The 144179-nt window shown below is 46.2% G+C and overlaps 3 protein-coding genes and 1 pseudogene across 3 annotated transcripts; 3 read left to right on the top strand and 1 right to left on the bottom strand.

The window, feature by feature from the left end:
• The first annotated feature begins 20242 nt into the window (after positions 1 to 20242).
• On the top strand, positions 20243 to 20391 carry LOC122238977 (annotated as a pseudogene).
• A 35174-nt stretch (positions 20392 to 55565) lies between these two features.
• PPP1R14C (protein phosphatase 1 regulatory inhibitor subunit 14C) lies at positions 55566 to 142744 on the bottom strand. The gene is made up of 4 exons (XM_042987314.1): positions 142427 to 142744; positions 83820 to 83903; positions 81963 to 81995; positions 55566 to 55734 (listed from the first exon to the last, which is right to left on the bottom strand). Exons 1-4 carry the CDS (start codon positions 142742 to 142744, stop codon positions 55660 to 55662), a joined length of 510 nt encoding a protein of 169 aa, XP_042843248.1. The 3' UTR covers positions 55566 to 55659.
• On the top strand, positions 106416 to 107346 carry LOC107180086 (small nuclear ribonucleoprotein G-like). The gene is made up of 2 exons (XM_042985384.1): positions 106416 to 106597; positions 107274 to 107346. Exons 1-2 carry the CDS (start codon positions 106416 to 106418, stop codon positions 107344 to 107346), a joined length of 255 nt encoding a protein of 84 aa, XP_042841318.1.
• On the top strand, positions 109197 to 110112 carry LOC102965119 (voltage-dependent anion-selective channel protein 3-like). The gene is given in 2 exon segments (XM_042985383.1): positions 109197 to 109881; positions 109884 to 110112. Coding segments are annotated over 2 exon segments (882 nt in total). The 3' UTR covers positions 110081 to 110112.
• Positions 142745 to 144179: the final 1435 nt, after the last annotated feature.

Below are 144179 nucleotides of genomic sequence, written 5' to 3'. Positions count from 1 at the left end.
AGTTCCACTGCCTGTAACATCTCTTTTGTGCGGCCATCACTCATCCAACAGCCTCCACTACCTCTAACGTCTCTGGGGGCCCAGAAGGGAATCCCAAACCGTCAATACATTTTTAGTGTTATTAAGTTACTAAATAGTATTTAGTATTAATAATAGTTATTAGCCAAAATGATGCCTCTCCCCCCAAAAAACTTAAGATCTAAAGTTTATGACTTTGCCAGTAGGAGAAGCTTCCCAACGTCTCACTCAGAGTCTATTTAATCTTACTTTACATTCAGTTTTAACAGATGTGGTTATCTGGTTTACAACTCATCATAGAAGCATAGAAGTATCAGGGAGAGAGGTCCCCAAAGAACTGAGCAGCGGAAGGAAGTCTCTCAAGGGAGGAGAGGTTTTTAAAACCATGAGAGAGGCTTAAAAGAATAGCAACCTAAAACCATCTCAGATAAAGGCAGGAGGCCTTACCTCATTCTGAGAGCAGTGCTATTTTGCAGTAGATCATGAGTTATTGTGTCTAATAATAGCAAATATTTACCTAGTACTTTACATTTTGCAAAATGTTTTCCAAACTGTTTGCTTCCTTAACTGTCTTTTCCTTTTTCTTCTTCTCTCCTTCCTGCCCCTCCTTCTCTCCCTCTCTTCTCCCTTCCTTCTTTCCTCCCTTCCTTCCTCCCTTCCTTCCTCCCTTCCTTCCTCCCTCCCTTCCTTCCTCCCTCCCTTCCTTCCTCCCTCCCTTCCTTCCTTCCTTCTCCACACTTTACACTAAAACCACTGCATGTATCCAACCAGCCTAGGAAGAGCAGAATTCAGTTCCTGAAAATCCATTACGCATTCACCCAGAGAAGACTGTTCTGCAAAAATCCTTTAAAACTAATTACAAACTAAGGCTTCCAACCTCATAAACTCTATTTACTTTACTCCAAACCCTCTCTCGATATTTAAAAATGAGCACATGTTTTATGGAGCTATAATCAGTGTGTTCATGCTATTTTGAGTTCTAGGCTTCTTTTTTTTAACTCACTTTTTTTTTTCCCAAAGACAGTATCCATATTAATCAACATTTTCACACAGCATCTTATTAGCTATCCCATATTCCATTATGTTCCCACACCATAGTTTGCTAAATCGACAAAATACCCTTTAAAATACATTTTCCTCATGCTGCGTGGGGAGGGATGCCCTCTGCACTGACCTAATGCAGGCCCCACCAGGGAGGAAACCCTGACATTTCATTTCTCTTTCACAGCCACTGCCACAAACCTTTGTGAAGTAGCTGCCTCCAGCAAAATGCCAGATTGCACCTCAAGCATGGGGTGGGGGGGGAGTTAATTTCCACTCCTGTCTTTCACCTGTCTCTTTCTGTTAGAGGCTCAGTCGAGGCAATTTTACTCCTGGGAGAAGAAAGTCAGGCTGTCTCTTGGTGCTTGATTTTTATACCCACCCATGTCCTTTTGTGCTAAATGTCATATCAAAACCAGACTTGGGGGTCATTTAGCTCCCATGATGCTGGAACACGCTGGTGTTCCTGAGCGGTGAATGGATGGAGTCCTCCCATGCTTTCAACATGGCCAGCGGAGACATGCTCCAAAGTCCCAGGCCCACACTTCCTCCATCTCAATGCCCCTGACCTCCATCTATTCCACTTGGACATGGAATCCAAAGTCCCCGGGAACAGCCAAGAGCCACCTTCTGAAGGTGAACACTGTAGAGGCATCTGAAAAAAAACTGACCCCAAGAAACCTCTACTGAACACATGCGTGTCGGGAACCTGGGAATGCAGACACAGATCATCTGGGGTCGAGGTGTTCACTTTCTAAGGGGGGAGACGAGAACCCCTGTATAGAAAGCGAGCGGTGGTGAATGCTGCAGGGGAGGTGTCCACTACATGTGAAGGGAAGCGTGGCACCCACCCCTGCCCTTCTTCTGTCATCCTGGTATCTGAGAAGTCACTGCCTCACTGTCCCCAGCCAGGCAGGTGGGTGGAGCTGACCCCACCGCCAGCTCCCAGGAAGCAGGGAAGCCTGAGTAGCCTCTGCTGATTACTATTTCTCATCATCTTGGCCTCATCGATTGGTTCGAGCATAGACACTTGAGCCAAACAGTCAATCCGGTAGGGTCGGTCTGGCCTGGGGAAGGGAGAAATCTTCTTCCCACTGGAACCACCTGCGAATGGGACCAACATCATGGAAACAGAGCAGAGGGAAGGAGAGAGGTGAGGACCAAGTTACATCACGCGAACCCCAAATGGAGCCAGACCTCAGGCCAAACCCACAATCGGACCTTTCAGTTACATGAGTCAATAAATTATCTTTATTATCTAAGCCTGCTTGATATGGATTTTCTCCAACTTGCAGCACAATAGTGGACCTTGATTGTTGTTTGGTTGGGAAAACTGGCAGGAAAAAGGCCCTCATATGAGGTGACAGGTGCCATCCCCACAGAAGGAAACACCAAAACCAAAGAAATGATTCATTCCAACTCCGAGGGAGGGGTTCTTCCACATCAGGGGCAAGGAGGAAGCGTCTCCTGGTACAATACTCCCTTGTCAAAAGCTTGCATAGGCAACTAGAACATTCAGTCCTTAGAACCACTTAGGTGCCATTTCATACTCGGAGAAGAAAGCCTCAAGCCAGAGGGGGTGATCCCTGCCTGGGTGTCAGAGTTCTGTGTCAAAGTTGGAACCAGAAGAAAGACCTTGATTTTTGCAACGATTTCCTTAATTTTAATCCAATAAGAATTTTTAAAAAATGTATTTGTGAATTCAGAAAGTGGTTTGTCATTTTAAAATTTCTATTATTCCCTTCATTTGTGAAGCCCTAGATCAAGCTTTTCTCCTTATCTGAGCTCGTCTTTTTTATTAATTCACAGGTGGGGGCAGGGTGCTGTAGACATTATGTATAGTGGAAAAGCGCCGTCTTGGGAGCCAATCTCCACATTTCACAAACCCACGACGCAGCAGGCTGTGCTATTAGATGTTTATACCTGAAAAAGCAGGGGAGGAAGTGTCAGATGGTCTCAAAGCTCCATAGCCCAGGTTACTAAGGTGGAGGTGTCTGTAGTCACAAGCCCATACACAAAAGGATCTCTGTCCCAGAATTTATCTTGGAAGAGGCAGCACACATCAAAGCAGGAAGGGTGAAGGAAGGGGTGGGGTGGAGGGGGATCCTCCCAAATTCTTGGATGGGAAGTGGGAGGGGCAGCAGCTGGGGGGGAAGGGGGGAGGGAGGGAGTTAATAGAACAAATGATCGATTGCCAGTGCTCCCCCTTGAATACAGTCTTACAAGGAGGAGGAGGAAGAGGAAAGAAATCCTAGGAATAATATTTTCCACGTGACAGGGGATAGGGTGAAAATGACAAGGAAAAATAATGGAGGGACTCAATTTTTTAAAAAAAGATTGAAAAAAAAAGTCCAAGTTAGGATTTAGGAAAATAAGTGGAAGGTAGCTGAATATGCCACCCCAAGTATGTCACTTTGGCATATTGACTATTTTAATTTTTTTTAACGTTTATCTATTTTTGAGACAGAGAGAGACAGAGCATGAACGGGGGAGGGGCAGAGAGAGAGGGAGACACAGAATCCGAAACAGGCTCCAGGCTCCGAGCCGTCAGCACAGAGCCCGACGCGGGGCTCGAACTCACGGACCGTGAGATCATGACCTGAGCCGAAGCCGGACGCTTCACCGACGGAGCCACCCAGGCACCCCAAGCATATTGATTATTTTAAACTGTAGGCACTTCAAAAACAGCAAATGCAGGAAGAGGCTTTCTCTGAACTCCCTTTATGTGCCTAAAGACAGATTGGTCGATTCTGAACTGGTAGATACCCTGGACGATGCCCTCAGAGTGAGTCCCCAGTGATCTATCCTTTCCTGAAAAGAAACCAAAACTGTGACTTTATTCACAGATTTCATATAGAAATCGCCAAGCCTTTAGAGGGAGAGTTATATTTTCCACTGGTCCGTGCCACTTTGCATTTAAAAAAGGATGCTAAGGGTCCTGCTAGGCATATAGGCAAACTTGGAGAATGGAGCTGGCTTGTCTTTTCCACCAGCCCCCTGCCTACTTGGGGCCAATGTCACCACCTAAAGACCTATGTTTCTGATTCCATTTCTTCGGGCGCTGGCTCCTGTGATGAGAAAAATTTTAAACGTGCCCAAGTGCCTTTTGGTGGAAACTGACTACATCACTTTAACATCTCTTCAGTTAGCCCCAGAATTGGGAGTGGCGCACCTCAAACCCTCAGCAGGTTCTGAATAAGGAATTAAACCCCCTTCTGTGCTAAACTGTACAAACGAGCCGATGGAAGGGAGTTACAATTACGAGTTTTAAAGCCATTTTAAAAATCAATAATTTGTTCCCTTCTCCGAATACAAAATGAGCGCACCCCAGTGATGACAGGGAAAGGCTTCGATCTTCTGGTTACAAGTAAAATGCACCTTCATCCTTGGAGTTCGGAAGGCAAATAAAGTTGTCAAAAATGGTAGCCTAGATACAATCCTCTGTGTGCATCAATGATGATCACAGCAGATTCTGATTCTGTTCGGCTGGTGAGGATCTAGGAAGGTGCATCTTCCTTTTTTTAATGTTTATTATTTATTTGGAAAGAGAGAAAGAGCGTGAGCAGAGGGGAAGGGCAGAGAGAGAGGGAGAGAGAGAATCCCAAGCAAGTTCCCCACTCATCACAGAGCCTGATGCAAGGCTCGATCTCACAACTGCGAGATCACGACCTGAGCCGAAATCAAGGACGCTTGACCTACTGAGCCACCCAGGCACCTTAGGAATGTGCATCTTTAACAAGACTCCAGGTGATTCTACGTCAGCAGTACGGGGACCCAGCACTGGATCCAGCACTGAGTAATCCCTGGGAGGAAATGTTAGCAAATCAGATAGATGGACTTACCTTGTTGAGAAAAAAGAAAAAAATGCCAGAAGCAGGCTGACCCCTCGTCCTTCTGGGGTTGACAGTTTACTAGTTGCTAATGGTTGTTAAGGAAAGACGAGTCTAATTCCATGAGACAACGCATTTTGTTTCCTTAGCTGTTTTAGAGCCATTGTCCCCCATCTTTTTACTATGAAGTATTACTTTTATTATTTTTTTCCAGGCCATTTGCTAATGCAAGTAATAGTCAAACAGAACTTCCGATCAACGTGACACAACCAGTATTTTAAAGTAACCCGAGAGAATTCACACCCAGAGCAAAGAATCTTGATTTTAGTTCTCGGGTTGTAAACTCATGCTAACCGGCAGGTAATATATAATCAAGCCCCCAGGGGTGTGAACCCATAAGGCAAAAGTCAGGATAAATTGTGGCTGACACTGTATTAGTGTCAAGGAGACAGTAGGAAATAGTGGGGTCTGTGGCTACGGAGAACAGGAGACACCCCATCTAAAGAAGGCTGCCGTGGCCAGGCCTTTGCCCATGGTTGCCACGCAGGCATGTGGATCCAGGGGTGGCCAGACTGCCCAACTTTTCAAGAGTAGTAAAAAAAAAAAAAGACAGACATTCTTTTTTTTTTTTTTTTTTGAGAGAGAGCATAAGCAGGGGAGGAACAGAGAGAGAGGGAGACAGAATCCGAAGCAGGCTCCAGGCTCCGAGCTGTCAGCACAGAGCCGGACGCGGGGCTGGAACCCATGAATGTGAGATCATGACCTGAGCTGAAGTCGGATGTTCACCCAACTGAGCCACCCAGGCGCCCCAAAACAGACGTTCTTTAGTGAAATCTCCTGGGTTGAAAATGTCGATGATTTTTGTAAAACGCGACTGTGCTGTCCTGAGAAGGCTTATGTGCAGGCTGGATCTGACTCTGAGCGACCGTTCGACGTGGCCCTGGAGGTCGGTCTCTGTAGCCGTTCCAGCGGTGACGGCACAAGTACCACTTGACCTTGGAACTATCGAAAAGACCTGGCCCACGGACCCTTGTTCTAGGGCAGGGATCGGAGAACTCCCTTTAAGAGGCCAGATAGGAAATGTTTCAGGCTTTGCAGGCCATTTTGTCTCCATTACAACCGTTCCTGTCCTCCTTGCAGCCTCAAAGCAGCCACAGATAATTCGTCAACGAATGTGTGCGGCTAGATTCCAATACAGCTTTATTTATAAAAACAGGCTGCCAGCCTGTGGACTGTAGTTTGCTGACCCTTTCCATAGGGTGTCCTGTTCGGGGGCTCTTTGACATTTATTTACTCAGTCTGGTTTGTCTAATTTTGGAAAGAGAAATCTATTTTTAACTCTTTAAGCCAAAATCCATTGTGATAGGAACCTTTCAGAAATAGCCCAGCCCCTCATGTGCCATGTTGTTGAAATAGATCACACGGGGGGATGCAGTGAAGGCGAAAGCTGGCCCCCGCGGGGCTCCAGCTGACCTGCCACCTTCAGTCCCAGCTTGGAGACCTGCTTCCTAACAGCCCCCAGCTCTGCTCGTTCTCTGGGCCAAATAGGCTTCACACCCTCTATTGTTTTCCACCACCGAAGCCAAGGCCTTGCTGCTGGAGACTGTGCTTAGCATCTTGCCTCCTTGGGACGTGATTGCCCAACACCAATAAAGCAACATGCTAAATTTAGCACAGCCCTGCCTGTCGAATCAGGCAGAACTGTCACCCAGTAATTGCCGTCTGCAACACTTCCTAACTGCTTGATTCCTGCTGACTTTCCCTGGGGTCTCGCTTGCTTGCAATAAACCTGTTGCAGCTGCCTTTGATCTTTGTCCCCAGAGCTGCCGGAGCCCCTGGCGTATGCCAGCGGGTCTCCCACTGCCCAGGAGCGGCCCCCAGCGCATCAGCTGAGATGGATTGTTGGCCCAAGGTGGCAACAGATGCACATAGTTCTCCTCCTGTAGAGATGGGGGTGGGGTGGGGGTGGAAGGTTAAATCGGGACCACCCATTTAACTATGATCTCAATAACTGTCTTGTATGGGCTGTTAGCTGGACGATGAGAGGGGAATCGTGGCCAGGATCGAAGGGCAAATACGAATATCTAAAGCCATTAGCACCCTGCAGATACACCCGAAGGGCCCATGGAGCCTGGAGCTGCGTGTACTGTCTTCTTGGCCTCCTTGTGGAACTATCCGGAGCCCTGACACAGGAGCAACACAGAAAGCCCACGGCTGCTTGTGAATGATTCATTTTGTAAGTGCTTGGTTCTGTATGGCCTCTGTTCCCCCAGCTCAGCCTTCAAACAAGCAAGTCACTAATTCGTAGGATTTACTGTCAGGGCTGATTTGACAGGAACACGTCTCCCTGAGATTCTGAAAAGCTGACGCTAATGGGTTGGCAATGGCCGTCAACTCGGCCTCACCAGTGAACACCCTGGAGTCCACGCCTCGCCCATGTGAAGGCTTCTGAGACCTGGCGAAGTGAAAATATGGGTTCTACTGGCAGCTAAGGGTTCACTCTGTTCGGGTGAGCTGAGATTGCCCACAGGGAACAGAAGAATGTGCGCAGGCTCTCTGACCCTAGACGTCACGGGAAGCCTAGTTTCCAAGAATCCAGGACGGCTGCACCAAGCCCGCTGGGTGCCCTGAGCCAAAGCCTTTCTGCACAAATCATTTATTCCTCCAGAAGGGGGGTTCAGTGTTAGCAGGCCTCTGCTGTATCCCGTGTCACGATAGGAGTAAGGCTTGGGGTGTCACAGGGCATATGCAGGGGAAATCCACTAGTAGCCCAAACAATCCATTGCCTACTCCTTGCCCTCAGGTCTGCGGATGGAAGGAAGCTTCTGGCTGGGTAACAGCTCTGAACAGGTGAGCCCTGCATGTTCGTGGGGTATGTTGGGACAAGGCAGCTCGTCGTCATATCGAACCTTGCCTGAATCTCTCCGGTGTATACCACAAAGAGCACCAGCCTACGGGTTGCCTAGTAGGATGTCCAGTCGCAGACTTGCCTCTCATAACTCAGAGGCCTTGGGGATATCAGTTTACCTCCTAGCACCTTGGTTTCTTATCAGCTGGTTTGTTGGAAGAGCATCCTCCTCAATCTCCATACAGGAATAACTCTACCATTTCATACTGGTTCTTGCCTGGAATGTTCCCCCGGAGCACACAGCTACACGTCCGGTACATGAAAACGATGCCGGGGTTCTTAGAAAAAGAAAAGCGACCACTTAATCCGTATCTTTTGCCCATAAGTAGTTTTCCCTCAACCCTCTTTCTGGCAGGCCTCACGTACCGTTCTTCCTCGCTCTGTCCCATAATCAGCTGTGAGTGGTAGAGAAGTAGGTCACTCTCAAGCTTTCGGTTGCTAAAGGCCTTTCATCTCACTTGACATCCTCTCTGTCAAGTTGCCAAACCTCTTGCCCGGGCGGGTGTTCATCCTCATAAACGAGAGCTCTCTGGACCCAGGAAGGCAGCAGCTCTGCTCTTCAGAACCGTCTCAACCGAAGTCATCTCGTCTTTGCTCTGGGGACTGTATCGTCCCCTGCGCACTCCCCGGGCCAACTCACCAGCCGACTCTCCTCTTTGCTCAGATCTACCATGCCGAGCCCTAGGCTGGCCCTTGACGACAGCTACAAAAGGACGCGTCAGCTTAGAAGGCTTTCCCTCAGTATCCAAGCCCCGTGCGTGCTGCCTCTCACTAACAGGAGGCAGCCACCCGGAAGTCAGATCTTGCCAGCCGCGGCCGACATCTTGACTGCAACATCTTGACCCTGAGCCAGAACCACCCAGCTGATCGCTCTTAGATTCCTGACCCACGGAAATTTTGTGATAGATGTTGTGTTGAGCCACAACGTTTTTGGATGATTTGTTAGATGGCGACAGACTAACGGATACACGAGCCAAAGTTTTAAGAGACCTGGAGTCCAAAGTCTAGAGTGTGGCTCTTGCGTGGCGCCTAACGATATTCCTGAGGAGACTGACTCCCTCAACAGAGTGTGAAGGATTTCTTTGAGGGAGAAGGCCAGACACTCAGAGAGCACTGTGGGAGACGGCAAGGTACGGTGGGAAGGGTAGAGTGAACACTCTGTCAGTATTTTCATTCCGTGAGGCTCCATTCTCTAGCAGTTGTCCGACAACCTAGCAGAGCCCCTGACAAATGCAGTTTCGCTCCAAAAGTGCTAGAGCTCTGTTGTCATCTGTTAGAAATTTCTGGCCCAGGCATTTGCGGTTGATATGAAAATTTGGTCTCAGGCAGCCATGATCTAGCCCTTCCCCATCCCTCCAAGGATCGCAGAAATTTCTCCTCAGACTCCCTGTCTGCTGCCCAGTGCGCAGGAAATTTGGATTTAACTGACAAACAAAATTGGGATTTAACAAAGAAAAGCACAGTCATATCGGAATGTGGCTTCTCACAGCGTGTCAGGGGAACTCTCAGATATTACTCTCTTCAGAATCTCTGTGAGAAAAAATAATTGTTTTCTTTCACACAACAATAAAGTGTGAATTGTGTTGAATGATGACAGAAGGGGTCGAGAAAGACCAGCAGAAGTGATATTTGGTGTGAGTGAAGACTGTTCCTCCAGGCATGCTGCTTGACATTCTGGGTATGACAGCTGAAGGTCCTGTTCCATCACTGTTATCCCATCCCCAGTGGCCACTGGGCCCAGGGCTCTGCTCCAAGAAGCACAGGGAGTGCTGTGTGGCCTCTTTCTTGTCACTGGAATCAAGAGAAGCTAGAGAAAGAGACATTCCCCTGCAGCCTGTGTTTTCCATTGCTTCTGAAGAGCTCCAAAAAACAGAGAGTGAGGGGTTGGGGGAGAGGCTTAATAAACTGGCAACATAAAGTGAACTCTAATGTCAACCCCTTTTAAATCCCTGGCAGGGCCCAGGAGGACAGTGGGGCTGTCAATACAAATGACGTAGTTAGTCGCAAAGGTGTTGTCTATAAATAGATCTGTCCTGGGGCACCTGGGTGGCTCAGTCAGTTGAGTACTGTACTCTTGGTTTTGGCTCAGGTCATGATCTCACGGTTCGTGGGTTTGAGCCCCGTATCAGGCTCTGCACCGTCGGTGCAGAGCCTGCTTGGGGTTCTCTCCCTCTCCCTCTCTCTCTCAAAATAAATAAATAATTGAAAGAAACAAATAGATCTGCCCTCACACCAAAAGTGTGAGTCAACAAAAGGTGAGAAATGGGAAAGTCATAAAAACCTAAAAAGCAGAAGCAAACATTTCAGAAAGCAATCGGTTGACAAACACAGTTTCCTATACACACGTTTGCATGTTCCTGTCTATATTTGCTGGCCGTGGGAAGCCCGGAGGCTGAGAGAGTCTGGTTTCAGGAGACACCTGGCCGTGCCGTGAGGGTGCCTTCCACCCTCAGCAGCGTGACGATGATCCCCGTGGTCCGTGCCCCGCCCAGCGTGGCCTCACACCCAGGCTCCCCCACGGCCACTCCACCTGCTGGTCTACTTTGCCAGAGGCCACACGCTCAAGTCCCAGCTCCCACAGACCACCCCTGCCTGTCCTTGCCTGTTGCCTGAGGGCCACCTCCCTGGCCCTGCACTGCATGCGTGTGCCTGGCTCCTGCACTCATAGAGCAGTCGCTGTGCTCTGTGACATTGGTGGCACACACATCTCCATCCTCATCACATCTGGAAACTAGTCCTGAAGTTCGATGAGGCAGGTTTTCTAGTCTAGGCTGACTTGGCTGCGCTGGATTGTCTCTAATGGCCTCTCCTTTTCTGGGCCCTCAGCTGGGATGGTTGGGGTCGTTGGGACCACCCATCCTCCAGACGGACCCAGACTCGTTCACATGGTGGGAGAAGTTGCCAGCAGCAAGACAAGGCAGGACCTAATGTCCACATACTTTTTCACCTTCTTCTTGTGTCGTATTTGCTATTGTCCCATTGGTCAAACAAGTCACATGACTATGCCTGCACCCATTTGGGTAGGAACCAATGCAGAGAGGCATCAACAAGCCAGCACCACTCAGCGACAGACAAGCTACCCCAGCAGACATTGTGTTTCTCATTGTCACATCTCGGATGGTCCTCAAGTATGTCCTTAATGAATAAATCTACTTACACTACAACATGAATAAATATGACTCGTTGTTTATTATAGTAAAATAATAATGCTTCATTTATGATTAATAAAATCTTCGGGATCAGATCAGATAGGTTATACAAGCACTTAGGAGAAGTTACATAAGCTTGATGGGAAAACTAGAACTTGCGTGGGGTGGGGGGGGGATGTTTACAGTGGGAGAGGCAAGGAAGATTGCACTCATGAGGCACCATGCAGGCTCCACTGAAAGGCAGAGCATTTTATTCTTCACATTCCGAATGTGCAGTCAGTCTCCATTTATTCTCTAAATCTACTACCTACTTTTCACTTCTGAGCTAGGAAGACTGAATCTAGAAAATCTACAGACCCTGGTGTGGTTCCCCAGTGGGAGGTCCTGGCAGGGTTCAGAGGGAAGAGAAGAAAGCAATGGGGCATTTATCCCCCCTCCTCCATAGAAGCCACAGCTTTGACCAAAGTGGAATCCTAGACCACAGACCCTGCTCAATAGCCCCTCCCGTGGTTGAGGCTCTCACCGGGTTCCAATGACACCACTTCCTCTTTGTGTCCCTCAAGCCCCAGAGGAGATTCAAATAGAAGAGCTATGTCATTATGAGGCCTAGTCAAAATGAACATGCAGAGCCCATTGTTTAAAAATTAATCCATCAATGGATGAATGGATTCAAAACATGTAGTATATATGTACAATGGAATATTATTAGTCTTAAAAAGGAATGATATTCTGAGACTTGCTTCAACCTGGATGAGCCTTGAAGACATTATGTTGAGTGAAATAAACCAAACACACAAGGACAAACAATTGCATGATTCCACCCACGTGAGGTACCTAGAGTAGTCAAATTCAGAGACAGGAAGTAGAACGGTGGTTACCAAGGGCGGAAGGAAGGTCAAGTGAGAAGTTAGGGTCTAAGAGGCAAGTGAGAAGTTAGGGTTTAAGAGTTTCAGTTTGGAAAGCTGGAGACGGTTGGTGATGATGGTTACATAAAAAAGTGAATGTACTAAAAAGCAAATAGTGGACTTTTGAATACACACCATTTTTTACTTTAAATAGAAATTATTAAAAATTTCAAGAATGTGGGCAGCCTGGGTGGCTCAGTTGGTTGAGAGCCTGACTCTTGGTTTCGGCTCAGGTCACGATCTCACGGTTTGTGAGTTTGAGCCTCGTCTTGCTTGGGATTGATTCCCTCTCTCTCCCTCTCTCTCTTTGTCCCCCCCCTTTCCAAATAGATAAATAAACTTAAAAAAATTTTTTTTCAAGAATGTGAGAGCAGAGTATTAAACCTAATGTGGGGAACTTCTGACCACAGGCCCCTGAGAGATTGCACTGGCCACACCTCTATGAAGCCAGCCCCGGGGTAAAAGCTTGCCATGCTGCTACCCCTTCCTCCTTCCCTGTGGGTTCCCATAACCCTGCAGGGACCCAGGCAGATAATCCCTTCTTTAAACTTGGCCCGGTTAGCCTGTTGAGGGTGCCATCTTTCCCTGATGGGACTTAGATGGATGTAGATATTCTAACCTGTGACCGAGAAGAAAAATTCTTCAAGAAAAAATAGGCACAGAGCAAAAAGTGAGGGGAAACACCGGAACCCTTCCAAGCTGGTAATATTATCAGTCACAAGAACAGTAACATCTCTTCACAATGTAATTTTACACATATTTGATTTTCATGAGCAGTCCTGTAAAGTAGACATTATATCCTCATTCACGCATGAGGCAACAAATTTTAAAAAAGATGAGTGATTTTCACAAGGTCACCCAGCTAGAAAGGAGCAACAAAATTAAACCTAACCCTTCCGACTTTGAACTTGAAGATCTTTCTGCTTTAGCCGGATCAGAAGAGATCAGGGTTGGAAAAATCATATAGGAAGGGTCCCTTGCTGTTTCAGGCGGTGTTCATCAGGATGGCTACATCTTTAGGGGCACCCTAGTCCAGTTTCCAAAACTTTCTTGGTTTGTGAAACCTTTAGTGTCTTAGTAACTTTTTCACAGCATCTCTTGGCTAAAAGAAATACCTAAAAGTTTCATTTATTGTTAGGTACAAAAACCTTAATAAATACCTAAGTCTTAATATTTTAGTAGTCTTTGGGAAAATAATAACACATGGAAAGAAAAAATAATGTATTTGTTTTATTCTTAAATAACCCCACAAGCTTATCACTGGATATGTATGCCTATTGGACACTGCACAACTTCTGAAATCTTGGAATCAGGGCAGAGACCACCACTGTCATTCCCTGTTTCACACTAGTTTTCACACAAGACTCGCCTTGCAAAAATATGCTGTCTTCAATAGAAATAAAGCATAATCTAACGCTGAATGCATGAACCTCGTTGACCTAGTCATTCTCTCGGTGTCTGACAGATATCACTGGTTTCCCTCAAAATTTTAAAACACCTTGTGGTGCCCGGAGTTTTAAACCACTCCTGGGTGTTTCGGTCACAGTTTAGGAAACGCAGCCCTAGATCTAAATTTTGCATTTTTGGAAACAGGATTCCATGTACTCTAACAGCTAAGGCTTTAATATTATTAAAATGTCCATACTAACCAAAAGGATCTAAAGATTCAATACATACCTTTCAAAATCCCAGTGGCATTTTCCACAAAGTAGAAAAAAATAACCCTGAAATTCATAAGGAACCTCAAAAGACTCCAAATAGTCAAGGCAATTGAAAAAGAAGAACAGAGCTGGAGGCATCAAACCTCCTGATTTCAAACTATATTACAAAGCTATAGTAATTAACACAAGTATGGCATTGGCCTAAAAACAAACACAAAAATCAATGCAACAGAGTCCAGAAAGAAACCCATGCATACATGGTCAATTAATTTTTAACAAAGGAACCAAGAATAAATAGTATGGAAAAGATAGTCTCCTCAATAAATAGTGTTGAGAAAACTAGATATCCACATGCAAAAGAATGAAAATGGACTCACACCATATAAAGAGTCAACTCAAAGTGGACTAAAAATTGAATTTAAAGTTTGAAACAATAAAATTACTAGAAGAAAACTAGAACAAAACGAGGGGTAACCTAGCTGACATTGGTCTTGGCAATGGTTTCTTGAATCTGACACCAAAAACAAAGAGCAAAAAAAAAGCAAAAATAAGCAAGTGGGACTATATCAAATTAAAAAGTCTGCACAGCAATGAGAACCATCAACAAAATTAAATGTCAAGCTATGAAATGAGAAAAAATATTTGTAAACCACATATCTGATAAGGGGTTAATATCCAAAACACACAACAAACTCATACAACTTAATAGCAAAAAACTAAATAGCCCAATTGGAAAATTGGCAAAGGATCTTGACAGACATTTTTCCAAGGAATATAAACAAAAGGCCAACAAGTACAGGAAAAGATACACAAAAATCACTAGCCATCGAGGAAGTGCAAATCAAAAATCACAATCAGATATCACCTTATACCTGTTAGCGTGTTTATTGTGAAAAGGTACGTAACAAATGGTGGGGATGTGGAGAAAAGGGGATGCTTTTATACTATTGGTGGGAATGCAAACTGGTACAGCCACTGCAAGAAACAGTATGGAAGTTCCTCAAGAAATTAAAAATAGATCTACCGTATGATTCAGCAATCTCACTTTGGGGTAAATATCCGAAGGAAATTAAATCATTGTCTCAAAGAGGTATTGGTACCACCATGTGCATCACAGGGTTTTTCCCAAGCCAAGGTATCAAAACAATTTAATTGACAGATGAGTGGATAAAGAAAATGTGATACACACACACACACACACACACACACACACACACACACACAATGTGATGTTATTCAGTCTTTAAAAAGAAGGAAATCCTGCAAGTTGCCACAACACGAATCAACCTAGAACACATTATGCTAAGTAAAATTAGCCAAAGACAAATACTGCACAGCATCGCTTACATGTGGAATCAGGTTTTAAAAAAAGATGAAAAAAGTGGAACTCCTAGAAAAGTGGTTGCAAGGGACCAGAGGATGGGGGAAGTAAGAAAAACTTGGTAAAAGGTACAAACTTGCATTAATAAGATGAGTAAAATCGGAGGGCCAAAGGTTTAACATGGTGACTATAATTAATCATGCTGCATTTTATAATTGAAATCTCCTAAGAAAGTAGAACATAAGTGTTCTTATCAAAAAAATTAAATTAAAAAAAAAACAGGTAAATGAATATGTTGGGTGATGGATGTGTTAATGAATTCAATGGGGGGGATCGTTTCACAATGCAGACATGTATCAAATCATCATGTTATACCCTTTAAATACAGTCCAATTTTATTTGTCAATTATTCCTCAGTAAACCTGGAAAAAATAAAATAGAATACATTACAGGAATAATAATATTACAATTTTAGCCTTTATTTGAGATTCAGCCGTCTTCCCAGAGTCTCACCTCTAAATGTGTATTGTCTCACTTCCCTGCTTGATCGTGCACCTGCTACACCCCCGACACATTTAGAAATGATACGACCATTCTCATAGTTGATTACGGAACGAAACAGTGGCCTTCCTCATAGTTACTTTCTTTTTCTCTGGGAAAGCACCAGAATGTTCTGTGGTAATTTTAAAGGATCAATTTTTAGTTTTTTTATAAAGAGATGAGTTAATTCTTTGTAAGCTTTAGCTTTCATAAATTTAGACTTGGTGCTGTCAGTCTTTTGGAGAAAATACCAGAGAAGTGTGCTTTACATAAGTCACCGTTACATAAGTCTTCTCGTAGCTCAAGACATAGAATGACCAGAAAAAAATCTTAGAAAAGCCATTTCCAAACATGCAAAACTGACAACCACCACCATCTTAAAAGAAAAACAGGAACAACAACAAACCAGAGAAATCCTCTGTTCTCATCAGAATGATAAAAGATGCAGATCTGGCTCAACTGGCCCGGGCTAACCTCTGACCCTGCCTGGGCATGCTGGCATGTGTGGGTCCTAGAATGAGTCTGGTCCACTCTGAACGGAGGAAAATGGCATCTTTGCTTCTACTCTAGGTTCATTTAGGGCAGATCTCATAAGACTCAGAAACCAGAGGTACAGGTAGAGGATAAATGGTTTGGACCTTGCGAGAGAAAAAAATTCTAATTGAAAACAAGAAAAAAAGAGACATTTTTTAAAAGTTGCTGGGTCACACTACTAGGAATACAAACTAGAAGGCTTAATGCAAATGCCTCCCACCAACGGTGTAGGGTTTCTCCCATCCAAGCCTACTTGCTCACTCAGTTCCAAGTCAGATGCTTCCTCCAGGTCCTCCTGCCCTTTATTTGCTTCCATCTAGGCTGCAAATGCCCAGCAGTCAGCAGCATTGCTTCTCCCCCAGGAAAGTTCTGCCGTTCCCCCCAGTCCCAAATATGAAAGCTTCAAGGAAATGAAGAACATCCCTTCCCCACAAAATAGTCTTAGGAAAGCACAATGAGCTCTCTTTTCCATAACCCTTGAGGCAACCGGGGGTATTGGATCTCATTTGACCCTTCAGTGCTCCAGTATTCCACCTGGTAGGAATGGGTGCATAGAATGGGTGCGTGCATATCCAGGCCCCTTGACCTACACAAATGCACATGCTGTGATCTCAACTCTTCCATTTCATAGAAATTGTTTTACAACGTAATCCAAATAATATATCCCAAGCCAACTATTATATTCCAAAGCTTTCTTCTGAGGGGTCAACCTTGCCTTTAGTATCCCAGCAAATTGGCACCGTATAATTGGAAAGGCAGATACCAAGCAGTGCTACAGAAATATAGGTGCTTCTCTTTTTTATTTTAATTTTATTTTATTTTAGAGACAGAGTATGTGAGCACAAGTAGGAGAGAAGGCAGAGAGAGAAGGTACAGAGAGAGAGAGAGAGAGAGAGAGAGAGAGAATCTCAAGCAGTGTCCATGTTCAGTTGGGAGCCCAGTGTAGGGCTGGAGCCCAATGCAGGGCCCGATCCCATGACCCTGGGATCATGACCTGAGCTGAAATCAAGAGTCGGATGCTCACCCAACTGAGCCACCCAGGTGCTCCTATAAGTTCTTTTTTTCTACTCAACAAAATGAATATCTTTTGAGGACCTAATATGTGAAAAATAATGTGGGTGCCTATAAAGGTAGAGATCTTTTTTAGGCAATAGTCTGGTCCTCAAGAGCTTCTTTTTTTTTTTTTTAATGTTTATTTATTTCTTTTGAGAGAGACACACACACAGAGAGAGTCAGAGAGAGAGAATCCCAAGCAGGCTCCGTGCTATCAGTGCAGAATCCAACTCAGGGCTGGATCTCACAGTTTGTGAGCCCGGAGCCAAAGTCAGGAGTTGGACACTTAACTGACTGAGCCACCCAGATGCCCCTTCAAGAGCTTTTCTAACACAGTGAATTTTCTTTCACTCTTGCACCAAATCTCAAAACAGCAGCACACCAGGGGCAGGTGGGAATTCACCTCCTCTAGAGGCTGAGAGTACAAGGATACAGGGGCAAAGTGACTGTGAAGAGTCAGGGGTGAATCTAGGGCTGGATGCCAATGCCTGATTCTCTAAAACGTCAGGATGGCCTGCGTTCAGTAAGAATAATCATATAAATTAGTAGATCAATTATCTGCTGTTTCTCCAGGCTTTCAGGACCATGTTACCTCCCTTCTCCTACCTGTGAGCTTTTGTCATCACATTTTGCCCACGGTAGGAATTGGCAAACCCGTAAGTGTAACTGAAAGCTTCAGTGACGTGGGATTTAGCTCCTCAAGGCTCAGCTACCCCATGAGGAATGATCCCACCAGCATTCCTATGAAGTCTCAAGCAAATCACATTGGATTCCCAACAATTTCTGATGAAATCAGATGAAATAAAGTGAACAATGCAAGTCCAGGGAAGAAAGAAAAAAAGGAGACATCTTATCACGCTCTCGACAGGGGTGACTGGAAAGACAAGAAGACTCTGCTGTTGCCAGGCAACGCCCTCCCTCTCTGAGCTTCAGGTTGGGGCCCTGACTGTGGGAATAACTTCCTTTGTCCTCATGTGTGCCTCCCTGGCTCTCAAAATGTCCTCTGGCAGCTGAGATCACTCCATGTGTGAGACCAGAATCTCTATCCTTATTTGTGCTACCCTAGAAGTGTCTATTTCTGAGCTTCTTTCTTTCCCAGGAACTCAAAGCCATTCTCTGCATGTCATGGATATTATACAATCTATATGCAGACAGCATATATGAACACATTACACATGCAAATTGAGCCAATTCCTTGGAAGTTCTCTGTTCCTTCCTCGCCAGCTGCCAGATTTGGCAGGCCAGCTGACACCCAGCCAGGCCATTTTATTCATCACCGCACAAAACCAGGGTTTGGCCCCTCTCTTCCTAAGAATCACAGAATACAAAAGCTGGGAAAAGCTGGAGGTAGGGAGGTCCCTCGGTTCTCCCTTGACAACTCTAGCCCTTTCCTGGGGGCTAAATTAAGCATTTGGCCCCAGCTATTGTAAACCTGTCTTCCCTGTGATGGAGCACTTGTGGCTTTATTCTTTGGGGAGCCCTGAAACAGTGTCTAAAGAACAGCTGGATATATATGAGATGGAGGGCAGCCTCAGACTCCGGGAGGAATGTGCATCAGGCCCAAGGTTTCTATATGGCAGGAATATGTGTGGTAGGATATAAACTCTTGCATTTGATAGAAAACTTATGATGCAATCTACGTGTGTGCTTGAGCTACCAGTTCCCAAGTCTTCTGTGTGCAAGGGTCACCCTTTCCTTTAACATCCAAGAAAAATAGCTCAAGCCCATCCTACAATCATTATGAATCCCAGTGTTCCATGTCTCCTGGTAGTCTCAGAGGGGTTGCATTCCTCTTGGTGTTCTCTCTCTCTCTCTCTCTCTGTCTCTCTTTCTCCTCTACTTTTTCCACTGAATCCTTCATCTTCAGGCAACGTCACTTCACCCTACGCTCTCCTTCTTCTTCGTTCCCCAAAGCACCATCAACATAAGACTAGTATGTGTACAACAAAATTTAGTGAAGTTTGGGGCAATGGAGGGAGAATTAGAGCACAGTTCACATGACATAAAATTGAGCATTAGACACTACAGTCCTGGATTTCCCGAACCACCTCTGCCGGAGAGAGTTTCTCATGGGTATTCCTTCCATTTAGGGCTCCTCCTTGCTGACATTCACAGGGATCCTGTGGACTTCTCCTTTAAGTTCCTACCAATTGCTTCCTCTCTCTCAGGCTTTAAGAACCTAACCCAGAAATCTTGCTACTTGTAATGCAGAAAAAGTTTGTGTTTTTTCCTAAGCCTCTTACACACAGTCACGTATCATATTGCCTTCTGGATTAAAAATATTCTAACCTATTTTTTACCCAACCTAAAAATTAAGTATGTTCATTCCTACTTATATTCATCACTAGAAAAGTCTCCTCAAGAAAACCGTCATGGAATCACTTGCAAGATGAGAAGCCTTCAGACAGCTTTGCTGTCCAAAAGATAAATGGCGCCCCTCCCCCAGAAAGGAGATATGTAACAATCTGTGTTGCTGTATTTGTTTTTACTAACTTTTAAAATTCCAACTGTGTTTTCTTAATGCTAATAGAATCGTTAAAACTCCCAAGAAAGCAAATCACTGCATTTCTCTCATGGAGTACAAGCCTGAGGAAAATGAGGAAATCTGCAAAATGAGAGAGTGTGGACCGGATGATCTCCAAGATTTCTTCTAGCAAATACTCTTCTGCACCTTCTCTTCCCTACCGATTTGGATGCTGAAGTAGAAGACGGAGGTGCATGGGCAGGCAGTGAATCCAGCAGGTTTGAATGTACTGTATGTTGGAATTCATCTCAAAGAATCAACCGGAGAGTTTGCTAACTGAAAAAAATAAGTTGCCACGTCTCACTTGCGGAGATCCTAATTTAGGAAATCAGGCATGAGGTCCAGTGTATTTAAAAAAAAACCTTTTTTTTTTTTTTGTATTTTAAAATAAACTCCACAGGTAATTCTGATGAGCAACAAAGTTTAGGAACTACTGTATTTGTATGATAATTGACAGTAATCATGTAGGCGAAAACCAAAATGCAAGTTAAAACAATCAATTTAAATACCGAAGAGGAAAATAATATTAGTCTGTTTCAATGGATTTAGTAAATGTATAGAGTACAAGGCAGCACAAGCTGGCTTTTTCCAAAGGCTGTATCCAAAAACAAGAGTCTTTCCAAAGGGTGTATTCATTAAATATTCATCAAAATGCAAGTTTCAGCAAACCCAAAGGCAGAGCCACAGATTACCCAAATACATAACTTTGACTAGCAACCAGGGGTTAGCAAGTTCTCTTTAAGACTTTTGAATAACATATCGCTTCTCAGCCTTTTGGCTAAGATCAAGTGTAATACTTTTGAATAACCTAACATAGCTCTTTATCTGATGTCCCTAAATTAAGACATTTTAGAATAAAGGACATCTTTTCAAGCGATGTATTACTTCTGGATTAAAAATAATTCAACCAATACTTTCCCCATTCAAAAAAAAGGAATACATATTTTATTACTATTTATATCATTAATAGAAAAACCTCTCAATAAAACTATAGAATTTGAAGCATGCATAAAGTATGATGTCACTTGTCTTTTGCCTTTACATTGGACATAGCAATATTCATAATTTCTTTACATCTCAATTTTCCTGAAAATAATAGAAATTTCTTCATTGCTCACCAAACTCCACACCCGAAAAACAAATAACCCAGTGAAGAAATAGGCAGAAAACATGAATAGACACTTCTGTAAAGAAGACATCTGGATGGCCAACAGGCACATGAAAAGATGTTCGTCTCTCCTTATCAGGGAAATACAAATCAAAACCACACTCAGATATCACCTCACGCCAGTCAGAGTGGCCAAAATGAACAAATCAGGAGACTATAGATGCTGGTGAGGATGTGGAGAAACGGGAACCCTCTTGCACTGTTGGTGGGAATGCAAATTGGTGCAGCCGCTCTGGAAAACAGTGTGGAGGTTCCTCAGAAAATTAAAAATAGACCTACCCTATGACCCAGCAATAGCACTGCTAGGAATTTACCCAAGGGATACAGGAGTACTGATGCATAGGGGCACTTGTACCCCAATGTTTAAAGCAGCACTCTCAACAATAGCCAAATTATGGAAAGAGCCTAAATGTCCATCCACTGATGAATGGATAAAGAAATTGTGGTTTATATACACAATGGAATACTACGTGGCAATGAGAAAGAATGAAATATGGCCTTTTGTAGCAACGTGGATGGAACTGGAGAGTGTGATGCTAAGTGACATAAGCCATGCAGAGAAAGACAGATACCATATGGTTTCACTCTTATGTGGATCCTGAGAAACTTAACAGAAACCCATGGGGGAGGGGAAGGAAAAAAAAAAAAGAGGTTAGAGTGGGAGAGAGCCAAAGCATAAGAGACTGTTAAAAACTGAGAAGAAACTGAGGGTTGATGGGGGGTGGGAGGGAGGGGAGGGTGGGGGATGGGTATTGAGGAGGGCACCTTTTGGGATGAGCACTGGGTGTTGTATGGAAACCAATTTGACAATAAATTTCATATATTGGAAAAAAAAAGAAATTTCTTCATTAATGTAGAAAGGGATCATTAGAAAACAAGAAACTAAAAACTGCTTTTGAAAAAACGAGTAAAACTTTTTGTTTCAACATACATTTTTCTAGGGGTGCCTGGGTGGCTCAGTCGGTTGAACGTCCGACTTTGGCTCAGGTCATGATCTCACGGTTCGTGAGTTTGAGCCCGGCGTTGGGCTCTGTGTTGATGGCTCAGAGCCTGGAGCCTGCTTCAGATTCTGTGTCTCCCCCTCTCTCTGCTCCTCCCCCACTTGCACTCTGTCTTTCTCTGTCTCAAAAATAAAATAAACATTAAAAAAATTTTTTTTTAAAACATATTTTTCTAGCTTTTGTATTAGTGGTCATCGCTATATAGTAAATCACACCAAAATGCGGTGACTTAAAACAATACACATTTACAGTCTCACAGTTTCTGTGAATCACAATTCTGGAAGTGACTTGACTGGGTGGCTCTGACTCAGGGTCTCACACAAGGTTGCAGCCAGGGCTGCAAGATGGCGGCCAGGGCTGCAGTCATCTGAAGGTTTGACTGGGGCTGGAGGATCCGCTTTCAAGTTTGTCACTCATATGCCTGGCTGTTAGTCCTGGTTGTTGGCAGAAGGTCCTAACTTCTTGCATTGATCTCTCCATGGGGCTGCCTGTCCTCACAACAAGGCAGCTGGCTTCTTCCAAAATGGGTGATCCAAAAGAAAACAAGACAGAAGCAGCAAGGGCTTTTGTGACCCAACATTGGAAGTCACGCTATGTAATTTCCATAGTGTCCTATTGGTGGCACAGGCCAGCCTTCTTCAATGTGGAAGGGGACTTACAAGGGTGTGAATATCAGGAGGCAAGAATCACAGGGGACAGGGAGGGGCATCAGGAAGACTGGTTACCACACTGCTTGAAACTAACATCAGACCTCAATAAAAAACTGTATTTTATTGGGTCTAAAATAGCATTGACTATGGAATGCCTGGGTGACTCAGTCAGTTGAGCGTCTGACTCTTGATTTCGGCTCAGGTCATGATACCAGGGTCATGGGACTGAGCCCCATGTCAGGCTCCACAGTAAGCTTGGAGCCTGCTTAAGATTCTTTCTCTCTCTCTCTCTCTCTCTCTCTCTCTCCCTCTGCTCCTCTCTCCCACTTCATGCTATCTCTAAAAATAAATAAAATAAAATAAAATAAAATAAAATAAAATAAAATAAAATACCATTGACTGTATAAGACACATTTTTGTTTTATGTAACAATAAGAAAGAAAAAATTGGCCAGTATTGGGATAGTCTCCAAATAAAGCTGGTCTACCAAAGGCTATGCCTTCAGTGTAGGGGGAAATGAAAATAAATCTACAATACAAAAAGGAACAGCAGAAGACTCACAAGTCTCAATTTGCACTGGGTGAAGGTGGGGATAAAATAGTCCCTCGAGAATTTGAACCCAAGCAGGTAGGACCTCCCCCAACTGAGACAATTGTAAATAGAACTATCTGCACATCCACTCTTAAGGAACTTGATTTCAATCCAGGATGAATGCGACTGGCAGAGACTTTCTAATTTTAAAGGATGTTAAAATGTAGGAAAATGCGCATATGAAAATTAAGAAAGCCCAGTAAGTCATATCAGTAAAGACTCAGGTAAAATGTACAGAAATAGTTTAGAGTCAGCATTCTTTAGGGCCAGCTGACAAAAATGGAGACTTATTTTTGAAAACAGAACCTTGGTCCATCTGCTGTGTTCTGTTGGCCAATACTGTGTCCTTTCTCACATCAGTTTCTTAGACTCAGCTAATTACAGAAGCAGAAAATGAAGCAAAAGTTAAGATGGGAATCCGTGGAAATTGGATGAACTTTGAATTAGACCCACTGAAGTCCAGGCTTTCAGAGCTTTGTGACCTTGAGTGAGTGGCTTTCCCTCTCTGGGTCTCTAGTCTTACGACCTTTGGGTAAGGTCCAGGCAATGATCTACCTTGCAGAATTGTAAGAATTAAATATAAGTAGGAAGCATCTAGCATGGTGCCTATCATATTTGCTCAACAATGATAGCGAGTTTTATGATTATGACTTACCAGTTTCTACGACTACACTCCTTTTTTGAGACGTCTTTTCAAAGGCTGAACAAATAGGAGCCCTAGTGGCCAGGGAGGACTACCTTCCTCCTGCTGCTCATTCAGTAACAGCTGTAAATATTGATGGAGTTCTCAGTCTTAATTGCACACGGGTCCTGGACTTAAGTATTATTTCAGCCGCACCACCTACGCAGCCCTGCCTCCTTCCCACGGAACTGTAAAGAGAATGGAGCTGGTCGTCAGGGCTGCTTTACTCCAGCCAAAAGGAGTCCCACTGAGTCTCCATCCTGGAGAAGTCACCTTCATTGATTTGGAGTGAATGGTTCTTCATTCTGCAAACATTTACTAAGTATCTTCTACATTCCAGACTCTAAATCAGGTTGCAAGGACATAGAGATTAATACACGTGGCCAGTGACCTCGAGAGGCTAATAATCCTGTGGAGGAAAGAGCAGGGAGAATGAATCATGACAGGTGAGAAGTCCCATGAGAGATGTAGGTGGAGGTTGTGGGAACAACTAGGACACGTTGACTCCACCTGGCGAGATCAGGGAAGGCTTCAAAGAGGAGGTGATGCCTGGTAAACCTTAAAAGATGAACAGTATTTTGCCACATCGATACTATTGAGGTCTTAGGGATTTAACACTTGACATTCATTTATTTTTTTCCCTTCTCGGGTATGGAATCAATCGAGAAATAACACATAACAGATAGATCAGTGGAGGTCAAATTCTCAGCTTTACTGCTGAGAAAGCCAACTGGAGAACACGCCTCTAGACCTATGGTCAAAAAAGCAGGCCCAAAATGAGTAGCATTTACAGTGGAGAAACCTGAAACACACACCACAGCCAGGTGATCAAGGTCAACGTCAGCATAAATCATGTGATAGCAACTACCCGTGATATGATGGGATGAGAATCACACGTCACCTTGGGGGTCTTCCTCCCCCAAACCCATAACCCCGGTCTAATTGTGAGAAAAACCTCAGACAAATTCCAGTTGAGGGACTTTCTACAAAATACTTAACCCGTCCTCCTCAAAACTGTCAAGGTCATCAAAACAAGGGAAATCTGAGAAACCACCACAGCCAAGAGGAGCCTGAGACGACAGGACGAGAAACTTCAGCGTGGAATCCTGGGTGGGCCTGGGGAACAGAAAAGGGACATGAGGTGAAAGCTAAGGAAATCTAAGGGGACTTTCGTTAAGAAAAACGTATCGATTTTCGTTCGTTATTTGTAAAAATTTACCATGCTAACGTAAGATGTTAATAATAGGGGAAAGGATATAGACTATAGGCGCATTTCTGTTCTGTGTTCTCAAATTTTCTAAAAGTTAATACTGTTCTAAAAAATAAAGTAATCGGAAAATCGAGGCGGGTGGGTTTCCAGTACCCCCCAGCCCTCCATCCAAGTGTGGACAGCGGGTGTATATTTGGGAACTGCAGAGCAGACCCCCTGAGCCAGCACGGCTGCCCAGGACAACCAGGAGCAGAAACTGAATCCCAGAGGCCTGAAGGCATTTCATTGGTTGGCCCCACCCAACTGTGGCCCACTGTCTGTGACCCCCCATTCGGGTCATGAAGGTGGCCTCCATGCAGGACCCAGGCATGTTTCCGAAGAGGCCCTGTGGCAAAGCAGTCAGCGCATGGGTGTGGAACGAAGCCATCTGAGCTCAAAGCCCGGGTTTGCCACTTTCTACCTGTGCAACCTTGACAGGTTGCTTACCTTCTCTGAACCTCGGTTTTGTGACCTGTAAGAGGGAAACGGTAATAGTATATACCTCAGTGGGCTAGAAGATTAAATTAGATGCTATAAGCAAGGTAGCTGGAACAGTCCCTGGCATACAGTAAGTGCTCAACAGGTATAAGCTGCTATTGTTACTCTCATGGAAACATAAAGCCAGATGACTGCGAGGTCAGGGTCGGGTGCCCTCCCTGACGTTACAGTCATCTTGGTTGAGGACACCGGGCACCCAGGAAGCAGCCCCTACAATGGCAGGAAGTGAAAGGGGAGGGGGTCAGCATGCAGGGGCTGCAGCCCCGGGTGCACATGGGAAATCGGGTAAGATCAGACTGGAGCACAGCTGGGCTTAGCCACACGCCGGTGAATGCTAGGACTCTGGACTTTTCTAGGGATCGACAGGAACTTTTAAAGCTATGGGAGGCAGAGTTTTTCTGGAAAGGGCCAAGGAGTATATACTTCAGGCTTTGTGGGCCAAGGGGCAAAATCAAGGATATTATGTATCCTTGTTATATAACTACAAATAAAAAATATATGTACATACATATATATAAAGTTATGCATATTATATAGACATATAGTAAGTTGCATAACAAGAGATGGCATTTTCCATTAACAAAAATGGATTCCAAGAAAAATCGCTGGAACAGCTCTTTTTGAACACGAAATAGCTATTTGAAAACAACCATTAGGTGAGTCTAGTGCAGTTAAATAGCCAAATTCCACCCCATCTCAATCTCCAACCCCCTGTAAGCATGAATTTAAAAATGAAAACAAGCAAGGTAAATTGTGGAGTTCTTTGGTCTACAAGGTCAGCGAAATCACCCACATCCCCTAATGAGTTGGAACCCATTGCCTCAGATTCACTCTCCTACTCTCCCGCGCCCTGTGTAATTTGAAGCCTTTGGAATAGCCGGTAATAAAAAATAAAATGAAGTGTCCTCGTATGGCAGCAGGGGAGGAACCCCAAATGCTGCTGAGTTACAACTGCATCACTACAATTTATAACGCACCAAACGGTGGGCATTTATTTTTGAGAGAGAGAGAGAGAGAGAGAGAGAGAGGAACTGCTGGGCTGTTATGGCAGAAAGCAGCCGTAGACCGTACGTGGGCAAATGGGCATGGCCGTGTTCCAATAAAACTTTATTTGTGGATACTGAAATTTGAATTTCATATACTTTTCACATGTTGTGAAATGTCATTCTTCTCTTCATCCCCGCCACCACCCCCCCAGCCCCCCGCCAGTCATTTGAAAATGGAAACACTATGCTTAGCTTCAGGACCCTACGAAAACAGACATCAGGCTAGATCCTGCTCACGGACCAGCTTACCCTCTCCTGGGTTGTTTTTTTTTAATTATTTTTATTTATCTTATTTTATTGAAATATAGTTGACACGCAGTGCCTTTTATCCCCGTGATGCCCACGCCTGTTTTAAAGGCTGGTCCTAAATAAACGCTGAATCTTATCAACTCATCAGCAAGCAAACACATCTAAAACCTCTTCCCTCCATGTTCTAGGGCTGATGGGCTCTCTGTCTCCAGAGCTCGGGAAACCCCTGCAGGGTTTCCTCTGACTCACCCTCTTTCTGGTAACATTTGCGGCATTTTACCCTCCCTTTCATAGCAGGTGCTGTCTCAGATGGCAGCAGAATGAAACTCGGAAAAATTCTCATCACTCTAAACTGAGGGCATCCCCGGCTCCTAGTACCATTAAGGAAGAACTACTTTTAGCCTCATGACTATTGCCGGAACTTAATGAGCTCAATTCAGTTGCTAGAACTCACTTCTACAGCATCCCCCAGCTATGCAAGGTGTTAACGCTAGATGGAAGGCTCCCAGCCTCCAGGAAAGGGACGTACAATGTGCTTGAAAGTGACATGAAGACAAAAGGATATGAAACACTAAAGAAACAATATGTCCACAGTTAAATAGTCTTTGATTTGTTATCGAGTTTGTTTGTACATTGAAAGGAGTTTTGAGGGGTGCTTGGGTGGCTCAGTCGGTTAAGCATCCAACTTCAGCTCAGGTCATGATCTCACGGGTCATGAGTTCAAGCCCCGCATTGGGCTTTCTGCTAACAGTGCAAAGCCTGCTTGGGATCCTCTGTCTCCCTCTCTCTCTGCCCCTGCCCCACTGGCACATGCTCATGCATGCTCTCTCTCTCTCTCTCTCTCTCTCTCTCTCAAAAATAAATAAACATTAAAAAGAAAGAAGTTTTAAAATGAGTAAGAATAACCATAGGTGCCACCATTCACAAGTTGGTGTAGAATGAGGCATGGGTGCTGAATGAAATGGGGAGAGAACAGAAAATAAGAAAAGAGACTGGAGCATAGTCTCTTAGTGTCTCCTTAGTCAGTGCTGAGCCTCAGAACCGTCCTGGGGTGAGGACTCAGCTCCTTTGACGGAAAAGAAGACAAGTCCGCAAAGGCCAGTGGGTCTGCCAAGTTTCTATAGCTGGCAGGTGGACCTCATTGTCGCAGGCTGGCAAGGACAGATCAGACAGACTTCTGTGAATGAACTGGCTGAAATCACAGGGTTTACCTCGGTCTGCGCTGACAGTCTCAAGTTCCTCCTCGAAGTGGGCATTCGGTTGGGTGCCCCATGTAGTCTCGTGTACATTTTTGTCCAGTGTAACCGACATCATCCTCTATGCTCTCAACGGCGTCCGGCTGAACATAGATTAAATGGTCACCCTACTATTTGGCTTGTTAATGGAAGCAAAGAACTTAAGGTTCTGGACATGCCTGAGAGTAACTGCCAGGCGTCAGGGACAAAGAAGAGGGAAGGCGTCCCCAGGCCCACTGGGATGGCCCGAAGCATGTGTTCCTCACGCATTTGTTTACTTCATCCAGCTCTCGCCCAAAGTCTTGGTCAAGTTCAAAGAGTCTTGTTTTACACTCTGCAGCCATTTTCTTCATGCAGGCAAAGCTCATAGCTTGTGTCCAGACAAACCAGTTCCAGAGCAAAAGCAGACCAAGCGCAGACAACACCTTTCAGCACACCGGAACCTGCCCCTTGGAACAGCCCAGACCCTTCAAGCAATCCTGGAGAGCGGTGACACCAAAGCCCGAAAACCCTTCCGCCCTTGAAGTTCTGGCTTGACGTTGGGTGCTCTTGGGGAAACAAAGATTAGAAATGTTTGGTGTTGAACATACTTGGTGTTGAACAACAAGTACCTAAGTCCGGAAAGGAGAGAGTTAAAGGTAAACATTAAATAGTCCCCAGAAATACTCAGGTGATTACAAAGCCTCCTGACATTCAGTCAATAAAGGGAGGAGAGATGGTGGATGATGCTGTTTTGAGCAGGTTTCCCGAAGTGTGAACCGAGGACTTCCTAGGGTGAGTGGAAAGACAGATTCCCGATCTCCATCCTGGAATCCGAGAGCGAGGTCAGAGGCTACACCCATAAAGACCCCAGGCTATTCCAATACGCAACACATGCTTGAAAGAAACTGATTTAGAAACATATTTCAGTACATATACTCTGACCATTCTCTTTGTACAGTTCACACTACCTTGTGCTTGCTTAATGGGCCTTTTTCCTGAGATTCCCTAAAGTCAGATTTCAATTAATGATGGAAAGAATCAATCGATCAATCGAAAAGGGGCAAAGGGGAGGAAGGGAGGAAGGACTCAATCATGTGAACATCAGTCTCTTGAAGAACTTAAAGCTGCTCTATAATGAACAGCCCCCTGCCCCTCAGATAACACAGCTGACTGGGCTCACGGGATTCAGAAGGTTCCCGTTGTAGGGTCCTGGTGGGTTACAGGCCTGATCTCTCAGGGGCCTGGCCTTCTGCTTGTCCTGTTTGCTACAATATGCCGTCGGACATCTTTTTCTACTCATGCCATGATACAGGAAAGATTGGGAAGCACGGAAGTTATTTCGCCACAGACGTATATGTTAGCCTTCATGATTTTGCGCCAATTCTAATGTGTGGGGGGTGGGCACAGGGACTCCCCACTGACAAGCAACTGCCCCACAACAGCTGTGTGTTATAGAATTCAACTCAATTCTGATGCTATCCACCCAGAGATAGCATCAGATCCCACAGGTTAAGGACTCAGTCCACAACACTGCCCCCCGTACCCCACCCCCCCTACACACACACGCACTTCAAATGCCAATTGCAAGCCCGGGTGGCCACCTGTGCTTCTAAGTGACTGGCCATGGATTGGGACTTCCAACGACGCCCTCCTTAGATCCTACTCATTCGCTAGAGTGGCTCACAAAACTCAGAGAAACATTTCACTTGGTAGATTAACAGTGTACCATAAAAGGATGCGACTTAGGAACGGCCAGATGGAAGAGGGGCATAGGGCAAGGGAAGGGAAAAAGGGCACAGCTTTCAGGCCCTCTCTGGGCACCATTCTCCCCGCATCCTCCTGTGTCCACCAATCCAGAAGATTTCCCAACCCTGTCCTTCAGGTTTGTAGAGAGGCTTCATTTCGTAGATGCAACTGATTAAATCCTTGGCCATTAATGATCGACTCAACTGTGAGCCCCTCTCCCGTCCCTGAGGTTAGGGGGTGGGACTGAAAATTCTAACCCTGGAATCGCAGGGTTGGCCTCTCTGGCCAGCAGCCCCCATCCTTCTGGTTCTCTGGTGGGGGAGGGGAGTGCTTTCCAAAGCCACCTCATCAACAGAACAAGAGATGCCTGTATTGCCCTCATCACTTAGGAAATTGCAAGGGTTTTAGGAGCTCTGTGCCCCAAACAGGGATGAAAACCAAATGTATAATTTTGATTATAAATCACAATATCACACCTCCTTCACCGGTCGCTTTCGGGTGGAAAGTGCCCTCAGCGTGCTTGCCACCGAGCGGGGCAGGGAAGCAACGTTGTCCTGGCCGCACGTGTTTTTTTGTCAAAGTCCAGCCATCAACACAAGCCTGGTTTATCACCAGAACAGATGGAAGGCTGCGCGCCTGCTCTGCACGCTCACTTCAGAAAAGGCTGAAGCCCACAGCGCTAATCTGACCTGAATACCTCGGCTCTCGGGCCTCTCTCCTCTCCCCCTGCTTTCCTGCCGAGTTAACTTCTCCGGGGCCATGTTTCCTGGAGGCTTCCGCCGGGTCAGCAATAAAAAGGAAAGGGCGGGGGCGGAATCCCAGTGGAGAGAACGAGAAGAATGGACAGTGCCAGGGCCGAGTGGCTGGTTTTGCCCCCGGCCCGTGCTTTTCTGCAGGTCCGTCTCCTCGGAAGATCCGAGAAGCCAGTTCACGGCAAAACCTTTTAGGTCTCTGCAAACCGTGCAGCCCCGGGAGAGCAAATGGATGTGCTTGTTTGTTTTGTTTTGTTTTGCCCCCTCAAGAGAATCACTTGGAGACCAATTTGCCCTTTTGGGACGCCGAAGGGTGACTCTAGAAGAAGTGCGAGGCTATATTTAACCTCAAACCCAAGGCCAAACCCTAGCTGCCGCCGGGGTTGGCTGTTCAGCCTAGGAATCAGCTGGGATTGGCCTTCCCGCTCACCCGCCACGGGGTCAAGCTAGGCCAGGCCTGGTGGGAGCCCACTGAAGGATCTTTATTGATAGCGATGCTACAGACGCTCCTTTTTCCAGAATGAGGGCCACGGCAGGCTAGCACACATGCCCCGGCCTGTTGTGTTTCCCCTGGGGACTGAGCAAGAAAGCCATATGCTAACTTTCTGTGGGCTTCCATCGCAGAGGCAGAACATATGTCAGGGGAGTTGTGGAGAAGCTTCCCGTTAGCACAGCCTTTGTCCATACACTTTTTGGAGCACAAAAGCCCTCATTAATTCAGCGCACCTCCTCACACCCGCCAGACACCAGCCAGCCCCTTGGTGATTCTAGCAGTTTCTTTGTTGACTGGAGAAGACTGTGGGCCTTTCTTCATACCTTCCAGACAGCGAGGGCCAAATGTTACCTATCACCATGGGCAACAGCCTAAAAATATGGGCTATACCTATATCAGTTGTTTATGTATATATATATAAGTTATTTGTAAAAAAAAAAAAAAAAGAATTTTCTCCAAGTGATGACAGTTGCCAACGGTCAAGCGGTGATGTCTGCCCGCTCACGTCTCTACAAGAGGAGGCATCCACATCCACATGATAAAACCCTTGCTCGGATAAATGTAGATCTGTATTGTTGGATTGGTTTAAGAATGCCATGACTGTGCGAAAAAAAGACGAGAAGGAGAAGTGCCCAAAATGTTACTGTGTGGTACAACGATAAGTTGTTTTTCTCCCTCTTCCTCTTGGACATATTTTCCAATATTCTAAGAAAAAGCATTTGGTACCTTTATCATCAGAAAAAGGGAGCTGCGTCGTCCCGGCCCTGGGATAGCTGCAGACTCTACAATGCGAATCCGTTAACTTAGTGGTAGGCTCCTTTTTAGGGGTGGGGGAGGGCGGGCACGGAGGCGTCGCTTCACGGATCCTGAGGCTGGAGTCCAACATCAAGAAGTCTCCCACCACGTGGGTGGAGCTGCCCTCCCTCGGGAACCCTAAACCTACCTGGCCCTGGAGCCAGTATGGACGCAGAGGCTGGCAAGGTGTCCCCCAGCCCCGCTTCTAAATCCTGTTAAAGGCAGGCTTCCGGAAACCTTCTTCAAAGTTTGAGAACCTCAACTTTAACGAGAGCTACCATCAACCATCCCGTCTTGGCGAAGCAGTCTGCGAACAAGATTTGAAGAGAAAGAAAGGGAGACGGATGGGCTGCCTTTGGCCCATCTGACTCTGTGTCTCTGGCCCACAAACGTGGCCATCGTCAGAAATTATCGTGGGGCTTACCCCAGACCGGTTTAGCAAGTCATTTCTCCCAACTGTGGTTGCCTTGAGCACACACACTGGAGACGGCGGGCAGAGTGAGTGTTTGGACCTTTCTGGGTCGCTGTGTTAAACCACGTATGTTTCAAATAGGAAGCTAATGAGAATTTGCCCTCTTGCCAACTCCCGGCATTGGGCTTTAACAGCACAGACTGGACGGAGGAATATTCTAGATACTTGGTGCAGTAGAAATGGTCACTCGCTCTTTATTCCAACATTTTGCTAAGGACTTTCATATATTACAGTCATCCTGAACAGATTATAAGCAGATTTTCCCAGACCCCCTGCAACTAGTGTTTCCTAAGGGATTGGGATTTGCCATTCAAATGCACTCATGCAGCCTTGAATAAGGGACTGAGTTAAGTGGGGAGGGAAGCAGGGTTCACAGGCACGGTTTAGTTTTGCAGCCGACAGGCTTGATGGTGGGTTTTGATCCCGGGACCAAGGCCGGGACAGTGTGTCCCTGGAACCAGCCTTTGCAATGGCTACTTCCTGATCCTTGGAGTATGACTAAGGGAGAGGCCCTGGAGCCTTGCATTTGTTACGGTGGTTTACCAATTGCCCGGATTCCTGAAGTTCACTTAGTGTCGCTGTCCTGTGCATACATTCTCCTGTGACCCATTCCTGGGGGCCCAGCCTAGAATCCCACTCCTTTAGCTCCAACAATTCTGTAAGCAGCTAATGCCCTGCATTAAATCCCTTTCTACACAAAATAACTATAGTGGACTCTGAGTGCAACTGAACCCCAACTTTCAGTAGAGATATGCTGAAGGCCCGCAGTATGCCAGGCTCTGTGCTACCCGTGAGAGTATAGACATGAATTCATCTGTATTGAGCACCTCCTATGTGCCACAGATCACTCTGAGAGCCCTTTCCTTTAAGACCTTATTGGTGATAATTACATTTGGACACCCGTGAAAATAGTGACAGATGGTACATTATGATGCAACCAGTTAGGGCTATAACAGGAGATCTAAATAAAGTTATGGAGGAGCAGAAAAGACAGAGCAAGAGTTGGATAAGCCTTCAGAAGTGGGGTTCTACACCCCCTCAAGGGAACACTTCTATCAACTGCTCCTAGGCCTGCTTCGTTCTCTGCTTGTCCACCTGCTGGGGCTTACCACCCTTCACTCCAGCCAGGTTGGTCTTCTCCTGATTTCTCACCTCTCTGTCTCTGCTCATGTGACTCCCCAACACTGTGAGTGTTCCTCTTTGCCCACCAGAATTTCATTCCTCGTTCTCTGAATTCCTACAGCCCTTGGGGGCCACACTCAGAGTTTTGCGCTCGGTCCCTGCCATGCGGGGCCTAGATAGTAACTGTCACCGATCTGCTTACTCAGCCTCACCGGCCCTTGGAAACAAGGGACAATTCACTAAGTGTGTGACAGTCGCTGGATAGGCAGCTAGATGAATTTCATTTGTGAGTGGCCCCCGCTGAGTCATTCACCTGCTCGTTCTCAGGGCCCTCAACCTTGCTGTCCTGAAATGACACCCACAGAAATAGGAGTTCAGGAAAGATGCAGGGACCAGTTGAAGGGTGCAGAGAGGACAAGAGAGGCAGGGAAAGGGGAGGGTCATACACAAGAAGTCAAATGCAAAAACGAAAGGAAAAAAATACTTTGCGACTGGCTGGCTCAATCAGAAGAGCATGCGACTCTTGATCTCAGGGTGGTGAGCTTGAGTCCCACGTTGCGTGTAAAGCTTACTCTAAAAAAAAAAAAATAAACTAAAAAAGAAACCTTGCCTTAGTCTAGACAATACTTTTCTGTCTTCATTTGGCAATATTTCCATTCTAGATGGTACCAGTTTGACTTTCTAAGTACCCATTCTATGAGTCACGTTCGATTCTTTTGATGCTCACATAAGGGTAACAACAGAGTCCAAGTTCCCAAGAATGCTCCCAAATGAAAAACCCCAGCCTGTCATTTGCAACCCCCATCGGCTACGGCTGCACAAGCCACTGGAAGTTTCCAGGCATTTGCTAGAGTTCTATCATCCCGGTACCAAAAACAAAACACTGTCCATGCTTTTCCGTCCGCCATAACGCAGGAAAACCAACGCGCCTCTCTTCTTCTTGTGAGCTCAGAAAAATAAAATGTTTCTCCTGAGGACAAACCGGGATTTGGAAGGCTTTGCAGTATTTTTTTAATTTACACACCTTCACATATCCCCGTACAGAGCAGTACACCTGAACAATGAAAAGGTCTCGTGGGCAGCAGACCCGCATAGAGTATGAGCATGGGTAAATACCAACCAGCACATGGAGATACCTGGGTCTTAAATGGGTCCAAGATTTTTGAACTTGGGACTCCGAGGCCCTTGCTTTCAACACACAGACTCTTGCTCATGCTGTTGTGATTCTTCCCCGGGGAATCTTCCTAGACATCATTTATTCTAGACGCTCCCGAGACAGAAATAACTCCCTCGATGTTGGGTACGCCAGGAAGGCGTCCCCTAACTCTTTGAGGCCACTGGAGACTTATTTATCACATGTTGCTGACGATTGCTCTTGAGAGTTGTATTCACGCACCAAAGGTGAGGTGGGACCCGTCCCCGCACGCACACTGGGCCCTGCCCACCAGCCCCCTTCAGGTCACCGGCACGCCTCCCCTGACCCAGCACTGGGGGTTCTCAGAGTCAGTGCAGGCAGCTATTTCCCTCATTTGTCAAATGACAAAAAGAAACAAAACAAACCAACCACCACCACCAAAACCTAGGCCCAGATGGCGTTAATACCCCAGCCAAGGCCACACTGCCGGATAAATTCCAGACCCTCAAGTTCGTCAGGGGTTCCCCGTTTGGATAAAGTCCAAACAGCTTAACAGTGCACAGGAAGCTCGTTGTGACCTGACTGTCCAGCTCCAGCCCTTCTGACTCTTGCTGACTCCTCCAACCCTGCTGAAGTCGCTGACGTCTGAGACTCGCGGTGCCCGTTCTCAGTCAGACGCTCGCTAGAACATCCTTCTCCAGCGTCCAGCCCTACCGCCTCCTATGCCTTCTCCTGGCTCATTCCCACTCATCTTTTGGGTCTCAGCACCTCATTCACTCCATCAGTTAATCCACAGGCGTTCTGCTAGTTCTTACCCCACACACACCACGGCAGGTGCCGAGGATATGGCAGTGAACAAGCGAACCTGGTCCCCACCCACCTGGAGTTTGTGGCCCAGTGAAGAGACACAAACAGGCAGTAATAAGATTCTGAGATGTGGTGTGACAGGCTGTGTATTCAGGGTTCTCTAGAGAAACAGAACCAATAGGCAATAGAAGGTGTGTGTGTGTGTGTGTGTGTGTGTGTGTAAAGAGATCTATTATAAGTAATCGGCTCATGGAGCCAATTGATTACGGAGGTGGGCAAGTCTGAAAATCTGCAGGGTGTGTTGTTAAGCTAGAGACCCATGAGAGCTAATAGCGTTGTTGTTGTCCAAGTCTGAAAGCCGGAGAACAGGAGAGCCAATGGTATGGTTGCGGGCCAATGGCCAGCAGGCTAGAGATCCACAAAGAGCCAGAATTTCAGTTCACATCCAAAGGCAGAAAAAAACCCAAGTCCCAGTCCCAAGGCAGTCAGGCAGAAGGAATTTTCCTTTACCTGGGGGAGGATCGGCCCTTTTTTTTTTTTTTTTTTCTGTTCGGGCCTTCATTTGATTGGGTGGGGCCCACCCACACAAGGGAGGGCAATCTGCTTTACTTAATCTACCAATTTAAATGCTAACCCCGTCTAAAAACACCTTTGCAGAAATACCCAGAGTGATGCTTGACCTAATATCCGAGCACCCCTTGGTCCAGTCGTGTTGATACAAAAAAGTAACCATCACGGTCCTTATCATATCATGCCTGTTGGCTTGCCTGCGTCTCCCGCTAGCCCGTAAACTGCTCAATGTTCCTACAGTGCTGTTAAGACCTTGCTCTGAAGTCACACCAACTAGGTTAATGTCCCAGCTTTCCTACTCTTAGCTGGATTCCTAGTCAAGTTCTCTAACAACCCTGAAGCTCAGTTTTATTTGTGAAAAGGGATAGCGATAGTTCCTACCAGTCTCACAAGAAAGTCATAAGGATTAAACGAAGTGATACATGGGAGGGGCACCTGGGGAGCTCAGTCGGCTGGGCGTCCAACTCGGTTTTGGCTCAGGTCATGATCTCACGGTTCATGGATTCGAGCCCCACGTTGGGCTCTGGGCTGGCAGCACGGAGCCTGCATAAGATTCTCTCTCTCTCTCTCTCTGCCCCTTTCCTGTTCATGCTCTCTCTTTCAAAATAAATAGATAAACATTTAAAAAAGTAATACATGGGAAGTGCTTTAGTGCTGTGCTGGCCCATAGTAGATCCTCAGAAAATAGGGGCCATTTCTATCATTTTGTGGCTGAACTCCAGCAGCCAGCAGAACTTCCTGCATGTGACAGGCTCTCGACTGGACTTGCTCGGCAACCCCCTGCTTCCCATTTCTTGACAGGCCAGCAAGTCTGTGCCCAAGAGCATCTAAGGCCCTAACGTTGCATAGTTCCCTCCAGACAGGTGCAGCAAGAGGGGAAAGTGTCTGATCTCGTCTGAAGGAAGATGATGACAAGATAGACAGATATTTGTGTGAGACTGGAGTGCCCGGAGAAGCTAGACCAGGAACTATTCCCAACAGGTGATGAACGTGTTGTCTGGAGTGATTGGCCCCGTCCAGCTAAGATCTTCAGTTAACAGCAAGACTGGCTTCAATCAGGCAGTTGGTGTTCAGCCAATCACTTTTTTTTTCTTTAAGACAGAGAGAGACAGAGCATGAGTGGGGATGGGGCAGAAAGAGAGGGAGACACAGAATCCGAAGCAGGCTCCAGGCTCCGAGCCGTCAGCACAGAGCCCGACGCGCAGCTTGAACCCACGGACTGTGAGATCATGACCGGAGCTGAAGTCGGACGCTCAACCAACTGAGCCACCCAGGCGCCCCTGGCCAATCACTTTTGAAAGGAGGAGACCTCAGGATGGTCCACTAGTCAAACATTTGATTTCCACTTCAAGGAGAAATAGTAGTCAGCGGAATGACTCAGCACTGGGCAATTTCATCTTTTTCCATCAGTAAGAATGTTTCCGTCTTCCTCAAGGGCTTTAGAACCAGTTCCTTGTTAGGGTTAGGGTTAGGGTTAAGGTTAGGGAACTCAGTGGTGTGATAGTGTCTCCTATCATGATCTTCCACCTGTGGCCACAGAATGAGTCCAGGATGGGATCGCCAGGCTCTGCCTCCCATTACTCTGTATCACAGTCACTGCACCTGTAAAAAAAATGGGGACAATCACCTTCCCTATACTTCAGGGTGATATCTTGTGATATGACATCTGTACCGACTAGGCGCTACTCGTGAAAAGGGTAGGAAGAGTACACGGTGTTACACATATACACGGCGGTAGCATTCCCTGGGAGGAATTCAGCCCGAAGGCCTTGAACAACCAAAACTAATTCTTACATGGGAATAAGTGTAAAGTGGGAGATATAACTTGTCACAGCATGTAAATCAACAACCGTGTAGTAAGTCTTTAAGAAATTATCTGGCATTATCTCTAGTATTTCAGCGAGCTCTCTTCCTTCCGAAGCTAATAGCATCGTGTATCCTGTGTGCTCAGCCCTCGTCATAGCTTTTTGTTCCTATTTTTCATTCCAACCCATCCTTCAGCACTAACACCACCAACTACATGAGCTAAAGATAAACAGATAAGCTATAAAAAAGATGCTGAATTAAAAAAAAAAAAGATGCTAAATGATAACCGCAGTGAATGTTAAAATAACAGCACTGTGGCCCCCAACATCAGTCTGGCTGGGGGCCGTGGGCATATACCACAGTGAAGTTTGGAATTGGCAATTTGTTTTTCAGCTACAGGGCACTGCCTCAGGAGCAGAGAGTAAACACAGCTTACAGTTCGACAAGCCCAGTACGAAAGATGGGTGCTGTGGGTTGAACTGTGTCTCCCTTAAAAGATTTTGAAGTCCTAGCCCCGACCCCATACCTGTGTATATGACTGTATTTGGAAATAGCATATTTGCAGAAGGTCAAGGTATGGTAAAGTCGTTAGGGTCGGCCCTAATCCAATATGACTGGTATTCTTCTAAGAAGGGGAAATTTGGACACAGAGACAGACAGACATAGAAAGAAGACAATGACAATGTAGACACACGGGGAGAAGACGGCCATCTACAAGCTACGGGACACCTTGGGCTCCCAGAAGCTAGGAAATATTCTCCTTCACACGCCTCAGGAGAAACCAACATTGCCAACACCTTGATCTTGGCCTTCTGGCCTAATGAACTAAGTAAGAGAGAATACGTTTCTGTTTAAGGCATCCAGTTTGCAGCAGCCCTAGCGAACTAATGTATTAAACTTACTTTTGATTCTTTTGGGGGGATTCTCCTCCATAAGGTAGTATTTCATCAATTATTTAAATGTCATACTGGAACCCCCGGGGTGGCTCAGTCGGTTAAGCATCCGACTTCGGCTCAGGTCATGATCTCGCCGTTTGTGGGTTCGAGTCCCGCATCGGGCTCTGTGCTGGCAGCTTGGAGCCTGGAGCCCACTTCAGAGTCTGTGTTTCTCTCTCCCTCTGCCCTTCCCCTGCTCACGCTGTGTCTCCCTCCCTCTCTCAAAAATAAATAAACATTTTAAAAAAGGTTTTAAACAAAAAATGCTGAAGTTTCCCAGAGAAGAGAGGTTCTGCCTCAAAGCTACAGCACTAACTCTTGCTTGGGTTCCCAGCCTGGCATTCTGTCCAACAGGTTTTGAACTTGCCAGCCTCTACAACACATAAATAAATTCCTTAAAATGATAAATTATACACACACACACACACACGTCGAAATACACATACACATAGACATACACATAGACACCTATGCATATACAGATACACGCACACGTGTATTTATGTGTCCTTGGTTCTGTTTCTCCAAAGGGCCCTGACTGAAACGTTATTTGAAAATCACAGGATTAAGCGTTGAAGATCTAGATCTGAGCCCCAGATCCATCCTGGACCGGCTCTGGGAAGTTCAGAAATTTCTGGGAAGGCCTAACACCTCTTCAGAAATTCTCCTCGAGCTTTAAATCCCTCATCTACAAAGCAACAATACAAAAATTTTTCTTTTCCGAATAATCCTGCTTGCCTCACCTACTCGATAGAGTTGATGTGAATACCAAATGAAAACACGTTTTAAACACTAGAATGCCACGCTGATACCCGTTATTAAATTCCAAGGGCATATTTCTTACCGATGTCAGGCATCTATTTCTTTTCTTTCAGACCTTGCAAAATGGGACACTAAAGGAAGGCACTCAGCTTCAGCTGGAAAAGAATAAAGACAGGGTGGCCTGAGGTCACTGAGAGTCAGTTCGAGGGGGTAATCAATACGCCGCCACCGGGGCTGTCCTGGCAGGTGGCTTGGGGAGGACAGAGGAAGACAGACAGCACCTGTACGCCCGCTGTTGGCATGGAGACAGAGGGAAGAAGCTCTTTCCCATCAGTCGGCCCATCTCTTAGGAGACACACGAGCAGGAAAGCGAACAGGCGTTGTGGCTGCTGTCGGTCCCCGGTGTCCCAGGCTGCTGTCCCCGGCGACACAGAGCCTGTGTGGGGTGTCCCCAGGCACCGCCGAGCAGGCCACCCTGTGATGTCAGAGGCGGGGAGGGAACCGCCTGACCTACCCCGGAGCAAGACATGGGCCTTTGGACAGGTGTGTGGCATCTTCACAGGAGGCCTGGTGTCACCTCGGAGGAGCGCCGCCGAGCTGGTGCCTCCCTGGGGGTTAGCGGACTGAGAAGTGGCCAGAGAGGGGAGGGGAGTGCGGAATGCGGGCCCAGCTACGCACAGTGTGTGCTCGTGAGCCAGCGTCCGGGCGGGCGGGATGGGAGAGTGTGGACACGCCAGCTGGGAAACTGGCAAACAGCGCCTCTCCTGGCCGTGCCTGGGACTCGCTCCAGTGTCCTCCCTGTCCACGCAGACGGCAAACTGCTGGTTTCGTGGGGCTCCTCCGGTTGCCCCAGGTGACTTTCCCTTTGCTCCTACGCCCCCCCGGGGGGGGGGGTTGCAGAGAGCTCGGCCGCCACCGTCTCCGCCTTCCCGAATCCTCCACGCCTACCACTTCTCTTCCCGTGTCCTTCCCAAAGCCAGATGACGCTGCACCTGTAGGGCCACAGGGCCATTTAGAATTTCCCCGGTCTCCGGGATGCCAGGTTTTATCCGGGCCAACAGACTTTCTGAGAACAAAATCCTTTCTTCGCAGATTCAGCAGAGCCAACCCATTCCTCTAACATTGTAACTCTAACTTTAAAACGGGTCCAGGGTGACTGCTGTGAGCTTGTTCAAAGCCCCACTGCCTACGGCCAGGGATTTCCTCGTTTTCTCGGAGCTCCTTACCAGACATTGTCATCATAAAGATTGATCTCGTACTCGGCCCCTCGAGACCTGTCACACTTCTATATTTTCAAGACTGTTGTGTGTTAATATTTTCTTTGTCTTCCAGGATTACCTCCGTTCCCCATATGTTCTCCATCCCCCAGAGTGTCGTAAAAATCAAAAGCCTTAATCAGCTTGCACCATTACTATGCCAAGTAGTTCGCGCGCGTTTACGGCTACCTTTCCAACGAGCACCTCGTCTCCCATTTGTCCCCATAACAGCATCTGCGCTGGAGCTCCGCCCCCTAGAGGCACAAGACAGTTCCCAGGCTGCCCCCCTGCCCAGGCCACAGTCGGGTTTCTGGAAGTGGGGTAAGCCTCCCTCTATTAGAACTCTATAGAATTCTTCAGATATACACGATACACATCTGAGCGCAGGCAAGAAGTTCTGTATGTAAAGAAACGATAAAGGTTTGTGCAAGCAACATGTCAAAAGGAAGGAAGGAAAGAAGGGAGGGAGGGAGGAAATCAGTCATCCTGGACTATCGGGCAGAAAGGGGAGGTGACAGCTTCTGGGCTTCTCCAGAAGCACATTTGATGATATCTAGTAAGTGCAGAGGCACGGAGAACCTTCTTCCCAGCAGTCCTCAGGCCAGGGCCGGGCACGATGCCGACAAGATGGCCAAATCCAGCGGGCACAGCTCTCGAGTTAGAAATGGTTTTTACATTTTTACAAGGTTGGAAAGAAGGGGGCGGTAGGGAGAGATGAAGGGCAGAGTCTGTCCAAAGCTCTGTGGCCTGCAGGGGTGCCTGGCTGGCTCAGTCGGTTGTCTGACTCTTGGTTTCGGCTCAGGTCACGATCTCACGGTTTGTGAGTCTGAGCCCCATGTCAGGCTCTGTGCTGATAGCACGGAGCCTGCTGGAGAGTCTCTCCCTCTGCCCCTCCCCTGATCTCTCTCTCTCTCTCTGTCTCAAAATAAATAAGTAAACTTAAGAAAAAAAAAACCTCTGTGGCCCACAGTGCTTAAAATATGTATGGTCTGGCCCTTTCCAGAAAACGTTTGAAAAGTTTGCCCTGGAGTTTTCCAAACTTGTCTGATCATCTCACCTGTGGACATTATCACACATACAGATCCACGCTTGCGACCAGCCCATCGGCCATCATCGCATTGTTCGTAATCACTAGAAGTCAGAGCTGACCTAAATCCGCGAGCAAATGGACGCCTCCCTTAGAATAAATGTGGTGGCCACGAGCATTAAGACAGGAAATTCTCACGTGTAAAAAGCACGTGGCAGATAGAGAAATGGAGTGTGATCCTATTGACATGAAGTTCCTCACGTAGTCGCATTTGTGGAACTTCCATAAGTAGTGGAATTATGAAGAACCGCATGGGAAGGACAAATCTCAAATTCACGTTAAAAGCTGCCTATACAGATGGAGAGGCAGGGGTCAGCCAGGGCTTCGATATAATCTGGAATGACAAGTAGATACATAGGTAGATGATAGAGTGCGATAGAGCAATCAGTATTGTGATATCACTCCCTAGATTTTTCTGTACACCAGAAATAATTTATTTTAACGGTTTTTTAAAAAAAATTACTGTTGACCTTCCTGATAGATATTCCAGGAAGCCAAAGCCTTTTAGGGTTAATATGTGGGTCACGTGAAAGAAAACTCCCTATTTTCTGTCTTCTTTTCCAATGATTCATCGAGCGATGAAGATTTTAAAAATCAACTGGATTTTTCTGGTTTTAGGAGGAAAAGTCAGCAGGGTCCATGTTTGATTAAGGAAGCTCTTCTTCTCCTAAAAATGCTTTTCCCCCTGAGACTTTCTGGCTAAAAAAGGGAACGTTGCTTCCTTCTGGAAATGCTGGGCAACATCTTCATTAAAATACTGTGGACAGGTGGAGACCAGTTCAGGGAAGAGCCAGGAGAGACAGCCAGCAGGGGGGGTGGGGGGCAGGCGGAGGGGGGTTACGAGAGAGCAGCCTCTGCCCTTAGCTGGCTCACAGCCACAGGTCGCTGGGAGAAGGAAGAATGCAAGCTGAGGCAGCAGGAAAGAAATCCTACAGATGACGCTTCCAGAAACTGGAGCTGCCAGAGACAGGAGAGACTTACAAATGAAACCTTGAGGCCAGAGGGAGGTCTCTGCTAATTGGAGTATATAATTCAAGAGGTGAACACAGCACAGAGCCCTAGAGGGGCTGACTGCAGGTGTAATTAAAGATGATATTCCATAACCTTGTCCTTGATTTGAGAACACTGGCCCTGAGAAATGCTGGGGGAACACAGGTGTGCCTCGTTAGATGAAGCTCTCCTTCTTTGAACTCGGGTACACGGAGGGCCATTTCCCACCTGTAATTTGGCCCACCGGGATGGCTTTTGGATTGAGGATTCTTGCTTAGCTTGCCGCCTTCATACACTGGCCAAATGTGACCCCAAGAGGGAGAAATAATACAAATACATTTGAATAATAAAAGTAGAAAGTCTGGGGGTGCCCGGGTGGCTCAGCTGGTTTAAGCGTCCAACTTCGACTCGAGCCATGATGTCATGGATCGTGGGTTCGAGCCCTGTGTCAGGCTCTGTGCTGACAGCTCAGAGCCTGGAGCCTGCTTTGGATTCTGTGTCTCCATCTCTCTCTGCACCTCCCCTGCTCTCTCTCTCTCTCTCTCTCTCTCTCTCAAAAGTAGATAATAAACATTAAAAACATTTTTCAAAAAGTAGAAAGTCTAATATGCAGACAACAAGGATCAAAACTCTAGTATCTTCCACTCCTCTGAGCATCTAACTACAGAATTCGAGAGCCTGAGATTTCTGGGGTACAGATGCTTGTCCCTCACGGGCAGGTGCTCCAGGGTTACTCCTAGAGATGGCCTTGAAGACTTACCACGCACCCTCAACTCCATTGAGCTCCCCCCGGCTTCACCCGACTGTGGTTTGGCAGAATCAGACGGACCACGGGAACCGACCAAGAAGCAAAAGGGAAGAGAAAACACAAAGGTCTTAAGGGTAGTGATCATTATTTTTTTTAAATCAGAAATGAGCAAGAAAAGTATTCTAAGCAGCTACGTGCAGCATTTTCCTAATCACAGAATAGTAACAAGGCACTTTGTGTCTGCACACAGGGCTTAACACACATGCAAAAATCTAATGCTGTAATTTCTCCACTTTATAAAGGAAGCAAGGGACGGGCCTTAAGGCAGTGCTGAAAATCACAGAGAGTGAGCAGCATTCAGGCCTGATTCCCAGCCCAGTGCTGTTGGGGGAGGGGGTGAGAGGCACCGCATCTGGGCAGCGTCTCGAGCTTCCAATCTGATGAACATACTACGTTGCTGCTGCAGCTGTTTATCCGGGGCTGGACTTTTTGGCATCAATTGCTCGTTTGCTCCTTTCTTGCCTGGGCAGAATCACTTGCCCAGGGACACCGGCCTGGGTTGTGACAGATCCGAATGTTCTTCTCACTCTGTCGACCTCCCAGAGCCCACCTGATGCCCACAGGAGAATCACAATAAAGACGAGACCCTTCTGCACCCGCTCCCTTGCAGCTTTCTGTCTCACAGCCACTAGGGTGTTTTTCTGAGCCAGGCCCTCCCCTGCCGTATTTGCCTCGTGTGAAGTACCTCGGGAAGGAAATGTTCAGATGAACAAACGAGAATCACAGACTGCTTAATCTAGCGCCCGGGGCCTCCCTCAATATATGCTTCGTTTCGCTAGCTTTTATTGTCAATGCTGAGAGATGCCCATACTTTGGAGAGGCCTGTATCACAAGACAGGAGCCAAAGGACATGATGGCCCCCACTTCCTAGCTCAGAGGACCGTCCAACTTGGAAACTCGGTTCAATTTGTAACTACAAACTACACACAGTTGGGCAGAATTGGCTTTGTACTCAGACGGCCAACCTTGAAATGGAATCTTTCCCATCCACTGGCTGTGTGGCCTCAGGCTATTTAACCTCTCCAAGCCTCAGTTTCCTTATCTAGGTAACGGGACCTACCACAGCTTCGTGAGGCAAGTACAGCTCGTATCCAAATGCATCCGCATAGAGGGGACTCACTGAAAGGTAGCTGATGTCACCATCACTTGCTCGGGGCGGGGTTGGCAACAATGACAGTGCCCCTGGGTAAAAGCATGTAGCCGTGGGCGCTGGACGGGCAGAACACGCAGGCGCCGGAGGCACGCTGCCCGGAGTTATCCGAGATGAACAATGGAAGAGCCATCTTGGGCCCGCTCCAGCCACCACGGCTCTGGGACCATTCTGGGGGATAACACAAACCCCTCCCCCTCCCCCCAATTCTTCACCACGTCTTTAGGGATAAGTTTTACCCCTGCACTCTCGGGGTCTGCCCTAAACTTTCCTGCTGGAGCTGGATGCTATTTTCGTCCTGTTTCGTCACATTCCCCACAGACGCCCTTTGGGGATCAGGAAACTGGGTTCCAACTGACCATCGGCCTCTTCTCTCAGAAGAAAAATGCCTCTGGCTAAACCTTCTCGGCCAGGGCCTTTTGGAAACTTCCAGACCCTCTGTGCAGTCCCCCGGGCCCAAGCACACAGTCTAGGCAGTGCGGACCATGCTCGGCCAGCCCCGAACACAGGTACGAGGTTCCCAGGGGCACTGGGTGAGGCACCTTGCACAACGATGTCTTACTCAATACTCGAACGCTACAGAAATGTAATCAACCGTAAGTGGTCTCCCCAACACCTGACCCTATATGCTTACCCCAAGATAACTATTGATGACAAAGTATTCTTCCACTTTTTAAAATGTATATAATCTTATGTATATGGGATTTGCATAAAAAATGGGATTACATTGGGGCGCCTGGGTGGCTCAGTCAGTTGAGCATCCGACTGCAGCTCAGGTCATGATCTCACAGCTCATGAGTTCGAGCCCCGCATGGGGCTCTGTACTGACAGTTCAGAGCCTGGAGCCTGCTTGGGATTCTGTGTCTCCCTCGCTCTCTGCCCCTCCCCTATTCATGCTCTGTCTCTCTTTCTCTCTCTCTCTTTCTCTCTCTCAAAAATAAATAAGCATTAAAAAATTAATAAAAAATAAGATTATATTAAATCCTTTGCTATAATTTCCTCTGCTCTCTTGGTAACCAACACCCTGTTGGTGTATCACTCTTCTTAAAACTATATGTTTGACAGGCATGGGTTGGTTTCCATTTTTCTCTATTACAAAAACACTGTCACAAAGAAACTGTATGGGTATATTTGTACAAGTATTAGTTACATTTTTAAAAATATAACTATTGAAGCAAAAAATATTAACGTTTTATATTTTAATCAATATTTCTATTCTCTTTTTGAGAGAGAGAGAGAGAAAGCATGAGAGAGGGAGGGGGAGGGGCGGAGGGAGAGGGACAGGGAGAATCCTAAGCAGGCTCCAAGCTCAGCACGGAGTCCGGTTGCAAGGTTCGATCTCACCACCCTGGGATCATGAACTGCGCCAAAATCGAGGGTCGGACACTCAACTGACTGAGCCACCCAGGGGCCCCTAATAAATATTTCTAAGTTGCCCTCCTAAAGTATGGTATCAGTTTATATTGCCTATCCTGGTCCGTCTTTTGGCAAAGAGTTTGACGTTCTCTCAGCCTGGCTCCTAATTGTAAATGGGACATCATACTGCTCACATCACAGGGCTGGTGCAGACAACTGACATTCAATGGCCATTGGTGGTCCCCATTCCCCACCTTTAACTAGCCCTCCCAGCCTCATGTACCCAGACCCTCCCCTTCAATAAGGAATTGGACGAAAGCAAAGATGATTACAGTTTAAGGCTCCTACCAGGGGTATGTGTGGGCAACGTTGAGGGAGAGTGGACGTCCAATCACGGGGTCCCCAGCACTGATGTGGTGGGGGGACTGCAGTATTCCAGAGGAAGGAGGGCGGGGCACGAGACCTCCCGTGGCAGCTGAATCCTCACTGGCTGGTGCCTGCTAACACCACCAACTCTACCAACTCTAAGCCTGTTCCCTAGAGGATTCTTTCTTTCAAAACACGGGACACATAGCTTAGCCTCCGGGTCACCATTCAGGAGGAGGACAGAGGGAGCCGTAGCATTATGTTAAAAGCCTGATATGTGGTATGGTGGGCAAGCTTCGCCCACCTTCTTGAGGAGACGGTTCACTCTGACACTGGCAGGTAATTTGAAAGCTTTTATGGAGCCTTGAGTGGAACCCAATGAAACCTGCAATCTTGGCCAATTCAATAGAAGCGTCTGAAAAGTTGGTCACAAAACATCCTTCCCTAATCCACAGCAGACATCAACATAGACTTTGCTGATTGTCCATGAATAACCTCCAAGGACTTTTGCAAAAACTGACAACACAAAAATTATGACTCCTTCTTGTAATGAAGTTAGTACCTGAGGGAGATATTGGGTTGATTACTGGTTATGATTTGAAAGCCCCTTTATTTCCACTTGTTTTTCCCTGGACAGTCATCACTGAATGAATATGAAGTTTGATACTTACTGTTGGTCACAGGGGGAGTTCCAGCTCTTTCAGGGCCTCTGCCTTCTGGCTCTGGGGCTCATTAGAGACACGGCTTTTTCTGGTTCATAATACGGGTGGATGAGGCATTCTGAATCGCAGGCGGTAGAAGGGTGAGCAAGCACTTAGACGGGGCAATTTCTGCTGCTAACGTCCCATATGCAACTGATCTGTGTAGTGGCATTAAGAAGTACCTTGGGGCACCTGGGTGGCTCAGTCAGTTAAGTGTCTGACTTCGGCCCAGGTCATGATCTCACAGTTCATGAGTTCGAGCCCCGCATCGGGCCCTGTGCTGATGGCTCAGAGCCTGGACCCTGCTTCGGATTCTGGGTCTCCCTCTCTCTGCGCCTCTCCCCAGCTGGTGCGCTCTCTCTCTTTCTCAATAATAAGTAAACTTTAAAAAACAAGTTTAAAAAGAAGACGTACCTTTAGTATTTCTGCCATATTAAGATCATAAATGATGGAGCAGTGCTTTGGATTAAATGAGACTCATGATAATACATGAGCAGAAACAGTTAAGAGCTTACTTCCTCTTAGAAGGTATCAAATATTTTATAGAATTTAAATTCCCGGCCCAAATATAACACAAGAGCTTTCTTCCTTTGCACACCTATGAAACAACACAACGATGCACAGAAGAAGTGGTTTGTCAAGGGGCAAGTCACTGTTCTTACCTTCTTTTCCTCCCCCCTCCCGCCGGGACTGTTCACCAGTATTCACATGCTTGTCTCAATTTGCTTGATCACCTAAACAAGATTGCAGAAGTGAGTGGGAGCAGGGGTTAAGGTGTGGAAAGATTTTCCTGCAGGTGCCCTTTCACAACACAGGGTGTGCTGCTTAGGCAATGGCATCATCAGTTGAAATAGACTGAACCTGAAAGAGGGGGAAAAAATTCCGACAACGTGGGTGAATCTTTTTTTATACGCATGAATTTTTTTGCTTATTTCTTTATTTTGAGAGAGAGAGAGAAAGAGAGAGCACGAGTGGGGCAGAGGCAGAGAGAGAGGGAGAGAGAATTCCAAGCAGGCTCCATGCTGACATAGCGCAGAGCCGGACGTGGGGCTCGAACTCACAAACCATGAGATCGTGACCTGAGCCGAAATCAAGAGCCGGATGCTTAACCTACTGAGCCACCCGTGCGCCCCACAGCATGGGTGAATCTTGAAGCTATTATGCCCAGTGAAAGAAGCCAGACGGAGAAGGACAAGTATGAGATCCCGCTTACAGGTTGGACCTGGAGTGGTCAGTCTCAGAGCGACAGAAACTACTTTGGTGGTGACCTTGGGTTGAGGGGAGGGTGAATGGGGAGTTACCATTTAATGGGCAGAGAGTTTCAGTTGGAGAAGTTGAAAAAGTTATGGAGACGGATGGTAACTGATGGTTGCATAATAATGTGAATGTACTTAATGCTACAGAACTGTATGCTTGAAAATGGCTAAAATGTTACATTTTGTGTTATGTATATTTTACCATAGAAAATAAAATTGCCAAAAAAAAAAAAGAGAGAGAGAGAGAGAGAAGAGAAATAGACTGTGAAGCTGGGCATGTTGGAGGTGAATCTACTCGAAAGGCTTGTGATCAAGGGAATCCATGCACGGAACCAATCCCGGAAAGCAGAGGAGGAAAGACACCTGGAATCTACCTCCTGAACAAGCCGGTGCATGCGCACGAGGGGGTACGGGACCAGCCCCCTTCCAGGCGTCTCTGCCAGGCGGGCTGGGAGATTCTATCATCTCTGGGAGATTCTATCATCCATGAAGGAATTCAGCAAAGTGGAGCATCCGAGCATGAGGGGGAGGAAAGGGATTGGGAAATCCAGGCAGGGGAATCCAGGAAGGAGATTGGGTTGGATCCCCATCCAGGAGATCGGGAAACGAGGCCAAGGAGGGGAGGCTGGGCTTGCCACCGGCTATTCTGGGACACCAGCTTCCTGCGTGGCTGTGGCCTCCAGACTTCCAGGTTCTTCACCAGTTCTAGGTATGGACATTTTGAGAACCCAGTGATAGCACAGACCCTCTTCTCTCCAAACTGTCCATGCCTCTCTGCCACTTTCCGTGTCCTTCCATTTTCTGGCACTCTCTCTGGCACATGATCTCTCTTTGTTGCTCTGTGTGTGGCTCTCTCTCTCCTGCTCTCTCTCTCTCTCTCCTGCAAAGTTTCGGAGGTCTTGAGGACCTCCTAAGCCTACATGAGCTGTAGCAATAGGAACTCTTAGCTTAAAGACATTGGCAGGGAGTTCTCTGCACACATGTTTGGAACAGAAAATAAGATTCAAGAGTGAAAAAAAAAAAAAAAACTATGCTTTTTTTCCCCCCCAAGTTTGGGAGGTTTTATTTAACTTCTCACCCATCACCAATTTCAGAAAGAGGTAATTCTCTAGGGCTTTGGGGTATGCTTTTGAAATGATGCATACCTACACTATAGATTGTACATTTTGGGTCCCCCTGTTGGGATTACTGCTAAAAAGAGTGAGGTTCCGTGTTAAGTGCCATAAAAATATTTTTTAAAGATTAATGATCTGGGGTGCCTGGGTGGCTCAGTCGGTTAAGCGTCCGACTTCGGCTCAGGTCATGATCTCACAGTTCGTGGGTTCGAGCCCCGCGTCGGGCTCTGTGCTGACAGCTCGGAGCCTGGAACCTGCTTCGGATTCTGTGTCTCCCTCTCTCTGCCCCTCCCTCACTCGCACTCTGTCTGTCTCTCTCTCTCAAAAAATAAAGAAAACATTAAAAAAAATTTTTTTTAAAGGATGAATGTTCCTATCTCTCTCTGTATCCACAAGCAATCAGAAAGGGGGCTTTGTCAGTAATGTCCCCTTTTACGAATCTAATCGACAGCAAGGGAACATTTTCCTGCTACTAACAATAGAAACACCCAATAGTAAATCACTTCCTCTCAGGCAACTCGTGACCCTGAAGGGTGTGTCGGATCGCACTTTCTATGAACCACCCTGCGAACTGACAAGAGCCAATCTGGTAGCACCAGATACTCCATGAGCTCATTTTCTATTTTTAGTTTCATAGACGACTGGGTGGACTGTGATACGCAAATAAATTATGGTCACAAAACTGCTTTGGGAGTTTAATCTGGGAACTTCAAAATAGCCAGCGATAATGTGCTGCTCAGATTATTTAGGCTCATATTTAAGAGAGAGATTTGAGGCAAGAACTGTCGTTTGCTGGCCGTCTCCATGTCACTCCACGGTGCCCTTTTGCTGGGAAGCAGGTGTGCCCCTCTCTTCCATCGGCCCGTTTTCCCTGCCCTCCACCAGACAGCGTTCCCTTTTTGTTGCTAACAAGGAGGAAGAGAGAAAGTGGCTCTTGTGAAAGTAAACTACAGAACAGCCATTTGCAGGCATGAAATCTCTTTAAAAGAAACTTCTGACCCTACCTAGTTGAAAATGATTCCTCAAATTAGGGTCTAAACCTAGGAAGGTATCTACTAGTTATAAAAATGATACAAGCCATACTGAAAGAGACCGAGAAGAATGGCCATCGTCTACACGCGCGTAGGGTCTCCGGTTTGACCCTCCTGTGGCTGGCAGGTTGGCCTGCCACAGTTTCATGAAGGCACCAGACATAACACTGCGGGGTCAGAGAGAAGAGATGGTTTGTTACTCACAGCAACAGCAGTAGCCAGAGGAGCAACACTTTTTGGTGTCAATTTCTCCAGAGCCAATTCCCCCAGGGGTTTGTAAAGAAGACTAGATGACATTGTACATGCCGTGGGTGGCATCGTAGGAGAGAAAACTCTGCACTGAAACATCCTTTATAACAGGCAGAAGCCTGCCTGCTCTTTGCTCTAGAGGGAGGAACTTGATCTCTAGCTTCCAATCCTGACGTTAATTAAGACCTGCAGAAACGTAAGAGACCTGCGTAGAACTGTCTTCCAACAACGATAACACTGAATTAAAAATATGCATATAAATGAGATCAAGTCTACACAGCCGTGGTGTGAAAAGTGCACTTTTCTTTACCCTCGTATCCTTGTTAGGACTACCTACCCCTAGAATCTATCAGAACAAGGTCGGCCCAAAGAAGGCCATCCAGCAGAGTCACTTAACACTCTAATTAGAGAGCCGCAAGCCGAAGGAAAACTGTACCAGAGATAAATCTGGTCGGATTTATCCAATGGATCCAATGAAAGCACCAAAAAACCAGATTTCCAGAACCTACTCTGTAGTTGGTTTGATACCAGTATTCTATTGAAATGCCTGTCCGCCATGTTGTGTGGGAACACCCGCAGAGCCAAGAAAAGTGGTGAGCGATCCAGTCTTATACAAACAATTCATCCCCAGTCAAGAGACACCACGGTGGCGTGAGAACACTGAGAAAGTGAAACATTTCTGACAGTTGTGTCTGAATAGGGGCAGAAGGAACTTCGTGAAGTCTGGATAGGTCTCACTCAGAGAGAACTGTGAGAAGCAACCCATTTTTTCACAGGCAAATTACAAACACACAGTAAGTGATATCCCAAATCCCAAAGGAAACGGCACTCGTTCTTGGTAGTAACTGTGCAAGATCGTTGGGGGTAGTAAATTCAAGAAGAGGAAAACAGTGGAGGGAAACTACTGGTCTTCCTAGCTGTGTCCGGTTTGAAAATGGCTTTCGCAAAGTTCTAATCGCCAAATACATTGAATTCTTTTTTTCTTTTTTTAGATCGACCACGGACCAGGGGTTCCCGCCTCCCTGACACCTTGTTCCTGGGGCGGCGTCTACTTAGTACTACATCTACAGGCCCCCTTAGGCCATTTATGCCATTAGAGGGCCCTGAGTCTAGTGACCAAAGACAGGGGCAAAGGAGGAGACAATGAGGGTGGGGGTGGGGAGACAGCACCTCCAAAGCGGCGTCACTCACGGAAATTTGCCTGAGAAGAAGAGGGAATCCCCAGGCCTTTGACTCAGAAGCCAAAACGATGTGAGAATAGAGATGTGTGGGGCCTGCCTTTCCCCAAGCTGTCGGTCACATTGGAGGCTGGCTCAGGGCCCAGGCGTCTCGCTGAACGACACTGGAGGGACAGCAGGAAGAGTGGCAAACACCGTCTCAGCGGGCTGGGTGGGAGCCGAACTAAGCACCGAGTCATGGGGCGAATTTCTGGCCCCCACCGGCAGTCTCGCCTGCGTCATGAAAGGGGAAGGGGCCATCTCCGAGGCTCTCCTACCTGCTTCCCTGAGCGGTGGCCCAAGTGCGTGGGCCAGCCTGGCTGCTCTCGGCGGTTGCCCCTTTGGTCAGTGTCCTTGCGGACATGGTAGTCATGGCTCAAAATCAGCTCATGTTTCCAACCACTGTGCCCCTTCCTAGAAAGAGCCGATGTCATCACGTGCCCGTCGATTGTTGGTAGTGATTCTGCACAGCACATCGTCTTTTATGGGGACTTCAGATAGTAAATGGAACTCAGGTATCTGTGTGTTACGGGAATGGAAAAGCACTGTCCTCAAACTGTTCTTTCTCCCGATTTGGCCTCCTCTGGGAACTGATGGGAAGTACTCCGTGCTGAGCTGCCAAGGCCAAGTCCAGGAGATTTTTGTCAGGGGAGAAGGCCGGGGAGCCTGGAAATAGAGGCGCAGCACAGAGTCTGGCTGCACTGACCGACCCTCAGGAGCTGGAAGCCCTTGTCCTCAGGAGGGAGGGAGAACCCGAACGTGGCCGAGGACCTGCTCCCACCACAGTTTCCCACTCCCCGCCCCTCAGCTCAGGGGCTCAGCTCGCTTTACATGCAGCTCCCGGCTTTCGCTCCCGCGGGGCACCTGAAAGCAACCCCCCGCAAGGGGCAGGAAAGCGTAATGGTCGAGGGGCGTAGAGTCAGACAGCAGCCCTCCGGTAAACATGTGACCTCCGGGAAACTGTTCAACGCGCCTTTTATTTTCTCTTCTGTAAAATGAGGATAATGCAACCTATCTCTTAAGATGAATATCAGGGCCGGGCACCCAGGGGGCTCAGTCAGTTAAGCATATGACTTCGGCTCCGGTCATGATCTCACGGCTCATGGGTTCGAGCCCCGCGCCAGGCTCTGTGCTGACAGCTCGGAACCTGGAGCCTGCTTCCGATTCTGTGTCTCTCTCTCTGTCCCTCCCCTACTTGTGCTCTCTCTCTCTCTCTTTCAAAAATAAATAAATATTAAAAGTTTTTTAATAAAAAAAGCTAAATATCAGGACTGAGATAAGGCATGTAAGTGCTTAGCACAGTGATAAATAAACAGATTTCTCAATGCTCGGGTAAGTACTGAACTAGAAGCTGGATACTTTGGAGTCATTCCCCTTAGTGCTGGGCTGTAATTCCTCTCCAGCAGAAGACAGAATGAGAAATAGTTTATGCTGTGACAGCATAAACATGGCTGGCTGAGCTCAGTAAGGTCAAGCTCGTCTACACAAGAATGATCCAATGGGCCAGCTGGTGCTCAAGCTAGGAGTTTGGGGGGTAAAAAAAAAAAAAATGCGTAAGGTCTGCTCCTTCAAATTCTGATGAAATTGGTCAGAACTTTTTAAAGCTTCCCAGGTGATCCAAATGCACATTCAGGCCTAAGAACCACTCTCCCAGCCAGGAAAGAAACAGTTGAGTTTTCTCGAAGAATCTTGTATCATATGTATTCAGTGAGCAAACACGTATTGATCTCTTTGATGGGCCAAGTTCAGGAGCTGGTGCTTGATTTCTAAGACTCAGTCCCAATCTCAAGGATCCTAGAGTCTAACAGAAGAGACAAAGAGGTGACTAGACAGTAATAATACCGTGGGTACACTCTGTGATGGGGTAAATACTAGAAGTCTGGACATACTTAGGACGGGATCTAAACCAGCCAGCCCATCAGTCAGGCATGAGTGATGCCTGGAAACCCTGCAATTTGCATGGAAACCCTGCAAATTCGGTATTTTCCCGTTTATAGGGTCCACGGCATTCTAACAATAATTGGAATATCTGATTGATTTCCATTTTTCTTGAGACTTTCTATCAGATGGAGAAAAGGGAATTTTAGTTAAATGCAAAGCACATAGCCTGAGAGAGGGCTGGCATGGAGTCCAGGCAGGACCAAATACACAGAGTTCATCTGTTTCCTTCCCGGCCCAGGAGTGTTTTCCAGCAACTCTGCTTCCATCAGGAGAGAGCCAGGATCAGATGCCCGAAAACACCTCGAAAACGAAAAGCCAGATGGAAGTGCTTGGTACCCCTGTCCGCAGAACACCTCACAGAGTAAAGTGATCATTTTAACGTGTTTTGCAATGAAATGTGTACGCAGAGTTGTAAGCAGCTCCATTTATTTGAGTAAATAGCTTGTAAATAAATCATTGGTAAACATTACAAAATTAAATACGTTTTCGAAAGCTTGCCAGTATACATAAAATTCACAAACATAGTTCTTTTAAAAAATAAAATATGTTCAGAGCACCCTTGATATAAAATGTTTGACCCTTGTCCTCGGACAGGGCCACCTAGAGACATCTTACAGTAAGTGGGGTTTCTGTGGGGAGGCGGTGGAGGCCTCCTGGGGGGAAGGAAGAGTTTCTACTCTGACCTTTTACCCAGCCCACATCCATCTGAATGTCGACCCTTCTCCAGGGAGCTGATATATAACAGAGAGGGGCAGGGCTGGTGCCCCACGCCTAGCTCCAAGCAAGGAGCCCGGGGTGCACGATTAGGGCCCGGAGCCGGAATCCTCACCACAGGCCAACAAGACAACCAAAAACACAATCTCCACCCCCCTTCCACACGAGCAAATGCCCCTGGATCGACTCTCTTGAGAGAAGGTGAAGCTTTCTCACCTCTACGGTGTTCAACACTCGGTTCGCCTGCTCTGGTCTAATGCTGTCCAGGGACGGAAGGGACCAGATCTACTTCTAAGGAGGATGATACCCAATTTGCTAACTTTCCTTACAACCTGCTTTCGTGGGGAGAGAATAATACACAGTATTTGGTTGAAAGCAGAGAATTAATTGCTACACGGTGCTTCCTTTTTCCACTGCAAAACACCACTCAGCATGGGCATTTCTCTAGACATCTGAATAGTTCTTCAAATTAAGGGTTCATAAAACTTTAAAAGACCACAAACGAGGCAATAAGGACGTGACCTGGCAAAGCATCCCAAATAATGAAATAATATGAAGTCCATGAATTTAAGCCCTTGACCAACTCGACTTTTTGTGGCGTAGCTCATGAAAATAACGGATACACTGACTTCGTTCACTTTGGTGCATGAAGTGAATGTTGAAGGTCAGCAGCAGGTCACGCGAAGAGTGTCTCGTGACCTCTTGAACACACAGGTACTGTGACCTCCAGTGAAAGGAAAACCACAAGTTTATTCCATCGGTGTGAAATAAAACTCACATCTACATTTTAACTTAGTCGTGTGGAGATATATACAAGAAATTCGACATCTGAGACAGTTGTACAACTTAGGAACTAGCTGTAAGAAAACCATCATCCCTGTATAGTTAGGTCCTAAACCTCTGATTTCTCAAAGAAAACGGTGCCTGGCCCAGCCCATTCTTCCAAGTCTGCCTGGTTTGATACCCCTGGTTGGGCTGAAACCAGAGTCGTGATATCCTTGCTATTAAAATATTACACTAGCAAAACCTTTTAAAACAAAAAAGGAACACTCTTGAATAAATGTCTAATAGACACCCCCTCCCCCAAAGAAAAGGTTCTCATCAGGGCAACTGGTCTTTAATAAATGTCTTCATGAAGCCCAAATCCCAGGACCCCTTCTTCGTCTCTGGGACGGTCCACCCTGTGCTAGAATTATACAGTCTTCTTCTGCGGAGGACTCAGTTTTCTCATGCCTCTTATCCGACAGAGCAGCTCCTGGATAAATTCCTAAAAGAGAGCAGAAGAAGTTAATCTGGCAGGCTTGCTCTACCAAAATGTGGGGTTCAAATCTGCTTGAAGTCATTGAGGTCAACTGCCGTTAACTGAAGGTGATGAGTTTGGTTGGATGGGTTAACCCTCGCTGGTTTGCTCCAGGACATTTTTAAACCAACGAAGCATAATTAAACCTCACATCGTGATGCCTTCTCACCGCCGCTCTCTTTGGGGGAGAAAAACACAAGCTGCTCTCAGTCGCCGACATTATTGATTTGGCCTCCAAAGGCACATGTGGTTTAGATCAGCTTTCTCAACCTTGAATAAACCTTTACTATCAGCATACGAATCACCCAGAGAGCTTGTGGGTTCTGACTTAGTAGGCCCAGGTTGGGGTCTGAAAGTCTGTATCTCTCACTGGCTGCCAGCTGATGCCAGCGTCGGTCTCTGGACCGCCCCCGGAACAGCAAGGCTTGAACAGCGGTTCTCGAATGTAAGTCCTCATCAGAATCACCAGGGGACTTATTAAACCACAGAGTGCTGGGCCCAAGAATTTCTGACTCAGTCGTTCTGGGCGGGGGGTGAGAATGTGCATCTCTGACAGGCTCCCAGGTAACCTGCTGCTGGTTCCACACTGAGAACCACTGATCTACATCTCAGAAAGAAGAGTCTTTTGACTTTTTTGACTACAGATCCGTTTTCTTTGAAAGCCACACACATTTTATATTTACAATCCAGTACATACAGACACATACCTGAAATAAAAATCTAAAGAACAAATACTTAATGTACATAATACACTCTATATTTTCTATTCTTTTTTTAAACATTTTTTTAATGTTTACTTGTTATTTTGAGAGAGAGAGAGAGAGAGAGAGAAAGTGTGAGCAGGGGAGGGGCAGAGACAGAGGGAGACACAGAACCCCAAGCAGGCCCCAGGCTGCGAACTGTCGGCACAGGGCTCGACACGGGGCTCTAACTCACATACCGTGAGATCACGCAGGGCTCGAACTCACATACCGTGAGATCACGCAGGGCTCGAACTCACATACCGTGAGATCGTGACCTGAGCCGAAGTCGGACGCTTAACCGACCGAGCCACCCAGGCGCCCCTTTTCTGTTCTATTCTAATTTCATTTAAAAGGTAATGCAGAGGGAGACCAACTAAAATGATTTCACATCCTATTCATAGATGGACACCCAAAGATCGAAGAACAATGTAGAACAGTTCCCACTTGAGGCCTTCAGGAATCGTTCATTGTTGCCTTATGACTTAAAATTTTTGGCTGCTCCAAAAATCCCATTTATTAGGTAATAATTACCTTGTCTTTCTATTTTATATTTGTCACAGAAGAAGCGGACAGCCAAACTTTCTGACCAGCAAGTAGCAGTCAGTGAATGACAGAACCGAGTACGTCGGGAATTTACCAAGAGCAAAACCACTGAGAAATCTTCCTCTCCACTTGGCCTTGTGAGGAACCACTCGTAAATTCTCCTACCAACCACAACGCTTAGTCATGGCCTCCCAGGCCAAGTGATCTCTGCAACCACTCTCCAGCTCTAAAACACAATAAGCTTAAACATTTAGGATTTTGTTAGCCACCAAATTTCTTTTTTTTCTTTTTTGGTGATGTTTTTGCTATTATAAAGTTATATGATTTTCCTAAACAACTTAGAAAATATAAGCCAGCAACAATTACTCCTCAGAATGAACCACTAATATATTTTCTCCTATGAAAACTGTGTTTTACCTAATTGAGATCACACCGTAGAAATATGTCCTTTTCTTCAAGTTAGCATTATGTCATTATGTCAGCTTTCTCCCACAACATTAGTCTTCCTAACAATTAACTTCAGTGGTTATATGATCCTTTATTATATGGATATTCTACACTCCGCTTAATTTCTCCATCACTGGATGTTTGGTTGGTGCCTGACTTTCCAGAACTATAAACAAAGCCACAACTAACATCTCGGCGCATGAATCTGCAATTTAGATTACTCTCTTTGGAGAGCTACCCAGAAAGGGGTCAAAGGATAAAAACATTTTCATCCCTGCCACTTCTGACCTTGGGCAGAATGGAACACATATGAGTAAAATGAGGCCCTATTTTAACTTTGCGAGCACTATTGTATCTAATCTAAAGAGTTTTCTAAAATAATGCCGAGTTTTGGGGGCGCCTGGGTGGCTCAGTCGGTTAAGCGTCCGACTTCAACTCAGGTCATGATCTCACAGTCCGTGAGTTCAAGCCCTGCGTCAGGCTCTGTGCTGACAGCTAAGAGCCTGGAGCCTGTTTCGGATTCTGGATCTCCCTCTCTCTCTGCCCACCTCTGCTGGCGTTCTGTCTCTCTCTCTCTCAAAAATAAACATTAAAAAAATTTAAGGGGCGCCTGGGTGGCTCAGTCAGTTGAGCGTCCGAGTTCGGCTCAGGTCATGATCTCCCAGTCCGTGAGTTTAAGCCCCGCGTCGGGCTCTGTGGTGACAGCTCAGAGCCTGGAGCCTGCTTCGGATTCTGTGTCTCCCTCTCTCTCTGCCCCTCCCCTGCTCATGCTCTGTCTCTCTCTGTCTCAAAAATAAATAAAAACATTTTTAAAAATTTTAAAAAGTAATGCCAAGTTTTCACACTTATTTTCAATTTTCATTTTGTGAATTAAGTGCACATACATCTATTTTAAAAAACTTAAAAAAAATGCCGAGTTTTCACACTTATTTTCAATTTTCATTTTGTGAATTAAGTGCACATCTATTTCGCCCCCTGCTATGTGGTTTAGACAGTGTAATGTGAGACACACAGTTTCAGTTTCATTGTTTTTGGAAACTGTTACTCAAATGACTGCTGTATAAACTTTAACATTTCAGTGTAGATTTCCTTTTTCTTTTTCTTTTATTGCCAAGGTCAGAATTACAAATCCTATCATTTATCCTACACTATTTCTATAACATATTTTTCATAAAGTTCATTATAAAAATAAAGATTAAATATCATAAGGAATAATATACCCTAAGCTACCGACCTTTCTTAAGACAAAAGCAATTTGGTAATTTAAATCAAATTCAAATTTTCTCAAAAAATCTATCATGATGTGCAGTAATCTTACTGATTAGAAATTTCAACAAATAACTTGTATTTATAATATATTAACATCAACAAATTTCTGAAATTTTATACTAGTGTAATTTACGCCTGTAACTTAATAGACCGTATTATACACATTTTTAAAGTGTTCGTTAAATTTGCATAATGAGGTGCTCAGCTAAGTTAAAAAAAACAGCAAGACCGATATTTATTCTCCATACAGAAACTTGCACTGAAGGATTTTACTGATTACAGATAACTCTCAAAGAAGATTCAAGAATCTGTAATCAAAAATACTTTGATGTCTCTTGTTCATATTATTTAAAAATTCTCTACGTAAGTAACAATATATCTCATTTACTTCCAAAACAGATCACTCAGACTTAGGTTGGGGACACTAATTTAGTCAGAGAAAGGCTGCCCATTGAGGAAATGATATCTGATGTGAGATCTAAATTAATAGAGAGGCCAGCTCAGGGGAAGTCTGGGGGCCTGGTCATCACACATGTGCAAACGCCCTGCAGAGAAACAAGCAAGGGAGTGGGTGTTCCTGGTATGGAAAGGCCAAGATGAGTGGGGTGCTAGGGTCAGCTTGCCAGGGCCTTACTGGCCGTATGAGGTGTTGAGAGAATATTCTTGATGCAATGGAAAGCCACTGGAGACTTTCAAGTAGGGAAACAACATCATCTGATTTCGGTTTTTAAAAGATCCCTTTGACTGCCACGTGGAGAGTGGATTTTATAAAGATAAGAATGCAAGATGGGGCGCCTGGGTGGCTCAGTCAGTTGGGCATCCGACTGCGGCTCAGGTCACGATCTCATGGTTTGTGAGTTCAAGCCCATGTCGGGCTCTGTGCTGACAGCTCGGAGCCTGGAGCCTGCTTCCGATTCTGAGTCTCCCTCTCTCTCTGCCCCTCCCCATTCATGCTCTGTCTCTCTCTCCTTCAGATATAAACAAACATTTAAAACATTAAAAAAAAAAAAAAAAAAAGAATGAAAGAGAGGCCAGTTTGGACCTGTTACAGAGATCCAGGCTAGGGATGCCAGGGCCTTAAAGTTTATGGAAATCGAAACGGAAATTAAGTGCATCCATTCCAGAAGCAGAGCCAAAAGACCTTGCTAGACTGAATGTGGGGCCCCAGTAAAACAGGGAGGAGACAGGGAAAAGGGGGATGAAGGTCTCTGACCCTCATCAACTGGAAGATAGATGGTGCCATTATGCTGAGATGAGGGATAACTGGAGGGGGGGAAAAGCAGGTTTACAGACTTGCGGTGTCCCTTACATTACGTGAGGGGGATCCTGGGAAGACAGATAAACATGACTTGGCATCTCAGCTCCCGGCTGATGACATAAGCAACAAGCATCTAAATCGGTGGCTTGCAACTAAAAAACAACCCTCCCTACAAAACCACATGTGATCCACACACATTGTTAGAGGAACCTAGTCCCCAGAGACACAGGACCAAAATAAAAGTGTCTTGAAAAAAATCAAACTCTTACTATATGTGATGCCCCTTGATATTTTATTTTGAAAAAAATAAAGGTCAAGACCAGCTCATGGGTTACCTCCCACAGTTTATAAACACAATGATCTAGACTAAAGTTGATTGCTACAGTAGCCCCCAACCACATATACAAGTGGTATAAATATAAATAATATAAATATAGATATTTATAGTATATTTATATGCAATCTATATTTCTATATTCTATGATAGAAATGATATAGTGTAGCTATTTAAATGTAAATGAATGGAAATAAATACAACTTAAAATTCTGTTCCTTATTCACACTATGGTCCCATTTCAAATAGTCAGTAGCCAGATGTGGCCAGCGGCCACCATACTGGTCATTGGGCCTATAGAATATTTGTCATCTCAGAAAATTCTGTTGGCCCTCACAGGTGACAACACTTTGAATCACAAAGCTTGATGAGATAAACGGAGAGGAAAGCGTAAACGATAAAAGGCGGCTGAAGACCAAGGCCAGAGGCCCCCTAACAAGTGAGTTCTCGGGGAAGTTTTGGGGCCAGCAGAGGAGACTGAAAAGGAGAAACCAATGAGAAGGCGGGAAAACCCAAGAATATGCTGTCCAGCAGTCAAGCGAAGAACACTTTTCTAGAAAGAAGAGACATTCAATCAAGCCAAGTGCCAATGAGAGGTTAAGAAAGTCGAGACAGATTCAAAGCCAGAGTTGGCAAGAAAGGGACCATTGTGTTCTGGCTGGGAGAAGTTTCAGTAGAATGGCTGGGGACGGAAACTCCTGCCACTAAAAGGTTCACAGTGACTTTCTTTGGGTAAACAGCTTTATTAAGGTATAATTGGCAGGCCATAAACTGCAGACGACCAGCACAAGTCCCCCATCTGTGCAGTCAACATAATGGACACATTCAATTCCTCCACAAGTTTCCTTATGCTCCTTTGCAATCCCTCTCTCCTCCCCCTGTTCCTCTCGTTCCCGGGGAATACGCTGTCACTATTAGATTAATTTGCATTTTCTCGAGGTTTATACAAAAGGAACCATAACACTATGTACTTTTTAGTCTTCTACTTTTTTGGTTTCTTTCATTCAACATAATTATTTTGAGATTCAGCCACATTGTTGGATTTATTAATAACTCATTTCTTTATTTTTTTAAGCACTGGGTAGCATTTTGTTGTATAGGAATATCACAGTTTTTTATCCATTCAGCAGTTGATGGGAATTTGGGTTGTTTTTAGTATGGGGCTATTATAAACAAAGTTGCTTAAAACATTCATATAAAAGTCTTTGTATGGAGTATACTTCCACTTCTTTTGGGTAAATACCTAAGACTGGAATGGCTGAATTGCTGATCTATTTGTTTGTTTTATTATGTCTCTGTCTGGTTTTAGTAGCAGAGTATTGCTTACCTCATAGAATGAGGTGGGAAGTATTCCTTCCTTTTCAAGTTTCGAAAAGAGTTTGTACAGATTTGGTATAATTTCTTCCGTAAATGTCTGATCAAAATTCCCCTGTGAAGTCAGTTGGGAGTTTTTTGTTTTGTTTGTTTATGCCAATACCGCACTGTCTTCTAAGGATAGGTTTATAAGTCCTGAAATCAGGTAATGTTAGTCTGCCACCTTTGATGATCTTTTAAAATAAAATTGTCTTGACTATTCTAGGTCTTTTAAATTTCCTTAAGAATTTTAGAATCAACTTGTAAATTTCTACCAAAAAAACCAAAACCGAAACCAAAACAAAACTCGTGCTGGGGTTAGGGTTGAGACTGCATTCAATCTATAAATCAATTTGTGAACATCAACAATGAATGTTCTCAGCAACGTTTTATAGTTCTCTGTGTACAGATACTGCACATCTTTTGTCAGATATATTTCTAAGTGTTTAATATTATTGATATTTTTAGAAGGGGTATAGTTTTATTTCAATTTCCAATTGTTACCAGCCATAGATTTTCATATATTTACCTCATATCCCGCAAGCTTGTTGAACTCACTTGTTAGTTACAGCAGCTTTTTGTAGACTTTTACCTTTTGCAGATGTTCTTTATAGAGTTTAAGAATTTCCCTTCTATTCCTAGTTTGCTGAGAGTTTTGTTTACCAGGAATAGAGATTGGATTTTGCCAAATGCTTTTTCTGCATCAGTTGACATAATTATAGAAAGGGCCTTTTCCTCCTAGTTTCTTAACATGGTGACTTACCCTGATTGATTTTTGATGTGTGTGTGTGTGTGTGTGTGTGTGTGTGTGTGTGTGTGTGTCTAGATATAGATATAGATATAGATATAGATATAGATATAGATATAGACATATAATGTTGAATTCAATTTGACAAAATTTTCTTTAGAAATTTTGCAGCTATGCTCATGTGGAATACTTGCCTACATTTCTTATTATGTCTTTGGTTTTAGTAGCAGAGTACTGCTTGCCCTGTATAATGAGTTGAGAAGTATTCTTCCTTTTCAAGTTTTGGAAAGAGTTTTTACAGAGTTGGTATAATTTCTTCCGTAAATGTCTGATAAAAATTCCCCTGTGAAGCCACCTGGGTCTGGAGTTTTTTGTTTTGTTTTGCTTTGCTTTGTATGTATTGGTGGGTTATGTCTTTACAGACATTTGTCTATTTCATGTAAGTTGCTGAATTTATTGGCATGAGGTTCATAACATCTGTAGACTCTAGAGTGATGTCACCTCTCTCATTCTTGATATTGGTAATTTGTCTCCTATCTTTATTTCCACTTAGACTAGAAGATTATCAATTGTATTGCTCTTTTCTGAGAATAAGCTTTTGCTTCACTGATTTTCTTTATTGATTTTCTGGCTTATATTTCACTGATTTCTGCTTTCGTCTTCATTATTTCCTTTCTTCACCTTATTTTGAGTTGAATTTGCTCTTCGCTTCCTAGTCCCTAAGGTAAACTCTAAAGTCATTTATTGGAAAGCTTCCCTAATACAGACATTTCGTATCCTATGCTCACCTCTAAGCACTGCTTTGGCTGCATCTCACAGGTTTTTGATATCATTGGTTTTCACTTCCTTCATTTCAAAATAGTTTCTAATTTCATATGTGATTCCTCCTTTGGCCCAGGAGTTATTTAGAAATGTATCATTTAGTTTCCAAATATCTGGGGATTTTTCAGACAACTTTCTGCTACCAATTTCTAATTTCATTATATTATTTAAAGAATGTACTTCGTATAACTTGAATCTCTTAAAATTTGAGACCTGCTTTATGGCCCAGGATGCGTCTGTGGTGGTGAATGTTCTGTGTGCATTTATAAAGAAGAAGGCTAACTTCAAGCAGGCCTCTTACCACACGACTTGTACACATGCAGATAAAAAGGATGCCGATCGGATGCCGGCAGAACGTGCCGATAAAAAGGATGAACAAAGTGGTTCCCCAGATGCAATATTTCCACAAGAAAACGATTCTCTAACCACAAAGGACATGCTCTTTTGTGACACTCAAAAAAGGGCATTCCTGACTCCTTTTTTTGACCTTTTCATCCCCCGCTAAAAGGATGGACAGAAAGTCCCTGGTGGATGTGGCTTCTGCACTAGGTCTGGCATGCGCTGGGCTCAATCTAAAGAAAAGGAAGGGAATGAACAGTTATTGGAGGCCTTCTCTGTGGAGCCTATTGCCATTTTACTATGTTGAATCTAACCTAGTAAGTTTTATCATTTCCACTTTATAGACGGGGAAAATGGATGTTCTAGTTCATTCTAAGTACTTGTCCAAGCTCATAACGAAAATATTTGAACCCAGGTCTCCTGAAGCCAATTGAGCTCAATACAGAGGCACCAAGTCCCCACCACGTGCCAGACTCTACCCTCCGTGCTGGGGCGCAGAGAAACGGAGAGGCTCTGCCTGACAGGGGCCCCCAGGCCAGCGAGGCAAGCAGACATGGAAATAGGCTCTGTCACCGTGAGACATCGCTAAGTGTGCACGCAGGGTCTCCTGGAGGGCAGATGGTCAGTGCACGCTGCCCTTGCCCAGTCCAGGCCTGGGACCGCTCTTGCCTCTCCCAGTGGACGACAGGCTGAAAGAAGGTCATAATTCCAAGACGCTTTGAAAGATGAGAAGCCCTGTGTCAATACAAGGAATCTAGAATCCAGAATCAGTGCTCTGGAGCCATGGCCCAGCTTCCTCTCCCTACTTCTCCTCTCCCTCCCCCTCACTCCTTAAAGGAACACCGTTCATTAGCCAAACACTTCTCTACCAGTTTTTAAGACCTGGTCATTCTGGTTTTCTAATGTGGGAAACAGGATTTCAGCTAACCGCCAGAAGTTTTAAAAGGCAAACAGACATTGCCCTGACCCATCATTCGAGACAAGTGGCATCTGTTTTTTAGGCTACCTCAGCAGCTTTGGTCCAAATGCTCTTCAAAATGCTCCCTGACATCCTGAGTCTTCGACCTGAGAGCGTCCCCCAGCGGCAGGGCTCCTGTGGGCTGCTGAGGGCCAGGCCCTGAACTGCAGCTGGACGAACTGCGTCACATACTGGCCTTTAACAAGAGGCTGGGGCCCTGCGTCCCCAGGGCCGTGAATGCCGTGGTGACGCAAGGAGCAAGGAAAGAGAAGAGAAACAAAGATCTTGGATTGCAGACACAGGGGGGTCCTTTGAAACAAATACTGAAAAGATCTCAGATGGGTCCCTTCCTACAGAGAGAGAGTTGCCCTCTGCACACACAGCAGGAAGCAGGGTGGCCACGTGGTTAAGAGGGGGACTCTGTAACGGAAAGGGGGGGGGGGGCGGGGCTGGGTTCAAATCCTTGTGCACCACTGCAGGGCTAACTATTTTCTCTGTGGCTCAGTTTTCCTCACGGCAAACTGAGAGCGACCATGATAAAATGCCCCCTCAAGGTTGGTGGAAGTATTTAAGGATTTGATGAATGAACAGAGGTGAGACGGGAAGGCGCTTGGACCACAGGCAGCAAGGCCGCAAGTGCTGTGACAAAATCCACGCTGGCCTCCCTCATCCCGCCTGGTCCGGGGTCTCAGTTCCCACAGCACCTGCCTCGGGGACTCCTGCCCTTGACTGTGCACACGCACACACTCAGGCACGCACTCAGAGAGGCACATGAACACTCGGGCACACACACACTCAGAGAGGCACATACTCACGTGCACACACACACACACACACACACACACACACACACACAGCAGCAAACACGCCGCCTCCCACCCTCCTTGAGCTCTTCCCTCTCCTAACTCCTCTGGATCTTTGAACAGGGCCTCTGTCCCGCTGCAGGCGAAATCCTTACCCTCCCCCCCACCTAACTCTCCTCCCTTAAAACAATGGAAAGTTTTGTCTCTTAATAAACACCTTTCTAAGTGACCCTGGGCCCCTCCCCCCACCTCAGTCCTGGGCACCATTTTTGTATCTGAGAATGCTCTGCGTTCACCTCCTTAGTCACGAACTCACCTGGGGACGACTCTTTCCCACAGTGTGCACCTCTTACTTCGTTTTGCGTAGTGCCAGGCTCTCCCGGGCACTGAAGGCCTGGCTGGGGTTCAGACACAACTCATCCTTGCTGGGCACCTTTTATGTGACAAGCACTCTGGGCAGTTTCATGTACCGGCTCACTTAATCATTACAAGCGTCTGATGACATAGGCTCAGAGAGGTTGAGAGGTTTTCCCCAGGTCACACAGCTACTGAGTGGTCAGACCAGGATTCAAACCCTACATTTAAATAAAGCCGTAAGAAACCTGGACTCAGCTCCTGGGAACAGGTGGTACAATTCCCTCACTCTGTACCACGGTGCCCAGGGTGGGGCGGCGGTGGGGGTTGGGGGGGGATCTTTTTTTATTAAGCAACCAGGATAGGTAATTTTAGTCTAATTCCAAACTAAACTAAAATGACTTGAAGTGTGTGTGTGATAGACACAGCAATCTTTTAATTTTTACATATGGGGGAAGGGCTGACCAGGTATGTAAAGGACTGTGTTTCCCAGGTAAGCTCTGGTTCTCCCAGACCATGAACCTTCCCTCCCTTCTGATCATAGCCTCTTCCCAGCACATAAATAGCTCAAAAGCCCTAAATAGCTGCCTTCTCTCATAGCTAACTTATAAATTAGAAAGGAACAAAAAGAGGAGGAGGAGGGAGCTAAAGGGGGAGAAAGAGAGAAGGAGAAAAGGGAGAAGAGAGGGAAGCCAGAGTGTTGACCTTTCTGCCCACTGAAATCCAGACTCTGTCCGGCCAGTGCTCCTCACTGCCATATGCCCTGACCAAGGTCTCTTCGTTTGACAATGCTAAGGACAACTTCTTTCCTTCCTTCCTTCTTTACTCTCTTCCTTCCTTCCTTATTTTCTTTCTTTCTTTTTCTCTTTCTTTCTTTCTCTTCTTTCTTTTTCTTTCTCCTTCCTTCCTTCCTTCCTTCCTTCCCTCCTTTCTGCTTGCTTTTGGTTATCAACTTTATTGAGAAATAACTTATGAACAATAAATGTGAAAGAGTTCTTGGACCCACTTCCAGTGTGTGTGTGTGTGTGTGTGTGTGTGTGTGTGTGTGTGCGCACACACATGCATGTGAAGACTTCCCCACATCAACAAGCAATTCTGACACCAGCAGGGTGTCCAAGAACTCAACTCAACTGTGACGCTATCTACCTGGTGATAAAAGTTTCAGTCCCACAGATGCCACTTCAGATGCCAATCCCAAGTCCAGGTTGTTACCTGTGCTTCTGACAAACTGGCTATAAATCAGGGGTTCCCATGACCCCTTCCTTGGATTTGATTAATGTGCTAGAACTGTTCACAGAACTCAGGAAAACCCATTTACTCACTAGATTACCAATATATTATAGGATATGCATCAACAGCCAGATAAAGAAACCCATAGGGTAAGGTCATGAGCAACGGCACTTCTGTCCTCGTGGAGGCTGGAGCCCAGCACAGTAGCACAGGGAAGCATCTCCAAACCCTGTCCTTGCAAAGTTTTTACGCAGGCTTCATCACTAGGCATGAATGATAAATGCACTGGCCATTGGTTCAACCTCCGGCCTCTCTTCCATCCCAGAAACCAGGGAGTGGAACTGAAAGTTCCAGCCTCACGGGCATGGTTGGTTCCTCTGGCAACCAGCCCCCATCCTTAGGTGCTTTACAAAAATCTCCTCATCCACATAAACCCAGTTATGGTTGAAAGGGGCTTGTTATAAATAACAAGACACCCATTTCACCTTTGTGGCTCTGACGCTTTTCAGGAACTGAGGACAAGAGCCCAACCAAGTATTATAGCAGAAGATGTCCCCATTGCTTTATGGCTCGGGAAATTCTGAGGGTTTGGGGAGCTGAGTCAGGAACTGTAAATAAGCAATATATTTTGGTCATCTGAATGACCAAATATATATCTGTCTTACAAGTCACAATACTATAAAATTATACCTATTTAAAGGTCAGATCAGGGCGCGTAGGTGGCTCAGTCGTTTAAGCATCTGACTCTTGATTTTGGCTCAGGTCATGATTTCACAGCTCATGAGTTCGAGCCCTGCATTGCGCTCTGTGCTGACAGCATGGAGCCTGCTTGAAATTCTCTCTCCAACTCTCTTTGCCCCTCCCCCACTCACTCTAGCGCTCTCCCTCTCAAAATAAACAAACATTAAATAAATAAATAGATAGATAGATAGACAGATAGATAGATAGATAGATAGATAACAGATCACTGCCATTACTCTAAAATTTCTCATCTCCCTCTATAGCTCATCCCCCCTCCGCCCAAGCCCTATTTTCTATCTACAGTTTGCATTTTATGTAACTGGAATATTAATTATGTACCCTTTTTGCCTGGCTTGTTTCACTCAACATAATGTTTCTGATGCACTCATAGTGTTGTGTGTATCAGTCGTTCAGTCTTTTATATTGTTGACTAGTACTCTATTGTATGGATATAACACGATGTATTCGTCCATTCACTTGCTGATGGGTATTTGGGTTTGTTTCAAGTCTTTGACCATGGTGAGTAAAGCTACTACGAATATACACGTACAAGTATTTGTGGGGTCATATTTTTTTGTTTCCTTTGGGTAAATGTTAGCAGTACCATGGCAGAGGTGTATAATGCACATTTAACTTTTTAGGAACACCCAAACAGTTTTTGAAAGTGGTTGTACCATTTCACACTCCTGCCGGCAGGAGTACGAGAGTTCTATTTGTTTCACAGCCTCGCTAACACCTCGTGTTCTCAGTCTTTTCAGTTTTTAGCCATTCTAGTGAGTGTGGAGTGATAAGATCCTCCTTTTTCTCTTCTCTTTTCTTTTCCTTTCCTTATCTCTTCTTTTCTCTTTTTTTCTCTTTTCTCTTCTTTTCCTTTCCTTTTCTTTCCTTTCCTTTCCCTTTTTTCTTCTTTTCTCTTCTCTTTTCCTTTCCTTTCCTTTGTTCTTTTCTCTTCTCTTCTTTCCTTTCCCTTTTCTCTTCTCTTCTTTTCTCCTTTCCTTTCCTTATCTCTTCTTTTCTCTTTTTTTCTCTTTTCTCTTCTTTTCCTTTCCTTTTCTTTCCTTTCCTTTCCCTTTTCTCTTCTTTTCTCTTCTCTTTTCCTTTCCTTTCCTTTGTTCTTTTCTCTTCTCTTCTTTCCTTTCCCTTTTCTCTTCTTTTCTCTTCTCTTTTCCTTTCCTTTCCTTTCCTTTCCTTTCTTCTTTTCTCTTCTTTCCTTTCCTTTTCTTTAGGGGCTTGCCCACTCTCCTCCACATTGTCTTTGCAAGTCTTTGACTTTCTCCCCTCGCTCCCCTTTGCTGGCCACCTACTTCTACCCCCTGACCTGCAGATGGGACGCTGGTATTCTCCAAAGCTTGGGTCCCAGCCTCCTCAAGGCACGATCTCTCGGCCAGCCATTTCCCTCATATTCTCAGATCTCCTCTCTGCCTTTACCCCTGAGATCCAGGCCTGCATTTCCTGTGGCCCCCAGATGTCACCACAGGGACGTCACATGGGCACATCCATCTCAAAATGACCAAAAGTAAACATACTGTTACCTATCCCTTCCTCAAACCTGTCCCTCACCCTGAGGAATTCACAGTTTCCATTATTGTGTCCTGAACAAACCACCATATAGACCTTACATTTGCCTCCAAATTAATCTATAAGCTTAATGAAATTCTGAGAAAAATATCAATATTCAAGAATAGATAAGACAGTTTGAATAAGAAAATTATGGGGTCGCCAGGCCCTTGCTACAAACTGATTGTAACGCCCTGGCAATTGTCACAGTGTGCAGTGATAGACAAAGAGCCAGAAGTCAGTCCCACGTATTAGAAAAATTTGATATACAAGCTGATTACATATCCATCGGGGTAAGGACAGACTGACTGCTCACTAAATGGTACTGGGACAACATGGCAAATGTAAAATCAGATCCCTATTTCACACCGTACACAAAAACAAATTCAAGAGGGTTTGAATACCTGGGGGTAAAAAGTAAAAGAGAAAAGTTTTAGAACAAAATATAGGAAGACTATCTTTCAGACACTAGAGTAGCACAAGATTTCTTAGGCACAAATCTTTAAAAAGCACAAGCCACGAAGGATGTCATTGATAAATCTGATTTCAACTAAAAGGTAAAGCTTCTGTACACAAAAGACAACACAAGCAGAATAAGGGCCACGGTTTGTGAAATATATTTGCAACCTACATACAGGTCAGAGGATGGCCATCCACAATATATAAATAACTCTTAAAAATCAACAAGAAAAACACAAGTCAAAGGAAGGTGGACAAAGGATTTGAAACAGAAATTCCCAAAGATGGAAACATGAGCACATGCAAGAAAAATGTGTTCAACCTCACTAGCTAGCAGTCAGGACAAGGTGTGTTAAAACAACGAGATATCATCAGATTGGCAAAAATTGTACAGCTTGGCAACGGCGGGCATGGGGGTGATGAGGTTAAAAGAGAATTCTCAAATCCTGCTGGTGGGCATGCAAGCTGGCGCACATATTTCCACGCAATTCCATTTCTGGGCATATTCTTTGGACACACTGTGTACATGAGTCAACAGATCCAGAGTTATTTTATGCGTCATTATTCATAATAATAAAAAACTGGACACAGCCTACATGAGTATCACCAGAAGAATGGATACGTTACAGTAATACACAGGGACGCTCCACAGCAGCAAAAATGAATGAACTAGAGCCTTCTGTGTCAACACAGGCAAATCTCAGAAATCTAACGTTGGGCAAATAAGCAAGCTGCAGAAAATCTGCAAAACATGACTTATGCAGTTACAAAGCATGCAAGACCGTCTACGTGCAGATTTGTGACTCCTACTTAGTTGCGGGAGCCCTATCCCTCTGTTTTCCTAGCACGGTGTTTAATACACGGGAGGTGTCTGGCGAAGGTTTACAAAGTGAAGGAATACATGCACGAAATAACTTAATCACACAACCGTGGCCGTTAAGTGAAGGAGCAGAGAGAGGAGACACTAGAATCTTTGTGCACTAATTACGTGTGTGTGTGTGTGTGTGTGTGTGTGTGTGTGTGTGTGTGAGTGAGGCGGGGATTGTAGAAAGTATCGACTGGCCCCAGCTGCTATGGAGGAAGATTCTAAAGGTTCTCCTTTAGGCGCTGGAAAATTACACAACCTGGGGGAGCTGGGGAAGGTGAGAAGCATTTGGAGAAGGGTGGAGCCTAGCATGCTTGTGTGCACACACGAAAGATCAAAGAAGCAATAGAAAGAAAAGCAACATATCCAGTGACCCGGTAAACCCGACTTTATATAACACGCAGCCGCCTGATTCATGAGAGACTTGTAAGAAAGAAAACAGCCAAAGCGTGTTTCTGTGAGGCTGGCCTGGCAGCAGCCGTGAAAGCAGAAGGTCCCTCCTCCCCCTGGAGTGTCTGCCGTGCGGCGCTGTCATGGGGCACGGCATCCCAGTGCCACGCTCTGCTCGGAGCTCTCGCGTCCCCCCGTCCCTCCTGGGCCCTGTGGCTTTTAGCTTCCACCCCCTCCTGCCAGCTCCGGTCTGTGCCAGAGGCGGCAGGTGGACACCCATTCTGTAATTATCACCATGGCCAGGCGTCTGGGACCTTTCCCTCGTCACCCAGTGATTCATCTGTGACGCTCATTGATGATCCTGCGCCGCTCGGACCAAGACGGGCCCATCGGAAAGTCGGAAAAGGAGAAACCACAGCATCGCTGCAAATCGCCGTTTCGTGCATAATTGAACTCCACTTATGTCATTCTTTCAAGCGTTTCGAGTCATTTACAAAGACAAATGGATACCATGCGGTAGCCCTCTAATTAGAAGGGCTTCCCCACAGAAGGGTTTTTGGAAGATACGCCTAACACTGCTGCTCAGTGAGTGCTGTCACCAATCCCCATAATTGTGTGGATCATTCAAGCTCCCAGAGAGGACGCCCAGCCGAACTCTGGGTGCTCAACCTGCTTTCCCAAAAAACATCACCCACCCCTGACACGAGTCCAGGGTGGAGTGAAGAGAGAAACAGCAGGTGAAGATCCTGAAAGTTGGGATCTGCGTGGGTCAGTGACTCCCCCGGGTACTGCCCCCTCTCTGTCACCCCAGTCGATGCACCGGTCCCTCCCTTGAACACGCACATTCACGGCGGAGGGGGCATCCGCTCCAGATCCTGAGTCTCACTGCCCAGTGACGGCAGAGCCCAGTCACCTACACAAGTTTTACGGAGCTCCCTGACACTCCTTCCCAAAAGTCCGACATCCAGCAGAGGACATGGGGATCAGGCAAAGTGTGATCAGGGAGAGGGAAGGAAGAATTTCCAAATCCACCGAGCTTGCCATAGGTGAGGGCAACGGAAGGGTAGTACTTGCCTCTTTTAAAAGCGACGGCAACACCTGAGAATCGTCCCAAATGGCAAAACGTCCTCACCCAGACAACCAGCTAGGCATTTAAAAATCACCCTGTGAATCTTTATCGGCTTGCATATCCAGGTCCCACAGGAGGCCAGACAGGCAGGCAGTGAGTCAGCACTGACAAACAGCTTTGGGTGGGGAGAACGTTGCTTATCTTTTTTTAAATTTTTTTTGTAATGTTTACTTATTTTGGAGAAAGAGACAGAATGCGAGTGGGTTAGGGGCAGAGAGGGAGGGAGACGCAGAATCCGAAGCAGCTCCAGGCCCTGAGCTGTCAGCACAGAGCGCGACGCGGGGCTCGAACTCCCAAGCCGCGAGATCATGACCTGAGCCTAAGTCGGATGCTCAACCGACTGAGCCTCCCAGGCGCCCCGAGAACGTTGCTTATCTTTAGAGAGGATCATTTGCTCACAGTGCACGCCAGAACTGATCCTGTTTTTCGTGATGTGAAAAGAGGTTTGTGAATCTGTTAAGGGTAAGGGTTAGGGCCTGCTGTTGTTATAATCACTCCTGCCAACACAAATTCCTGAAGGTCTTACCTGCATCCTGGTTGTTTGTCTTTTTTTTCCCTTCCTTTAACTTAAAACCACCTGGCACTATCTTGTCCATTTATTTTCTTGACTATCTGCCTTTAGAGATTAATTTGTTGTGCTGGTGAAAGCAGTCCCGTTAATCTATTTTAGAGACTCGGACCACTGCTCTTGGACTAACTATTTTGTACCCAAATCCTCACCTTTATTTGTACACGGCAGAACAGTTCGTTGGCCCTCACCGTATTCAACCGTACTGGCATTTAATTCTTCCTTCATTTACTAACAGGCCTCTTAGAACCTGTACACTTGCTACTCAAAAATGTCAACTAAAATCCACATAAATAATCCCACCACAGTAAATAATCAGTGGACGAAATCCAGCACAATTATAATCTCTTACTTTATAATCACTAGGAAAGCTAACTTGATCGAGGGTCCCATTAGCAATGAGGGAGAATATTATTTGCTACAAACACCTGAATCTTGTTAAGATGAAATCTTACTGAATTTACAAACTGTGAGGTTTGTTTTTTAATGGTGACTCCCTTTGCTAAAGATACAGAAGTCCAAAAGCCAAGTGTCAAATTGCCTTTAATTCGTGTTCTTTCTTCCATCCAGATAAGTCTAAACACAAGAAGAGAATGTGGCACTATTTATAACTGGGGTTGATCAGCTTTTAAAACATGATCATTCATTCTGAATGTAATGAAAAAAGAAAAGGTCATAAAATCACAATCAGACATTCGAAAATGCCAACCATTTAATTTTTTTTAACGTTTATTCTTTTTTGAGAGAGAGACAGAGAGTGAGCGGGGGAGGGGCAGAGAGAGAGGGAGACACAGAATCTGAAGCAGGCTCCAGGCTCTGAGCTCTCAGCACAGAGCCCGGCGCAGGGCTCGAACCCACGAACTGCAAGACCGTGACCTGAGCCGAAGTCGGACACCCAACCGATTGAACCACCCAGGCTCCCTGAAAATGCCAACCACTTAAAGATCCACTGTCCTTTAAAGCCTGTATGTCCTCCATCATGCGTTTTTAAAAAACAACAATCATTAATTACTGGGGGAAAAGCATCCAAAGCAAGACCCATGGGGCTCTTCCTATAATAGCAGCTCCTTCTTTCCTTGTGTCACAATTATTGCTGTCATCATCATTTTCACTATTTTCACGGTTATTCTGCTTCTAAGAGTGTGTAGTAAAGAATTTCACTTGCCCAGAAAGAGGGCTAGTCTCTGCCCTCAGCTCCTGGAGGGTTCTAAGCTCTTAGAATGTCTGCTTGATAAAAGTGTCTTTGTTTACCTGGGGGCCTCGGGCCATGCTGGAGAGTCTAACAAGGTGACTTAGGGTGGGGGCTTTGGGTCATCTGATGTCAGCTCATTATACCAAGGGACTGCAGACTGAAGTCGCCCACGTGGGCAGTCTACTGTGTCTCTGTGACCAAGTCCCAATAAAACCTCTGAGCGTCAAGGCTCAGGTGAATTTCCCTGGTTTTGCCAATACTCTGAACACATTGTCACACATCAGAGCTGAGAGAATCAATACTCTCCAGGACTCCGCCAAAAAAGGACAGCTGGAGACTCTGTGTTTGGAACTTTGCTGGACTGTGCCCCACATACCCTTCCCTTGGCTGATTTTCATCTGTAACCATTGACTGTACAAAAATGAAATTATGGGCATAGAAACTCTCAGAGAGTGCCATGGGTCCTTCCGGAAAATTATCAAACATTAGTATGGTCTTAGTGACCCCTAAACTTACCATTGGTGTCAGAAGTGAGGATGGGCTTATAGACTGCTCCCTAACTTTGCAGAGTGTTGAATAAAGACCAAAAAAGAAATGCAGAGGTTTGCTCTATGACTGCATGCCTTTGGAAAGTTTACCTAACCCTCCTGGGTTGATTTTCCTCCATGAAGACAATCTCTTTCTTTTTTTTTATTATTATTATTTTTTAATGTTTATTTTTGAGTTGGGGGGAAGGGTTCAAGAGAGAGGGAGACACAGAATCTGAAGCAGGCTCCAGGCTCTGAGCTGTCAGCACAGAACCCAATGTGGGGCTCGAACTCACAAACCATGAGATCATGACCTGAGTTGAAGTTGGACGCTTAACTGGCTGGGCCACCCAGGTGCCCCTCCATGAAGACCATCTTAATCAGATTTAAAAATATTCCAGAGAGGAGCTTGTGCTGACCTAGTAAGAATTCACAAAAAGGCAGTGAGAAATAGAGCACAGGGTGTAGACTCAAATATGGGTCCAAATGCTAGGTCCAGCACAACCTGGCTTCTTCTCCCTGGGCAGAGGGGTCCTGGTGCATAAAAAGCCCTCGTGAAAGTGTGCGATCAACTGGCATACTGGGATCAAAATCCTTTTGGCTATTTGGAAAAGTTACTCTTCTTTCTGATTAGTAAACCCCAATCCTTTATCACCCACCTGCCTAATTATGCTAAAACATAGTAAGGCTCTCCTAGCCAATGGCTACAACCACTAGAATGTCATTTGCATTGATTCCAGGCTTACTTCGAAAGCTCCCAGTTCGCTCACTGTTCAGAAACATTGTTCTCAAGGTGACAGCTTCCAAAGGGCGTATTTCAACTCATTCATCCAGCATTCAAGCTCTCTTCCTCATCCCAGCTCCAAATTGCAGTCTTTTTGGAGGAAACCCCATGAGAGCCCGGAAGAAAAGGTTCCTCTGCAGGTGGGCACTATGACCCATTTAAACAGAGTGAAATGGCCACTTCCGTGGATTTATCAAGTATGGATCCCCTGAAATCACATTCCATTCGGCAATTTGGTAACTCACTTAGAAAATCATGGGATAGGTAGACACCCTGGCAATTCTGTCCTTTTATTCTGATTTTAATACCCTTTAAGCACTTAATTCTCACCATAGTTAACTGTGAACTTAAGAGAGGCTTTTTTTTAATTTTTTAAATGTTTGTTTATTTATTTTGAGAGAGAGAGAGAGAGAGAGAGAGCATGAGTGAGGGAGGGGCAGAGAGACAGAGAGGGAGAAAAAGAATCCCAAGCAGGCTCCGCGATATCAGCACAGAGCCCAACACGGGGCTCCATCTCATGACCTTGAGATCATGACCTGAGCTGAAATCAAGAGTCAGACGCTTCACCTACTGAGCCACTCAGCTGCCCCGAGAGACTGTTTTTTAAATGGACACACAGGTTCACCGCTTTATTGAAGTCCCTAGATTAATTACAGGCACATAGATGTTCAACAAACATTTGCTGAGCAAACGAAAATGCCAAGGTGTGTGTCCTCTAGTTGCACATAGCCTGTGTTGTAAATACGCAGTTTATATTTTGTCTCCACTGCAATCAGCTCAGAACAGGAGCTCCGAGGGCTTCCATGCACCTCCATGTAGACGTAACTGAACCATGTTTTGCAGGACAGGTTGAAATGCTAAATGGAGACAGAGCTGATGTGAGCAGGATAAGTTAACAATGGCGCCCACAGAAGTTGGTCAGAAAAGCAAGATGGAGTCACCATGATACCACAGAGAAAGGAGATCCCGCCTTCTTCCCATTGACACAGGGAGAACAACCAAGCAGGCCTGACTTTTGAGAAACGCCGGTCAATTTCTATTTGCGAACCATGATTACACATCCATTTCCTGCACTATCCTGGTTCCATGACATTTCCATGACCCAGACAATTACTGGAACCCAATGAGATGCCTCTCACCACCTACTCACAGACTTAGTCATCCTGCATAAAATCCTGACGCATATCGACCTACGGACTCTGATTGCTGAAATCATATGTAACATCGTAACCTCTCTTTCAAATAATGAAATAAATGCACAGGAAAAAAATATGATGTTTATCAGAGAGCAATGGCGCAGCCACTGTCAACTATAAAAAGAGACGTTTACAAGTACACTGACTGGACTGACAAGTCCCCTAACAGATGGTAAGACAGAGCCCTCGAGCCCGTATTAAATACATTTTCTGTCCACCATATCAGTACAAGGGAAGCGCTCCTATGTGACCCTAAGATTTGAAAACCATGCAGTGTAAGAGTGAGAAATAAGAAAAGAAGCTCTTTTCTAGCCCGGCTAACTGGCCCCAACACCTTACGTCAGAGTTCTCTGATGTCCACCAGGCTGTCACTACTGATCACTCAAACCCATGTAAGAACCAAAATTAAATTACTCCTTCTCTTCTTGCATTCTATAGAAACCTTATTTTTCTACATTTGAATCGGTTCTATTTTAATGGCAGCCACATCAGAAATGGCACTTACTCAAGGGGAAAAAATTAAAACACCATTCTTACCAATCAATCACAAACACCACAAACAGTGTGGTGACGACAATTATGTTGCTATGTTTTGAAGGGTCCGAGTCGGAAAAGATGTGCGCATCAAGGGTCCACAGTTGGGAATGTGAACCGAAATTGGGAAAATACAAGTTCTTTTCTGATTAGCCAGGCTCCCACATAAAACGAAACCATGGGCCCAAAGCATATGACATGAAATTAGCACATTCTGTAAGGTGTACTCTTCAAATTGAATAATTCAAGAATATCATCCTTGATGAACTGGGGCATTTTGCATGTTTAATATGTAATGGAGAAGTAATACCTTATAAAGAACCAGACTCACCTAACATGCTTACCTTGACTTCTCCAATTATTAACTATATTACCTCGGGCAAGTGACAAAGCCCTTCTATGTCTCAAATTCCTTACCCGATAACAATTCCTCAACCTCACAGCTTTGTTGGGAAGAAGAAATAAGTTCATACATGTCATCTATTTAGATCAGTCCCTGGCATATGCTTAATTATTCAGCTATTATTATTGTTACCGCTAAAAATATTATCAGTGCAAAACCAACAGAGAGGAGGAAACGGAGGCTCAGACAAGTTGAGAGAATTGCTTAAAGTCACACACACGTAGTGCTGGTGTTGACACAACACTCTGGTCTTGAAGTCCAGTCTTCCCACCACCCACCCCACCTCTGCAAAGAGGCTATAAATAAATATCCCCGAATCAGCAACGACGTCTTCCTTACATTTCTAACTTCAAAGTGACATAAAATTGTATGCAGAATCCTTTGATCAAAAAATAGCACCTCCAGAGAGGACTCTTTTAAAAAGAACATCATTAATTGGTAGGCACTCAGTTGAGATAGGACAAAGTCCTTTAATGTCCTAAATGTGTTGTCACGTAGTTTAGGAAGCCAGACGGGGGGGAAAGAAAGAGCACAAGATCGGGTGTCAGAAACTCGGGGTTGAATCCTCCCTTTACTCACTGCTGTGAAGTCACAGACAAGGTAACCCAACTTCCTTCTTCAAGTGCTTGTGAGGGTTAGATAAGATAACGCTTGTCACTGCAATGCGAACTCCAGAGCTTTGGAAAAATCATAAGCTGTGGTTTTTATCGTCACAAGGCAGGTGCCAACCTTTTCTGAAATGACCCTTTAATGGATGAGTGAACTTATCTGCAGTTCCTTAGCATTTCACACCATTTCCATCTCCAGAAACCATGAGCTAGAGAACACACAGATGTTCGCTTGTCAACTCCCCTGCCTTTCCTACTTTCTTCCTTTAGAACTCCAAAGAACATCCAAATATTACATGCTTTCATCTCTTAAACCTCCTTATAAAAACCAGATGAGGAATACTGTTGTTCTGGGGGAAGCAAGACTCGCCGTCTTCACTTAACTGCCGGGCTGTTCACAAGTGTGAATATTTTGCTTCCCAGATATTCCAACAACTGGAGGCGAATAGGGCCCGTGAAAGTGCAACCTTCCTTACCTAACTACCAGAGCCTGAACTGTCCCCCTAGGACAAGAAGTAAAGAAGGTTAATGATTCAGTGAGTAACTGACATGTCTACACCTACCAGTCTAGATTCACTCTTGGCAGCTACCCTACCACTCCCAACTAACACGTTAATTCAGTGACACAATCCGTCACCTTTCTGATGACTAAATCCTAATGACCTAATGGCTAAATCCTACTATTCTTGTCTAACCTTTCACAACAATTTAATGTAAGTTTCCAAATAGCTTCTTATCTTAACCCTTATGTTAATTCCCAAAGTAATTATAAATCAAGAAGCTCTTTTCCCAAAAGAGTCCGTGGTGAGGTTGCTTGCCTCCATCCTGTCCTTGCTTCCAGAAGGCCTCTAATCAAAGTATCAACTCTTCAAGGAATTTAGAAAGTCAAACTCTTAAAAAAAAAAAAAAATCTCTCCAGTAGAAAGCTGTCCAAATAGTGACATTTTGAGTAGTCCCCTTGTTCTGTACACACACATACCGCCGAAAAAAAATCTGGTTTGCAACCTGGTCACTCCACAGTGAGACCCGCCAATGGACAAGCTGTGCTCACACTACAACAGATTCAATCAGCTTACTGGCTCCTAACACTCAAACATGGACACACTGCCAAAAGTCAGCAAAGACAAATAAAAACAGAAAGAAAAAAGGTGAGATTCAGAGAAGACAGAGACGATGCAGAGAACCGAAAAATCTTAAAAGCAAAAACAAAGAAATCAAACATTTGATTAATATTCCCAAAGAGAAAAGAAATGCATCCACAAAACAAGAAATATGCAAACAGAAAATGCACCCACAAAACAAGAAATACGGAAACAAAATAGTGAACAGAGATCAAGAACGTGCTCTTGAATATTAAAAATAACACAGCTGAAATTTTAAAATATCAGTAAAAAGACTGGAAGATAAAGTCAGAGATATCTTCCAGAAAGTAGAAAAAAAAATAAAGGAGATGGGACAACAAAAGGAAAAAGATAAGAAATTAGAGGCTCCATCCAGGAGATGTAATATCTATACAACAGGAGAGACAGTATTATAGGATAGTAAGGAAGAAATTAATAAAAATCACAATAAATAAATAATAAATAATAATTTTTTAAGAGCTGAAAGACATAGGTCTTCAGACTAAAAGAGCTTGCAAAGTACCCAGCCATGAATTAAAAATGGACCCACACTGGGGCACCTGGGTGGCTCAGTCAGTTAAGTACCCAACTTGGGCTCAGGTCACGATCTCACAGTTTCTGAGCTCAAGCCCCACGTTGGGCTCTGTGCTGATGGCTCAGAGCCTAGAGCCTGCTTAGGATTCTGTGTTTCACTCTTTCTCTGCCCCTTCCCCTCTCGTGTTCTGTCTCTCTTTCTCTCTCAAAAATAAATAAGCATTAAAAAAAAAAAAAAAAGAGGACCCACACTAAAGCATATCACTGTAAAATTTCAAGGTAAGGAGATAATCCTAAAAGTTAATTGAGGGGGGAAATACAGGTCACATACAAAGGTCTGAGAATGGAAGTGACATCAGACTTTTTAATACTAGAAATGACAAAATTTCTAGTATTAAGGTGATGACTTAAATTTGAGGGTTTTTTTGTTTGTTTTCTTAAGTTTATTTATTTTGAGAGAGAGAGAAAGAGAGACAGAGAGCGAGTAGGGGAGGGGCAGACAGAGAAGGAAAGAAAGAATCCCTAGCAGGTTCTACACTGTCAGCACAGAGCCCTGCATGGGACTCAATCCCATGAACCATGCAATCATGACCTGAGCCAAGATCAGGAGTTGGACACTTAACCGACTAAGCCACCCAGGTGCCCCTTAAAATTGAGTTTTAATAATGACTTTTATCCCAGAATTCTATGCCATCCAAACTATTCATCAAGATGCATTTTCATACATGTAAAGATTCCAAAAATTTACCTTCTATTCGTCCTTTCCCAAAAAGCTACTAGATGATGTACTCCCACAGAAATGAGTAACACTGAGATTTAAGAAACAAAGCATCTAACAAACAGAACAGCAGTGAACAGAAATCTCAGTACAGTTAGCTACTCAGTAGATCCAGAGAATAACTCCTCCAGATTGTTTCATAGGAGTGTCAAGAGGAAAGTCTGGGGTGGGGGCATAGTAATGATGGGTTTGAGCATACAGAAAATATACTACATGTTTGACAAAGATCGTGGAGAGTTCAACAAAAAATAGCAATAGGTACTAGACAAGATAAAAGACAAGATAGTTATCGATTCCAGGAAAAACAAAGGGTTATACCACAAAGGAGCCATGGTCATATTTCACTGTTTGGCTTAGCCCTGAAAAATATTTCTTTAAATCATAATAGTATAAACCTTGACCACTGATTCAACAAAATACTGGTCAATAACTTTATTAAGGGGATGGGAGAAAATAAATTTTGCAGACAGTGAAAGAACTACCATATTTCCCCCTAAGCCACTAAATGAAAAAAAAATAGTAAATGAATATTTGGGGATATAAGAATAAATAATAGGAAAACAGCCTATACAAATATATATATATTTGTATATACATCTATATATGTATATACATATACATCCTGTAATATATATATATATACAAATATATAAGTCCTGTAATATATATATATATACAAATATATAAATATAAAATATATACCTTTAGGAAGAGGAACTCAGGGATGGGAAAGGCAATGTTATTTTTTCTTTATAAGCCTAATTGTATCTTTGGCTTTCAAAACTATGAATATATATTACACTAATTAAAAAATATATTTAATAACTTTAATTTTTAAAATTAAAATTAAAAATCTGAGTGTGAGATGCAATCAACGTAAAGGAAACAGAAATTGTAAGACTGAAGCTCAAATAAGCACTTGGCCTCAAGCCAAATGATCATAAAACACCCTAGTCATCTAAATCTTACACACTTTTGTGAAAAAATCATCTAATGAATCTCCTAATTTTCCTGATTGATCACAGGAACAAATGAAAAGGACTTCAGTTACCAATCTTTTTCATAACTGATCAAATCCTCAATTTCTATACTGTTTGTACCTTCGCTCTTTAGAGTATATATGAAATGCTTTGGTCTAATCAAACTAATATCCATTGTTCTTTACACTAATATTTATACACTTGATGATAAATATACAAACAAGGCATAAAATTTCTTCTTCCAATAAAAGTATTTCTTTTGAACGACAGAATTTGCTTTTAGCGTCTCAAAACTGCATACCTATACACTAAAAGAATGTATTCTCCAGTTATAAATCTGAGACTTTTGCTAAAATGATTCCAAACCCTCTCACGAGTACCTTTGAATTTGGTTTTTATGTAAAAACAAGCAACACACCCAATTCCATTTGTTTTGAGCCTTCCTGAACCAGACATGCTTCGGCACACACTTAAGGAAGTTTAATACTGCACTCCACTTGCGGATAGTAACTTCTGCTTAGTATACACATAACCAAACCCATGAAGTGCTGTTTAGCTTTAAAAATACACAGACTGATTTCATAACAACGATTTCAAACACGGCATTTAGGAAAAGTGATTCGTTTACCTCTGTTGGTTTGTAGCAGTCTACAAGAGCTTCCTAGAAGAAAACACACAGAAGGTAAGTTTGATTATCTTAAAATTCAGTATCATTTAAAAAGTGAAATTAGGGGCGCCTGGGTGGCTCAGTCGGTTAAGCGTCCGACTTCAGCTCAGGTCATGATCTCACACTCCATGAGTTCGAGCTCCACGTCGGGCTCTGTGCTGACAGCTCAGAGCATGGAGCCTGCTCCGGATTCTGTGTCCCCCTCTCTCTCTGACCCTCCCCTGTTCATGCTCTGTTTCTCTCTGTCTCAAAACAAATAAATAAACAAAAACATTTTAAAAAGGGTGAAATTAAAAGTCCTTTTATCTGTACGGTATTCTTCTAAACATGGGCAACCCAGATTTCATAGCAACAATCTAGAATCACACTTCATTTCAGCACCTGTTGCTCATCTTGAAGATATCAAAAGTTGTACCTTCCTGCGCAGGACTGCCTGGCACCCGTCAGAACACAAACGCACACCTCTCCTCTGGGCTACCAACTTGGTTAATAATAAACTGTGTATACTGAAGTTGAGACAGCCTGTGGGAAATGGTAATAATCACCCTGGACATGGAAAGCCGGGCACCCGGCTGTGATTCAACCACAACCCACCTTGCCACACCTCTGCAGGTCTCAGTGTCCTTGCCTGGAAACCAAAGCGGGTGGCCTGATGGTAGCTAAAGCCCCTTTCAAGTCCTCTATTTTATTGTTTTTAGTTTATTTATTTTGAGAGAGAGAGAGAATGAGCTTGAGTGGGGGAGCAGAGGGGGGAGAGAATCCCAGGCAGGCTCTGTGCAGTTAGAGCAAAGCCCGATGTAGGTCTCAAACTCACGAACCATGAGATCATGACCTGAGCTGAATTTAAGAGTTGGATACTCAACTGACTGAGCCACCCAGGCACCCCAAGTTCTCAATTTAAAAAAAAACCTTTTTTATGTCACTATATTTTCTATAGAACTGGTGCCTGTTCTGTATTCTTTTAATTTTCATAACTAGATGCTATCATTTCCCCGCTAAATTTACCAACAACAAATAATCATTAAACGGAGACTTTTCACCACTCAAGGGACTGGTAATTATTAACACATTGAACACATTAATACATTAAAATATGCCCTTTAATTGCCTTTAGAGATCATCTGCCGTTGGTGATAACCAACAGCCATTAACAGTAATTATCAGTGAACATTAAGAGCAATGACAAGCCAAAAGTTAATTGGTTTTAGAAACTCCCAAATGCAGATTTTAAAATGATAGATTTGACCTCCTGGGGAAGGGAAATAATGTTGTATTGCTCTGGACTAAGGAAACATGGGACATCTCAGTATCCGTTGTTGTACTAGAATGCTAACAGGTGAATATCCTCTAATAAAAGACCTGTTATTAAAGAGAATTATGTTGTAAACGATCTTTTCTAGAACTCTCATTTCATGGGTGATATAATCCATAACCGTGAGACCAGAGTCCTGGGCTTGGATGCTCCAGGTCTGGCTCAGCACCTCCCCCTTCTCATACAATTGTGGGGCGTCATCCCCTTCCCCGGCAAATGGACCTCTGGAGATAGAACCAGCTTTTGTTCCAAGAAGATGTTGGCTACGGAAGCTCACACCCATTAGGTGGTTTGAGAACTGACTGTAGTCAAGAGCTGCTTTACCATCAGAGATGCAGTTCGTGACAGTGAACACCTAGCACTCCATCGCTTTCCTCTCTGCAAACTGTCAGTGCTCAAGTCCTGGTGCCAGCCCTGCCATAGGGTGGGATCAGCACACGCCCTGGAGATCCGAGTGCATTCAAGCATCCATGACCGGCAAGTTCTAGATTTTGAAAGCTGCTTACCCGTAACTTTAAAGCTCTCTCTTCTTCACTGTCTGCATCAAGAAGGTCGTCAATGTCAATTTCTACTTCTGGCATTTCTTCTTCCTGGGGGGGGGCGGGGGGGAACAAATGGGAAGGCATTCTATTTAGTGAGAAACTACATTGTACCAAACCAATTTAGTTAACTTAAATAAATGAGTAGATCATCAATTAAGGGAAGGGGAATCAACATTTGGGGGGAAAGAGAGACTAGAAGAGGAGGGAAAGGAGAAGAGGTAGAGTAGGAGGAAGAGAAAGAAGGGAGAAACGGGAAACCAGAAGAAAAAGGAAGAAGAAAAGGGAAGAGGTAAGACAAAAGAAGGAGGGGAAAAGGAAGGGAGGGGGGAGAGGGAGCAAAGACGATTTAAGAGTTCCAAAGCAGTCGAATGTAACATTTCAAAGATAACAATTTCCTACTTTCTGGAAGAAAACTGCGATTGTGACAATCATTGGGGCTCAGCAGATGACAGAGCAGTGAGAGTTGCAGTTTCCTATCCAACATCTACTCTTTGCTTGGTGGCTACCGGGTCTTTTTTTTTTAATGCTTATTTATTTTTGAGAGACAGAGACAGAGCACAAGTGGGGGAGGGGCAGAGAGAGAGGGAGACACAGAATCCGAAGCAGACTCCAGGCTCTGAGCCATCAGCATGGAGCCGGATGCAGGGCTCGAACTCATGAGCCGCGAGATCATGACCTGAGCTGAAGTCTGACGCTTAACCGACTGAGCCACCCAGGTGTCCCTGCCTGATCTTTATTCAGGGTCCACATCTCCCTTCACAGCTCTGGGTCTGGGGAACCTGATTCTGAAGATTTCTGACACATGGTACTTGGGTCAGGACCACCCCAGCTCCAATTATCGGCTCAGGAGGGGATGGGAGATCCAACTGAGACTGATGGGGGCACTGGGAAAAGATCCTCTTTCCACAAGAAGCATCCCTGTTCACTCCTTCTAAACTGCGAGTGGAAAGAGGAAACTTAGCCAGAAATTATTGGCAGCCATCACTGAACCAAGAAGGGAGTGAGCCTGACTCACGGTGGGCAGAGTAAGGGGCAATAAGAAAAACCAGGGTTCTGGACAAGTCACTGAGTCACTGAGTCAAACCACCTCTGAAGCCCACCCCCCCCCCACCTTTGAGTAAATGCCTATTCCTGTTTCAGCCAATGTGAGTCAAGTTCAATATCCCTGCAACCAAAGACATCCAATCCAGAAGAGAGGGCAGAAAGTCCAGCTAGAATGTGGTGAAAGATGTCACCAATCTGGATTCCGTACTTCTACAGCAAAGTAGATCTTTGCTACCTCGCCCTTCTGTTATCTCACCTTCCCTATTCTGAGAACATTGACATAAAATTGTATTTAGGAAAGTGCTGCGATTTTGTATTTCACCTTCCCATTATGAGTCACCTCCTTTCCGGTGCCTCTCTGCCATAGCGATGGCCAAGGAGGGTCTGCAGAAGCGAGAAGCAGAGCTGTGTGGGCGACGCCTGGGCTTAGCCACTCTGTGGGTTGCATCACCTGGTCTTCAGGGGCAAGGCTGACTTCCTATTTCCTCTCTAGTAAAACGCATTTACTAATAGTGCTTTCAAAAAGAATCCTTTTTTTTTCTTTCTATTCCAACACAAAAGAGGATCCAAGCTTTTGGAGGAAACTGAGGAATATTATATAGTGCTGTGAAATAATAAGAAATGTATATATTGGTCTCTACCCCTGGCTCCTGGCCCAGAGCTCCTAAAGCACGTGTGAATGGGGGTGCCAGGAGAATCTTTTGTTCCAACAGCTAGGCTTTGACCCCCCATTCCTGACACAGAATTTTCTGGCTGGTAGGTTCATCTTTAGTTCTAATGAGGTATCTCTTGGTGGACTCTTGGATGGAAGCTGGTCACAAGGAAGACCAAACCATGAGTAGAAGATTGGAACTTTCCACCACTCCCATTACCCGTCCTTCTGGAAGGGGAGAGGAGCTGGAAATGGATGTGGGTACGGATGTGGCCTCCATCCAGGCTGAGGATGCCGGGAGGATCCCGAAGCTGTACTTGTAGTCAGGACTCTGGGAAAGACCACACTGGATGTGCATGCCGCCTCCCTCCCTCCGCGAGAACCAGCCTCCCTGGCCACCACCACTTCCCCTCCACCATGCTGGCACTCTGTCACTCTATGCTGCCCGTGCCCCACTTCCTATTTTTGCATATATGTGAAATCCAGGCTGAAAGGAGTCATTTAGGAGGCCACAAATAGATGATGGAACAGATCTCAAGGGTCTACCAGACTTTCCACAGTGAAAGGACGGATGGGGACTGAAACACCAACAACGGAACTCACTACATTATAAAACAGTCAGCAGCCCACAAACACAGACCACAGCTGGGGAGCCACAGTGTGGTCAGAGCCCATGGGGCTCCCCCCCCGCCCCGGCCAATGAACACCAAAGTGATGGCCACGGTCCCCTGGAGAAGATCTCAGCACACACTGGGTTGTGTTCCGGAAAATGTGGCTAAAGATTAATTCAATTACATCCTCAGCACTGGGTGGCTTTCAACACCACCATATAAGGGCAAAGTACCCACAGCCAGCTTCGGCTGACTGCCCTCAAGAAAAGCCAAGCAAAAAAAAGATAAACCCACAAGTTTCTATCTAACGATCTACACCGAATTGCCCTAAGTTTCTCCACTCCTCCCCCAAAACGGTCCTTTGGGTTTGGCATTTATATTTGTGTGGACACACAGCATGTATCTGGTGTGGACACAGAGTATGTATTTTAAGTCATGGTTCGATGTAGTCAAGCACAGGAAACAGATATAGAACCTGCTCAAGGAGTCACAGCCAAGGGAAACCCAGCGTCTGCTATGCTATTTTTTGTAAGTTTTTTTTTTTTAATGTTTATTTATTTTTGAGAGAGAGAGAGAGAGAGACAGAGAGCGAGTGGAGGAGGGCAGAGAGAGAGGGAAACACTGAATTCTAAGCAGGCTCTGAGCTATCAGACGGAGCCTGACGCGGGGCTCGAACTCACGAGCCACGTGATCATGACCTGAGCCAAAGTCAGCCACTTCACCGACTGAGCCGCCAGGGTGCCCCTCAGCGTCTGCTGTTCTTAGTGGAAATAATGCTGTCCTGAGAAGAGTACAGCAGTGGGTTTCCCTGCAAACATTATTCAGCTCTGATGCCTTGCTGGGTTTGGTCGAATGGGCTTTTACTTGTGCAGAAACACAGAGTCCCGCCCCTACGGGACGCATCCGCAATAAGGCATCCTCTCATTAGGACTGCACACCGCTCTCCCCCAGGCACTGCATTTGACCCATTTTCTCCAACCCTGGAGATCCGGCCTGTCCAGTATGGTGGCCGCATGTGGTTATTTTAATTTAAATTCACTAAAATGAAATACAGTTAAAACTTCAGTTCCTCGGTCGCATTAGCCACAATCCAGTGCCCGACGGCCGCATGCGGCAAGCGGTGAGTGGCTCCCGAGATGCAGAACTTTGCGGTCCATTGGACAGGACTGTCCTAGAACCACTTACCCCCCACCTGCCCCCGGCCCAGACATCCGGAAGCAAAGCCTCCTTCCCTCTCAAAGGAACTTGACAGGAGTAAAGAAAACGCCCTCAAGGATAGAATTCTGTGTATATGCGGTATTTCAAATTTTCAATGAGGAGTGCAGGAATATTCTTGAATACTGATTGAAGTTCTCTTTAGCTCTACTTGATGTATTGAGCAGCATCACGGAATAGATAACTTTAGTGACAGATTACCTCACTCACAAGGAAGTAACCACAGCCGCAGCTGACTCTCCTACCAGAGTTGAGTTGTGTTTGCGGATCTCCCCGCATTAAAAATCAGTCCCCAAACAGTGGTTATGGTGACAAAGAGTGAACCAATCTCTTCAAGGTCCCTGGGCTAAGTCATCAGCTAACATATCCTTCATTTAGTCAGAGGCCTTCCTGTTACCCACAGACCACGCCCCTGGATCACTTCTGTGCATCTTTCTGGTCACAACGTCTGCTGAGAAACCACGACATGCAAGGCATCGCGCCTCGGGCGCTGTCACACGCACCCAGGAGGGACTGTCCGCCTAAGCTCAAAGCAACATAACAGGCAATGGCACCAAAAGAGAAAGGCAAACCCCGTGTGCTTCAGTACTTAAGGGGAGGGAACATTCCCACCCTGGGCTGCCTGGGAGGGTTTCGCCAAATAGCAGGATTTGGACAGGTTTGGAGGGGGACGAACAACAGCCACAACTGGAGAAAACATGCAAAGAACATTCCATTCCCGCCCAGCGTGACCTTCCTTTTAGGAACACGTGCCTAGTGCTGCCACATTTTCTAACTTTTCAGGCAAAGCTGAAAATCCAGATTTTTAATATAAAGATATCACGGTATTTTCAAGGTGGGTTAACAATTCCTTAGAACTCTGTAACGGACAAACAAAATCCCTCACCCTGCAGGCTGCGGTTTTTCCTCAGCCTGCAGAGACGAGCCCCGGAGGGCTCCCGGGCAAGGGCGGGAAATGCCAGAAGGGGAGCCAGCCCGGCTGTAGGGCCCTGGGGAGGGTGGAAGGGAGGAGACGAGGAGGCCGGTGAGAAGCACGAGCTCATCCCAGTGTGAGTAACAGGGCTTGAGTGCCGGTGTGGCGAGAATGGAAAGATCATAAACCGTGACTAACAGGGAGGGAAAACAGATGGAATTTGGAAATGAACTGGGTGGATGAGGGAGAAGGAAAAGGTAAGAGACCATCCAGGTTTTGAGGCAGCCAGGTTCTGGAGAAAGATGCAATCGGAAGGAGCACATCCGGGGCCTCGAACGCATTGCACCAACAAGCAGCTCGGAGGTGAGCCGTCCCCAGGACCCTGTCCCCCGCCAGCTTGTGAGCAGACGCGGGACCCCCACGCCGCCACCACAAAGGGACGCACTGCTGTGCTGAGCGGAGGAGGCACAGCCCGGTGCGGGCAGAGTCTGCAGCGGGTGGCAGCAGCAGTGGCCGCGCGCTCCCGACGGGCCCAGGCACGAGGACGCGCTCACGCAACCCACGCAGGTTCCCGACGCGCCGCCGGCCTGAGGTGAACACACACGCTCTCCTGCATACGCGCACACACTCCTACATGTGCGCACACTCTCATGCACACACCTCTCATGTGCGCACACACTCAGGTATGCTCACTCCTTCACATGTGCATTCTCACGCACACACACACTCTCACATGCTCACAGGCTCTCTCACACACACCCACGCACATACACTCATGCACTCACTCTTACATATGCATACACTGTCATATGCACACATGCACACACTTGCACACGCTCTCACATGTGCATTCTCACATGCATACCTTCCCACACATATACACTCACACACACTTATGCACAACTCTCACCTGCACACATTCCCACATGCATACACACACATGCACACACACTTTCGTGTGCACACCCACGTGCACACTCACACACACCCATATATGCACTCATGTGCACATGCACACTCACACACTCATGCACACACACACTCACATATGCACACACTCACATGCTCACATGCTCTCACACACACACCCATATGCACACACGCACACCCACGCAATACACTTATGCACTCACTCTTACATATGCATATGCACACACATATGCACTGTCAAATGCACACTTGCACACACACTCACATGTGCATACGTTGTCACATGCATACAGTCTCACACATATACGCTCACACACATTTATGCACAACTCTCACATGCACACATTCCCACATGTATACACACGCATGCACATACACTTTCACGTGCACACACTAGCACACTCTCAGATGTGCATGTACACACTCATACATGCATACAGACTCTCACATGTGCAGTCACAGGTGCATACACACTGACATGCATACACTGTCACAGGCACACACTCTCACGTGCACACACACTCACGCACACACTCTCCCATGTGCACACACACACTCTGGTATGCACACACACACTCACACACTCTTGCGTGTGTGCACACACACACTCACATACCACATGCACACACTTCTAACGGGCCAGGAAATTGACACCCCGAACCCTGTCAAGAGCCGTGTCACGAACATTTGTATTCTTAAAAAATACAAATGCTCACTTCCCTCCACAGCAGTGAAGGGGGCGGGGAAGCTCAGGCTAAAACAACTTGAACAAGGATTCTGGTTGTCAAGCTCTGTGACACACGGCCAGATGGCTCCCTGAGAGTGCCAGAGGCTCACGGTCCTCAGCGGTCTCCACCTCCAGTAGGGATGTGCAGTCCCATGGGATTAGAGCCTGGGACACGCGGGGCGGCAGGGGTGAGGCTGGGAATGGCCGGCACTTCTGAGCACACACCCCTGCTGCAAGCACACAGGGAACCTGGCTTGGGAAAAAGCTGAAAAGAACAGAGGCCCGCTGAATCTGAGGGATTCTGTGAGTTTCCCATGAAGATAGTTACATTTCATGTTGTCATTTTAATGACAGTCCCCAAAACTTCTGTAAAAGCAAGCGTATTTCTTCTAAGAATTGTCCGGATGACCATGCTTTAACCAACCCAACTCTGTGTTTACACACTGGCATCGAGCAGAATTATGTTCATTGTTGTGGGCTAGTGAGAAAAAGGCCAAAGATTTAATAACTGTTCGATTTATACCTCAGTGACTTATGAACGCCAGGTGAAGCCAGAAGACATCTGCCACAGGACACTGAGGGGCAGGGCTGTGCCTCCTTCCCAACAACAAAAGGAATGACATTAGCTTTCACGCTAAATTCACGTTCTATGCCTTATGGATAATTTGCAATTTTGATTTGATATAATTGGAAGAACCATAAGTATAAAGAGTTATACTTGGTTTTAAGTCGTACATTTTTAAATATTATAATATTAAAATGTTTGAATCGGCCCTGGAAAATGCAAGAAGTTTTTTTCTACTTAAAAAGAAGCCTAGCCTACCCTACAGCGCATCATTGTGGAATTTCAAGACATCGGGGATGGAGAGGAGATCCTGGAAGCTTTCAGAAGGAGACACAGGTCACACACAGGCAGTCAGAGGGTCAGCATCATCAGGCAAGGGGGCAGTAACTTTAAAATCCTCAGGGGAAACAATTTCCAAACTGGATGCCAGCTAAGGGGGCACCTGGTGGCTCAGTCCGTTAAGCGTCTGACTCTTGATCTCAGCTCAGGTGTTACTCTCAGGGTCGTGAGTTCAAGCCCCACATTGGGCTCTGTACTGGGCTCAGAGCCTTCTTTAAAAAAACGGGGGAGGGGCACCTGGGTGGCTCAGTCGGTTAAGCGTCCGACTTCGGCTCAGGTCACGATCTCGCGGTCCGTGGGTTCGAGCCCCGCGTCGGGCTCTGGGCTGCCGGCTCAGAGCCTGGAGCCTGCTTCCGATTCTGTGTCTCCCTCTCTCTCTGCCCCTCCCCTGTTCATGCTCTGTCTCTCTCTGTCTCAAAAATAAATAAACGTTAAAAAAAATTTTTTTTTTAAATGGGGGAAAAAAACAACCTGCCAACTAAGAGTCAGAGAAACACCACGGACATTTCAAGACTCATCAGGTCTTATGTCTTCACGATTTGCCTCCCATTTGGGGAAGAAGTGCTCCAGCAAAACAAAGAAACTAGGAAAGTCATCGGCAGTTGTCGATTGTGCAGACCAGAGGGCACACACGAGAATCAAGACCGAGGAGGGTACCCGGGAGGCCAAGAGGTGAAGAACAAAGCAAATGGAGACTCAAAGGCTGGGAAGCTGAGCAGAAGGAACGGAGAAGGGCCTAATGTTTAAAACAAGCATGGGGTCCGGCATACACCTGCCTGGGCGGCTGGCTGGGCATCCAGAGGGGCTGGAATAGTATGGAACCAAAATGGCAGAAGTAAGTGTAGGTCAACCCGGCTCCAACACCCTTGGTGAAGGGTATGATCCCATATCACTAGTATTTCCCTAATACCCACTTATTTTGAAATTTAAATAAGCTTCAATGGTAGAAGCTTGCTCAGAGCCAAATGGCACTATCTCCCCAAAATCTTCCTTTAAAAAAAAATGCAATAGCCTAAACCAAACTTTGTCCTATAGCTAAGGGAAGGGACATTTTAGATAATACCCACAGAGGATGCTATTTTTGGCCACCCAGAAGAGCAAGTCCGTACCTCCCTTTATCCCACACATCTCACAGCTAAAGTTCATTTCTGAAGCGCTCAGAGCGCAGACACCAGCTGTGGGAGAGAAGGGGGGAAACCATAGGACATCCACTGTTACCACCCACATCCACCTCGCACCCCACCCGGAGCGCCACCCCTTTCCTCTGGGTCAAGAAAACACGATGTAATATGAGTGAGCAGTAAGGACATGATTTAACACACACCACGAAATATGTTTCAGGTTTTTGATAGTTCCCTTGCTTTATTTGGTACTTTTGACTATCGTCATTGAGCAAATTTCTTGTGACACAGCCTCATGTCACAGCAGCCCAGGGGAGAGCTACTGCCCTAGCAATCAACGATATACTACATTGAATACCAACGCATAGAGAGAAAGAGTGACTTTACTGGTCTCGTGAGATTATTCTAGAACTCCGTGCAGCATCTATTCGCCGAATACCTACTACCTGCCAAGCACTTTCTGGATGTCAGAGAGAAAGAACTGACAAAAATACCTGTTCTTGTGGACATCAAACCCTGATTTTGGAAGACAGACCATAAACACAGATGTACAATATACAGCATAGTAAACGGTGATAAATACTTAGGAGGCAAAAAGAAAATAAGCAGAGGGGAGGGACAGGGAATAGGAAGGCTAGCATGTTATGTGGGGTGAGAGAAAAACCCGAATAAAGACTTGAAAGAAAGTGAGGAGAGCCATGTCGATGTCTGGAGGAAGTCATCAGGGGAAGAAGCAAGGGCCCAGGCGCATCTGAGAACCTGCTAGGAGCCTGGACTCCTGTAAGGGGCCCCTGTCAAGACTCCGACTTGTCCCCTGAGCGAGAGAAGAGCCACAGAGAGTTTGAGCCGAGTGATGGCGTGATCTGATCTACCTTTTAAAAAGGATCAGGGGCACCTGGGTGGCTCAGTCGGTTGAGCGTCCGACTTCGGCTCAGGTCATGATCTTGTGGTCAGTTGGTTCGAGCCCCGCATCGGGCTCTGTGCTGAAGGCTCGGAGCCTGGAGCCTGCTTCGGATTCTGCGTCTCCCTCTCTCTCTGCCCCTCCCCTACTCATGCTCTCTTTCTCTCTCTCTCTCAAAAATAAACATTAAAAAAATTAAAAAAAAAAAAAAAAAAGGATCACCCTGGGCTGTGGGAGGTGAGGGCATGAAGAGTCCACATAGGCGGTGACAGAGATCACCCGGTCCGAGACAACGCTGCCTTAGACCAGGCAGCTGTAGCACCATAGACATTCTCTTCTTATTTGGGTCACCGCGAATCTAGATCTCAAAGAGCAAACGGACACGTTCATGCAGCTACAGCGGCTGCTGAGGCTGGCTGAGCTGGCGCCTCCCGCAAGGTGCAGGCGTCCAGTGCGACACCTATTATACAGGAAGAGCAGGTGGGTAGGGTGTTGGGCGGGGGCCGCTGGGGCGCAGACTCGGCTGCTGAGGACCAGCATCCGGGTGAGGGGCTGCCTGGGCTGAGAAGTCGGGGGAGGCCACTGAGATGCTAGGGGCAGGAGCTGTGTGGGAAAGCATCAGGACAGCACAGAGCCAAGCCAGGGAGGTGCTGTCCCAAATCTGAACCCCGCCTCCCAGCCCACCCCCCCATGTAAATTGTTCCTCGTCCGCCACCCCCAAATCTCTGCCCTTCCTAAAACCTCACATGTGGCAATTCGTTTTCAAATGAACATCTCTGGAGAGACAGTCATAGGTCTCCAGACATGTTTATTTATTTATTAAAAAAAAAAAGGGGGGGGAGGGCTCAACGTCAGGGAAGAAAAATGTTACATATCCCACCCTTGGTCTCAATGGCTCATGAAGCCACGTCTTTCTGTGATGAAAGGACCCCGGGGAGTTTAGGTGAACAGAGCAGAGAATGGGAATCCAGTGATGCAAACCTCCATCTTCCCTGCTTCTCAGCCCAAATGAGACCCGTTGGTGCACGGAGGTTGGCAAGAGACAGACTCCGGTTCGGTAGAATTCCTTCCACTTAAAACCTCTGTGAGCTGTCACCCTCCGAACCCTTATTTCCTATGCCTGTAAAATGGGTCCAAATAGAAAAAGCCAGCACGCTGGTGCCTGGGCTGGGCATGTCACACAAAACCCAGGGATCAGTAACATGACCTCAGACATGGCTAAGGTTTTTGAGCACGGTTGATCAGGTGATCCCTCTTTAAAAAAATTGAATGTAAATGTCTCTTCCAGGGAATCGTTCACTCCTTATGCCTAAAAATTGCATGCAAAGACCTAACGCATCACCAGCTTGTTCAAAACCACAAGGATTAAAGGGGGAGAGAAAAAAAATAAAAGAAACGTAAGCAAAAATCTCCAGAGGCAGAGCTTTCTGGAAACAATAACACTTTGCTCTGCATTTCTGCGTATGAACACTAAACGTGCACAGCTGGTCATGAACAATGCCAAAGTGACAAGAAAATCAGAAGTTGTTATCCTAACAAGGTATTTGAAAATAAGTGAGAGCTGGGGCAGATCGTAAGATGGCAAGGACCAGCTTCTCGGCTTCGTCATAACTGATGCCTTAAAGGTTCTGGCTTCAGTGGACAGACGGCCGCCGTCCTCCTGCTCCCTGTGCTGACTCACAGCAGTGTGATCCCTCTAGACCTCCCGCTCCCCCACAGCAGCACCCACATCACAGGGAACGCCACTTGTAAGCTCCCCAGGCAGTACTGGGGGAGCTGGTGGACACACACGTTCAGAGGTACATTAAAACAAAAGGTAGGAGGGATCAGGCAGGTCAAGGACGTGCACGAGGCGGCCCAGCAATGAGCTCAAATTGCTACTGGGCTGCAGGCAGCCAATAAGGACAGTGAGAGAGAATAAAAGGGTGTTCCAAGAGAGGGCTGGTGTCCCGCAAAGAGAATAAGAGGCAATGGCCGTGCAGCCTCTCTCTAAGAGGTCACCCTCGGCTATCTCCTGCTTCCCGTCTATTTAGTAATACGGCGTAGACTGTCTTTGATAGAAGATGATCCACAGCCACCTTTTTAGGAAAACTGCTCAGGGGCCAAGCAGAACTCTTTAGGCTGGAAACACTCAGACCCGGGGTGCCACAAAGGCAAGTGCCTATGACAGCTCAGCTCTCACAAGGCAGCTCTCTCATACCACACGACTCATGACCGAATCGTGCCAATGGGAATCTGGGTGACCATGGTGTAGGGTTTCCAGAACGCAGAATACCGCATCTGGACGTGTTCCCGTCTCCTATCTTGGGCAGGCTCCTAAATGTGCTATGGCCACATGTGGTCGGGGCCGACAGGTGCACCAAAGAGTGAGACTGAGAAGACGAGGAGCGGCCGTTTGGAAGAGATGCCAGGCACCGGAAAGACGTTGGAATGGCCATACGGAGGCCTCCAGGTGCAGACAGACCGAGACTGTTGTTGAAATGAGCTCTCAAGACTCAAAAAGCCATGGGGGAACCTTGTACACATTTTGCTAAGTGAAAGAATCCCAATCTGAAGAGGCCTATATACGGCATGGTTCCAACCACAGGACATTTTGGAAAAGGCAAAACTATGGAGTCAGTGGAAAGATCAGTGGTTTCCAGGGGCTGGGGGAGGGGGGGGAGGGATGAAAAGGCGGAGCTCAGGGCATCTATGGGCCGTGAAACTGTATGACACTGTAATGGCAGACACGTGCCCCGGAACGTACAACACGAAGAGTGAACCCTAATGGAAACTATGGAGCTCACCTATCAAAAACGTGTCAGTGCTGGCTCATCAGTCATAATAAACACACCGGACTAATACTAGATTTAACAACAGGGGAGGCGGGGGGGGGGGGGAAGCCGAGGGGGTGTATGGGGGTACTTGCCATTCAGGTACCTTCTGGGGAACAAGGTGGGAGCTCAGGGCCACCCACCGAGACATTCTGCCTGAGGAGGAGAAGGTGCCAGAAGTTCCTTTCATTACTTCCCTCACACAGTAGGGAGGGGATGGGAGAGGGGAACTCTTGGTCCAAGGGCCACGCTGGGGTCAGAGGGCAGGGCCCAGGGCACATGGGCCCAAGTGACTTGGGTCAGATTCCAGTCTTAGTTAACAACAGTTGCCATAAGCATTTACGTGTAAGGGGTGCTGCTCTGCATAGGTGGTGTGACCATTCTAGAACGCCTGGCCCCGGACCCTTCTTCTCCCTCTGCCCCCCCCTCATCCAATCCATCACCAAGTCTATCAGTTCTCTGGCTTAAACGGCTCCTGAATCTGTACTCTTACCTCCTCCACCACCCTCCAGTCTGCACTAGGTCATCTTTTGCCTAAATTATTACAGGTTTCTTCCAAGCATTGCCACACACTCATTCTTATCCCTCAGTCCAGTCTCTACTCTGTAGCAGCTTTAAGAACACAAATGTGTCACTGCCCTGCTGAGGACCTTTCCGTGGCTTCGCATCGCTCTCAAAACCAACGTTCCCTGACCACCCCCAGCCCCGATCCATCAACATGCTCCCCACTTAGGCCTCCACGGGGCCTTTGCACGTGCACGTACGCAGGGTGGTCTTCCCACGATCTGAAGTCAGCAATCACTTCCTGAAGGAAAACTTCGTGCTCCCACCCGTGCCAAGGTCAACCTCCCAACCCCTGAAACTGCACTCCTAATACCATGCACTTCTTGGGTGCGTGTGTCACACGGGCACCATCTTACATTTGTCGGTCTCCCTCCCTAAACCGGAAGTCCGTTGCGTCGTGCCTTTCACAGTGCCCAGCACACAGTAAGCCCTTACTCACCTTTTTTTGGAATTAAAAAAGGAGCAATTCACAGAGGTAGGTATTACCATCACCGCCACTTCACAGAAGTGTTTGATTGAGCACCCTGACTGGGGGGCTGAGGGCTTAGTTTCGAACTCAGACCACCTGACCCCAATACATACGGCTTTATGCCAACGTGCGTTCCATGCCTTCCTTCCAGGATGCAGTGGTGCTGAGCGAGACGTCTGTCCCTGCTGATTGCAGTGACTTTGGGAGCAGCCAGAGGACTCGGACCCTTTGAGTGGTGCTGGACCTCAGCCAGAGAGCCTTCCGCCACGGCTCCACGGCCATGGTTCAGGCACCACAACATATCAGAAGTGGCCAAGGGGCACCCGGGTGGCTCAGTCGGTTGAGCGTCGGCCTCTTGGTTTCGGCGCACGTCATGATTTAAGATCTTCTCTCACTTTCCCTCAGCCCCCCCTCCCCACTTGCATGAGCTTGCTCGCTCGCTCGCTCTCTCAAATAAGAAACGGAAAATCAAAGAGTAGCCAAGGCACCCACCAATCTCGAACCCAGGAGGTGAGTCCAACTTTCCATCGAACACACCCTCTGTGGAATACACATGAATGGACTCAGGGTTTTAGGGCAAGTGTGGGAAATGACTAACCGTTTCCAGAGAACGTGCTAAACCCCTAGCTGGAAGCCTGAGCTGCAGAGATGGCTGATTCAGACACCGCTCGTCTCTGGGCGTCTCACAGACGAGCCCCCATCCACACCTGAGGATATGATTCAAAGGGACAGGCAGCCAGGGTCTGGGCAGGGGACCGGTGTCTGTACTCGTCTACCCACTGCCTGCCAGTCGGCAGGGGAAAGGGAGCGCTTCCCGGACCGGGAGCAGGAATGGGGCAGATCTACCCTCGGGTGCCAAGGATAAACCTGGGTCTTGGATAGGGAAGGATTCAAAATTACAGGGGAGGGAAAAAAGGCCAATTGTTCCACAGAAGCCGGTAATCAGGAGCCTGACGCCTTGAGAAGCGGCTGTGATACAGTGCCAGCCTCCTGGGGCTCAAGCACGGTTTACTTAAGAGCCGATACCTTGGAGACTTAACTGATCTTTAAATGTATGTCTAGTAATTTTTTGGTTGCTGTTCTCCTATGGAAGTGCTGCATTTTTCAAATGTCAACCGGTTCCAACCATGCCACTGAATATTTAGAGTGTACTCAAGGAGAATGGTAAGTGTGCCCACGGGACTCGACGGGGAGGTACAAAAGAAATCAAAGCTGTGGAAAATTCCGGGTGTGTGATCAAAGCAGCAGGAATGAGCCAGAGTTCCTTCTTTGACTGTTGACTCCCCACTTGGAGAGCCTGTTTCCAGAGCTCTCCGCAGCTAGCAGCAGGAAGTGCTGTTTCTCAAGTCGTGACTCACAGAATGCCTGCCCAGCGGCCCCCTGTGAAAGTGCAGATCCCTGGGCACTGCCCCCGCCGCCAACCATTGGACCCCGACACGTGAGGAGGGGCTCAGAGTCTCCATAGGTAACAGGCGCCACAGAGGATTCACAAACCAATTAGAGTTTGCAAACCACGGCTCCCGTGTCGAATGTCTTTGCAGAAAGGGGAGACCTCCCATGACAGACGGCGACAGCAAAAAGGAAGAACCACTCCTCACGCGTGGTCACCGATTCCCACACCCCTCGTAGAACCTTCATTCTACGGTCACGGGCTAGGTGCTGAGGACTCCACCGTCAACCAGACCCGAGACCCCCCACCCGCAGTGGGGGAACATGACAAAGGTAAATGGTGGCCACCCAAAGGAACACTGTGGGACACTGCTCGCCGTGGAAGCAGAGCTCAGCCACACGAGCGAGAGCCGGCTGCTCATCCTGACTCAATCGAGGGCCACGCGGGGACCAGTCCCGGCCCAAGGCCATCGTCGCTGGGCCCCTGCTCATCTCTGCTCCTCCTAGACCCTCTGTGAACAGACAGCACTGCTGGGCTCACCTGAGGGTTCCTCAGCTCCTGCTGGGGCCTCCATTTTCAAGACGAATGAACAAAAAACAAAAATTTCCACGGCGTTTGTAATCGTACAGGTCTTAAAACCCAGGATGAGGCAAGACCAGCGGGAATGCCGAGGAAATACAAAGTTCTGGCAGGGGAACTGAGCCGTTCACCGCCTCTCACCAAGGAGCGGCCCTTCTCTCCCTGCGGAGGGAGGTCTTCTGCCACGGTGTCGCCAGAGCAGGGCACACAGAACCCTAAAGCCAGTCCTCCTCCTCATAGACAGCGGCACAGGGGACGGTTGTCATAACCAGATTGTCTCCACGACGGAGAGCTGTGCTTTGGCCGCTTGGGTACCCACGGCCACATATCCCTTAACAGTCTGGCAGTGGGCAGCCCGCCAACCAAGAAAACAACCCTTGAACTTTGGGGCTGCCCGCAACCATCTCCCCAGTCTCACAGATCCCAGGCAAGCAGTAAACATTCAATGCAACTCAAACACGCAGTGCCTTCCACACGCAAGCCAAAGGCCCTCTGGAGCCACCGATCCGCGGGCACGTCTTCTGGGAGTGAGGCACACGGCATCACTTCCTAGACAAACACCAGGAACCAGAAGGTCAGTCTTCACTTGAACTTGATCCGAGGCAGGTCCTGCTTGAACTCAACAGGGCACATCCGAGCCTCTTACACTGGGCTCTTCTGACCTCTTCCTCCCCAAGAACATGCTCCCCCATCCCCCACCTCTCTGAGGCCCGGGGAAAGCAAGTGCAGGAGGTAATCCTTGCCAACGTGGCTACGGTCCTTCCTGGACTGAGGTTTGAGCCCCCCGCCCCTACCGCTAAGTTTATGTGTCTGGGAAGTAAAAGGGTAAAGCGAGTCACAGAAGCTCAGGCCTCCACCCGTGGTGGGTGGGCAGTTCTGTTTAGGGGAAGGGGGTGGGGAGGGAAAGAGACGGCAACCAGACCTTCCTCAAACCGAGAAAACTCTCACCTTCCAGAATGCTGTGGACCCTCATCATGAAGAGTTTCACCTTCGACTCCAGGCAAGTAGCCCACAATCCGATTCCAGACATTCTGAAAACTCCAGTTCTGTTATTCTGACTCCGTCACAAAATCGCTTCAACTAGGAAGACAGCAAGGACCCACCTACATCTGTCCCTTTTGCTGCTGGAATCGACACCCGTCTTAGATCACGAGTCACGGCAGACGCACAGAAAGAAAGGGATGCCAGGCCCCATCTGTAATTTCCACAAACGAATGGATTGAACTACGGATACATTTTTCAAAGGAAAAAAAAAAAATGGTCGCAAATAACAAGGGTGCAAATCCCTGATGTCTTTTTATTCCCGGAAAGAGGTGCTGCACGGTCAAATCTTTCCCAAAATCTTTATTTAGTTTCTTCTGGGCAGGGAATAATCTGGATCCAGGATGACTTACTCAAAACAGCCTTGCAAGTTAAAAAAACAAAAACCAAAATAAGTCCTTGGAACAGAAATTAGATTCAAGAATCTGATGCCCTGCTACTCTGTTAACTACGGACATAAATGAGAGAGGACATAGAATGCCTCACACCTAGTGGGCACTCCATAATTGTCTGCGGAGTGACCGACTAAATGATTTATTTTGAGTCCCCACGGTGCTTTGCGCTAGCTAGAGCTAATTCAGTTGTTATAAAGGCAAGCAGGGTTGAAGATTTATGATTGCCCAATTACCCCGATTCACCATAAATCCTTGCCAGCCTCTAGGCTGTTCCAAGCTGCTCAGCACGCGTAATGACGGCATATTGCGACGATTCCCTCTCGAAGGCCTTGGCGGTACTCTTATTTAGGAAGCAGAGGTCTACCAGAACTATAGTTCTCGGCCTCTATAGCCCAGAATAGGAGAATCCCATTTCTCCACTCACGGAGCCAGGTTCTGCAGCCCAGACAGGGACCAAGCTGAAGCACCTCACGTCTCCTGTGCTCAGTAATCAGCGCGTGTCAGGAGATGAGGAGATGAGGTGAAGGTCATTCGGGCTGACCACTGCCCATGACCCGATGCTGCATTAGTACCTGGATGTCCTGTCCTCTGGCCTCGCACAACCCTGCAGTCACTGGCACATTAAATGTCATCATGATCACTAGCACATGAAAGCCCATCAAGATGTGTATCTGTCGGCCTTGGCTAGCGCACAAAGAGCTCCTTGAGGGCGGGGACGGTGTTTTGTTTATTTTTGTAACCTCCATACACAGCAGGCTATCCAGACCACAGACATGCACAGTGAATTTTTATTAAGTGAATAAACCGAAGCTCTCACCAAAACAAAATGCTTAGGCCTACCGCTACCATTAGGCACCTTTTTCTAGAATACTGAGGTTAAGAATAAGAGGGACTCCTACAATTGCATGAATACTTAATTTCCTCTTGAAATTGACCCAGAATTGGAGACAAGATGGTTGTGCAGGGCTATCTGTAAGAAGGGCTATAAACAGCAACTGCCCGAGGTGTGGAAGCAAAGAAAACGCACACGGAAAGCAGACGTAAATTCCTCTTATACTCTTGCCGTCATCGATCGAGAGACAGTGAGACAGAGTCTCTTGGATCAATTATTATATTTATGAACTGGCTCAATCTCACCTTTAGATTGCTTGTCAATAATCGTATTCAACGTGCGTGAGTATTTAAACAAGCACACTTGCCCCTTTATGCAGTGAGATGCCGGGGAACAGCAAATTTCTACCACCGAGCAATTTGTTTATTTTTTTTTTTTTTACTAAAGTGTGGTCGACATACTCTGGTGTACAACACAGTGACTCCACATTTATATACGTTACAAAGTGATCACCATGGTAAGTGCAGCTATCATTTGTCACCATACAAAGTTGTTACTTATGACTATATTCCTATACATTGTATCTCTACACCTTATGTATGTATTTTATAACGGAAGTCTGTACCTTCTATTCCCCTTCTTTTTGCCCATCTCCCCCTCACCTCACCTGCCACCGAGCTCTGGCAACCACTGCATTGTTCTCTGTATCTATGAGTCTGTTTTGTTTTTCATTATTGTTCATTTGTTTTGTTTTTGGTATCGGTCTTTCTCTGGCTTAATTCACTTAGCACAATACCCTCTGGGTCGATGGCAAATGGCAAGATTTCACTCTGGTTCGTGGCTGGGTAATATTCCATTATAGATATAGATACAGATATTGATATAGATACATAGATACAGATTTATAAATACACACACACACACACACACACACACACACACATACGTACCACATCGTCTTTATCCATTGGTCTGTCAATGGGCATTTACGTTGCTTCCATATATTGGCTACTGTAAATAATGCTACAATAAACACAGGAGTCTGAGGGCCAATCCCTGAGCCCTCCAACGGGTAGAAATAAGATGTGTGAGAGCCAGCAAAGGGAATGGGAAGAGTTTGGTGCCCGGGAAGCCAGGAGAACATGACTTAAGGAGGAGGGAACGATCAACTGCGTTGAACCCTAGAAGTAGGACAACGACTGAGACTGGGCCACTGGATTGAGCAACACGGGAGTCACGGTTACCTAACAAAGCATCTTTGGAGCAGTGCTGGGGTGGAAACCCAGAGTCCGTTCAAGACACAAAGGGAGACTGGGACTGGATTTGGTGTTCAGGAATGCGGCCGTCCCACCCACCACCTGCTGTTTCAAATACCTGTGTTCCACCGCAGTCTGGAAGCAGATGAGTCTCTGAGCCAGCAGCAGCAGGTCAACAGCAACCTAACACCATTTCACAACGCTTACGTCGTTCCCTTTGTTTCATCTCGTCACACGGGCGTGTTATCACCTCACCCCATCGCCAGAAGAAGGGAGAGCGCAGTACATAAGATACCGTGAGAGAAAGCGACCACCTTCACAGACTTTTTATTCTAGCGTGTTGTTACAACTGTCCTATTTCATTGTGAGTTGTTGTGGTTGACCCGTTACTATGTCTAATTTGTAAATTAAACCATATCACGGGCATGTGTGTATAGGAAAAAAAGTAGTACCTATAGGGTTTGGAACGACACACAACTCCAGGCATCCACTAGACGTGTCGAGATGTATCCCCTGCAGAAGGGGGGTAGGCACTGTAGAGGAAACGTTTTCAAGGAGTTTTGAAGAAAGGGAAAGGGCTGTAACTAGAGGGGGAAGAGGGGTCAAGAAAGGATTTCAGATTGTTTTTAAGGATGAAGAAATAATAGCACATTTATACTCTGATGGGGATGTATAATGCAGGAAAGTGAGGAGGAATCACCAGAATGATATCCCTGAGTAGGCAAGAGGGTAGAGTCCACTGCATCAGGGACAGTCCCTTTCTTGGGCCGCAGCCAGCTTGTCTGTCGCACTAGATGAGTGATGTGTGTGGGCACAGGTGCTGCTGGGGCAGGGGGATGGGGGTGCGGGGCACTGGGAGCCCATGGAAGTTCCCTCCAATTGTCTCCATTTTCTCGGTGGGAAACCAGGAAGCAAGGTCATCAGCTGAGGTGAGGCCAGTGGAGAAGGTGTGGAGGAATGTATTTGCCATCTAGGAGAATGGCAGAGCGGACAGACGGGACAACCGTCGTGCACGTGCTGGGCCTGCCTGTCATTGGTCGTCATGAGTTTACAGTGCGTCCAGGCAGAGTGGTAAGAACGGACGAGCGAATGAATAAATCTCTCAGAAGAGATCAACAGACCAGAAGCCACACAAAAGAAAGTTCGGCTAGCCCTCTCTTTTCCTCCACAACAAACGACAGCAATGCTGGAGACGTGTAGCTGGACACTGAAAGCGGGCTCCTTTCCGCTGGGCCCCAGGCACCACCTTGCCCATGGTTATCGCCCCACTAAATAGTTGCTCTCAAGGGAATATTCAAATCCAACATCATTCTTACCTTTGAGCAGTAAGAGTATGTCAAGAACACAGACATTAAGCCAAGCAGCCCAGAGTTTTGGTCCCAGCTCTGCCAATCACTAGCCGTGTGAGCTCAACCTCTCTGTACCTCGATTTCCTCATCCGTAAAATGGGAATAAATAATAATAGAACTTTCCTCACTGGGCTGTCCTAAGGATTCAATAGCATGTCCTTTGCCTAACACAGTGTCTGCCTTATGGTCAGCGCTTCACCAAGAGCTACTGTAAGTCTGAGGAAGTCAACAACAGACCCAGGCCAGCGAAAAGATTAGTCATGATCCAAATTCCTTATCATACCTGAGTGATGCCTTTGTTTTCAGAGCTTAAAACGTAAGTGTTATTGTGCAGTTGTTAACGGTTACTGGCCTCTGTCCAGAAGATTGCTTCTGTAACCACCTGACCTACACCCTCTAAGAATCAGTAAATCAGTTCCAGAGCAGGGACTATTATGTCCATTGATAAATAATAAAAAAAGTCTTGAACCATGAATCTCCTATGAAAGAGTGACTTCGAGCCAATGTGTTTATTTTCTTTAAGACACCTGTCTAAAACACAGATTATCACAAAGTACAGTCCTAGGTCTGGGCAAGAAGTACAAATTCGAGTAAGACATTCCTCTTTTCTTCAAGGTAATAGTAGTTAATATTTATTAGTACCACGGTACCAGGCACGATGCCAATAACTTTTATAACCAAGAATTTCACAGGGACGCCTTGGTGGTTCAGTTGGTTAACCAACTCTTGACTTCAGCTCAGGTCATGATCTAACAGTTTGTGAGATCAGGCCCTGCATCGGGTGCAAAGCCTGCTTGGGATTCTCTCTCTCTCTCTCTCTCTCTCTCTCTCTCTGCCCCTCCCCTGTTTGTGCACTCTTTCTCTCAAAAATAAACAAATAAACTTAAAAAGAGTTTAATTACTTCTCATCTCAACCCTTGTAGCAGGTGCCATTATTACAACTGAGGAAATGAAGACTTCAAGAGGTCATAGGCCTCGTCCTGGGTCAGGCAGCTTGACCTGACAGTGGTTTGAACCAAAACCGTCTTTCTTCCCTCTTGAACCTGCAAGTGAAATGGGCAACCAAGGTCTGGCTAAGAGCCTGGAAGGCCTTGCTGAACAGTGACCCTCTTGGCCTTCTGCTTCCTGCAGCTTTTTCCTGCAGGTGCTCTGTGTGGAGGAGAGTCAGGGATTACAACGCAGAACAGATCTATCTGTGTGATTCAATTCAGTGAACTAGGATGAGGTGAGGTGGCAGCCGTTAGATTCAGTATAGCATCAGCCACAATTAAGATTTCAAGCTGTGGTTGTTGATGTTAAGGTGTCCGTGGCTTTCAAACTCTATCCAGAGGCGTGCTGGAAAATAAAACCTTCCATATTGGTCTGAAGAAAGGTTTTATAGGTTCCAAATGAGAGCAGCCTAGAATGTGGAGTCAGAAAACGTCCCCATGGAAAGGAAAGCTAAAACAATCAATATCGACACGATGAGCTCAGCCATCACCAGAAATCCCTCCAACATAAAAGATGGTTTGATAATATATTGCAGATGAGACTTGGGCAAGGATCCTCCACAAGGAGACTAGAACTGTTGCCAAATTCAATCAGGGACACCCAGGTGTCTTCCTTATCCAATCAAGAGACCAGAGTCCCCCTCAAATTCAATAACAGTGACCGTGAAAAATGGCACGAGGATGTCAATTAAGTCATCAAAGAACACTGCAAATCTTCTCTATTGCGTTATGACCACTATCTGAGTGGGCACTGTGTCAACGGAAAGAAATCCAGGGGGGGTGGGGAGTGAACACAAAACATTTTAAATGCGCCACTCTTCACCAGGCCCTTTTGAGGAAAAGGGATTGCACAGACCCTCGAGGACTGATTTCGGTTACATCCAGAAAAACTAACTCCAAGGAATAGGAATTTAGCAAGGAAATAAAGGGTAACTGAAACGTCGCGGAAGAAGGTAGCTCCTTTTGCTCTGTTCACCGCCCATCAGGCTTCTGATCTCCGTTCTTGGTTCCCAGGTGCACCGCCTACCAGGACAGCAGGCCCTGAGCAAATGTGCCTTCCTGGGAGACGTCGCACCCATCCACGGGCAATCCCGTCAATCCTACCTCCAAAGGGCACTGTATCTGCCCACCCCACCCCCATCCCCACCCCCAACACCTTGGCCCAGGCCATGTGGCTCCCTCCGGCCATGTCACTCTCTCTTGACCTTTAACACTGCCGGCGTGGCTCACACAGCAGCCACATGGGTCTTCTCAAAATCCCAATCTGCCTTCAATCGTTTAGGAACAAAACTCATAGTTTCAGAAATGGTATAAACATTTGTCTGACCATCTGATTAAGCTCTCACCGAAAGAAGAAAGATTCAAAAAAACCAGATCATCTCACCATAAAACCGACAAAACCAGAAGTAGATTCGTCTGTTCGAAATCAGAAACCCTTAGCGCTTTAAATCCACACACACGAAGTTAAATGTTGACAGGACAACAAACTGTAGCAATCACCTCAGGAAATAAATAAATCCTGACAATAAATAGATCTCTCTCTCCGCTGTGACTGAATCCAAGATAGAGTATAATATTCTACATCAGGTTTTCCACATTGCTGAATTTTCTGTGTAGGTAAAAAAAATACTGGAAATGATCAGATTTAAACGTGGTTATTCAGTATGAAATAGAACTTGCGGTTTAAAACAGAAACACTACAGAGAGTAATTAGTCGTGGCAACGTAAATCATACCAAAAGGTAAAGCATGTAGAAAAGAACGAACAAATTGAGCATCAGTTAAATTTAAAAATCCAAGGCATTTTGTTTTGAGGCATCTTCGAGCTCGCTGAGCAGACACTGGAAGCAAAACTCCCCTCCTGGGATGGAAAAATTTATGGGCAAGAAGTTACGGTCACAATTAAATGGTGGCAGACAAGGCCAAGGGGGATTCGGTCCCTTTATGAGTCTTTTGATGGATGAACGCGTGGGGACGGCAACCAGTAGGCAACAGAACAATGTGGGAAGGGTGATAAAGAGAGGAAAGAGCATGGCCATGACAGAAGCGTTGGCTAGAGCAGAGACCATGGCTGGGTTCACCAGAGAGAGTGCTCCCTTCCACAGCACCTGTTTATTATCATATAAAAGTCAGGGGCACCTGGGTGGCTCAGGTGGTTAAGCGTCCAACTTCGGCTCAGGTCATGATCTCACAGTTTGTGAGCTCGAGCCCCACGTCAGGCTCTGTGCTGACAGCACGGAGCCTGGAGCCTGTTTCGGATTCTGGGTCTCCCTCTCTCTCTGCCCCTCCCCTCCTTGTGCCTTCTCTCTCAAAAATAAATAAACATTAAAAAAAAATAAAAATCAGGTTGTGCGCATTTTCCTATTGAACTTCTTTGTGAAATAAACTTTTATAACAGTAAAATAAAATAAAATAAAATAAAATAAAATAAAATAAAATAAAATAAAATAAAATAAAATAAAATAAAATTCAAATCTGACCACCGCAATTCCTCTGCTTCAATGGCTTCCAACTAATCTCAAAATTCTGACTCCCCGACTTGGCCCACTAAGTGCTCACAGTAGGAACCCCTCCGTGGCTCCAGCCCCTGCGGCCATAGGGCCTGTAACCATCTCCTGGACCACACCCTCCTCCTTACCTCAGGCTAGCTGATTTCTCAGCCTTCCAGAATCTTCTGGGGGAGCCCCCCCACCCAAACCTGCTATCTCCTCCCCTCATTCTCAGGCACAACACTCCCCTTTACTTCTCCTTCTCTCAAGCTGCCATCCCTTTGTTTATGAGTGACTCTGCCATATAACCGGGGAACCCCAGCTCCTAGCTCAGTGCTGAGCCCAGAGGGGCTAGTCCCCAGAGGCTTATTTAGGCTTCCCACAAAGATTATCAAAACAGGAGCTTATCTGCACAATGACAGTCCACATATGAGCCAAGATTAAAGGCCCCATAAACCCTGAACACACGAAGGGTCTCAACAGAACAACTGATTAACTCAGGGGCTTTTCGTGTAAATCACTCCCCCTTGGAAACCCAGCTCTAGATTATTTGGGACATTTTCTCTTCAGACAGATGGTTATTTCCTTCAAAGTGGATGAGGAAATTGTTCCTGAGAGCTTTGGAAGACCGTCATGAAGGAAAACTCCAGTTGTTAAGCTCCCCGGGATTAATGCCTTTTGTCCCTAACTAAATAAAATAATTATATTAACCGAGGATGGAGGGCGGCATGGAGCAACCCTTTCAGAGAGTGACAGTGACAATCAGGCAGCACTCCCTTTACCTGCAAAATCTCACAAGTGTTCTCGTGGTTCCTTCCAGGTCCCAGGTGGGTCTGTGCTGTGCTGCTCCCTCAAAAGCAAGACGTGGAGTGAGGCTTGCTGGGCCAGTGGGCTAGGAGGCGGATGTGAGGTGTGCCCTTTCCGGTGGAAGCTTTAGGAGCCCACGGGTGCCTCCCCAGGGCCCTCGCCCTGCCCTGCTGGTTATAGAAGCATGTTTCTAGGCAGAGCCTCATGGGTCTGGGTCCCTGAGTGACAGTAAAGAGCAGGACCCCCCATCAGTCAACACTGGATACACAGCATTAGTGGGAAATAAGACATTATTTTTAGCCACTGAAATTTTTGATCGCTCCTGACCGCGACGTAATCCAGCCATTCTGGAACGACACCGTGAGCTGACCTGTCACTGGCAGCTGGAATTGTAAATGGTCATTAGGCTCCTATCACAGACAGGAGGCCACAGGCCAGCCCCACACCCATGAGGAGGTGAGGCCAGACTCTCAGCATCTTCCAACCAACAGTTACTCATGGATATGCATTATTTGTCAGACACTGAGCTGAGCGCTAGGGATACGGCGGGCTGTTGCTAGAAAATTCCCATGGACGCCGTGAGGAGGGGCCCCCTGGCAAGCTGAACAAAGTCAGGAAAGCAGCGAGGTAGCCGGCAAGGCGGAGAGTAAAGGAGAGATGGCCTGGGCCTCAGGAGGAGCAGCTCTGCATGTGGACAGGACAGTACAGGTGACTCAGCGATCAGACCGACTCCTGGAGGCACTCTCCCAAGTGCTTCCCATGCGGTCACACCCTGTGTCCTCACAGCGCCCTAAAAGACAGGCCACACCATTGCTGTCATTTCATAAGCAAGGAAAGTGGCAGGAAATTGGAAGGAAGGAAGGAAGGAAGGAAGGAAGGAAGGAAGGAAGGAAAGGAAGGAAGGAAGGAAGGAAGGAAGGAAGGAAAGAAAGAAAGAAAGAAAGAAAGAAAGAAAGAAAGAAAGAAAGAAAGAAAGAAAGAAAGAAAGAAAAGAAAAGAAGGAAGGAAAAAAAGAGAGAGAGAGAGAAAGGGGAAAGAAGTCAACTAGCACCCCAGCTAAACTGAAAGGCAGGAAAGTTAAGAACACATACATTAGAGGGGTGCCTGGGTGGCTCAGTCAGTTAAGTATCTGACTTCGGCTCAGGTCATGATTTCATGGTTCCTGGGTTCGAGCCCTTCGTCGGGCTCTGTGCTGACAGCTCAGAACCTAGAGTCTGCTTCGGATTCTGTGTCTCCCTCTCTCTCTCTGCCCCTCCCCACTCATGCTCTTTCTTTCTCTCTCTCTCTCTCCAAAATAAATAAACATGAAAACAACTTTTTAAAAAAAGAACACATACATTAGAAATTAGGAATGGTGGAGTGTTGCCTTGGTGGAGTGGAGACCAGCCCTCTGGTTGGAGGTATATGTAACACACCGACTTACTGTGACCTAGGGAAGGCTGCCAAAGATGACTTCAACAAAGGCTATGGATTTGGCTCGGTCAAAGTAGGTCTGAGAACTAAGTCGTGTAGGGGAGTGGAATTTTCTACTTCTGGTCATGCTTACACTGACACAGAGCAAACGTCAGGCAACCTAGAGACCACGTATAAGGTCTGTAGCTACAGACTTGCCTTCACCCAGAAATGGAACACAGACGATACTCTTGGAACGGAAATCGCTTCACAGAATAAGTTGGCTGAAGGGTCGAAACGTACTCTCCATACCGTATTTGCACCGAACCCAGGAAAGAAGAGTGGGAAATTGAAGGCCTCCTACAAATGGGATTGTTTCCGTCTCGGCAGTAATGTTGATGCAGATTTTTCTGGACCGACCATCTTTGGCTTTGGAGGTTGGCTTGCTGGCTCTCAGACGAGTTTTGACACAGCCAGATCCAAACTGCCACAGAATGGTGTCGCCCTGGGTTACACAGCTGCCGACTTCCAGCTGCACATGCATGTGAGTGATGGCCCTGAATTTGGAGGGTCTGTCTGCCAGGAGGTTAATGAGAAGATTGGAACATCAAAAAACGTTGCTTGGATGGCTGGCAGTAACAATACCCGGACTGTAGAACTTCTCTATCTGCTACAGGAAATAAGACGAGCCCGACCAGACTGGGTTATACTCAGACCCTTGGACCAGGAGTCAAATTGATCCTACCAGCTTTCACGGACAGAAAGAACGTCAATGCAGGAGGCCACGAGGTTGGGCTGGGATTTGAACGAGAAGCCTATTGTGGTTTTCAGGAAAGCACCTGATTTGTCCTTGGAGGTGAAGAGAACCCACTATGTTTTGGCCTTAAAATTCTTCCGTGAAATTTCAAAAGTGTGAACTTCTTATTCTTCCAAAGAATTGTAATCCTCCCCACACTGAAGTGTAAAGATCGCAAGTGCGTTGTAAGGAAGGAACTTGAAGGCGTGCCCGAAGGTTGTCATACTTGTGCCGCGTTGCAGTTGATTTCCACTGTGTTATTTTATTTTATTTATTTTATTTTTATTTCTATTTGAATTTTTTTTTAATGTTTATTTATTTTTGAGAGACAGAGAGAGACAGAGCATGAGCTGGGGAGGGGCAGAGAGCAAGGGAGACACAGAATCCGAAGCAGGCTCCAGGCTCGGAGCTGTCAGCACAGAACGTGACCTGGGGCTCGAACTCACGAACTGCGAGATCATGACCTGAGCCAAAGCCGGACGTTTAATGAACTGAGCCACCCAGGTGCCTCTCCTCAGTGTTATTTTAAATGTGCTCATCAGGGAAACTGTAGTGACTGTTACAAAGGAAACGACCTGAGCCTCCAGCTTGTACATCACAGCCTACCTGCCCCACACCACTTTTTCATGACCTTTGGATATACTGGTCTCTGTGCTGTGGTAGAATCTTTGGTTTTCCATCAGAGTGAAATAAAATAAACCCATCACATTTGGAACATAATCCATCATCTGACTTGCTAGGGATGGTTTTCTTTTTTTTAGCATTTTTTTGTATTTTAGAAAGAGAGAGTGCAAGAAGGGGAGAGGGGCAGAAGGAGAAAGAGAAAGAGAGAGAAAGAGAAGAGAATCTTAAGCAGGCTCCATGCTCAACATGAAGCCCGACACGGGGCTCGATCCCACGACCCTAGGATCATGACCTGAGCTGAAATCAAGAGTCAGACACTCAACTGACTGAGCCACCCAGGCGTCCCTGGGAATCTGGAATTAAAAAGGGGAAAGGCCTGCAGCAAAATGTGACGGCCGACACCCAGCCATGGGTGGTACCATCAGCTAACAGAAGTTGCCGGGTGCCCAGCCAAGGGATCAAAGGTATGAAAGGGGAATCAGCCGTTCCCACCTCTGGTAGATGAGTCAAGACCGTAACTCCTTGACCACGTGTCTCCCTGCTGGCCCACGTGTGCCCAGCTTTGGTTTGCTCAAAGACATAAATTCATTCCTCCGTTAACTCATTCACAAATCCTCTGGGGCACCTGCCGTGTGCACCTGTGTGCTCTGAGATACAATAATGAATAAACTGGTGTCGTGACTGCCCCCAAAGGAGCCTTTCTTTCCAGTGGAGAAAACAGACCCAACCTGGGGGTGAGAGCCCCCGGGCAAAACAGGGGTGCCTCATACACATCTTTGGCAGAAAGAAGCCCAACACATGTGTAAAACTGATGTCCCCAAAACGCAAGCTATGGCGAATCACACCCTGTGGTCATAAAGGGAATGAGGTGGGGGAGGAGACAAAGGGGCAGGCATCCATGTTCACCGGAGGGTGACCGGACCTGCCTGTGAGCCAGAGAAGGAGCCAGAGAGTGAGACGGCTCCTCCCTACTCCACAGAAGAGCCACCTCAACTCAAGATCATAACAGGCCAAATGCTGGGCATCACGTGCTGTCTGGGATACCTGTTTCCCAAGTTCGGCATATACAGCTGCACCACTGCACCCGCACGTTAGTTACTGGAGAGCCCAGCCGTGAACTTCTGAGTCCATCTATATCAAAGAAGAAAATTATATTTAACCTGCCCGAGTTAGCTCATCAAATTTTGACAACCAGTCTTCTTCAAAAGCCTGAAGAATCTCTTTGACCTGATCAGAAGGGACCACTTAAAGTTGGCAAGCAAAACCACCCAAAACTTGAGAAATGGGTGAAGAGCCAAAAAGTGAGTATTACACCATAGCACATCTCTTTAGCTTTTTGAGATGCTTAAAGTCAATAGGCTTATAAATGTTCGCGTCAACATGAGATTTTACATAAATCACTGAAACTTTTCTGCTTTACTTACTCCTCTAAAGAAATTCCCCAGGTTGATGACTCCAGTAGAAACAAACACAGAGGTTTGTAATGACTCTACCGTGACATTTGGAAGCACTTTTCTGAACATTGAACTTGCCTGAAGTCCTAAGACAAAATACAAAATAAAATTTTTGTATTCTATTTCTTTCCATTCTATTTCTTTTCTGCCAAGGTAGAGCGATAAAGTTGAATTTATATACCATTTTCACCAACTCATTTTCCTTTTTATAATTTTAGGGCTAACTGTACTATAGAAAATCCAACCGAAATTTATAACTAACATCAGCCACGGTTGCTTGCTAAGAGTCCAAGAAAACTCATAAAAAAAAAAAAAAAATCACTCCCTTTCAAATGCGAAATGTCTAAGTTACCACAGCAATCATGAAAGCTATAATCCACAAACCAGCAGAATATTTATGCTTTAAGTGGGTATTTATAGATTTCTATAATATCGTGCTTACTTGGTGACAGGTTCCACACTGTACAATTGAAGGTATATGTATAATCGTCTCATTTGCTCATCTCAAGGACCCTATAACATAGGTACACAGCTGCATTATTCCCATTTCACAGTTGGGCAAATAGGGAGGTTGAATAGCTTGTTCCAAGGTACACAGTGTGGAATTAATAGAGGCAGATTCAAACCCAGCAGGTCTGGACAGAGAGTATGCACCCTTGACTACCATACTAAAATTGTCCCCTTGCTGACCATAACCTAAAGATCTATACACAGAAACCAATTTGGTGAAAGTAGCTGGATTCAGTCAAATAACAAAGTTAGGTTTTCTTTTTCTTTTCTTTTAATGTATATTTATTTTTGAGAGAGAGAGGGTGTGAGTCAGAGAGGGGCAGAGAGAGAGAGAGGAGGACCAGGGCTCCAAAGAAGGTTCTGGACTGACAGCACTGAGCTCGATGCAGGGCTCGAACTCACAAACCATGAGATCATGACCTGAGCCAAAGTCTGATACTTAACTGACTGAGCCACCCAGGTGCCCCTTCTTTTCTTTAATATCACTTATTCCCAGGCTGTTTGGCTATAAAACCCATTTCAGACTTAGCATTTCCAAAAAACTAATTCATATTCTACCCCCACGTCCTATTTCCCACTTTATCTAGTAACTGCTATGGAAGAAGAAGGAAGAGGAGGAGGGGGGGAGGAGGGGGAGGACGGAGAGGAGAAGAAAGGGCAAACATATTGCAAACCATTTACTGCACAAAGTAATTTTACTTCAAGTCTCAAATTAGAGAAGCAATGAAAAAGAAAACCTGTCATAGCTCCAAATCAAAAATAAATCAAGTCACATTAATGAAAGACGGTAACAAAAATACACTCCAAGCATGCTCTGTTTGTCGGGAAGATGGTTCACACAGACTCCAAGCAGCCCCCAGTGGCTCAGCACTCCAGTGTGCTACAATTAAGGCGAAGGACAAAGCATCTTATTATATCTAGAAACCAGACAGCTAGGCTCATATGTGACATTTTTCCTAATTAAGGTATAGGCAAGAAAACCATTATGTGCAAGAAACCACTTCGATACTTGGGAAGGGGGATACCTGGGAAAACAGGAAGTGGAGAAAAAGGAAAGAGCAAAGGTGACAGAAAAGAACAATGCTAATTCACAGCTAAATATTCAAGATTTTTAAAAAAAAATTTTTAAAAATGTTTATCCACTTTTGAAGGAGAGAGAGAGAAAGAGTGCAAGTGGGGAAGGGGCAGAGCGAGAGAGGGAGACACAGAATCCCAAGCAGGCTCCAAGCTCTGAGCTGTCAGCACAGAGCCCGACACAGGGCTCGAACTCACAAACCGTGAGATCATGACCCGAGCCGAAGTCGGAGGCTTAAGTGACTGAGCCACCCAGGTGCCCCTAAATATTCAAGATTTTTTTCAAGTTCTGCCACACTATTAAAATGTGTCCTCTCAGGACAACCTGAATCCTGAAGCAGAAAGGAAGAAGAAGGTCCACCTGTGCCCCCCTCCCTGAAAAAGCACCCAACAACCGTCGCCAGGGTACAGATGGGTTCCATGGCAGGCTAGGCAGCACTCGTGAAGAAGCTTTCCTAAAATGCCAGCCTCGCCGGAAGCAGCCAGCCGCTTCCGGGCAAACAGATGAAAATAGAGGGAATAAAAATTGCAATTCTGAAGACAGAGCTACTTGAGTTCACTTAAAAAACTATACAAATTGGGGCGCCTGGGTGGCTCGGTCGGTTGAGCATCCGACTTCGGCTCGGGTCATGACCTCACGGTCCGTGAGTTCGAGCCCCGCGTCAGGGTCTGTGCTGAGAGCTCAGAGCCTGAAGCCTGTTTCAGATTCTGTGTCTCCCTCTCTTTCTGCCCCTCCCCTGTTCATGCTCTGTCTCTCTCTGTCTCAAAAATAAATAAACGTTTAAAAAAAAAAATTTAATAAAAAAAAAAACTATACAAATAGATACAGAGAGAGAACATAGATCACCTCGGTTAATTCTCACAACATCTCATTACCACCAGTTCTACAGATGAAGAAGCCAAAGAACAGAGAGGCTCAGTAACTTCCCCAGGATCACACAGTCAGTATGTGACTCCAACCCTCGTCTTCCTGACACACTATGCGTGGTGTTATTCTTGGGTTTCATCCCACCCACTAAAAAATAACAACAAGGTTGCTTCATTTCACAAATGTAAGAGTCATCATGAATATTTGTATCAGTCTGAAAAGCAGCAAGATTTAACAGGAGACAAATACTTGAGGACTCAGACTCTAACAAAGGGTAAATCTGCAGTTAGTTTCCATTTAAAAAGATAGGTCCCAGGGGCGCCTGGGTGGCTCAGTCGGTTGACCGGTTGACCGTCCGACTTCAGCTCAGGTCATGATCTCTCGGTCTGTGAGTTCGAGCCCCACGTCGGGCTCTGTGCTGACAGCTCAGAGCCTGGAGCCTGCTTCACATTCTGTGTCTCCCTCTCTCTCTGCCCCTCCCCTGCTCACACTCTGTCTGTCTCTCTCAAAATTAAATAAACATTCAAAAATTAAAAAAAAAAAAAAATAGGTCCCTGTGGCCACGCCCCCAAGTCTGGGGACTCTCTGCCCCTGGGCAGCCCATGCCCCTCACAGTGGGGATGAAGGCCTGTGTGGGGGCCGTCCCTCCTCCCTGCGTCTCTCTCCAGGCCTCCCCACACTGGCCCTACTCTCGGGACAGGCAGACACCCCAGGAGGAAGTGGATTGGGAGGGTATTTTAGGAAGTAGAACAGAGCTTTCAAAAGGACTACACTCATAATAACAGACAGGCTCTAGAAAGCTAACAAGCACAGCTGGCTGACTTTCCCCAGAGAACTTCCTCTGCCTGCAGCACGCACGTTTGGAGCCAGCCATCCAAGGAGTACACGGGTCTCATTTTTTCTCCTTCTCTGTGAATGAAGAAATTAGTCACCTGTGAGATTTGAAAATCCGCATATCAGAGTGTACCTAGATGCCTCCAGATCTCCTCTGGCTGGGTCAAGGGCACTGAGACAGACAAACCGCGGCTAGCGACGTCTTCCTCTCGGATGATCACTCCCAGTCAGTGACACAACCACCGCCAGCACAAAGATCCCCTTTAGAATTTCTGACACGGCATTTTGTACCACCACGATAATTTTGAAAGCCAGGTATCATTTTCTCTCTGATGATCCCGCAAATCGGAAGAGGAAACAAAGCGACCAAGGTGATGCGTCTATTTCTGTGCTTAGGTTAGACATATCTCTTTGGTTGAGATATCTCCGGTAAGGCCTACAAATCAATCATACTGACTTTACTTAAACTGAAGAAGTGAACTGAAAGGGCTGGTCATGCATATGAGCAGAGTCACAAATCTCTGCCGGCTGTAACTCCCCTTCCTTCCAGGTGTAGCCCGGAGTCTCCAGAGATTGCTGAGCGGGTCCCCCACCCTCTCTGTCGTCCCACATAGGGCTTCCATTGACCCTGTGGCCCCAACACACTCCCCCGCCCACACTTGGCGTTTCCTCCAGCCTCCTACATGAATTGACTTATCAGGCAGACCATCTGGACCCTTCATCCAGGCCCCCCAACGTGGCTTCCGGGTGGGCCCAAGACAGGTCACTATAAGCCTTTCCAGTGAGAGGCCAGCCCCCGATCACAGGCTGCAGACAGACAAGGAGGGCACAAAGGCTGTGCCCAAAAGCCACATAGTACCAGCTGGTGTGGTGAGGGGCCATCTTGGGTGCCAGGAGACACACACACAAAGCCCTCGAGGAGATTACGGTCACAGCGCTCAGCCATGGGGGAGAGCATGTTTCCAAGCGAGGTAAAACTTGACTGTACAGAAAACAAGGAAAACAGACAGCAAAGAGAAGCCCGTCTTCCTGGCTGGAGATGCAGCCTTGGTGGTAACGTCTGTCCCCATCTACTCACTGGGAGAGTCACTGGACAGGCGGGCCGCTGGGGTTCTGATACAGGTCCCATTGGCCCAATAAAGTAGCTCTCCCCACCCACTCTCTACCCCCCTCTCCCAGGAAGAGAGGGACGGGAGCACACAGAAAGGAGAAGAGAAGGCATGGTTAGGCGTGAAAAGGCTACATCTCCGTAAACGCTCCATTGCCCCTGGGACGCTCCACATATGACCCAGTGTTTACACTCCTTGCTGTCAATAGACAGAGTCCAGTCCTCAGTCACACTGGCAGGAATTCGCACTCCTTATCTACCAAGATAGTTCCCTTCCCAATATAAAACTGGCTTGAAGGCGCCATTAAGCGAGACCCATATACAGGCCCAAACAACCATTTCGATTTCCATCTCTTCTCCCCAGATCGCGTCACAGAAACAACAAAAACGAGTGCATCTTAGTTCTTCCGGAACTTGCCAGATGCATCTCTTGAAGCAGAAGCTGACCGACACTTGGTATGGGGGGGGCGGGCGGGAAGGCCTGCATCCTTTCTGCTGAGGGTTAAGACCGGCTTATCGGTGTCCAGAGGGCAAAGTGATGTCAGCAACTTCTACAGCAAAACCACCCAGCAAACAAGGTGTCGGGAGCTAGGCCCGACTTTGCAGGCTGGGAGGCCCTTCTATGAAACGCGAGGGTGTGTGTCTGCACGTGAACTAGTTGAAGATGATCGTAAAAAAAACTCCACTGGCTCCGAGAGGCCAGTCCACGAATCCACCAAAACACCACAAAAAAAGAAACAGCTTGCGAATGAGACCAAGAACTCGTCCTTCGAACAAACTAAGAAAGTTGTTACAATTACTGAGCCCGATGACTTTTTTTCGGTATTTTCAATAAGACTGTGTAGAAATAAACAGGATGCTGTTCTCCCATCATCCCTTTGGACAGACAATCAAGGGGAAAGGTCAGCTTAAACTGAGTGATAAGCCTTGACGCAGGAAACAAGACTTGAAGTAGTTGCAAGTGAACCAGACACAAAGTGTGCCAAGGGTACCCTGCCTCGAGCTTAGTTTTTAGGAGCAATTCCTGGCTTGGTAACGCACGGAGGCCAGGGGCACCCCCGTACAGATGACAATTGACTCAGGCTGTCCTGTGCAGCCTGGCCAACAGGGCTGGCTGCAAGCATTCACTGCATGGGCTCCACCCCCAACCCCCACAGCCCCTCACCTAGTGGAGCCCGACGGGGTCCCTCCCGTTCACTGCTATCACGAGAACCCCTTCTCCAGAAAACTAGGTAATCAATCAAAGGATAAACCTACAAGAAAAGGAAAAAATAAATAAATAAAAGAAAGCACAGGCCGTGTCGGGCCAGCGTTCTAAATACCCACAGCAGAGCTTTTAATTCTTCTTCAGTAGAATAACTTATGACTTAGGTGTGGCTGGTCTGAGGATCCTGTCATCAGGGAATCTTGGCATGTTCAGGACCCAACGTGGCCATCAAGGCCAGCAAACCCAAACATCAGTGAAAAATACCACAGGTATGCTTGCGGTTGAACTGCATTTCCCAAAACAGGCCAGGGGTATGATGTCCAGGTTTTATTTTAACCGATTCTGAGAAAAACAGCAGCCTCAAACCTAGCAGAGGGAAAAAAGCCATGTGTTATGGTTACCCAATAACACACGGTTAGATGCTATAAAATGATTAAGCACTAGAACAGGGAAAGCACACAAGGTAAGAGTTCTGGGAATTACCTACCCCCTGTCCTGGGGGGAGCAAATCACCACCCAGAAAATGTCAGAGCGACTTTCTTGCATTTAGAAATGCTCTACACTTGGAAGCTTGCCTTCCTTTGTGCTTTTAATGGGTAAAGTAATATTTTACAAAGGAAATTAGCGAGCAGTCATAAAGAGCAAGGAGTGAAAGATTTATAAAGGTTCACAATGGTAATGAACTCACGTTTTCAAAAAATACACTCAGCGTATCAAAGTTCTATAGCCTTAAGTAAATGACCACTCTGACTTCACACAAAGAGGAAGGGACTCCCCTGAAGCAGATGCCCGATACCCAGCCTACAGGGGACAAACCTACCCGCTCCACCAGCTCGTCTGTGCCGCTCAGTGAGGTATTGGATCTTTCTAAAAGTATTTTTAATGTTTATTTATTTTTGAGAGAAAGACGAAGTATGAGCCGAGAGGGGCAGACACACACACACACACACACACACACACACACACACACAGAATCTTAAGCGGACTCCAGGCTCTGAGTTGTCAGCACAGAGCCTGACGCGGGGCTCGAACTCACAAACCATGAGCCGAAGTCAGACATTTAGTCAACTGAACCACCCAGGCGTCCCTAATGGATCTTTCTATGCCTGGTTTCCACCCTTTTGAAATAACACTGGTGAAAATACCCAGCTCAGAGATTTGTTAAGGGAATGAAGAGTTAATATGGGAAAGGACTTTGAATAAAGCCCAGAACCTAGTAACCGCTATGTGAGTTACCATTATCATTGCTGATTTGGACTGTATCACTTGGTCAAGAGTAATCAAGTACCATAGCAGCTCCGGAAGCAAAGTTTAAGCCATGAATAATATGTTTCAAATAAAATGAGACTCTCTTCACTATTAAGTATCAAACGATATTCCAGGAAATCACACTTTTTTAAAACACATTTATTCAACAAAGACTATCTGCTGGACTTGGAAAGTCCATATCCTCTAGGAGCTTACAGTCAAATTGGGAAGATTAGATGCACGCCCATAAGAAAGCACATCGCAGGCAGCATATGGTAAGTGCCAGCTGAGAGATAGTGAATTTATTCTAATTGGTTTATAAATACTAAGAAGCACTGGGTAAGCAGACTGGTTACAGCTTAAAAAAAAAAATCATGGAAATGAGGTTTCAGTTGGGCTTTGGAGGATGAGTAGGATCCTCACCAAGAAAAAGGAAGGGTTTGGGGAAGGAATATTGGGAATGGCATGAGCAAAACTCATAGGGCCATCTTGAATTTGAGATAAGAGACTAGAGTGCTTAAAAACCTAAGGTCTACAGACTGTCTCAGTCCAAATCCTTATTCACCAAGACAATGGCTGTGTGACCATGGCCAGTTACTTACCCTTTTTGTGCCTCAGTTTCCTAAGTGGCCACCCTCATAGGTACTGTCCAAAAGACTGAATAAGATAAAGCATGAAAGGAAGACACAGATTCTACACATGGAAGGACTCAAGACTGGCCATTGTGTGGTAGGAAGCAGTGTTAAGGAGGCTACCAAGAGACCCGCCTGTCCGAAGGACTCTAGAAGGCTGGAGCTGAACCTGGAAAGTGGTGCAAAGTCATGTTGGAAGGCTAGAAAGGAAGGCGTGGAGAGTGCAGCTGTCATTCAGGGAGAGTTCTGAACCACCTGATAAGAGTCGGTCTTCTGATGGCTCACCTGGCAGTTCTGGGCAGCTTACAAGGTCAGAGAATCTGGGGACAGGAATCCAATAATATGACAGGGTCCACATGTGGGTAGTAAGGAGCTGGGCTAAGTTCACGCACTTTCACAAGAATGGAGAAGGGCAGGTATAAGGGACTGGATTAGATGGCTCAGCATCAGTGGGACGTGAGAGAAGTCAAAGACAAACTCCACTAGATGCGATGTGATATCCTGGATTAGGTCCCGCCAGAGAAAAAAGACATTAGTGGGAAAAGACAAAACAAAACAAAACAAAAAAACAGGGGAATCCGAATAAAGACTGTAGTTTAATTGTAGTGTACCAATGTTGATGTCTGGGTTTTGATAAATGTACATCATAAGACATTAACATTAGAAGTAGACAGGTGACGGGGAAATGGGAAAACCCATCAGTACTATCTTTGCAACCCTTCTGTAAATCTAAAATGATTTCCAAAACGAAATAAAATTATTTCACTCTTTTGGAGTGATTCATCACACCATCACTAAAAAGAGGAAAGCCACAGCAAGTGCCACATTGGCCTTAGAGGATTTGACTGAATGATGGAGACAACAATATGGCTGACGTGAGACCAAGGGGACACCCAAGCATGGGATGTGATAACATGGCCTTGTGCCCACATCCAGCCATGTGAGGAACCTAGATGAATCTGGACCCTTAGGGATGTGGAATGGCCTGACTGTCCTCTCAGCTTCCCATGCTCACATTCCTTGCCAGGAGCCCATCCCCCCACCCATTACACACAGCACCCACACAGCCACTGCTTCCTGTTACGCAACTGTGCCCACCAGGAAAGGTGTCAGCATTTCCAAAGACCTTTACCCTCAGACTCAGGAGCTTCTATTTTGAGGCCCATGACAAACCAAGTCTTCTTAAGGAAAGAAGAAATATCCATAACACCAACTTTCAATAGTGCAAGGGAAGAATGGTCACCAGTGGGTGAGCAGCAGAGCCGGGCTTCAGATTCAGGCCTGCCTTGCTCTGTCCTTCCCACCACACCACGGGGCCTCCTATGGGAGCCCTGATACAGTCTGCCGCATTAACACACACACACCAAGATACAGCTTTACAAAAGAGCTCAAAAACCATGTCATAAAGGCACCAATGCCCCAGGGTTAGAAAGATCTTCTAAAAACCTGTCTCATCTCCCTGGCCCAACAGAATTGCATATTTCCGATCTATCATAACTTGAACTATTAGTTCTGAATGTCAGAGATACCATATAATGTGTATATAGGTGTATGTACATACATCCATATAGGTTTTACATATACACATACCTATGAATAAATATACAATAAGCACATATAGGTTAAATAAAACCTATACGATAAATATCCTTTATAGATGGGTGATGAGTCGGTAAAATAAATTCTTCATCAAAAAATAGGAGATACTGGGACGCCTGGGTGGCTCAGTCGGTTGAGCGTCCGACTTTGGCTCAGGTCACGATCTCACAGTTTGTGAGTTCGAGCCCTGCATCGGGCTCTGTGCTGACAGCTCAGAGCCTGGAGCCTGCTTCCGATTCTGTGTCTCCCTCTCTCTCTGCCCCTTCCCCGCTCATGCTCTGTCTCTCTCTGTCTCTCAAAAATGAATAAACGTTAAAAAAAAAATTTTTTTTAAATAGGAGATACTGAACACCTACCACATAATAAGGGCTAAAAACCATTTGCTGATTTTACTTAACGACGTGGCATTCTTTAAATTAATCCCTACAAACACAGCATGTCTGTGCCACATTATGAAATCAGGAATCAGGTTATTTTCATGAGAATGAAGCTGGAGAAGAAGCAGGAGGAAGAGATTAAATTCCAGTCGTGGTTTGGAGCCTGACCAGCCCGTGTCCCTTCACTTTCAAACGTGTCTGTCAGTCGTGGGTTCTGCACCCACGAGACAATCCGAGCAGTGAAAGCCTGGGACTATCCTTTTACTGGGCTATAGCTGGAATGAAAATGGCAGGGAGAGAGGTCAGAATGGATGATCGCTGAGCTCTCTTTGAACTGTGAGCGTCTGGGATTGTCTTCGAGAGTTATTCGGATTGCAGTTATGCTCAGATACGGTGGCACAGTATCCCCCGCCCGTGAGGGGCTGGGTATGTGCCGGAAAGGGCTCACAGCTCATGAGAGGCAGCTGTTAAATATCCAGGAATTTTATGACCCAGCTAGTAAGTGGGGTCATTAAAAATTGAATTGTATAAGCATACAAGTAGCGTTTCAAGTAAAACGACGTTAATAAATACTGCAAACTTACTACTTTTTAATGACTTTATCACATTTCACTCTTAGCCACCCTCTTGAGGGTCCTTACATCTCTTGTCTCTGGATGGAAGAAACCCTCGTCCCTGCTCCACACTGACTTCCCCACGGTAGCCTGAAATCAACCATGGACGGTGATTCCACAGCAAGGAAAACTTCAAATGCTATCAATCAGGGTTTGTTTGTTTGTTTGTTTGTTTTCCTGAGAATCAGTTGTTGAACATTTACCAGCAACCCACCAGATATCTGTGCCCTTCAAAGACAAAGATAAGCGGGAAACTGCACTGTGTTGGGGGTGGGGAGGGGAAGCAGTTAGGGGAGACAGGGAGGTGGGGGAGAAAGGGATAAAGAAGGGTAGGGAGAGGAAGGGGAGAGAGAAAAAGCAGGAGAGAAAGCAAGAAGAGGGAGACAGGAAGTGGGAGAGAGAGGAAGAGAGAAGGAAGACAGGGAGGGAAAGAGAAAAATATTTACTATCCCGGGGGAAACAATGGTTCTACGTAAGCAAATTATTTCAGATAACCAACATCTGGACTCTTTTTCTGAAAATCTCTCTAAATGGATTACTCATGTGCCTGCCTTCTGAAGCAGAGGCTACCAAGAGAATTAATATTTTCTTAATGACTCAGGTCAGTCCTGTGAGCAGACGTTCTATTGTGCTACATGACCTTCCAGGCCACTGACACGCATAGAGCTCTTTTTGTCTTCCATGAGTTGGCTCCAATCTTCTGAGCTTTTTATAGATTCTCTGTCAACCCCCTTACTGTCAGGCTGTCAGCTGTCACTTGTAGACTTTCTCCCAGTACTTCTATCGAGCAGCCTCGTTAGTATGTTGCTTCGAAATCGCAGTGAACTGAGAAGTCAGGAGACCAGGCTTTTTAGAATTGTGGCAAAAGTTAACAGTAAACGTACTCTCGCAAGCCTAAGGCTCTCTCCGATAAATAAAAAAACATCAACCCTAGGGTGGCTCCTCTGGTTCTCGAAGTTACCCATCTGCTCACAGGCTCGTCACTATGTTCCAAATGGTTAAGGTTGCAGAATTAGCGACCTCTGGATAGCTGAGATTTCCACTAAGTATATAAAACATTGAGTGAGACAAACTAAAAGCTAAACAGAGACAACATTAACGAATACGAAGGCGAGTAAAAGTTCTGTCACGTAAGTGATACGCTACAGCACAGACACCCTGTTCTGCGGCCAGTCTGTTTCCTTTGTCTGAGGCGGAGGGCAGAGCCGGCCGTGGCCCAGCTCCATGGCTGCCTCTTCCAGTGTCCCATCTTCCAGCTAATGCCCAGGGCTGGCCCCACCTTAGACCATCTGCCCACCCCACCGTTCCTCATTCACATCCCTGGAGGGAGGCAAGGAGCAGAGAGATCCAGTGCCATGAACCAGGACACGACGATAACTGAGCAAGATGGTGGCTGGGGAGAAGCCATCGATAGACAGGCCCCCCCAAAGGACAGGTACCAAGGCAACAGCAGCCTCCTGCACACCACCCACTTGTAGTACGACCTGATATAAGGACACTGACTGGTCCCTTCTGGGCACAGTGCCAACCTCTCGAAAATGCATGTCTCTATTTCCCCGAATGTGGTCTTTGGGCTGCCACTAAATTCTGAAACTAAGAAAAGTATTTAACTGCTCATTGAATTCACTAGATGAAATAGCGTGCTTAAAAAAAATTAACCTCTTTCCTTTTGTAGGGTTTTATTTGTTTTAAAATATTCTGATAGCAACATAAAAGTTCTAATCCTTAGGCCTATTGCCTGTTTACCCATACTGTCACACACACACACACAAATTTTAAATACCTATAACAGTACAGCAAAGCCATCCCCAAAATAGAAGAAAATTCCAAAAACTCCCCTTCTTGTACGGAGTATTTAACTTGTAAAGAAAGAAGCATTTAACTTGTAAAGAAAGAAACAACAAACATTCTAAAATTAAAAATAGAAGCTCCGAAAAGAATCCCATTATTTAACAGCCCTACTTGATACCTGGCACATAGTAGGCCCATAACAAAGTGGGTATCCTCTTTGTGAAGTGGATGGATGGTTGAATAGATACAGCACTACTGACCAGATAGTCTGAGGTCAGGACTTTGAAGTTCAGGGCTTTGATCAGCATGATGGGTCCAAAACCATATTTGGGCATGGTGAAGAAATATAATTAACTAGTCAAAGTCTTTTCTAAAATGAAATCTGAGTATCTTTTCTTTGAGCCTGAGCCCAGGGATTTTAAATACTCCTGCCTTAAGGCAAGTTGAGACCTTCTCCTTCGATAGCTGATATTTACTAACCATTTACCATTTTAGCACATGCGCCATTGTGCCAGGTAATGGAAATGGAGTATTGTGAGCAAGAAGGGAAGGCCCAACCCAACATTAAAACACACTCACCAGAATCTATAGTAGAGCCACACAGAGGAGGTCCCCCGATTTGTGACTACAGTGCACTGGGGAGAAGATCATCTCCAATGAATGGTACAGGGTCAACTGGAGGGAAAGAAATGAACCCGATCCCTACCTTATACCATACACAAAAATCAACTTCAGCTAGATTACCAACCTAAATATAAAAGGTAAAACAATGAAGCCTCCAAAAGATAACAGAGGAGAACATCTTCATGACCTTGAAGCAAACAAAGATTTCTTAAACAGGATGTGAAATGCCCTAACCATGGAGCAAAAAACTGGTCAATCGACAATATTAAGAACTTCTCATCAAAAGACACTTAACATAAAAGAGTAAAAAAGGCAACTCACAAAATAGGAGGAAATACTCAAATAACACATATTTCTGACAAAGGACTGATAGCTAGGGTGTATAAAGATTAGCAGCCAGGATACATAAAAATCAGTACGTCAGACAACCCAACTCAAAAGATTTGAACAGGCACTTCACAAAGAGGATACCCAAAGTATCAAGAGGCATATAAAAGGGGCTGAACATTCGGAGTTTTCAGGTAAACGTAAATGAAAACCACAGTGTGGTAGTGTACCACACAGACAGTTAAAATGAAAAAGGGAAAATACTAAGTGTTGGCAAGGATGTCACTTTCATATACTGCAGTGGGAATGTGAGTCCGTATAACTGCTTTCGGCTGCCACGTAAAATCTTCTGGAATTACCCAGGAAAGCTGAACATACACACATCCCATAAGCCAGCAGTTTCACCACCGCGTACGTAACCCGGCAGAAACGCAAACATATGTTCACCAAAAGACATGTGCAATAATGTTCCCAGCAGCTCAATTCAGCACAGTCCCAAACTGGAAACCTCTCAGATGCCCATCAAAAGCAGAGCAGATTAAAAAGAAGTGTGATATATTCACACATGGAATATTCCATGGCAACCAAAATGAATAAGCCTCAATGGCACGCAACAACCTGGGTGTATCTTGTGTCCTTAATGCCGAACAAGAGAAGTTCTTTAAAAAGGCAAGTGAACCAGATTACCTTGGAGTGGGGTAGGGGGCTGATGATGGAAAGGGGGCACAATAGGGACTCCTGTGTTGTTAGCAATGTTCCTCCCCTTCTTGATCTGGATAGTGGTTATGTGGTGGGTTCAACGTGAGAATATTCATCAGCCTATCCACTCCGGATTTGTGTGCCTTGTATGTTGCGCTAAAAGAGAGGTTCTTCAAAAAATACTTCCATTCAGGGGCGCCTGGGTGGCTTAGTCAGTTAAGCATCTGACTTTGACTCAGGTCATGATCTCACGGTTCTTGAGATCAAGCCCCAGGCTCTGTGCTGACAGCACAGAGCCTGCTTGGATCCTCTGTCTCCCCCTCCCCCGCTCGTGTGTGCTCACTCTCTCTCTCTCTATTTTTTTAAAAAAAATACTTTCATTCAGGTGGCACAGTCGGTTAAGTGTCTGACTCTTGGTTTTGGCTCAGGTCATGACCTCCTGGTTAATGAGATCAAATTCCATGTAGGGCTCTACATTGACAGCATGGAGCCTGCTTGGGATTCTCACTCTCCCTCTCTCTCTCTCTCTCTCTCTCTCTCTCTGCCCCTCCCCCCACTCACACACACACGTGTACTCTCTCTAAAGAGAAAAAAAAAAAACCAACTTTCATTCCTGACGTCATCTCTCATTTCTTTCTGTCCCTAGTCCCTCAACCACGTCAAGGTCCATCCTGCCTCAGGGTCTTAGCAGTAACTGAGCCCCCCAGGGGGAAAGCTCGTGCTCCCTGATCTCTGCACAGCTGGTGTCATCTCTCATCACGTAGGTCCAGGTTCACATGTGACAAACTTCCCCAGAGATGCCCTTCTCATGACCTGAACCCACTTTGGTTTACCCACCGTGTTTGTTTATAGAACACAGGGACTTTGCTTCTTGGGTTCACCACAGTATCCCTAGCACCCATACCCTTAGCATCTCAAAATTCATCTGGCATATTTACCCAACTGATTTGAAACTTATACCCACATAAGAGCCTGCCTGCCAATGTTTACATCAGGTTGATTTATAACTGCCAAAAACCTGAAGCAACCAAGATGTCTCCAGTACAGAATGGACAAATAAACTGTGGTACGTTTATACAATGGAATATTACTCAGTTATAAAAACAGATGAGCCGTCAGGCCACAAAAAGACACACATGAATACCAAATGCATATTGCTAAGTGAAAGAAGCCAGTCTGAAAAAGCTATGTACTATATGGTCCCAATTAGATAACATTCCAGAAAAGGCAAAATGATGGCAATGCTGAAAAGATCAGTGGTTGTAACGGGCCTGGGGAGAAGTGGAAATAGATGAATGGATGGAGCACAGGAGATCTTTCTAGAGTGATGAAACTATTTGATGTGATATTGGAAGACAGTCTACATGACACTATGTATTTGTCAAAACCCACAGAACTTTATGGTACAAAGAATAAGTCTTATGGGTGGTTCAGTTGGTTAAGGGTCCAACTTCGGCTCAGGTCATGATCTCACGGTCCATGAGTTTGAGCCCCGTGTTGGGCTCTGTGCTGACAGCTCAGAGCCTAGAGCCTGGAGCCTGCTTCAGATTCTGTGTGTGTGTGTGTGTGTGTGTGTGTGTGTGTGTGTGTGTGTGTTTGTGTGTGTGTGTGTGTGTCTGTCCCTCACCCACTCACGCCCTGTCTCTCTCTGTCTCTCAAAAATGAATGTTAAAAAAATAATAAATCTTATGATGTACAGTTAAAAAAAATCACTTAGGAGCCCAGGGGATGCTAGGCGGGAATGCAGAAATTGACAAGGCAGTCTAACTGTAGTACAAATGCATGAAACAACCTCACTGAAGGAAGGAGGTGCTGACCTGAGCGACTGGAAACGAGCGCAGTCTGTAAGAGCGAATGCAAAAGAAACCGCACACAGGCGCCACGTTCTAGTTGATAACATTGTTTCCCACGGCAGTCTAGCCACCCAAAAAGATAAGGACACCCTGATTTCCAAAAGCATTCTGTATGCTTATCCTGCAATGTAAAGAATGGAGTATGACAAAAATTGTTAGCTTACTTTCTCCTTAATTAATTGCGATTAAAAATAAAAAACCCCCTGGCGGCCTCAAAAAGTGAAGGCTGCTCTTAATATCGTAAAGCCCTGTGACAGAAGAGTGCACATCACTGAGGAGCGGGGAGCCCTTGTCTTTCCGGTGACAACGGTCGGGATATCCACACCCACGTTTTTTGTTTTTTTTTTTCACAATAACTTTCGATTTCTCATATAAAAGGAATACGTGTTCACTGTACAAAACATAAATGAATACAAATTACCCATAATGACACGAAAACAGCACTATCAGCATTTATCGCGGATTTTTGCAGCCCTTTTTCTAGGCACAGATGAAAGAAACCTATGACACGATTTTTATCCAGAATGAATGTTATATGATGACAGATATATTATTACTTAACTCCAATGTGATAATTCTCTTGAACTAAAAAGGTAATTCTCTTAAAGCAGCCCAACAAGATTTTTCTTTCTGAGACATTGGACTGGGTTATTCCATATTCATAAAACCTGGTGTGTGACCAAATTTTGCAACAAAGGCCTAAACCCCATCAAAAAAAAAAAAAAAATCAAAACAAAAAATTCCAAAAGCCTCTGTTCTCTTTTTGGCCAAAGAGCATAACTTTAATTTTTTTTTTTTTAATGTTTATTTACCTTTGAGAGAGTGTGTGTGAGCAGATGAGGGACAGAGAGAGGGAGACACAGAATCCGATGCAGGCTCCAGGCCCTGCGCTGTCAGCACAGAGCCCGGCGTGGGGCTTGAACCCACGAACCGTGAGATCGTGACCTGAGCCGAAGTCGGATGCTTTACTGACTGCGCCGCCCAGGAGCCCCGATTTGAATATTTTTATTAAGAAGGCAGAATCGATCATGGCAAAAAAGAGCATAAATGTTGCTAATGGCGCTTTCATAAATATCCTGGGCTTTTCTTGGGATGATTTTTTTACATTAACAATCCTCAAAACGCCCCTGGAAGGGCTGTATCATTTAAAAGGGGAAATTAAAGGAAGCCGAGGATGACGACTCACAACCACATTGTGAGCAAAGCGCGCTTCGGGGAGCCCGCCTCGTCCTTCTGAGCAGACCAAGCCCATTCCTGCCCCAGGGAGACGGGAGCATCTATCCTATAAGGCAGTGCCCTGCACTCGGGCATTAAGCGTGTAAAAAGAACCCTATGAGTGCAACCAGTAAGGATCTCTTAAATGAGACCACCTATTTTCCACCACCAGCAAGAAGCCATATGTAGGAACTTCTCCCCTTGTTTTGATTTTGTACAGTGGGGCCAGAGGGGAGAAGATGGTCCGAATTCCTTGAGAAGAAGGGCTAGGTCCATGCTACGCCCACCAGGCCCGCTTAGTGCTCACAGCCTTGCCCTCCTGGAGGCGGAGAGGGCCAGTGTCTTCGTCATGATGGCTGCGTGGAGAATTTGCACCTCACTAAGTGTTTTGTATGTTCTCTGCATCTCATTCTCTGCCCTCCTTCACTGTCTTCAGTGGCTTCGCGCAGGGCAATTTACAGTAAGGTGTCAATTGATAAATACACCAGTTTCTCATCTTCTTTAGAGTAATAAGTTAACTTGAACTTGGAATATTTCACTTACAAAATACAGCCCACTAGCCCTCCCTGAAGTTTAACATGAGAATATCCCAGAGGTTTGAGACATGACTGGCAGCCAAATGCTTTTAAAGTCTCAGGCTAGTTTAGATGATGGTCTGTTTACCAAAATACACACGTTTTTATTTAAACATCCATCCATAGAAACTGCTTCTGGCATAAGAGTACTGAATGCTGAACCATCTGGGGTTTGATGAAGAAATGGAATATTCTAGCTTAACAAAAGGCACTTGTCTACCAGAGAGAGTACGTGTTGTTTTTTTTTTTTTTAGTTGTAATATTTGTAGGCCATTTTCATGATAGCAAGCATAATCATGTTTCAGCACCAAATCAATGACTCATTTTCTCTTGACTTGTTAGAGCGCCACACCCCATCACAAACACAAGAAAAACCAGTTGACTAATTAGAATTGTTATGTGGCGTATTAGCTCATAAAAACTGAGCAGAAAAGTCATCTTTTCACCAATCTGAAATCTCAACACCTTACCTGTTTGGCCTGAAACAGATTTGAATCTATTAACATTTGCAGAAATGAACGAACAATCTGTGTCAGTTGTACTTGTGACATATAAAATATAAAAGGTGTTAACAGATGATTGACCAAGCAGCTCAGGAAATATATATATATATCCTTTATCAGACGCAAAAGAAGTTGTTAAGGGCTTTGCACATTTTGTTTAAAAAAAATTTTAACATTTATTTATTTTTGAGAGGGAGAGAGAGAGAGAGAGAGAGAGTGCATTAGAGGGGGAGGGGCAGAGACAGAGGGAGACAATCCGAAGCAGGCTCCAGGCTCTGAGCTGTCAGCACAGAGCCCCACCCGGGGCTCGAACCCATGAACCATGAGATCGTGACCTGAGCCGAAGTCGGATGCCCAACCGACTGAGCCACCCAGACACCCCTGCACATTTTATTTAGAAGCATTATTTCTTTACTTTTATCATGGGAAGGGTAATATCTGATGCTTTCAAACACGCAGGATAAAATATCCACTCTGTAACCAATGTTTTATTTAAAGTGTGTTTCTAATTTTTAGCCTCAATATTCCATCTACGTGGACAGCTGGAGAGCGTGAGGGCTCCAATACTAACCATTCATGCAGAGTTGACAATCCAAGAAATAAATAGCACATTTCCTACAATATACACTCAGGAACTGATGGATGAAGAAACTAAACTATTATCTAAAGAAATAGCTGAATCCCATTAATGGTTCATGTAATAAATTATAAACAAACACAAGAGTGGAATCCTATAAACTGTTCAACTAAAATAAAGCCTACTTGAAAATGTATCAAATAAATTAAGCAGAAGAGCCTTGCCCAGCGTGTGGTGCAAACATACAAGGATAGGTGCAGATGACCGGGGTGGGGAGGGTGACATTGATGGTCACTGTTTCCGGGTCCAAGTCCTGCTGGTAATTTAAACTCAGGCCTGGAACTAAGTCCTTCTGAGCCTCAGTTCTGTTGTTTTAAAAATGAGGTAGCTCCTTACATCACAGCGCCTTTGTGTGGATTGAATGGGATTACTGATGATCCTTTATGGATTCCACCATCATACAAAATAAACAAATATTAAGAGCAATAAATTCTGAACTTAAGATACAAAACAGATGAACATAAGGGAAGGGAAGCAAAAGTAATATAAAAAAACAGGGAAGGGGACAAAATATAAGTGACTCTTAAATACAGAGAACAAACTGAGGGTTGCTGGAGGGGTTTGGGGTAGGGGGATGGGCTAAATGGGCAAGGGGCGTTAGAGGACACTTGTCGGGAGGAGCACTGGGTGTTATCTGTAGGGGATGAATCACTGGATTCTGCTCCTGAAATCATTATTGCACTATGTGCTAACTAGCTTGGATATAAATTGAAATAAATAAATAAATAAATAAATAAATAAATAAATAGCAATAAATTCTGCTTTCCACTTCCCACCAGGACTGTCCATGAAAAATATTAATTTCTTTTCTTCTATTCTGTCCTGCTCATTCTGACACTAACTATAAAGTGACATCCCAGGAATAATTCCCCAGTGAAAACTAATTTGTTTATACAGATTTATTCAGCCTTTTATTTAGGCTACTTTGTATCCTTCACTTTTTAAAAATTTTATTTCCTGGGGCGCCTGGGTGGCTCAGGCAGTTAAGCATCTCACTCCTGGTTTCGGCTCAGGTCACGATCCCAGGGTCATGGGTTCGAGCCCTGCGTCAGGAGCCTGCTTGAGGCTCTTTCCCTCTGACCTTCTCCCTGGTTCGTGCGCTCTCTCGCTCGCGCTCTCTCTCTCTCTAACAAAAAAATAAATAAATAAAACAAAAATTTTATTTCCTAAGGCTACTACTATTTTCCCTCTGAGGTGCTCGCTTTATATCTCAACACAAGTTAAGATAAATACCACTATCAGTTAATTATGAGCTGCCAAGATAAAGGACAAATAATAAGAACAGGAAAGCACTACCCTCCCCCCAACAGTCAGTATTATAAGTTATACACCAAAAATGTTTAAGCCAAATATTCCAGTTCTTCTTAAAGGTTAACCCAATTAAATTAAAAAAAAAAAAAAAAAAAAAAAAGACCAAACAGGGGCGCCTGGGTGGCTCAGTCGGCTGAGCGCCCGACTTTGGCTCAGGTCATGATCTCACGGTCTGTGAGTTCGAGACCCGCAGCATCGGGCTCTGTGCTGACAGCTCAGAGCCTGGAGCCTGCTTCGGATTCTGTGTCTCCCTCTCTCTCTGCTCCTCCCCCGCTCATGCTCTGTCTCTCTCTCTCCTTCAAAAATAAATAAAAGCATTAAAAAAATTTTTTTTAATAAATAAATAAAAACAAACAAACAGGGTACCTAGGAGATCTGTACTGTCCGATTTCAAATTTAACAGAAATCAGTAGTAAGTAGAAAGTGCTGGAGGGGAGGAGGGTGTTCTAAAAACACCTTCTCAATCCGATTCTTCCTATCCGAGCCACATCACACGAGAGATTATACCAAGAGAAGGATGGACACACTCTCACTTTAGCTACTAGAACTAGCTATGCAACTAAATGATCCTTTGGTGAACCATCCTGATGCTTGTCTCACATTTGCTTTGAGAAAGACTCTTCCATTACTGCTTTAAATATCACCCTCTCTTTAATAAATCTCATTTTCGGCAGTGTAGGGCCACCTTTAGTATAGAAGCTCTAAAGGGCAGAGCGTAAAAACCTAGACCGTCCTCGTTTTTTCAGGTAAGGACAGAAAACCCAAACACCGAAGTCTATCATGAGTAGGACTTGCCAAGGTCATCGAGCTAATTAAGCAGCAGTTCAAAGTAGATCAAGTTCCACAGGCCGGGGTCCTTCCCGGGACATCCCAGAAACCAGCAACCTGTTTTGATTTTATCCATTTCATAGATGCCAACAAGGTCCCACAGCCCACAAATAATAGATCCTGCCCCGGTTTATCAATTCCTGAAGTTCAGCTGATAAGAGGTTACTTTCTCTTACTTAAGACCTTACTTCCTATTAAAATGAAAATTAAAGTGGTTCTTGTCATTTACGGTATAATGTGAATGACTTTATTGCACCCTTTCCTGAAAACAGACTCTGAGTAAAGGAAGGAGCACGGAGCCAGGATGCAGTAAATAAATGTACCGAACACACTAACATAGCTGTGAACAGGACATAGTCTGTGCCCTCAAAGGGCTTTCAATCATACAGATGCCTCCCTCCTTCTCTTGTTACAGAAAGCGTTTCTTTCTTTTTCTTTTTCTCTTATATAATTTAAAAGGATGAAGGCTTCTTATTCCTCTTTCCTCCTCTTTGCAAATATCTGTTGTAATGAATGAATGAATACTCCTGCCCTCTAAGGTTCCTTCCACGCTTTGCCCTGAGGATTCTTTAAGAAAAGCAAAAGCCCTCCTTTGATCATTTCTTCCTCAACCATAAAGTAACGTTGTGGAGACTAATCCACAACTCTGGTTTCTTCTTCTTCTTTTTTTTTTTTCTCTCAGCTTTTACACAGTGGAGCAGATTTCCAAAGTGCCAGTGCTGACTAAGAAAAACCTGGTGAGAGTTTATTGGCCAGAACTTTGAGGCAGAGGCAGGAATCCTGGCTCTCGTGCCTTGTTCTATTAAAACCTGTGTGAGCCTGTCACTGTGAATCTTATCTGCCGGTGGAAAAGCACTCACCCCTTCCTCGCCCAGCAAGCATTTCCACTCTCAGAGAAATGAGCAACTATGGTGCAAATAGGATTCTTGTACATACCGAAAAATTAAAATTACAGACAGAAATGGCAGCAACCTGTGATTACTCCCTTTGAAGACTTTCATCGCCCTGTACCTGTGCTTTACGCCATCACAACTTCCGTTCAGTCCACAGGTTCAAAGGACGGCACGGATGTAATTCACAACCAAGGGAAAGGAACAAAACTTTGAGTCAACAATGAAAGAGGAGACTTCGAACACCGGCAGAGCCAAATGGCATTAGTGCAGTTAAGTGTGGGCGTGTATTTCTGAAATGCACAGTTCCGGAACATGGTCTCGAGGGCCGGTTTCTATCACACTCACCTGCCAGCCAGGTACTGGACACCTCAGTGCAGCCAGGGGCCTGAGAGACACTGGGGCTGCAAGGACCACGAGATCCTGCCCTCGCAAAGCTGTGCGACTGGATGACAGACGGTGCGCCAAGAGCCGGGCAAGCCTGCAGCCAGCCTGTCGGTGAGGGGATGTATCAGAGATGCTCCGTAGAGGAAATACCACAAGGGCAAGCCCCGGAGCCCTTGCTGCAGCCTATGGGCTCTTGCTTTGTCATGAGGGCCCTGGAATAATAGGATCCAGTCTGGATTTCAGAAGACACTTTGAGTCACCGCAGTGAGGGGTGGATGGAGGGGAGGCTCACAGGGGGAGGCCCCAGCCCAGGAACCAGAGACAGGTGTCCGTTCCGGACTCCGCCCCTTGCGAGTGACGTGGCCTCTAACCAGGGGTTGCTCAAGCTCTCGGTGCCTCAGTTTCTTTACCTACCTTGCAGAGTCACGGCGAGGATGGGCCTATGCAGTAAGAACTCAATAAATGGAGCTGCTGGGCACAGTGGCTGCATCGTGGCGAAGGGACTCTGGAGTCAGGACGAGCTGAGACAGGGACAAGTCACAAGTTGTCTGGTCTCAGTCTCCTCCGCCACAAAATGAAGAAATGCAGATGATACCACACTCCCCCCCTCCTAAAGTTATTGTGAGGTTTGACCGTGGGAGACAAAACGTACAGATCACCTGGCCCTCCGCCGGGAGCTGCATCAGTGGCCGAAGCAAGTAGTCATAACAGCAGCAGCAAAGCAGGGGGCTGCTGGTGGTGGCAGTAATTTGAGAGACCTGAGACGGAAGTGTCAATTGGTGAGAAATTTTAAGGAGCTGCACAAATGGGGGGGGGGGGGGGGGGGGGGGCAGCGAGAAGTCCAGGCACCAGGTTGCAGAGCCGTAAGGAGCGAGGGTCAACATGCAAACTGGTGCAGCCACTCTGGAAAACAGTGTGGAGGCTCCTCAAAAAATTAAAAATAGATCTACCCTCTGATCCAGCAACAGCACTGCTAGGAATTTACCCAAGGGATACAGGAGTGCTGATGCATAGGGGCCCTTGTACCCCAATGTTTATAGCAGCACTCTCAACAATAGCCAACTTATGGAAAGAGCCCAAATGTCCATCAACTGACGAATGGATACAGAAGATGTGGTTTATACATACGATGGAATACTACGTGGCAATGAGAAAGAATGAAATCTGGCCATTTGTAGCAATGTGGATGGAACTGGAGGGTATTATGCTAAGTGAAATAAGTCAGAGAAAGATACCATGTTTTCACTCATAGGCGGATCTTGAGAAACTTAACAGAAGACCGTGGGGGGGGGGGGAGTTACAGAGAGGGAGGGAGCCAAACCATAAGAGACTCTTAAATACTGAGAACAAACTGAGGATTGATGGGGGGTGGAGGGGAGGGGAAAGTGGGTGGGGGAAATGGAGGAGGGCACCTGTTGGGATGAGCACTGGGTGTCAGATGGGAACCAATTTGACAATAAATTATATTTAATATATATATTAAAAAAAAAGACTTTGTGACTGCGGGGTGTGACCTGCAGGGCAGAGGCAACAGAGAGGATGCCTGCAGAACCTCTGGCCGGGACATTTGTGGACAGCGGCGCCTGCCATTCCCTGAGGGAACGGGGGAAAAGGAGCAGGTTTGCAGAGGAAGGTAAACTCAGTTGCAAACCGGTTCACCACGAGGCTCCCGTGGAGCCTCTAAGTGGCGTTGTCCATTTCAAAACTCTCCGAATATATCTGGTCCTCGGAAAACAACTCTGGGCTAAAAATACAGATTGAAGAGTTGTCAGCATATGGACAGCAACTTGAAGCCACCAGGAATATTCGTATCATGCAGAAAGAGCATGCAGCGGGGAGGGGACCCAGAAGGCAGAGCAGGAGCCCAAAGACAAATCCTGAGCAACACCAGACTTCAGAGAGATGGGCAGAGAAAGAAAGCCCGGAAGGGGACTGGAAGAGTAGCTAGGGAATAGCGTGAGGTCCTGGAGAGGCTGTCTCAGAAGCCCAAGGCTTCCACGGGGAAGGCCAAGTCAGTAAAGACCCACACAACACCCCAACACCACCCCGGGATGAGAAACAGCAAGGTCCTCAGGACAGCGGTGGTAGATAAACAGCATCTGTCATGGGTAAAGAAAGATCCAGAAAAATGGATGGTAAGAGAAGAACAAGCGGCAACCAGAAGGGATACAGGACTGAGGAAGGGAAGCGTTACTCACGGCAGGCGATTGCTGTTGCTGTTTCTAGCAGGGGAGAAAGACTTGGGCTCATGCACCTGCTGGGGTCCAGGGGCCCGCAGGGAGCAAGGGAGGGTAGAAGCCCCACAGCAGAGCGGCTGCACTGGCTGGCCCAGGAAGAGGCTGCAGGCTGGGCTGAAGGGGAGGGAAGAGAGCAGAAATGGTGCCATGAAAACACCGGTGACGGTTTGAAATAGCCAAGTCCTGCATGAGGAGACAAGGGACTAAACTACAAAATGCGATCGTGCACACAGCGCACGCACCGCGTGGAACAAAAAACAATGCAGGCTTTGCTCTTCCGTCACCTAGAAAGAGAGACTCCTTTGAGGAGAGCCGTCAATTAGGCCAGGTTTGCCGTGTGCAGCCAGGTAGTTCCAGAGCTGGGAGAAAAGCAGAAGACCCTAGAAGCGAAGGCGAGTCAGAGGCGAGAAGCAGAGGCAGAGCTAGCGTGTCAGGGGGCGCAGCAGAAGCAGAGGAAAAGAGGGTGGGCGGGAGACGCAAGGAAGAGCGGGTTCACAAAAGAATTCTCACAATCGAAGCTGAAAAATCAATTCGCTCTCACCACGATCTGTAAATTCCTATTTGGAGCAAGTAAGTCCATGAAGGGGGGGGGGGGCGGGGTGTGCTTTTCAACAATGCTGAAATAAAACAGTAATAATGCAAGAGTAGGATATAGATTATTGCTGCAAACCATAAATCTATTTTTTTCTAGCTGTGATTCTAATAAAGAAATGCCACCAACGAATTCAACTACAACGCCAATGACTTGTAAAAGGTTGTCTGAAGATTGACTCTTTTCATTCAATCAAACAAACGCTTCACGGTTGAAGAACTGTCCTCTACCATATTAGGAGGTCTAAAGAAAATGAAGACAGAGCCTGCCTTTCAACTGACGTCTAATTTCTCCATACACATGAAAACCCACAGGAACTTCCAGAGTAAGGAAGATACTAGAAGAAAGGGGAATGATACAGACAGTATTTGCCCATGTTCAAGTTCCAACACATGCCAACATCCCGACCCCAATTACCTACGCATCCTTCTCCAAATTCTACCGCCAGATAGATGTGAATGCCTTGTTTTCTCTTCCTTCCTGTCCTCCGCCCACATCGTAGAGAATAAGCAAGAGACAGTGGCTACGGTTCAAAGTACACAAGTGACTGAACAGCAACAGCGTCCCAGCAACTACGTTCCAGGTCTTTCCCATCCAGTCCTCCTAACAACCCTGCAAAGAGGGCTGGGTGACTCCCTTAAACATGAGGGGAAGGTGAGGCTCAGAGATGTCAAGGAAATTGCCTACTCACTACTACTACTGAAAGCTGGGGCTGGGGCCACAATGTGACTTCCAGCTCTTCTAACGTCAGAGCATTTACTCTCTTAACCGCTGCCTCCACACCGAATTTCCCCAGCCACTGTTCCGAAGGGAACCGGTTGAAGTACTTTCTTCCAGAAGGTGCCTGGCCCCGTCCCGCCTTGAGAAGCAGTGCGGCACCGTGGTGACATTGCACTGATTTCCTGGACACAGCCCTGCCCCACCACGTTACAGCTATGGGCTCTGGGGCAACTTTTTGACATCTCCATGGCTCAGTTTCTATATCCATAAAGTGAGAATATCAGAAATTGTTACTCGGATTACATGAATCATCCCTGATGCATAAAGAGCACTCAATAAACACCAGCTAATTCTGGCTTTTCAAACTGCATGCCACTGTCCCGAAATGTGTTATGAAATCAGTTGGGAGGGTCACAAACCAGCAATTCTGGAAAACGAAATAGAACAGAATATGGTATTTAAACATGAATAGTCGTATTTTACGTTACCTTTGTAATTTTTTTCTTTAGCGCACGCAGTAATGTTAAATGATGCTTTGTAAGTCCGTGTGTCTTTCACACATCCATGTGTCCGTGTGACAGGCAGCAATCTAAAGGGTATTTCTTTCCAGGGTCGCCATCAAAAAATTTGGAAAAACACTTGATTTGCAGAAGGAGCATGACAGGGAGTCAGGCAAGATGAGAAGGTATAATATGCCAGAAAACACTTTCTAAAATGCAGCTAAGGGAAAGCCCTCCCGGATGGACATTCAGGATAACCCAGGAAAATGCCCTCAGCGCACAAGTCTGTTTACGGCTAGGCTGCTACAGGCATTTCAGTAATCTGAGGTTAACAACAGGCTTTTATTTCCAGAGCAAATCAAATTGCAAAACTGGAAGTACAGATGTTATCTTGATGCTGGGCAAGATGAGAAAAATTGATATGACTTATCCAGTAAGCCATCTTGCAATACTTGTCAAAGTAGACGCTATGCCAGATTTCAAACGCTCTTAAAAACTGTCTGGGTTTGGAAGAGATACGAAAATCTCTCAAAACAGAAATTCTTTTTTTTTTTAATTTTTTTTTTTAACATTTATTCATTTTTGAGAGACAGAGAGAGACAGAGCATGAGCGGGGAAGGGGTCGAGAGAGAGGGAGACACAGAATCTGAAGCAGGCTCCAGGCTCTGAGCTGTCAGCACAGAACCCAACGCGGGGCTCGAACTCACGAACTGCAAGATCATGACCTGAGCCGAAGTCGGATGCTCAACCGACTGAGCCACCCAGGCGCCCCAAAATAGAAGTTCTTAAATGTGGATGTAGATTCATCCTAACAGGTCCATGATGACCAAATCCCTAGCTGAGATTTAACTATCCATACGAGATGATGAAATGGGAGATAACTATCGACATAACTAAGCTTAGAATTTATAAACCCATGTATCTTTATATCCAAAAGGCTGTTTGATACGGTGTTTGCTGATACTGCCCATAGCCTGGATAAGAAGGGCCCCTAGTCCTTCTCCACCCAACTTCCTGTGGCGTCCCTGGGACCAACTGGACCCACACACCCATGCGGTGACCTCCGTCCCTTTTTAGGCTCCGCTGCAGCCCCGCACAATCTCATGATCAAATACGAAGCCACTTTCAGGGCGCAAACAGGCTCCTCCCAGATCTGTCCTCCCAAGGGGGTCTCTGCCACTGGTCTGAACTAAAGGTATGATTACGGGGTGGCAGAGGGTGTAGACCGAGATGGGGTGTGCAAGTGGACACAATGCTCTTCACCAGGTGGGACCATACCACGGGTGGGAAGAAAAAGGAAGGAGGCCCTGGGCGGGTGGATTCTCCAACTACATTCCAGCTTGGAGTCTTGGGAAGTCTGAGAATTCAAAATTCAAACCTAGCCTTCCAAGCCACTGTGGAGATATCAAGGTAGGTGGATAGAACACATTTTACAAGATGCTGGTTACAAATTCATTATTTTTATTTATTTTTAATTTTTTTTAACGTTTATTTATTTTTGAGACAGAGAGAGACAGAGCATGAACGGGGAAGGGGCAGAGAGAGAGGCAGATACAGAATCGGAAGCCGGCTCCAGGCTCTGAGCCATCAGCCCAGAGCCCAACGCGGGGCTCGAACTCATGGACCGCGAGATCGTGACCTGAGCCGAAGTCGGACGCTTAACCGACTGAGCCACCCAGGCGCCCCTCATGATTTTTAAATATCTACACATACACTATGAGGGCCTCTATCGGTTCTCTTGCACCGGACCCTGCAGAGTTGCCGGCACACCGCAGGAGCCACACCGCCGTGGTTCATGTTCCCACCCCCACCCCCTGCCATTCACCAGTTCTGTGGGCTGTGAAGCCTCTTCCTCTGTGTCTCAGTTTCCTTACCTGTAAAACAGGGACAAGAGCACCCTCTTCATAGGGTTGTTGTAAAGACTAAATGAATCAGTCCATACAAAGTGCAGAGAATAGCACCTAGCACGTAATAAGGACTCCAGAGATGCTGCCCTTATATTATTCTCCATACAAAATTGATTGGCCACTGCAAACTTCTAGAGAAGGCCACGGCCAGGAAGTTATTCTGGGTCTTCCTTCTCTCCCACTCCTAATTTAGAAAGCGCACGTTATCTCCAAAAGATCACTACTTTCTACTCTGCAAGGGATGAGTCACCTCGCTGCCCACCTGCCTGATAGAAGTTCTTCTGAAATTAAATATACGCTCATCCTGTCCCCCAACCTGGCAGAAAGCTCAGGCCTCTGGCCAGTTTGAAGCCTGGCAAATTTGCTTCCTGTGTCAGTTGCATGCAATCCAAATTTAAAACCTTACCAATTTTAAGTGTAAAAGGGACATTCCCGTCCCTTTATGTTCATGAGATTCAGAGCTATTGGCCAGGGTAAGGTCCTCCTAGATTAAAAAGCCAGAGGCTGAAAATACCTGAAGTTATCAGCGAGGAAAGGCTACCAGACTAGAGAACCTTAGCTAAAAATAGAGTCCTACCAGTGGAGAAATAGATGGGAGAAAACAATTCGTTATATGGCTATTTATTAGTCCACCTGCTTTTTATTATTATATACAAGGTGTATCATTGGCTTAGTAATTACAAACTGCCAACAACCTCTCAATGACCAATATTCCTTCAACCTAAAATGACAGAGCAAACAACTTGAAGAGAAATACTTGTCACATTATGATACACAGGCAGCAAATAGCGCTCTCTCTCTCTCTCGCTCTCTCTCTCTCTCTCAAAACTCCAGTTGTTTGCTGCACATCAGAAGGTCTAAAATAGGAGAAGAGATGTACAAGGGAAAGATTCAAGGTCGTGTTTACCCTTTAAAATACGTACCTAGCTGACATGTTCAATACAGTGAACATTCGATCCACCATTTTCCCCCATTTATTCTGAAGAATTTTCAAAATATTTGATTCGCCAACCTGCCCAAGGGGCTGGAACTCTCTAGTTTCTCCAACTACCCCTAATTAGTCTTCCGTAAAAGCAGCACTGCTAAAGCACTGTTAATGTCCACAGTAGTTTCTCTATTAACTCAACTCTTCTCCAGATCCAAAATGGAGTATAAAGAGGAGTGTGAAATAAATGAAAATTAATTGGATTCTACAGAGGCAAGACTGAGCACATCCATCCACCCAACAGTAATCCCATCGAAATCAAACATAGTGTTTCTTGGAAGAGTTTTGCCAACTTCCTATTAAAAAAAAAAAAAAATCCCAGGAACGCTTCCTATTTTGGCCAGTTTTTATTTACGCAATTAGCATGGCTTTTCATAAGAGCCAGGCTGGAAACAATATATTTTTACAAGCCCATTAGTCATATAGTCAAGCTTCATTATATCACAATCCTTCAGCAGTAGTCCGTAATAAGAACGCTGTTGCTTTGTGCAATGACAACGTTTAAGGAAAGGATGCGTTCACAATAGGCCATAAAATGTGTGAAAAACAGAATACCCCAAACCAGTAGACAAGCCAATGAGTTCATCTGGCTTTCATTTTTGCTGAGCAGGGTTAAGCGCAGTATGGACACAAACCTGGTTTTGACTTAGAAGCCATATCCTTAATTACTCACCCCCTTCATTCTCCCACCCTTCCCAAACTCCACGCCCTTAAGAGAAGTACAACACTTCGACCACAATTGCTGTTATTAAAGAATCTCCCCGGGAATCATTTTGGCTTCAGTCGTTTTTCTAGCAGACGTCTGTTACAGCTTATTCTCACCATTTCTCCTAACATCAGGCATATACACGTCCGGCAGACTTGTGTGTAAGCCTTAGCCCCTGAACTGTGGGAAGTCCCAGCGTCGTGGCGGAGGGGAACCCGGTGGGTTCCGGCCATCTCGCACACCGCCCGCAAAGCTGCCTGCCTTTCACCCAGGCACCCTTCCAGGTTGCCAAGGGCTCTCCATTCTGCGCCCACCAACGGGAGTAACTGAGCTTGGCCAGGGAGGAAGCAAGCTGCTTCAACAAAGCCCAGCGTGTGCAGCTTCGGTAAATGCAAGGATGAATTATGGGGACACGCGTCGGGGCTGGCTGCGAAAGAGAAAGCGTTCATCTCATGATTTTGATGTGGAATTTCAGGAACGAGGGGGTCTCTGAGATCCCCAGAACCTCTCCTCTCCGTTAAGCAGCTTTCAGGTCCCTTCCCTGCTCCCTCTCCGCAAAAAAAAAATGCGGGATTGCCAGGATCTCAGCAGTGAGTACTGTTCTTGTTGGCTTAGGCGCATCTGGGGTGAGCCCTTCTGAGCCCCGCTTCGTGTGGCTGCAGCTAGAGCCTGGAAAGGCTCTGAGAAAAGCAATGCGCTTAGCCAGACCTAACCCTCCCCACTGCCATGAAGAGGGCCCGCAGCTCTCCGGGCACCCGGCACCAGACAGGGGCTCCCAACCGTCGCGCCCCGGCGCCAGAGGGCACCCTGGAGAGAGAACGCCCTGCGCCTCGCTCCCAGCGTCGGGTCCCCAGGAGTCGGGGCGGTGCGCAACCGAGAGCCGGAGCCGGAGAATCCCTGTGTGGGCACAGTGGGGCGAGCGAGGCCCCCAACCCTCCCGGCCCCGCGCCCAAGTACCTCGCAGCCGTACAGCTGACCCAGCTGCTCCACGATCCACTCCTCCAACACGAGCCGCTTCCGAAGCTCCTTGCGATCGTATTTCACTGTCACTTTTCCCTGCTGGTGGCGACGTTGCTGCTGCTGCTGCTGCTGCTGAACCTGCCCCGCAGCGGCCGCCGTGGCCACGGGCGCCGAGTCCTCCCGGGAGGAGCCCGAGCCACCGCTCGAGCCGGGGCTGCCGCCGGCGCCGCCCCGGGGACTCTGGAAGAAAACCCGCGCGCCGCCGCCGCCGCCGGCCCCACCGGCCGCCTCGCTGCTGCCCGTCGCCACCGACATTTCCCCGCGCGCGCCGGAGCCCGAGTGCGGCCCGCAGGAGGGGCGGGCGGAGCGCGCCCGGCGCCGCTACCACCTCCGGCCGGGCAGCGGCATGCGAGGCGCTCGCCGGCACCTGCTCCGCGCGCCGCGCACGCCCGGCAGCCCGGCTCGCGGGGAGGTCGGGAGGAGCCGCGGCCTCCGGGAGGAGGACGGGCGGGGGGGGGCGGGGAAGAGGGAGGGGCGGGGACCGCAGCCTTAAAGACGCCGCGGAGGACCCTCTCGCTCCAACCCGGGGAGGCGGATCTGGCGCCCGGCGGGCCGAGGGGCTGGGGCGTGGGAGTTGCGCGCGGAGGCGGGAATGTGCGCGCGGCGGCACGCGCGGGCGCCCGGGTGCAGACGCCCGAAGGACCGGCTCGGGGCCGGTGCCAGAGACGGTCCTACTGCGCGGGTGCCGTGTTCTCTCCTCCGGGGGACGGGGAATTGCTCTTTCCGCCTCCAGCAGTCTCAGGGCGCGGGAACCCCGCCGTCTCCGGCGGCCTCGGCCGGGCGCTGCCGGGGGCAAGGGACCGCCGGGAGAGGGACGCGGGGAGGGACCGCGCCGCGGGTTCCTGGTGAAGGGTTTCTTGGCCCTCCCGCCTCTTCGGCTGGCGGGGAAGCGTCTCTCTCCCTCCTGTCCCCACCCTCCAGCTCCAAACACATTCCTATTCATGCCACTTCCTCTCTGGGATTGTGAGAAAAATTGACGAGGCGATGTTTGTGCAATCAGACAATCCGAGCGCCTGAGAAATTCTCTTCAGACCAGTTTTTCTCTCCTTACAAAGCGTCTGTTCGTTCATAGGCAGAGCATTGCGATGTCTTTATATCTAAAGGGCAGAAGGCTTGATCATCGCTTAGCTAAGGGGCTGGGGACATCAAACATTTCTCTAAAGGACTCGGTGCTGTTTACTGGTCTTACATTTCTAGTGTTGCATTCCCTGACTAGCCAGCTTTCCTCTCTCTCAATAGCATTTCCAAGCTACCTCTTTTTACCGGGGAAAGCAATTGCACTAACTTCACTACTCTAAAAACATCGTGCAGCCAAGTAGAGTTACAAATGAATGAGCTTATTATAAGGTTTCGGGCAAAGAGATGGGGAGGGAAGTTATAAACAGAAAGCTGCGTGTGTCTGTGTGTAAAATTATAGGGAGACACTAATATATGTCTGTTGTACACAACATTCCATTTCTGTTGAGGCAACTGAAAGAAATCACAAAGATGCTCAAACACAGTAGGTAGCCTTTATGAACTTTTTAAAAAAGCTGGTGAAGTTTACCCGTAGCTATTATAAAAAAAAAAAAAAGTTTCTCAGAGGTAAAATAGGTCATCAGTTAATTTCTTCTGAATATTTTCTATGATGGAGAGGATTCTGTGTGGGATTCTAGACCCACAGCTATAAAGGCACAGGAAGTGAAGGAAG

This window comes from Panthera tigris, chromosome B2, assembly GCF_018350195.1.
Source record: "Panthera tigris isolate Pti1 chromosome B2, P.tigris_Pti1_mat1.1, whole genome shotgun sequence".
In the NCBI taxonomy this organism is placed as follows: Eukaryota; Metazoa; Chordata; class Mammalia; order Carnivora; family Felidae; genus Panthera; species Panthera tigris.
Note: the sequence above shows the minus strand (reverse complement) of the source record. Positions and strands in the feature narration are given on the sequence as shown.

Bases quoted from the DNA above. Each gene is read 5' to 3' on its own strand.
- LOC107180086 (XM_042985384.1), top strand. From the start codon at position 106,416: ATGGAAAAATTTATGGGCAAGAAGTTACGGTCACAATTAAATGGTGGC. The intron at 106,598-107,273 runs GTTGGCTAGAGC...CCTCATTCTCAG, and splicing joins AGCATGGCCATGACAGAAGC to GCACAACACTCCCCTTTACT.
- PPP1R14C (XM_042987314.1), bottom strand. From the start codon at position 142,744: ATGTCGGTGGCGACGGGCAGCAGCGAGGCGGCCGGTGGGGCCGGCGGC. The intron at 81,996-83,819 runs GTAAGCAGCTTT...GTTTTCTTCTAG, and splicing joins AGAGAGCTTTAAAGTTACGG to GAAGCTCTTGTAGACTGCTA. The intron at 55,735-81,962 runs GTAAACGAATCA...GCTCTCTTTTAG, and splicing joins ACTGCTACAAACCAACAGAG to GAATTTATCCAGGAGCTGCT.